This window comes from Marmota monax, unplaced genomic scaffold (assembly GCF_021218885.2).
Source record: "Marmota monax isolate L192 unplaced genomic scaffold, Marmota_monax_Labrador192_F-V1.1 WCK01_AAM20220418_F8-fsc00188, whole genome shotgun sequence".
In the NCBI taxonomy this organism is placed as follows: domain Eukaryota; kingdom Metazoa; phylum Chordata; class Mammalia; order Rodentia; family Sciuridae; genus Marmota; species Marmota monax.
The window spans coordinates 3,184,206-3,291,515 of NW_026692655.1; the positions used below are offsets into that span (position 1 = coordinate 3,184,206).

The window sequence follows — 107,310 nt, forward strand, 5'->3', positions numbered from 1 at the left end:
ATGCCAGAGGTGGGCATCCCTGTGGAAGGCTGGCATGGGGGAGGAGCAGGATGGTGAGACAAGAAGGAAGGCAGGTGCTGACCTCACACAGCCCCCAAACTCCAGAACCTCAGCTTCTCTGTTACTTCATGGAGGAGGACATATGGTGGTATAATATAAATTTGAGCTTTTTGTCTTATTCCTTTATCAGCTTCTCTTCATGCACCAAGTCTGCAACTCCTGCATTGTCTTGTTGATGTGTATCTAAAACAGAAAAGTCCTTTAAATTTTTTTTTTTCAAATACTGTGACAACTGCATGTGGCTTTATGCAGTCCCTCCATCTGCTGTTTCAGGTGATTTTCATAATTCCTGGGCTGGAAGACTGAGCTGGTCTGGAGTCTCCACTTGAAGATTGGGAATATGTGAGGACCCATTTGTTGGTCGGCAGCTGGGAGCACTTGGTTATCAGCATCCAGGTTTTAGCTTTTGCAAGCAAGCTGCATCTGACTGACAGGACAACAAGCTACCAGGAATTTGGGGGTTCAAGCTCACGACAACAAGCTGAATTCATCTTCCCTGTTTTTCAGCCCCAAACCCACACGATCACAAGCCAAGTAAAAAGCAGAAAGCATTTGACCCTAAATCCAGTGAGCCTAGATAAAGATTATCATGTATCTCCCTGGTTCCCATCCATCCATCTATCCATCCATCCATCCATCCATATGTCCATCCATCCAGGTATTGCTGACTTCCTTTTTTTTCTTTGTTATTTCTAGATATACATGATAATAGGGTGTATTTTGACATATTAAACATACATAGAATAAGAATAACTTGTTCCAGGTAGGATCCCATTATGTGGTTGTATATGATGTGGAGTTACATTGGTTGTGTATTCCTATATAAGGATAGGAAAGGTATGTCTGATTCATTCTACTGTCTTTTCTATTCCCATCCCCCTTCCTTCACTAACTTACCTTCATATGCTCATTTCTATTAGCCATCAATTTAATGTACTCATCTATTTCTGTGTATCCTTTCATCATGATGGAGTCTTTATGATAAGCTGTCTGTACAATTTGGCCAGCATTTACCCAGAGTCTGCCATGTGCCACAAGCCCTATCGAAATCCCAGCTTCTGCTCTCTGTCTACTTCATCTTACCTGCCAACCCAGAAATGCATTGAATGCCTTCTCCTCTGACCATTTGCAGATTCTTAGCCTCTGTGATCACCGTCTCCATCTGCCTCCCTCCTGACCTGCATTATCCTCTGATTGCTTGTGAGCAGACCCCTTGTCTTTAGGGTTAGGCAGCTTTCTGTCACTGTGACAAAACACCTGAGCAAAGCAACGTGAAAGAAGAAAACATTGATTTTGTCTCATGGTTTCAGTGCATGGTCAGTTGGCCTTGCTGCTTTGGGACCTGTGGTGAGGCAGAATATCCTGGTGGGGAACTCAGGATGGAGCAAAGCTGCTCACTCAGGGTGGCCAAGAAGCAGAGAGAGAAAAAGGGGTCAGAGTCCCAACAGAGCCCCTTCCAGGGCACACCCCAATGACCCAACTTCCTCCCACTGGGCCTCACCTCTAAGAATTCCACAGGCTGGCCTTCAGGGGGACGTTCAAAATCCAAATCATACCAACCTTCTTTGAGTGCCACGACCTGACTCCATTCCTGCCCTGTGCTGGACTCCAGGGAGACATTTCTCGACTGGATGACTAGAACCTCCACCAAAGCGTTTCAACTTAAGGAGGACCACTTCTTTCCCAGGGTTTTTCTCTCTGCTCTGTTCCCATAATAAGGCTGCACATACCAGAAGCGTTTTGTTCACACTGGTGGGCTTGATTCACATACTTAGGAGTTAGAACGGACATTTCACCTTTTATTCATTTAACAAATCTTGCATGGATGTGTTTGCTAGATGCTCTTGTTAGGCATGTTGATTAGAGAGCCCATCTTATTTTACAGAGAGAGAGAGAGAGAGAGAGAGAGAGAGAGAGAGAGAGAGAGAGCCCAGAGAAGGGCAGGGGCTAGCTGAGATCTCACAGCTTGTGACAGTCTTGATCATAGTCAACAGAATGTTGTACTCTGGACCCAGATGGCTCCTGAGTTCCTCACCAAGCCAGATGAGTTGTGCCTGCAGATCCCGGAGAGGAGGTATTGGGAAACCACAGGCTGCCTCGCCAGGTCAAACCAGTCAGACCCCATTAAGAGCCACAGGGAGCTACCTCCTGGGTGGCAGGGAGAGCCTGAGTCAGCCCTTGTCTGCATGGATCACACTGGGTGAACAGAAGCTGGCAAGGGAGGGAGGGAGTGTCCCAGAGGGTCGTAGGAAAGGAAGTGGGTGCCCCAGCTGGGTCCCAGGGTGCCACATCCTTCATAGTGGATCTGAGCAGTAAAGTCCATATCCAAGGGCATTCTAATTAGGCTGGACTTTTCCTCATGCATGGGGAATATCTTGCTGACCTGCACATTCCCTAAAATCAGAGATTTATAAGATATCTGAGTTTATCTAGCCTGGGGGGTTTTCAAACTTCAGTGAGCCCCAGCATGACCCAAGGAGCTGGAGGCTTGGAGTCGACCTATGTGGACTCCAGTGTCCAACAAGACACACTGTTGAATGAAAAAACTGTAGAATGGTACATAAGATACTAACACTCCCACCCCACACCCAGCAAACCAACCAACCCAGGTCTATGTATTTCCTACGGACATATTTGTGTATGAGTGTAAATGTCTAGAAAGGTTATTGATTGTGATTACTTTCTCTAAATTCTTTTTCACCCATTTGATCTATTTGGAGGTGTGAGAATTTACATCTCAGCAAAGTTTCTCAGTGCTTCTGTGGAGGCAGTTCATGAATCCAAACCCTGTGATTTGGTTGGAGCATACCAAAAGGGTGTGTGCTGTAGTCTAACCCCCCATTTTACAGAGGAGTAACTTGACTGTCAGGATAGGGAACGTGCCTAAGACCACACAGCAGGGTAGGAACAGGACACGTGACCCCCGGATGGGTTACTCTAAGTTGGTGAGAAGAGAAGGGCATTTACCAGGAAATCGGAGACGGAGGGTAGGGGTGGATGGAGGCCTCACATGGCTCGGGCTCTGCACACCCCTGAATCAGGCCAATAGGAGCCTCTGGGGAAGGGTGCAGTGACAGCATGGGGTGACAAGGGAGAAAATGGTAGGAGGCAAATGATCTTCCCTGTTCTCAGACCTCCCCCACCATTGTGTAATTTGCTTTTTGAGGCCACCTATGGTTCCCAGCAGGGACAGTGGCTGGGAAACATAGACACAGTTTCTATCTCACAGCCTTGTTGCTGGGTGACCTCAGGCAATTCCCTCTCCTTCCTTAACCTCAGCTTCCTCATCTATCCTGTGCACTGGGTGAGCAGCTCCAAAAACTGAATTGGTACCCTGTTGGAGGCTCATTAAACAATGCAGAATCTTGTTCCCTCTCATTTGGGGAGTGGGGTCTGCAATATGAATTCCTAATACCTCCCCACCACCAGATGAGTGCTACAGATCATGAAAGTTAGAAAACTGGCTCTTTTCTCCCTGAGCAGGACTGAGGATGGATGGCCTGTGAGGAGAGCTTGGGGTGCTCAGCAATAATCCCTGCTCCCAGGAGCACCTATCCCCTGCTGCCCTGTCCTATGTGGGTTCCCTGGAGTTTCTTCCCTCAGGGAAGGCCTCTTAGCCTGGGCAGAATGTCTGGAATGTGGTTGAGGGAGACGGGGCAGGTAGGGCCGCCAGAGCTGCCCATGGAATTCAGGTAGCAGAGAACAGACTTCTGCCCCTGAGGGCCTCTGCCCTACTAGCCTTGGAGTGACCGGCAGGACCCAGGCACCCAAGCAAGCAAGGGAGGCTTGGGGTACTGGGCAGGTTGGGAAGCCCCATACACCTTGGTTTCTTCATCCGTCAACATGTCATTCTCTTCTCCATGTGGGGCATTTTCACACCTCTGAAGCAATTTTGCACTTATCAATTCTCTGTGCCTATCACATTTCATTAACACTATCCAAGGAGCTATGGAAAATTCATAGATGAATTACGCACTAAACAGAAATCTTTTTTTTTTTTTTTGGCCTCAGGCATGATGCTCAGCATTTTACTGATTTATCACCTTATTTAGTCCTTATGACAACTCTTGTGAGATAAGGACTGTTATTACCTCCATTTGACAGATGAGGAAACTGCTTCCCAGACAGGGGAACTTGTTCAAGGCCACACAGCTGCAAGGTGGCAGAGTTGGGTGTGAATGCAGGTCTGTCCAACTTCAAGTCCAAACTTCACCCTGGCTCCACGCCCCTGTCAAGCCCAGCTAAGGGAAGGAGAACCACACAGTGATATCCAGTGTTGATTTCTGAGGGGCCTGAACAGAGAGTTCTGAGCCACAGGTGGGTGCAGAAACCCATAGCGGTTCCTGGGGAAGCTTGTGGGGGAGAGGCAGAGATGGTTCTGAGTAAATACCATTGTGATGAATCTATAGGTGACCAGGGTTCCTCAGTCCACATAGAGACCCAGCACAAGCATCAGGCAAACGAAAGTTACCAGACTACAGCTGGGGAGCAGTAGACTGGCTGATTTGTAGAACTAGAATCCAGAGTGAAAGAAAGCGTAGGGCCACTTAATTAACATTATAGAACTTTGCTGAACAGAGATAGCAGAGCACTGAATCCAGTGTAATCCATGGGGTGAGAAGGGAGAAGATGGTAGGAGGCAAATATTGAGCTGCCCTTTCTCAAAATGCAGATAGCATGCCCATGAATCCAAACCCTGGGATTTGGTTGGAGCATACCAAAAGGGTGGTGGGTAAGAGCATGGGTTTTGGAGCTACACAAGCTTAGCTCAAATCTTGGCTCTCCATTTGAGGAGTGTGGCACCCTTAGACAAATCATTTAAACCTCTCTGAATCTCAGTTTCTTCCTCTGCGGGATGAGAAGGAAAATAATAGTACCTCATTCGGAGGATCAATTGGAGGATTAAATGAGATGATGCTTAGCCCACTACTTACTAAATTTTAGTGCATATTAGTTGTTACTCCAGTTATGATTGTCGTTATTACTGAGCAATGGGGAGAAGTGGGAGATGATGCTGGCAATATAGTTCATGTTATGGAAAGGAACATGGGAGGGGTACTGGTGTTGTAGGCTAGGGCCACGTCACAGCCCTATGCGTGAGGATAGGTGTTGGTAGGGATAACATCAAAGGTCGTTTCAGGTCCTCAGAGTGGCTTGCCACTTCCCAGGCCATTGAACCAGCTAGCCTGGCTCCAGGAACATGCGGCACTGGAACCCCGCCCACCAGCACCAGCCTGGGGCAGGCGTCTGAGGACTGGATTGGTGGCAGATGAGCTCATGCCCGTGGGCTTGGCCAACAAGGCCGGAGGCTTCTCCTGGCAGGGGCCTGTCAGAAGTGCCGGCTGGGGGTCAGGATGAGCTGGAGGGCCCGGTGGTGCCCAGATGCCCGTGGCCAGCGGGTCTGCTGAGTGTTTGATTACATTCCCAGGCACCCCAGGCAATGCCAGGGCCGACTGTTCCCACTCCTGCTGGGCCCCGTCTGTCAGTCACAAAGCTGGCATCCCAGGCCTGGCCCCCACAGCCCACCTGCCTTCCGCCTTCTGCTTCTTCCTCTTGGCCGCAGCCCTCCTACAGCCAGGTGGTCTCATTCCCCGATGACTTCATCTTCCTTAAAGGCATCATGTCCCTTGGACAGTTGGGCCTTAGGACCTTTCAAGCCCATGGACCCTCAGGGGTCTTTGCACTGTACCTGTCTCCCAACTCCACTCTCCTCTTGCTATGTGATCCTCCCCGGGGAGAACCCAGTATGACAGAAGGGACCCCAGCCCTGGAAAGGACCGTTGGCCTTTTATGCTTATGGGGCATATTGTCTCAATGGGACCATCCCATTAGCCAACTGTCCCCAGGGAGCAGGATCTTCTCAGGGGACCGGTCTTCAAAAGTGTAGTGTGCTCACGCGGCAAATGTGGTGTGGAAATGCGGCAGGGGTGTGGACAACGATTCTGGTTTTCCCAGGCTTGTCTCAGTTATTCCAAGTCTTGAATCCTGGGAAACCCTCCGTCCTCAGTGACCTGGAGAGTGGGTCAGCCGACCCTGTCCATGTGCCTGCCTGGGCTGTGCTGCCTCTGACAGTGTGTGGTTTGGATTTGAATGAACCTGTATTTTAGCCTGCCCCAGAAGGAATCAGAAGGGTCAGTCTGTTAAGTACTCACATAACACCATCTATGCTTGCAGACATCATGGGCACCCTGGAATCTGCTGCATAGTGGGTTTGCATCTGTGTCATGTGGTGAGTGGGCCATATTGCCCTAGAGAGGGCACCTTGGGAGGAAGGAAGAGCGAGCTGGCCCAGTCCAGGGGGGCAAAGAGCTCGCCCACCCACGCAAATAGGAGGTGGAGAATGCCTGTCTTCTAGGTCTTTCTTTAGAAACCTAGGACATCCCTGTAAAGACCATGAGAACTTAGGAATGTGAGAGCTGGCTGTTCAAGATCTGAGTCTCACATCTGCTTCACTGAGACAGGGACATGGATATCTGGGAAGAGGACTCAGAGCCAGATAAAATTCTCAGAGCTTACAATGTGCCTGGCCCGTGCTGGAACACAGGTGTCTGGATCCCATCCCTAGGGACAGTCATTGGTCTGGATGGAGCCTGGGAACTAGGATTTCTAAAAGTGTCCCAGGTGATGCCATAGATATAGATCTGTCCCCGAGGAGCTTAAAACAGAATGGGGCAGGAGCCGAAGTGAAGAGAAGCACATGTAAAACCCAGGGAGGTTCAGCCAGAAGACGGTAGCACAGAAGAGAGACCCAGACTGTGCAGCCGAATGGTTAGAGGGCTCAGCCAGACTGGGGCTTGACTTAGCTTAGGCTAGAACATTGAGCTTGGGAAAGTAATTAAAAGTTTTCCTGAGTTTCAGTTTCTTCATCTGAAAAGTGGAGAATGATGATAGCACCTAATCCATTGAGGTGGTGTTCAGAGAAATGAGATAATCCCTGCCGAGTAGAGAATCAAGTACACGACCTAAGATTAGTTATTAATGTCATTATTATTATTACACTTATTCAGTTCAGGGGCATGGTCAGGGGTGTTAACAGCGGAGAGTGGCTGGGAGCTGTATCGAGATGGATAGGTATGATCTCAGCAGGAGGAGAGGGAAGTTTAGATGTCCAGATAGTTATGAGCAGAGGCTCAGGAATGGGAAGTTTATACGCATGCTTGAGGGACAATAAAGGGTTCGCAGCCATAGTGCATGGGAGATGGGAGGCCAGAAGGGCCACCGGAGAGGTCTTGGGGCCAGCAAGGAGAAGGAGAGCGGCAGGGGAGGGTTTGACTGCTGGTGGCATGATGGGGGTCTGCATTTCATCCCAATCCTTGTCTCTCTCCCATGGGCTACAGATAGTGGCTGCACTGGACAGGCTGGAGCCCAGCTTGGGCCTGCATGGGGGGGGCCCCAAAGGAAACCAGTTGTCTGCCACTCTGCACATGACTAGTCAAAGGACTCATGGGGCCACCTAGCCCCTCTTCTTCTGGTTAATGTATAATCGTACCAGACTTGGAGACTGGGGCACCAATCAGCCAAGTGGATCATTGCCCAGGGGTGCCTTTCCACCAGTGTTGATCACAGTAGCTCCCCTCATCCTGCAAAACCCCAGGTCTTTCATCCAGGGCTCAGGCAGCTTGTGGGAGGGAGACCTTAGACCTTCTTACTGGTCGGGGATCCTTCTGGATGTCCTGGGTAACACACCTCAGCAGTCTGCTTGGAGATTGTGGTCATCCCTGGTACTAGTGACAGGTCCGTGAAGACACGGCCCACAGTAGCTGCAGTAGCTCCGTGAGTGAATTTCTTACTTTAAGCTGGAGAAAACCAGGAGCCTTATGACTCCTATATAAGCAAGAGCAGCACCTTCACGCTTCCACTTACTCCTAGGGGCCAGCCTAAACGTCCATACAGCCAAGTCCTAACCCCAGGCCAAGTTTTGTCACAGTAGGGAAAGCACATCTCCTCTGAGTGGCCTCAGCACTGTTATGACTTCATTTAACAAATAATAAAACAGAGATTTAGCAGATTTCAGTTATCTGCCTGAGGTCACATAAGCTTACAATAACAGTAATAATGAAGATAGGAAGAATTCTTGCTTATTAATCAGGTTCAAGGGCTGCCACTTGGTTGAACATCAGGTAGAGTCGTGGATTGTGAACTGGTTACATGCTCCCTGGAGTCGGAGATGGGCAAGAAGAGACTCACTTATTTGCCAGGGATGCTGCAGAGGGGCTTCAAGACCTGGTGGGGAGAGGGGATATCAGATAGAATGTCTCAGAGCTGCTGCTCTGTGGATCTGTCAGGCAGGAACTGCTTCTGTATCTCAATGTCCCGAGTGCCTAGTACAGTGCCTGGAAAGGGGTAGCCCCCACCATATGAAAGTACAAACCTAACAAGAGAATATGTCCTGTAACTAAAATGAGCAGAGGTGACGGGAGAGGAGGGCTAGTTCCTGCTGAGTCTTCTTCCCTTCCCTTAAGATCTGGTCCTCAACATGGTGCACCCTGGAATCACTGGGGGGGGAGCCTGAGCAGAGAGGCACCCCATAAAAGATCCAGGCTGAGATGTCTTGTGTCTGAAGGAGTCGTAGTTAGCTTTGTGCAAGCCATCTATCTCATGAGTCTGTACACTCTTACAGCAGGGGGTCCCCTTATCCCCATTTTACAGATGGGAAGCCTAAGGTTGGATAGGGAAAGTCACATAACCCAAGAGCAATGAGAATCGCCTCCTATGGGGGACTTTCTCAGCCAAGTGCCTTCTATCAACCTTTATCTCATCGAACCTCAAAACCACCCCATAAGCTATGAACTATTTTTTTTTTATTAGCCCTATCTTTTCATAAAAGGAAACCGAGACTCAGATTTGGTCACTGACCCATGGTTTCAGAGGAGGTCGGTGGCAGTGCCAGGGTCTGAAATGGAACTTTATCACTCCAGAGCCCGGGGGTGGGGTGGGGATGGTGTGGTCCTCAGGGTCAGAAGTGGAGGGTGGAGGGTGGAGGAGGAGAGGGAAGAACACTGTTCTGAGAGCCAAGAGGACTCTTCCACGACCTCGTGGTCTCGCGTGTGCCCTTGGGCAACCCTACCTGTCCGCGGCCTCAGTTTATCTCTGTGAAAGGAGCAGGGGGTGGAGAAGGAGCTGGCTTCCCAGGTCCCTCCCAGCCGTCGTCGTATTCCAAGACTTGTTCCCCTCGGTGAGTTCTGGGCCACAAACCAGTTGGCTTCCTCCCTGGGTGTCAGTGAGACAGCGCTGGTGGGAGGGGATGATCCGCCTCAGTTCCCCCTCCTCCTCTGCCTCCTCCTCCTGGGCTGGGACACACCTACTCCAACTTTCTCAGCTGCCTCTCAGGCTGGGGCTGCGCTGGGCGCCTTCCTGCTCGGCAGCAGCTCCGCACCTCCCTCCTCCCTCCCGGCCCTCGTGAGAGGGCTCCAGGCGGCAGCCCGCTCCTCTGGGGCACCCTCCCCCACCTGCAGGGACAGGTAAGCACTCCTGGAGGTTGGGAGGCTGGCGCAGGGGAAGGGGGCTGCAGAGCTAATCTGTTCTGTGCTGGCCGTGGGGCTCCTGGAAGGTGGGGAAGGAACCAGGAGTTGGCGGGGGCAGACATGTGGCTGCAAGGACAGGGACTCCGGGGCCTGGATCCCCTAGGTACACTGAAAGAAGCCAGTGATGTAGCCAGTCTGGGAGCTGGGGATTGGGACTCAGAAAGGGACAGGACTAGGATTGTGATCTCAAAGAGGAAGGTCACACTCACATGCGTGGGTAGTTGGACTCTTGTCCCTGGGAGAATCAAAGCCCCTGCTTGGGCTTCTGGGGATCTGCTTTCACGGAGAGGTGGAGGAGATTCCCTTCATGGTATTAAGGACAAGTGCCAGAGGCAGGAATTGAGAGATGTTGGCTTCTTGTGCACACCCAGGTGGCCACAGGGGCCATGCCACAGACCCAGAGGGAGGGCTGGGAAAGTCAGATAACCCGGACAGCCCTGGCGCTCCTGCAGTGATTTATAGAACCTCCACTTTCCCGGCTGTAAAATGGGGGCACACACTGTCACTAGGCTCCATGAAGACTAGGAAGCACAGAGTTCCATGCTGACACAGGGAGATGAGGGAGTCACTCGGCTCTGTCACCCTGTCTCAGGGAACAGGAACCCCATGAGTATCTTTAGAGGCAGCAGAGCTGAGCAGAGCCCCTGGGCAAGTTCAACCTGCTGCTGGAAGGGGCCAGAGCTGATTGCCTGAGGGTTTCCTGAAGAATCAGAAAAGCTGCCTCTGTCCCCAGCCATGGTCCAGAGCTGATGCCTGGGTTCAAGGCGGAGGAGAGGTGGAGAAACACCAAGGATGTGCGCCTCCTTGTACAGGTGGGGAGCCGAGGTTGGGTGGTTCCCATGCCCTCTGCGTAGTACACTTCTAGTGGTGATTATAGCTTGTGCTCATTGAACACTTCCTGGGTTCCGGTGTCTGGGTTGAGTACGCATGGTCTTTATGAATTTTTGAGTTTTTGTAGCTAGGCCGTGTGGCCATGTGAAAAGAGAATTCATCAGTTATGCCTCTGTGACTCACAGCTGTGTGGCCTGAGGATAGTTCCATTACCTCTCTGGGCTTGTTTCTCTACCTATAAAATAAAGGCATTGGATGATTATTAAGATTCATTCTCAATTAGTTCACCCTGTTGAGCAGACCGAGCAGGAATTATCGCCTTCATTTTGCAGGCAAGGAGCCTAAGAGGCTCAGGGTCCCGTTTCCCAGTAAGAGGCTGGCTTAGATCACTGCCAGGGCTCTGCACCTGTTAGACTGTTTGTAGGAAGAGCAGAATGCACTATGCTGCTAGTCTGATAGAGTAGAACAGTGAGTCCCCCTCTGCCACTAGTTCCCGTGCCTCAGTGTTCTCATCTGTACAGTGTGGGAGGAACTGGAATGAGTCAGGGTCTCTGGAACTCTCCTGATTTCATGTCTCTTGGTGGTCTAATCCTTAAGGGCTGGGGGAGCCAGGTATAGATGGGCAATGGCATCTGTATCTGAGTGTTTTATGGGCAGGGGCTGCCAGGCCCCCTCTCCACCTGTTCTTGTGGGTTAGGCCTCTGAGATCCACTCCCTGTGCACTCCTCCTTGGGTGGGACTGAACTCCCCTGGTCCTAGAAGTTCTCCTTCTAGTGACTCCTTAATAGGCTGCGACTGGCTCTGCCCTGAACAGGTAGGGCAGACGTGAGGGGCCACGAGGCAGGTGCTAAGCCTTAGAGGAGAGCCCCAGTGTGCTTGGGGAGAGAGTTGTCCCTGTGAGCACCTTCCTGTACTCCTTGGCTGGGCCCCTACTTTTGGGTTTCTTGCTGGAGTGGGTGGGCATCCCTCTGAGAGCCTCCCATGGTTCCTGAGCGCCCAGCACAAGTTAGCTCAGAACCTCAGGCCCAGGGCCTCTGTGACTCTAACAGTACTAATGCTTGCACTTATAAAGGAGTTTTATGAACAGTTTTATAGGGAAAGGTGTGGATCCAGATCCTGGATATTGTTAGCTGTGTGCCTGGACCTTCACGTCTCTAAACACCTCGGTCTTCTCATTTGAAACGATGAGGGATCTGAGTTCTTTCCTCAGAGAATTGACAGGAGAATTAAATGAGCTGACCCATCTCAGGTCATGCATGCGATACACTGGGCCTTCTTTATTATGTTCACAGTCATCAATTAATGACTCTTCTCGCTTCCTCCTAGGGTAGGTATCATCTTATTGCACTTTGAAGTGTTTCCTCCTTAGACTGAGCACAATTTTTGTCTGAAGTTTCCTGTCTGACTAGGGTATAAGCCGTGGGTCTGTCTGGCTCTGGGGTCGTGTCCTGCATGTGAAAGGAGGGCACTCTGTGTCTGTTGAGTGATCAGACGTACCTCCAGTTCTAATTCCGAGGAGAGCCCAGTCACAGGTGGCTGGGGGAGGGGGTCCTTGGAGATATTGAGCCAGTCAGATGGCAGCGCTGAGGCCTTCCCAGGAAGACTGGCGATTGGACTGAGGTCCCACCGTGAGTGGGGAAAGCAGGACCTGGCTCAGGTCTTTTGACTTTCCCCTGCCTCACTTTGCCTAGGTCTTTCCCAAAGTTTCTGTTTATTATGTGGGTGATGGGTAAATTGTGGAGGCCAGCAAATTGTCCCCACGTCCCCTGGAGGCCATTTGGGATCAGCAATGAGATGATGGCTAGACTGTAAGTCAGGGGACACAAATTTATCAATCGTCTTCTCTAGCACTTACTAGCAAGTGTTATGTGTACATCACACACACACACACACACACACGCACACACACCCCTATCTCCATTGCTCTTGCCTACGAATCAGCAGATATCTGTAACTGTATAACTGGAAGGATCCTCAGGAGTTCCCCGAAGTCCCCCTTGAGGAATTATTGGTCCCTAGATTTTGAATTACTTGCCTCAATTCATGCCGCTGGTTTGGGATATCGATGTCCCGAGTTGGCGCACGCACCACAGCAAGCCACTCTTGAGACTGGGATTTAGATGATGAAAAGAGGATTCTCGTTTGCTGAGTCCCTCTCTGCTTATGTCACCAGGCTGGGCTCTTTCCCCTGTACCTCCTCTTCTCCTCTGCACAGCTGTCCTCACAATCCTCTACTGCTTCTTTATGAAGTTGCAAATGTTTTCAGTGTGGATGGAGCTGGATAGAGACTCAGAAAGGTCAAGCCACTTCCTCTAAGTCACACAGCCTCTGTTCTCTTCAGACACTTAGTTCAAAAAAACACTTAAGGAGCCTGTGTGATGTGTCAGGATCCCAAAGGCTCACAGTTGGTGGAGACAGGTCCATTTACAGATGGAGGTAGGTGGTAAAACCCAGGCAAATGGGCTGCCTCGGGGGCCCAGAGGAGCAATAGGACATTGGATACAGACTTAATGAAGGCTTCATGGAGGGGCTAGTATTGAATGTCAGTTTTGAAGGCTTAATGAGAATGCAATAAGAAAAAAAAAAAGAGGAAAAGACATTTGAAGGGAGAAAATAGCACATGCAAGAATACAACACTCAAAGCAGGAGGAAACAGATAACGTGCAGGAACCTGTTAAGTTGGGTGGGGAACATCTGAGGTCTGAGAGGTAGGATGGGGCCAGATCATTAAAGGCCTTGTGTGTCAGGTCAAGGAGCATGGCTTTAAAGTTGTGTTTACGTATATACATATACTTGTTAATGGGAGATTATAGACAGACACAAAAGTAAGGAAAATAGTATCAGGGACCCTCATCACCTGGCTTCCACAGTTCTGTTTCTTCTAAATCTCCAGCAGCTTCCCTACCAGATTATTCTGAAGCAAAACCAGGTAGAGGACTGCATCTGAAAATAGTTCCGTGTGTCTGCAAAGACTCCACACCACCGGGCATGACTTTCACTTGATAAGCACTGAGGTACACTGAGGGAGTTTAAGTCCAAGAGTCCCTTGGCAAGGTGTCTTGGTGGGGTGGGGCATGAATTAAAGGAGGGGGTCGGATTGGAAGTTTAAGGTATCTCGTTGTCTCCCCATTGGCTGATCCCAGTGCCTGATATTTAATTATTACTCATTGATTACCAAATTATCTTCTAAAACCCATCTCCTCCTGTAAAGGGTGATACTTTTAGCATTTTCCAGTTTAGAGTCTGCAATAGAGAGAGAAATCCCTCCCCTGGCTCTTCTTTTTTCACTCCTGAGAGTACAGCGGCCCCTCCCAGGCCACCGAGGTATCAGGAGAACAGCAGTGACCATCCCCTGGTGTGGACAGGGAGCCCTCATGGAGAAGTCTCGGTTCCCTTTCAGCTCCAGTGCCCACAGCAGTTGGCCTGGCTTATGCACGCAGCTGGGGGGTGACACCAGCATGCATGTGTGTGTTGGCCCGTGTGTGCTCACGTGTCCTGTTGGAACCGCTTACCTGTCCCTGTAGCCTGCCTTCCTTGTGGGTCCTCCAAACAAATGCAGGGCTCACGGCACAAAGCGTCTCATTCTGGACACTTGGAAGCTTAGCGTGGAAGCAGCAGAGCTTGGGGTCCGTGTGGCACTGTGGTGGGACAGGTGAGCTCCAGAGCCACAGTGCTCAGGTTCCAGTCCTGGTCTGACTTCTATCTCTATGACCTTGGGATGGGATTCACCTCTATGAAGGGCACATAAACCACCCGGCATAGTCAGTTCATATGAACAGTCACTAAACCTAGTACCAAACATCTGGAACCCCTGGAAGATTAGGGAGTTGACTCAGAGAATCATGGCATCTTGCAAATTGGAATCCTAGAATCCCAAACTCTTAAAAGTCTATAATTAGAAGAATCTTATTGGATCCCTGGAGTATTCTAAATCCCACCACTGAAAAGATGCTTCTTTTTTAAAATTAATTTTTAAAAATTTACATATGACAGTGGAATGTATTACAATTCTTATTGTAATACACAGATAGAGCACAATTTTTCATATCTCTGGTTGGAAAAGATGCTTCTTATGGTATCTGATGAATGGTCAGCATGACTTTTTAAAATTCTCTCTTCGAAACACTCAAAACCAAAGGACATAAATTATAAGTTATTGCTGATGAATTTTAATAAAGTAAACTCAAACAGTGACTGACCAGCAATCAGAGCACCAAGCAGACATCATATCCACCAGGAACCCTTCTGGTGCCCCTTGCCAGACACGGCCCCTTCTCCAAGTATGGCTGTTGTGCAACCAGCCTCTAAGGATGGTGAGAGTGTCTTTCCAGGGCTGCAAACAGTGGTTAGAACTCCACTTAGTAGAGGGGTCCAGTGAATTAACTTGGAAGTTGTTCAATTAAACTTTGCTCTTGAATTTGTTTTTTCTGCCACATTTTTGTGGCACTCTACTTTAGAGCTGAGCTTCTCAAATGTCTAGGGCAGTTATTTAAAAAAAAAAAAATACAAGTTCCTTCGGCCTCATCCTAAGTCTGAATAAGTGGAATGTGGAGCATGCTGGTGGAGACAGGGAAGCTGCATTTTCACAAGCTCCAAGGGGACTCCGGGTGGGGTCCGGCTGGATTTGGGAACCCCTGGGCTGGTGTGTTTGGAGTTTGGATTCAAGTTTGAGAGACCATTGCTTCCAACCCGTACTCCATATTTGTTGGCTGTTAACCTTGGGCAAGACTCTGGGTCTTTCTGACCACTCATTCCTTCGTTTGTAAACGGTGGCAGGAACAATCCCTCCTGGGTTGTGGAAGGGCTCTGAGACCCCACGGGACAGTGCCCACCAAGCTCCAGCTGCTACAGCCAGCATGACTGGAGAGCCCATCCTGGGTGGAGCCCAGGAACTACCGAATTGGACCCCTGAGGCCTTGTGGTTAAGTCCTGGCTGAGCCTCTGACTAGCAGTGTGACCTTGAACCCCTTCCTGGCCTCAACTGCTCCATCTATAAAGTGGAAGTACTCCTTGTTCCCCAAGAGGGTTTTCAAAGGCATCAAATAGGAAATGGTCTAGAAAACTGCTCTGAGGACAGAAAAATGCTCCATTAAACTCCCTTTAACTGGCACTCAGCTAAACCTGGGCACCCCATGGAAAGTGGGCCCGCCATTGTCCTTGTGGTCCTGAGGAGGGCGGGCAGGGTGGGGGCAGGGAGTGCTGAGGCACCAGTTTCCACAGCCCTGGTTATGCCTGGCACAGCTCCAATGCCTCTTGATTTCTGAGAACCATCTCCTTCCTGGTTCCTGGGGCAGGCAGAGTCCAGGATCCCATAGCTATGAAATGCCATCCAACTGTAGATAGTCACAATGTTTTTATTTTTAAATGTCTTCTTTTAAATTAGAGCCTTCTTTGAAGAATTTTACTAATTTTTTTAAAAAAAAAACGCTTTCTAATAAAATATAATATGCATACAGAAAAGTGCACAAATCATAAATGTACAGCTCAAGGAACTTTCCAGAAACTGGCTAGTGCTCCAAGATAAATAAATTAAAGCATGACTACCATTCCATAAATCCCCTTTGTGACCCTTTTAGTCACTAACCACTCCCATCCCTATGAAGGTAACTTTATCCTCATCTAATGCATAGATTTGTTTTGCCTATTTTTAAGCCTTATGTACTTGGAATAGCACACTATGTACTCTTTTATATACACTTCTTTTACCCCACATGATGTGCATGGAATTCCTTTATACCATTGCCTAGAACAATAGACCCATTTCTTTGCTGTATAGTATTTCCATTACATGACCATTCCTCCATTTACATATGGGGCTAATCATTTGTGTTTTGGGGTCCAGGGGTCCACATTCCAGTCTCAGGTCCAGTTCTATTTATTGCAAGTAAAACATGGTTCATGTGGCTGGGTCTCCACCTGGCAGGTACACAGACCTGTCTTCAGGAGAATAAAACATTTGCCTCTGGGCTTTGAGATGCTGAGGGACAGTGACAGGTACAGACTCAGAGACTCCCATGTTAAAGTCAGGGATGGGGGGTCGGGTCTGCTGCTGCTCGCTCACCCATCGGTTCTTCTAGTTGCCTTTAGAGATAACTTTGTGGCGGCTTTGCCTGAGGGCTCGTGTTCCCCCAGGAGTGATCGGTCAACCATCTACAAGGGAAAATGCCATTCCTCTCTGATTTCCCCTGCAGACCCACCACGTCGTAGTTCCTGAGGCTTTTAACACATGGACATTTGAGAATCCCTTCCTGAAGATCACAGTTTGTCCCCAGTGTCCCTTATCCCCTCTTCACCCGGGGCCTTGGACAGAGTCACATAGGGAATTTAGACTTTGAAATGAGGCGTGGTAGAGTGTGAGATCCTGAAGGGCTGGTCACCTTGTTGAGCAGATCCCAAGTGCCCGTCACACCAACATCACCCAGGGAACTCGTCAGGCACCTCTTCACGAGCCCCACCCCTGAGGATTTCGATTCCATAGATCTGGGGCGGGACGGGAATCCTGAACGCCTGCCCCCATCCCCTTAGGAGATTCCTGATGGTGGGGACCACCGGTTTGGTTCAACAGGAGAACACAGACGGCCCAGCAGATCTGCTGCCATCCCTGTCTGCCAAGGGCTGGGCAGAGCAGTTACCACAGAGAAGAGAACTCTACGAGGGCAGTGCTTCAGTGTGATCCAGAGCCCTCTCACCCTGTGTCCCAACAGGATGTCCCCATGTCATCCCCCGCCCCTCTCTTGCCTCTGGCCCTGAAGTCATGTTCAGCCCGCTCAGAGGCAGGACCAGGCGCCTCAGACAGCAGAACTGCCCGTCTTGTCCCACTGCTAGGAGCGGTTCCACCTGCCATGACCTGCCTGCCTGCCTGGCTTTGTCCTAAGCTGTTCTGCTCAGAGAGAAGAGGAAGGTCAGACAGCTGGGCTGGGCCAGGCTGGAGGAAGTGGGACGGCGATGGACGCTTTGCTGAGAATCTGTCTGCTGGAACGAGAGGATCCGTGGTTGTTCACCCGTGTGGGGGAACCTCCCTTTCCTGGTCTCTCTTTCCATCTCTTGGGCATGGGGAGGCAGGCCAGGTACCTGTTAGACATGCAAGTGTTTTCATCCTAGCTTGGCTGTGTGATCTTAGAAGTTAGGAAACCTCTCTGAGTCTCATTTATATCATCTACCAAATGAGGATAATTATAGGGTTGCTCTAAGAGAGCCTAAAAGAGACAATGCATTCCAAGTGCCTACCAAGGGCCAGCGCACGGGGAATGTTCAATAAATGTCAGAGATGACCAGGTGCACGTGTCTCTGTGAGCACTTTATGCCCCCAAACTTCACCATTGTCAGGGCACCATGGGATGGTGGCTCAGGGGAAGGTTAGCTCAGCAAAGCAAGAGAGCAGGGACCAGATGGATGGACTAATGCAGGCCCCATGAAATGAGGGCATTTGATCAGGGCTCCCTCACTGGGCACCCACGTGGCCTCCAAGGAATAGGGACTCTGGTACCTGAATTGTCCTCTTCATCATCGCAGTGACCTCTCGTGGACTTATACAGGATGCATGCGCTGGTCACTTTACTTATTTATCTTATTTTGATCCTTGCAATAGCTGATGATTAAATCCCCTTGTCTATGTGTAGAAAGACTGGGGCTCAATCAAGCCCCCTGATTTGCTCAAGGTCATACATAATAAGCAGTGGGTCGAGGCTGGGCTCAGAGGCAAGCGCCTCTCTGCAGCCTGGGCTCGTGTCCACAGTGTTCTGTGGCCCTGCCCCTCACCATGATGTGCCTGAGTTGGAGGCAGAACCTGGCTGGAAGCAGCCACAGGCAGCCCATGGCCTCGTGGATGAGGAGCCAGGAAAGGCTTCTGCAGCAGCAGCGTCTCAGGGACAAGGAAGAGGCCAGCATCCACTGTGTTGGTGGCTAAGGGGCCCGATGGCTCCTGGGCAGGCTGTTCATAGCATCTTGATAGAGAGGGAAATGTGTGGAATGACTCCATTTTACAAATGACATAAATACGGCCCAGAGAGGTCACCTCAACATGTCAGGGGCAGAACACAAAAGATCAGGAAATCCATGTGTCCTGGGAATCCAGGACATGGTGTCCCTTTGTTTCCACTGTCCTTCCTCTACTGACCGTCTCATGGCCACTCTGCTGCCCTCCCTCTTAAACTTGGGACAAGAGCACATCTGCTCTAATTTTAATGCTGCTCAGTGGCTACTTGAGCTTTGCTGTAAATCTGCAAGGAGAGGATGCCACAAAGACCCACAGGTGTAGGGTGTGTGTGTGTGGGGGTGTGTGTGTGTGTGTGTGTGTGGAGGGTGCTCCCACAGGGGCTCCTGGAGCAGGGGTGAAGGCCAGCACACACAGGGAAGAATTCCTGCGTTCCACACATTTTTGAGCACCTACTGTAACAATAACTACAACCCACCGGCTATTTTCCGCACGACTGGCACTGGGCCAAATGCTTTCCGCTCATGCGCTCTAAAATCCTCTGGTGAAGGTGGTGGCTCCGTTTCACAAATGGGGAAACCAAAGCTTGGCTGGGCTACGCTGTGCCTTCCAGAGCAGAGTGAGGACTGGGGGCAGGCCCAACTCCAGAGCAGCTTCCATCTCCTGCACTCCTCTCCTAGCTCATGGGGAGGAAGACTGGCTTGGGGGCTCCCAGGAACCCCCAGGCTGGGAGTGTGGCTGGGTGGAGCGGAGCAGCTGGGGCAGTGCACGGAGCCAGGGTGCGGAGCCTGGGCTCTGGTTCCAGTTCTGCCATTGACACGAACGGGATTCACCATAATCTCTTCCCTTTTCTGGACAAGGTTTTCTGTTTTTACAATAAAGAGATCAGATTAGAGATTAGATAGTACGACTTAAACTTCGCCCTAAGGAGGCCTGGGAATTTCACGGAGATGCTGAAGAAGGCAAGGGGGGTGAGGGGGATGAATAGGTGGCAGGACTCTGGGTTCCCCATTCACGTCTCTCACAGCAGCCCTCTTAAAATAATAAAAGCTAATATTTATTTAGCAATTACTGGGTGCCATGCACGTGCTAAATATTTACTATGAACCATCTGGTCCAATTATCTGGGTCAGGTTCAGTTCATATCTATTTTCTCAAATATATATACACACACACACACACACACATGTATATACCAAAAAACCTTGTATATATTTATGGTATAAAATGCTTTTTTTAAAATTTGTTTTAATTAGTCACACATGACAGTACAATGATCTTGACATATCATACTAAAATGCTTTGATATATGTATACATTGTGGGTTGCCTAAATTAAGCTATTTAGCACATTCATTAACTTATATATTTATCTTTTTTTTTTTTTGAGGTGAGAACATGTACAGTTTACTCCCATAGCAACTCTCAGGCATAGACTCCACTATTATTGGTTTGGTCACCACTCTAGATAACAGAGTTCCTGCACTAGCTGCTCCTAACTGAAGTTGCCTGTCCTTTGACCAACCTTTCCTGCCTTCCCCAAACCAAGCCGGGGTGACCGCCCTTCTAACTCTGCCTCTGTGCGTTCAATTGTTTTAGATCCTATAAAGAAGTGAGATCATCACGTTATATTTGTTTTTCTGGACCTGTTCTAGTTCACTTCAGATGTTTCAGTTTTAACCATCTTGTCACAAATGACAGGATTTTCTTCTTTTTCGTGTCCCATTGTGTGCATCTGTCCTCTTTTCTTTATGCGTTCACCCAGTGTTGGCCATTTAGCTGGGCTCCTGATCTTGGCTGTTGTGAACAGTGTTGCCATGAACTTGGGGTGCAGGTGTCTCCTGGACATGCTCATTTCATTTCTTTTTGGCTAGATACTCAACAGAGGGCTTGCAGGTTCAAATGGCAGTTTAATTTCTAGGTTATGTGTATGTGTATGTGTGTGTGTGTCTGTGTGTCTGTGTGTCTGTGTAATTTCCATCCTGTCTTCCTAAATGGCTGTACTAATTTACATTTCCACCAAAGTGTGCAATTGTTGCCTCCCGCCCCGTTTCCTTCCTCACCAGCACCTAAGCACCTATTATCTCTTGTCTTTTTGATAGTTGCCATCCTAACAGATATTTCATTGTGGCTTTAAGACTTGATCCTTTAAAGACGAGGATAACAGGCTTAGCAATTGAGTTATCCCAGGTCACCCTGGGACTTAAGGAATATATGTTTGAAAACTCACCCTTCTGCAAAGGGTTCCATTGGATCCAAGAGGTGAGAGACACAGAAGAGTGAGCACCCTGCTAAATGAGGCCATTCAGCAGGGACATTGTGGCCTCTGCATGTCATTCTCGTTCTGGAAAGGAGTGATCCAGTCCTCTTGAAGAGTATCTCATGATTTCGGGGGACAACCTGTCTCTCTCCCAAAGAGCCAAACCAGACCACTGGGGCAGCCCTCTTTGCCCACACCTCCTGTCACATTGGGGGCCTCCTGGGGGGTACCTGGTTGTTCCCGGCCAGACTCTGCCCTGCTGCGTCTGCATATGGCTGAGGCCACATCTGTGCCCTGATTGGTCCCAAGCTCTTTTTCCTCTAAGCGTTCAAACACTAGGGGAGGTTCTGAGACCCCTGCCCTGTCTCCAAACCTTCTAATTGGTCAGCACCAGTCTGTACTTTCCTGAGCCTGAGTTGGTTTTGCTCTTAGAAAATTCCCCAAACTAAGGGGCCTGAAAGCAGCTCTTCAGGGACCCGAAAGAACCTCTTGAGAGGTTCTGAGGAGTCTCTCTTCCCCTGCCTCCTACCCGAGCTCTCTGGTCCTGAGGTTCCCTCTGGCTTAGGGAATTTTCGACTCTGAATGCTCCGGGCTTCTTCTGGGCCTCAGCAAGTATCAGGGTCTATAAACCCGAATGTCCCCCACAGCCAGGTGGTCAGCGTTCAGAAGTGTAGCCGGCCCTGTATAGGAAAGGTGGGGCCATCTTGAACACTGTTTTCTTCTCAGTTTGGATGGAGACGTGGGTACCCCAACGTGCTCCTCTTCTCTGAGCAGATTGACTTTGGGGATAAACAATAGCTGGAACTCAGCATCAGGGAGACCTTGGAGAGGGGCATCTGTGGAGTCCAAGGAGGGCAGCTCCAGCCAGCTGGTCCTAGGTGAGAGAGATGCTGTGTCTTCCTGGTTTTGAAAGAGAAACTGGAATCTGTTTTTTGGGGGTGAAGTTTTCCAGTGTTTTTTATGAACAACTAATTAACCATCAAGCAACCAAATAGCATATTATAAACACTATCAAATAGCAAAATAATAAATTTTGGGCTGGCAAACACAACAGCAGACTGTATTAGCCTGTATACCACCTGCTGGCCACTTGGGCCACTGCTGCAGGTTTTAAGATGTTATGTTCAACACCGTGTCCTTCTTTCCTTCTGCTCCGCATGTAACCATCTTCTAATGCCTGCAAAGGCAGAACCCCTCATGGAAAGCCTTTGGCCACCTCTATGATCACACCAGCATTCCTCTTTCCACAGTTCTCTCTAGTCCATGCAGATGGCCTCCTTGCTCCTGCCTCAGGGCCTTTGCATCACCTGCCTCTTCTTCCTGGAATTCTCTTCCTCAAGAGATCTGGCAGCTCTCTCTGTCACTCCATGCGGCACCTTGCTCATACATTACCTTGTCATACAGGATTTCCCTGACTACCCTTTAAAAAATATCATCTCCCTGCTACTCATTATCCATCTCCCTACACATGCTACACATTCCATCTCCCTTTTACGGAGATCAGAGAGGTTAAATAATTGCCCAGGGCCACAGAGCTGGTAAATGAAAGAACAGGGTTTGGAAACCAAGTCTGATTCCAGAGCCCACTTTCTTAGCTGTCAATTCTTACCCAACACCTTGTCCCTTATCCAAAGACCCAAGGGAGAGAATGTATGCAAAAGCTTTTTGGAAAACTTGACGATTATCATGTAGATATCAAATATCATTAATAAGAATTTTTATCAGCATTGATGAGAATAGTAATAGAGAATGGGCCACCAAATCCCAGCTGTCTGTCACCATGCTCTGGGGGAGTATGTCCTTTCAGTTTCCTTTCCTTCTAATTATAGGGCTGCACCGGCCTGGCTTTTACAGTCAGCCTTCCTGAGACCATGCCTCGGCCGGGCTGCTCCTCCAAGCTGCCGCTTTCCAAGCCGTCGCTGGTCCTAATAATGTGTTGCTCTGTGTCTTTCCTCCTCGGCTTTCACCTGTCATATTATTTGCCTTCCACAGATCCTGGGAAGTGGGTGGGAGTAGCTGTCATTAGCTCCATTTTACAGACAGGTAGGTTGAGACCCAGGAGGGGTTCTGCGGCCTTCGAAGGTCACTCAGCCAGTCAGTGGCTCAAACCACTGTCTCTTTGTCCTGCCCACCTCTAGATCTTTGATCTTTGTCTTTTCATGTGAGAACCCAACAGCAGTTGCCAACAAACTAACAGATGAATCAACTAGTCATCCAAGTTTTGTGGAAATAAATCCAGTCTCCCTCCGTACAGTTGGCTTAAATCAGTAGAGTCGGTGTTCAAGCCTGGTCCAACCCAGAGTGGAAGTCTTGAATTGGTCAGATGTCGCGTTATTCTTTCTCAAACGTAGTTCTGTCTGCCCTCACTCCATCTCAGAAGCCTTCAATGGCTCCCTACTACTAACAGGAACATTATTTCAGTGGCTGAGACTTCCTGACTAGCAGGTACCTTGAAAACCACTGTTTTTTTTTTTCACATATATAGTTCTTATTTTGGCTCAGAGGCACATGCCATCCTAATCCAACCCCAACCCCAACTTAAAGTTTTTATAACATATAGAATATGTTTGGGATACTTTCTTGAGGACCACAGAGGCCGGTTCTAGTGCTGATTGCCTAGAGCAAAGGAGGTGGGGCGTTGTCAGAAAACAGATTCTGATGCCCCCCCCAAATCTGTCGTCATTTCACATTTGGATTTGGGAGAGAGGAAGGATGTTCTCCGATCCAGAGGCATGAAGCCAGTGGCTTGCTGTTTTGTCAACACCTCATCTCACTGATCATCCCCAAGGCCTCGAATTCAGAGCACCGCTCACAGTCCAGCCCCTGCCTCTCCGGGTGGCCTTGGGTGTGCCATGAAAGCCTCAGTTTCCCTAATCTGAGAAATGGGAGTCGGAGGGCGGCTGTGTTTTTGGAGTGTAGCATGCACTGCTGATTACTGTCTGTGATGCTCCTGAGAAGACAGAAGGTGTTTGGCTGGGAGGGAGATGTCCCCCACCCCCGGCTCTATGCTAAGGTATTTCTGTGGGGGGATGAAGAGGAATTGCATTGTCAGAAATGACATTTGACATTTTAAACAAATCGAGTAGGAGCTTCTTCAGTGGAAGTCTGCTTTGGCTTTGAATCCTTTCAAGGTCCTGCTGGAAAGGACAGAAATAATCACAGAGTCATAGACCTGGAGAATTTAAAGTGTCTGACGCACACAGCACCTGGCCCATTACAAATGCAGATCACAGGGTGTGAAAATCGCAGCACACCCAATCACATGTCAGAGAACTTTTTATGACAGGACCCAGAGCATTAGAATAGCAGAGCCGCAGCTTGTCAGATCTGGAAGGTGCTTGGAGCTCATCGAGCCCAGACCTGTCCTTCCCTGGAGGGCGAGGGACAAGCCTGTGGCCAGGGCCCTGGGCTCCACCCCTGCGTCTAACAGTCCTGCCCGCTTTTATCAGTTTGTAGGTGAGGTTTCCAGGTACAATTCCACTAGGAAACAGACTCCACCTCTGAAAGCAATAGTGAGGTTTGGAATCCTGCTATGTCCCCGCGCCTGCACGCCCCCAGCCTGCATAGTGCTCACAGATGAGTTTGAAAGAGGTCCACAGGGCTTACGCGGCTTACTTGACCAAGACCACGCTGAAGGGAGTGACCTCAGATCCAGGGGTCTGACCTCCATGTTGAACAGTCATGGGTGGGTGTCATCCCTGTCCACGGCCAGGGGGAATCCCTCCACGGCCTCTGGGGGGGGTTCATTTAACATGGGATAGAGATACTTTGTCATGCACAGGCCAATGAAGGAAACCAGGAAAGATCTCAGAGCGCTGCTCCATGCAACTGTGGTCAAATTTTTGTCACGACTTGGGTAAAGACAAGGGTGTTACAACCACCTGTTCCTGGATGTCGGAGTTTCTGAGAAGCCAGAGTGGTGAGCCGAGCAGGAGGGCTGCAGCTGGGTCTCCTTCAAGGGTCCTGGCCTTGAGCTGCAGACAAATGGTCCGTTTGAGGTCTGATCAGGAAGGACGTGATAATGTGCCTGCAAGTTTTCATTATCCTCAAACCCAGTAGTCAACTGTGTTAGGTGGCTGCTGTCAGGTCATGGCCCTGGGTCTTATTTTTTGAAAACGACATCACATGTTGTGTTTAGCACTTACCTGTGCTTACTTGATTGTCTAAACCATCTTCTGAAGTAGGGAAACTGAGGATTCAAGAAGACAAGCCATTTGCCCAAGGCACACAGCAAAAGCCTGGGTGTCAGTAACTACCTTCTGCCACCTTCCACGTCTGTGAAAGGGGTCAGGAGTTCCACGGAGGCGGTTTGATTTATACCTATACCCTAAAAGGGTCTAGTGCCCCCAATAATATACTCACACGATTATTCAAAACTCACCTCCTAAGGATGCGTGTGTGCTTTCTCACAAATGTGCACATTCACCCACATTCAGATTTCTTCCTGGGACCAAGGAAGCCAAGGAGCAGGAGGCCCCACCCCAGACAAGTGCCTGCTCGTAGCTTCCCCGAACAGCCTGTAGCTGGGCCAGCAAGCTTAGACTCGACCAGACACCAGCAGCTTCCTGCTCCACTGAGGTGCAGGCTCTACCCTCTCCAGAGAGTTCCCTGAACCCCACCTGCACCCCAACCCAGGCTTTGATTCTGCCATGATATTGAAAACTAAAAATAACTAACATCCTGAGTGCTTGTCCGTGTGCCGAGGGCTGTCGTCAACACTTGGAGATGCATGATCTTATTCAGTTTTTATAAAACCCCCCAAGAGCAATGCTTTTAAAGGCCCATCTTACAGATGAAGAAACTGAGGTTCAGAGATGCTAAGTGACTTGCCCAAGGTGGTGCAGTTAGCAGGTGGTGGACAGGGTGCTGGAATCAGGCAGACAGATTCATAAGTGGCCACGGCATCTCTTTCTGTTGGCAGTCAGGAGGAAGGTGCCTGGCTGTCACTCTCAACCTGTGCCTTGGGGCAAGTCCCGCTTCTTTCTTTGGGATTTTATTTTCCAACTTCTAAAAAAAAAAAAAAATTAAAAAGGAGATTATTGCTAAAGGCTCTGGCCTAGGCCCTGGGGATTCAACCATGAATTACATACACAAAGCTCTTGTCTTCATGGAGCCTCGAGTCAAGTGGTGGGGACAGTCATTAAACAAACAGGAAGATGTTTGGTGATAAGTACAGGTAAGGTGATAGAGAAGGCGATTAGAAGGAGGTGGCTTTAAATAGGGGGTCAGAAGGTAAGAGTTGAGCTGAAAATTGGATGGCAAGAAGGACCCTCCCCTGAGAGAATCTTAAATAGAGAGAGGCGGCAAATGCAAAGGTCCTGAGGCAGGCCTGGGTTGGCCTGAGGAGAAAGGAGTCCTGTGAACTGCAGCTTGATGAACAATGGGAAGAGGGCTGGGAATGACCACTGGGGACCCAGGCAGGGCTCCGATGGTGCAGGGTCTTTGAGGCCATGGTCAGGAGTTAGATTTCATTACAAGTGCTATGGGAAGCCACTGGAGAATTTGAAATGTGTAATAAATATTAATTCATTTATGGTTTTATATGATGTCTCAAAATCGTGGTCCCTGGTGCCGTAGGCTAGGAGGATGGTGCTGGGAGCCCCACATGCCTCTGCCCCCTGCCAATGTGTTCGTTTGTGACAGCATCTTCCCTTAGCCAGCTGCTCTGTGGGTCCCACAGCTGTGAGCATCAAACTACCACCCAAGGGTGCCTTCTCTCTGAATCTTGTCCCCTCCAGGGAGACCCTGTCCCTGCTTCTTTCCCAACAGCTCATCTTAACAGCTCCCTCTGCCTGGCGCCTTGCAGCGCTGAGCGCCTGCCTTGTTGGGGCCTGCCCGGCCCTGGAGATGGCCTGGTGAACAGGAAGCTCCGCAGAGCAGGGCAAGCAGGGCTCCAGGGCCCGCTGCATGCACCCCGGCCACTGAGCTGCCTGCAGAACACACCTGGGCTGGGGTGAGGATTCTCTTCCCCTGGGATTGCAACTTCAAAAGCAATGCCATCCTATGGAGCTTGGGGACCCCAGGACTCAGGGGACCCCTTCTGCTTGTGGGGACTGTTTCAGGGGCAGCGTGAGTGTTGCTTTTTCCTGTGACTGGCTCCTCCCTGGGATCAGTAATGAGTAAAGGGTGACAGCAGGGGGCAGACAGGGTGGGAACTAGGTGGCACCTCTTTCTGACACTGGCTTTTGGACACCAAATGTGGGCTTCTGCTTTTCTGAGGTGCCTGGGCTTGGGGCACCCCCAAGAAGAACTCAGGGGACAGAGAGTGATGGGAAGCTGGAAGAATGGGGCATATTGGGGTTCTTTTCTGTCACAGATCCTCAGAACCCAGTTAGGCAGACTTTTCCATTCCTGACGCCCCACTTGGGCTGTTACCAGCCGGGTCCTAATGAACCCTGTGCCCAGTGCATTTTCTGAGCAGGCTTGGCTCCCAGCCTCTCCTTTCCCCTTGCCCTGGAAGCTTAACTCTTTCTTGCCTTTGAAGAGCAAGGTAACTGGAAAAACAAGTCCGACCTGCTTCATCCAGGAATGCTCCAGCACAGCAGGCTGGCAGCCGAGGAGCACCTAGGAATCAGGACGCCCAAGGACAGCCCAGGCACCTGCCTGCTGCACCCAGCCTTACTCTTGGCCTCTCAGCCACTGGCCCTGGCCCTGGCCTCTGACCTATCCAGGCTGGATTCAGGGTTTGGTATCATGAGAAACAGCAAGGGAGAGAATGGGGACGGCAGCAAGTCTTGGAGAGGCAAAGCTTTCGTTCATGGTCAGTTTAAGAAGGACTTTCCAGGGACCGGTTCCTACCTGACCACCCACTGTGTGATCTGGGGCAAGACTCACTCAGGGACTCTTCCCAAGGATGCATGAGGAGTAGGGACAGAACTTCGTCATCTCTAACGTCCACTTCAGCTCTGACATTCCAGGAGTCTGGGGTGGTCTGTGTTCTGGTTACAGTATGAGTTGGCATCAGGCCCTGGTCACAAGGGATGGGGACAGGTGAGCATAAGCTTCAGGTAGGGGTCTACAGCTCAAGGAACTTGCCTCCTGGCTTCTGCTTTGCTTCTCAGTAGGTGTGGGGTCTGCCCTGCTCCCTTCCTGTTATTAATAACGGCTAATATTAATTAAAACTTACCATGCTGTGTACCCTGCTATGTCACTTACCTTGATTTAAATTTTTTTTTTGCGCGTGGATTCTGTAAGATTGGCAATATTCTTATCCCACAAGAAGAAATTGAGGTTCACAGAAGTTCAAGAACTTGCCCAGAGTCACCCACGGAGCAAAAGGGTGGAGGGGTGTCAGTGCTAGGGGTGCCAGGCTCGGGATCTTGGCCACTCTGCTTCTCTGCAGCCCCTGCGTTAAGTCAGAGCTCTGGCTGGAACTCAGCCTTGTTGGAGAGGTGCGGACGAAGGACAGTGAGAAAAGGTGCTTAGAGCCAGATCACGGAGCTTGGGTGCCTGCCTAAGAGCCGGGACTATTTTACCATCACAGGGAGTTTTGGGGGAAAAGGAGTAAGTGATCGGGAGTGTGTGGTTTCTGCTGGGTGCTCCTGAGAGAACATTTTAAGTTGTCTTTGTTTCTGTTATCAGATGAGTCAGAGTCGGCTCTGTCCCCAAGGATGGGTAGTGGGACAAGTGTAGATAGATCTTTTATCTTTCAGCTAGCTGAGCACTATGGACACTTGGGGCCAGGTAATTCCTTGCTGTGGGGTTAAGAACCATAGCAATAGGAATTATTTCTTTCCTAACCTGCATCTTTTTTTTTTTTCATTTGCCAAGGTTTTGGGAGTTTTTTTTTTTTTTCCACCATGATTAATGCCTTGCTGGGTCTTGCTGTTTTGGTGCTCCCTTGTGTGACCTGCGAGAAGCCCCCCGAAGGGATCGTCTCCTCCTCAGCGTGGCACTTCACACACTCGCTTTACAATGTTACCATCTACGAAAACTCTGCTCCCAAGACCTATGTGGAGAGCTCTGAGAAAATGGGCATGTACCTCGCGGAGCCCCAGTGGGCAGTGAGGTACCGGATCATCTCTGGGGACGTGGCCAATGTATTTAAGACGGAGGAATATGTGGTGGGGAACTTCTGCTTCCTGAGAATAAGGACAAAGAGCAGCAATACGGCACTTCTCAACAGGGAGGTGCGGGACAGCTACACCCTTATCATCCAAGCCACGGAGAAGACCTTGGAGTTTGAAGCTTTGACCCGCGTGGTGGTCCACATCCTGGACCAGAATGATCTGAGGCCCCTCTTCTCCCCGCCATCATACAGAGTCACCATCTCTGAGGACATGCCCCTCAAGAGTCCCATCTGCAAAGTGACAGCCACCGACGCTGACCTGGGCCAGAACGCTGAGTTCTATTATGCCTTCAATTCAAGGTCAGATGCGTTTGCGATCCATCCCACTAGCGGCGTGGTCACGGTGGCTGGGAAGCTCAATGTCACCTGGAGAGGGAAGTATGAGCTCCAGGTGCTGGCTGTGGACCGCATGCGAAAAATCTCTGAGGGCAATGGATTTGGGAACTTGGCTTCTCTTGTGGTCCACGTGGAGCCTGCCCCCAGGAAGTCCCTGGCCATTGCCTCAGTGGTGGTGACTCCACCAGATGACAATGAAGGTACAGCCTATGCCACCATAGTGGTAGATGCAAACGGCTCAGGGGCTGAAGTGGACTCCCTGGAAGTTGTCGGCGGAGACCCTGGGAAGCACTTCAAGGCCGTCAAGTCCTACGCCCACGGCAACGAATTCAGTCTGGTGTCTGTCAAAGATGTCAACTGGATGGAGCACCTTCACGGATTCAACCTCAGCCTGCAGGCCAGGAGCGGGGGCAGACCTACTTTTTATTCCCAGATCAGGGGCTTTCACCTACCACCCTCCAAACTAGCCTTCCTCAAATTCCAGAAGGCTATTTATAGGGTGAAGCTTAGCGAGTCTTCCCCTCCCGGAAGTCGCGTGGTGTTGGTGAAAGTCACCCCCGCCTTCCCCAACCTGCAGTACATTCTAAAGCCATCCTCAGAGAGCACAGGGTTTAAACTCAATGCTCGCACTGGGTTGATCACCACCACGAAGCTCCTAGACTTCCATGACCGAGCCCACTACCAGCTACACGTCAGGACCTCACCGGGCCTGGCCGCTGCCACGGTGGTCATTGACATCGTGGACTGTAACAACCACGCCCCCATCTTCAACAGGTCTTCCTACGATGGCACCTTAGAGGAGAACATCCCTCCAGGAACCAGTGTTTTGACTGTTACTGCCACTGACTGGGATCATGGGGAAAATGGATATGTCACCTATTCCATTGCTGGCCCCAAAGCTGTGCCATTCTCTATCGACCCTTACCTGGGGATCATCTCTACCTCCAAACCCATGGACTATGAGCTCATGAAAAGAATTTATACCTTCTGGGTTCGGGCATCGGACTGGGGATCCCCTTTCCGCCGGGAGAAGGAAGTGTCCGTTTCTCTTAGTCTCAAGAACTTGAATGACAACCAGCCCATGTTTGAGGAGGTCAACTGTACGGTGTCTATCCGCCACGACTGGCCAGTGGGGAAGTTGATAATGACCGTGTCAGCCATCGATGTGGATGAGCTTCAGAACCTGAAATACGAGATGGTGTCCGGCAACGAAGCAGATTATTTTTCTCTAGATGACTTCTCCGGGGTGATATCCCTCAAACGTTCTTTTATGAATCTCTCCACTGATCATCCCACTGGGTATTCCTTGAAAATTACAGCCTCAGATGGCAAAAACTATGCTTCCCCCACAACTCTGAATGTGACTGTGGTGAAGGACCCTCGTTTGGAGGTCCCTGTAAGGTGTGATAAGACAGGAGTGCTCACACACTTCACAAAGACCATCCTTCACTCTGTTGGGCTTCAGGACCAGGAGCCCAGTGACGAGGAATTCACTTCCCTGAGCACATATCAGATCAATCGTCACACCCCCCAGTTTGAGGACCACTTCCCCCAGTCCATTGACGTTCTCGAGCGTGTTCCCATCAACATGCCCTTGGCCCGCTTGGCAGCCACTGACCCCGATGCTGGCTTTAATGGCAAACTGGTCTATGTGATTGCAGATGGCAATGAAGAGGGCTGTTTTGACATTGAGCTGGAGACGGGGCTGCTCACAGTAGCTGCTCCGCTGGACTACGAAACCACCAGTTACTACCTCCTCAATGTCACAGTGTATGACCTGGGCACTCCCCAGAAGGCCTCTTGGAAGGTGCTGACAGTGAATGTGCAGGACTGGAACGACAACGCACCCACATTTCCTCCTGGCGGGTACCAGCTAACGATCTCAGAAGACACAGAGGTTGGAACCACAATTGCACAGCTGAAAACAAAAGATGCTGACTCAGAGGACAACAGCCGGGTTCGCTACACCCTGCTGAGCCCTACAGAGAAGTTTTCCCTCCACCCTCTCACTGGGGAGCTAGTGGTCACAGGGTACTTGGACCGGGAAGGAGAACCTCGGTATATACTCAAGGTAGAGGCCAGGGATCAGCCCAGGAAGGGCCACCAGCTCTTCTCTGTCACTGACTTGATAGTCACATTGGAAGATGAGAATGATAACTCTCCCCAGTGCATCACAGAACACAGCAGCCTGAAGGTCCCAGAGGACTTGCCCCCAGGAACGGTGTTGACCTTTCTGGATGCCTCGGATCCTGACCTGGGTCCTGCAGGTGAAGTGCGATATGTCCTGTTGGAGGATGCCCATGGAACCTTCCGGATGGATCCGATGACTGGGGCACTGAGTCTGGAAAAAGAGTTGGATTTTGAGAGGCGGGCTGGGTACAACCTGAGCTTGTGGGTCAGTGACAGTGGGAGGCCCCTGGCCCGTAGGACCCTCTGCCACGTGGAGGTGATAGTCCTGGATGTGAATGAGAATCTCCATCCTCCCCGCTTTACCTCCTTTGTGCACCAGGCTCACGTGCAAGAGAACAGCCCCTCGGGAACTCAGGTGATGCTGGTGTCTGCTCACGATGACGACAGTGGCCTGGATGGGGAGCTCCAGTACTTTCTGCGGGCTGGCACTGGCCTTGAAGCTTTCACTATCAACCAAGACACAGGTACTGGGGGTGGGGTAGGATGGGAACGCTGGAATGCCGGGGACTGGGTGTAGGAAAATCAGGGACTGTCCTGAAAGAAATCAGGCTGCAGATAGAAACAATAAATAGGGATTCTCTTTCCTGATACTTTTATCATACACACACACAAAATATGAAAGTAATATATTCTGCTTATACATCTTTATTTAATTATATATATATAAAATTAATTTTATAAATTTAATTATATATATATACATATATATATATATATATATATATATATATATATATATATACTCATCTGCATTCCGCCTCCTCAAATACAATCTTTTTAAAATTAGAGCATAGACTTATACATAGTAGTTGGATTCATTTTGACAAAATCATACATGCATACATCAAATTCCATAATTTGTTTTCAATTCCTGTTCCCTTTCTTTCCTCCTTTTCTCCTTCCTCTACTGAGCTTCCTACTTTATTGATTGATTGATTGATTGATACTTTCCACATATCCCTAAAGGTGAAATTCCCTGTGGCACATTTATATATGCATATAATGTGATTTTGTTAATTCTGTATTTCCTCTCCTTTCCTGTCCTCCCTCTCTCTCAATCTCCTTCTTCAACCCCACCGATATTCCTTATAGATCTGTGATATCCGATCCCCTTCCCTACACTTCCTCTTTTCCTTATGTTGCTCTAGTTTCCACATGTGAGAGAAAGCATTTGGTCCCTGATTTTTCTGAGTCTAGTTTATTTCACTTAGCATGATGTTCTTCATTTCCACCCACATACCAGCAAAAGTCATTATTTCATTCTTCTTTATGGCTGAGTAAAACTCCATTGTGTATATATACCACATTTTTTTTTGATCCTTTCATTTGTTGATGGGCATCTGGTATGGTTCTATAATTTTGCTCTTTGAATTGTGCTGCTATGAACATTGGTGTGACTGTATTGCTCTAGTATGCTGATTTTAGATTTTTTGGAGGAATACTGAGGAGCTGGATAACTGGGTCATACAGTAGATCTGTTTCTATTTTTGAGGAATCTCCATACTGCTTTTCAGAGTGGTTGTACTAACTTGCAGGCCCCACCAACAATGTATGAGTGTACCTTTCCCCCTACACCTTTGCCAGTACTTATTGTTGTGTTCTTGATAATTGCCATTCTGACCAAAGTGAGATTCAATCTTAGTGGTTTTGATTTGCATTTCCCTAATTGCTAGAGAGGTTGAACATTTTTTCATGTATTTGTTCATCTTTTGTGTTTCTTCTTTTGAAAAATGTGTTTAGTTCTTTTGTCCACTTATTTATTGCGTTATTTGTTTTTTGGGCTTTGAGTTTTCTGAGTTCTTTATAAATTCTGGATATTGATCAGAGGAATGCCGCAGTCCGGCTGCAGCAAAATAACCGGGGGGGGGGGGGGGGTGACGAATAACTTGTGTACATTGATACAGCAGGAGTAGGAGCCGTTTATTGCAGGACAGGAGCAGTATTTATACATTCCACACAGCTTATCTAATTAGCATAAACTAGATACATCAGTCAACCAATAAGGAATCTCCACACTTAATGGCTCGCTTTTGTTACTTCTCAAACCACTCCCTCTGGCATTTTGCCAGGCACCATCCAGACTTGTTTACGAACTCTAACATTCCCCTGGCAAAATGCCAGGTGTTATTTTGACTTGTTTACAGACTCTAACAGAGGAACAGCTGGAAGTGATTTTGCCCATTCCATAGGTTCTCTCTTCATGATCTTAATCATTTCCTTTGCTGTGAAGAAGCTTTGACATTTGATGATATCCCACTTATTGATTGTTCGTTTTTATTTCTTGGGCTGTAGAGGTCTTTTGAGGAAGTTGTTGCTCTCACCTTTATGATGACCCTATGTTTTCTTCTAACTTTTGCAAGGTTTCTGGTCTTATTCCTAAGTCTTTGTTCCACTTTTATTTGACTTTGGTGCAGGGTGAGAGATAGGGATCGAATTTCATTCTTCTACATATGGATTTCCAGTTTTTCCAGCACTACTTGTTAAAAAGCTATCTTTTCTCCAACACAAATTTTTGGTACCTTTGTCAAGTATCAGATGACTACAAGTATGTGGGTTTATCTCTGTCTCCTATTCTATTCCATTGGTCTTCATGTCTGTTTTGGTGCCAATATCATGCCATTTTTTGTTACTATAGCTCTATAGTATAATTTGAGATCAGGTGTTGTGATGTCTCCTGCATTACTCTTCTTGTTCAGAATTGCGTTGACTATTCTGGGTCTCTTATTCTTCCAAATGAATTTTAGGACCATTTTCCCCTAGTTTTGTGATGAATGTCATTGGTATTTTGTTGGGGATTGCATTGAATCTATGTATTGCTCTTGGTAGTGTGACCATTTCGACAATATTAATTCTGAACAAGATTATCTATCCATGAACATGGGAGTCTTTTCATCTTCTAGGGTCTTCTTCAGCTTCTTTCTTCAGTGTTCCATAGTTCCCGTTGTACAAATACCATCTTTATTAACAACTTCATCTATACACTGATTTTTTCCCTCTTTGTATCTGATATATTTTCACTATTTAATTGTATCTGATATATTTTCACTATGTAATTATTACAAAACAATACACTACTTCTGAAATTTACATTTTTATATAATGTCACCTCAGGACATCTTATTTTTCTAGTACATATAAATGTTTTTCATCCATTTTTATTTGGTGCATATTACTTTATCACATAGGTCTAACAACCTTATTTATGTTCTTTTACTCATATATATTAGTGTCTTTAGGAAAAACTGTTTTATTTATTATTTATTTATTTTTGTGGTCCTGGGGATTGATCTCAGGGCCTCGTGCATGCTAGGCGAACACTACCACTGACCTACATCCCTAGTCCCTAGGAAAAACTCTTAAAAATGAAATCAGTGGGTCAAAGGATAATGCATATAGTGCTGGGGATCAGAGTCCAGGGCCTTCTTACACATGACTAACAGCTGCTCTACCACTGAACCCCAGACCAATAATATATATTTTCCATGGCAATAGTTATTTCCAAATTTCCCTCCAAAAATGTGACATCAACTTACTTATTCTTTTTTTTTTAAGTTTTGTAGAAAATAAGTGCAGTTTAGCAAGTACATACTGAGCACCAACTACTAAGAGGGACCTTGAAGAGATCCTAGGTGAATGAGGAAGCTGGCTGCCCTCAAGGAATTTACAACCTGGTGGATGATTTATTTACAATCAAAGGGCTGGCGATGAGGTCGAAAGGGCTTTAGATGGTCAGTGCCAGACCAAGATCCTTCACTTCTCCCTGCATAATCTTGGTTAAGCCAGGCTCCCTCTCTGGGCCTCAGGTTCCCATCTGCCATTGCTGGTGTGCTCTGCTCTGTTCTGAGCACAGGCCCTGCCAGTTGAGTGTGATCTATGAGAACTTAGGGTGCAAGTTTCTTTTTCTCACTATTGGACCTTCAAGTTCTAAAACAGAGCTGGCCCATAGTAAGCAATTTGTGGAGTGAGTGAGCTAAAGAATGGAGGTAAGCCCCCAAATTCATGAAGATGATGGAGAAGGAAATAGAAATGTATTCATAAAATGCCTAATCCTTATATTGATGATCTATCAGGACTTAAAGAGTGAAGAAAACAGTCAAATGACAGTTACTGTTAGTTGGGAAAGGTTGAGGTTGGAGGATTACGTGTTGGAGCTCAGTTGGGGCAACTTAGGAAGACCCCATCTCTTAAAAAAAAAAAAAGGATTGCCCTAAGAAATGTAAAATACATCAATCGCACTTGGGTTGAAGTAGTTAGGAGAAAATGGATAAGCTACCACTACCTCCTTAAACCCTATACAGGCCCATATGCCAGATTTGAGAGCCTCTTTCAGCAAAAAATGGTTCTGGGAGGTTCCATAATTCCCCATGTTCAACTCAACATCTCCCATGTCTACTTGGCAACCATTCTCTCTTTTTGTGGAATACTTATCCTATCCTTTCCACAGTAAAGATCAGGGATTGGGTATCGTAATTTCTAAAGATATTTTGAGCTCTAAAGAATTTTGGGTTTGGTGATTTACCTGTCCCCAGGAATGATTCAGACGCTGATGCCCCTGGATCGGGAATTTGTGCCCTACTACTGGTTGACAGTACTGGCTGTGGACAGGGGTTCTATACCTCTCTCTTCTGTCACTGAAGTCTACATTGAGGTCACAGATGTCAATGACAACCCACCCCGGATGTCCAGACCTGTGTTCTACCCCTCCATCCAGGAGGATGCTCCCTTGGGCACCTCTGTGCTTCAACTGGATGCCTGGGACTCAGACTCCAGCTCAAAAGGGAAGCTAACCTTCAACATCACTAGTGGGAATCACATGGGATCCTTCATTATTCACCCATTCACAGGTAAGGACCCAAAAATATAGATAAATAGGGATCTGTGCAATGAAGTTTCTCAAAATGTGGTACCCAAGCATCATCGCATCACCTGTAAAGTGGTTGAAAATTCAAATCCTCACCCCAGACCTCCTGAATCAGGATTCTGAGAGAGGGTCTAGAAAATCTGTGTTTTAATAAGAAATTCAGGGATTCTAATGGGTGCTAAAGCCTGAGACACTTTTCTACTAAGTCCATCTCCACAGGAAAAGGAGAAGAATCTACCGTCAGCTTTCTTGCCTTGGGATCCAGCAACATCTGGGGCTATTTCAGATCTCCAAATGCTCCCATGCTGATCCCTCCTGGAGTCACAAGCATCAGACAGAGAGCCATCTTTAACCTTAGTTCCAGACTGATCCCAACTTCACCCACACAGTGGCAATAGGGATCCACTTAGAACTCTCTCTAGCAACTGTCCTTGGTCCAAGAACATGTGGAGAAAGGATGGTGGATGGGTTAAAGGAATGCAGCAGTCACCAATTGGCAGCAGGGTGTTTTGTCGGACTGGCACAAGTTTTTTTTGGAGTAATAATACTTTTATTCATTATTGGTAGAATGCAAGCAGGTAAAATTTTGTCATAGATCAGTACCTTTTAAAATTAGAATGAAGCATACAATTTGACCTAGTAATTTTATGTGTTGATGAGTGTGTGTGTGTGTGTGTGTGTGCATATATATTTATTTCACATATATATTTCTATATAATATATTCATAAATATATAAAATGACTTATTTGGCACAAGCTTTAAACAATGATTTTTTTCCCAACATTTTAAAATTGGCAGATTCCACAAAGCATTTCAGATTTGTGATTTTTCTTCAAAAATGGGAAGGTCTGGCCACACTATCTCCATCTTTCCATAGGGCCACACTATACCAGAGACTGGCAGCAGCTTCCTGAGCAGACCAAGCTTATGTCCTCTGGTCCTCATGGTCCCTGTGGTCCCCATCGTCCCCTATGGTCTTTTTCTCAGTCTACATTTACACCTGCCTAGCTCCCACTGGCACTGGAGTTTGAGAACCACTTTCCAGTGCTGGCGGGGGGGGGGGACTTCTCTAAGGCCACACCTTCCTCTCAGAAGATGAACAACAGCACTGTTGTAGAGAAGGCTGACATTTTTCTCCTCTGAACACAACATTCCATTCTACAACCGTTTACCATTGTCCTAGAAGGACAGAACCCTGGTAGGACTGGAGTAAGGTCTGCCGCGCAACCAGCATGCTAGCTTCATACTAGAGGTCCTAAGCATAGAAGTTAACTAGTGAGATCAAAATAAAGACACATAAACTCAATTTACCTTTTTCTTGACCAGTTCAGAGATGGCCCTTCCTGGCTCCTGCCTTGAGGCACCTGGTGGGGTAGCGAGGTTTACACAAGAGATGAGCAGGAGAGAGGAAGGAGCACATCAGAGAGTAGCCTTTTATTGGGGAACAAGAAATTCAGGGGAAAATTCCATCCAATGAAGGTCGAGGGGGACAGCATTCCAAGGTCAGGGTCAGTGATTGGTCTCAGGGTCAGTGGTCAGTCACACCCCCACACAGACGGGCTCTTGCACCTAAAAAGGGTGGGGATAAGTTCTGACACAGCTTGGCCGGAACACCTCACACCCAGTCAGGGAGATGCCCGATCACGTGTGAGAACGGCTTCCCACAGTAAGGGAAGAGGGAGAATGCTAGTGGGCTTTGCCTTGACCTTAAGACCAAGGAGGTTCTGGGAGGGAGTTCTGGGGCAGACAGTGAGTGAGTAATACAAGTGTCTATTTTCCCCAGGGACATCTGTTGGGTGCCTTTCCTATTAACCTCTGAGCTCAGGGTATGGAGTAGTCAACCCAGGAGGAGGATGCTTTTCTAGTGGAGAACAGGCTTAAGCGGGTTTTCTACCTGGGCCCACCCTGTCCCTCCCTTTTTAGAAGAGCTAAGAGATCTCTCACCCGAGGCATTAACTTCTCAACTTCTCCCAAATCCCTGTTCTGTTTACTATCAACAGTTCCCTGACAGCAGTTCTGGCAGAATGCCCTAGAAGGCAGAGATGTTCTTAGTTTTCCTGCAGTTGAGGAGAAGAAATCTTTATTAGCATGAACTTTTTAAAAGTAAAAGAATGTATCCGCCATGATTCCAGCCTACCATCCTCATCTTCACCATCGCATTCCCCATTTCCTACAGGGGTAGCTGAGATGCTTGTTTTGTGCTTTTAAGAGAAAAGTCAGAGTTTGCCATGACCCATGGACTCTCATGCCTGACCCAGCCCTGCTGACCCCTCTGGCTTCACCTTGCCCTATCATGCTGCTGTTCTCTGGGTTCCAGTCACATGGCTGCTTCAGTCCATGGCTGCTCCTCACCCAGAGAGGATTTTCCTGATACCATAATACACTTCCTGGCACCATTTGCTCCCTTTCATAACATGTATCATACAGCCCATTATGTTCATCTGTATGTTCACTCCATGAATTATCCTTGCCCACTAGACTTCAAAGGTTCCCCAGAAAAAGGACCTTTACTATTTTTGCCTATCACAATATAATTAGTATATGGCATATAGTAGAAGCTCAGCAAATAATTGTTACATGGATGAACGAATTTCTTGGCTTTATTCACAATCTTTGGTTAAACCCAAGATACATTCATTTACTCAGCAAATGTTTAAAGGTACCTGCCCTGGTGAGGCCTTTAAATGATGTGCAGTGGAGAGATGTGAAAAAATAAAACATGGTTTCAGGCTTTGGGAAATTCAGTCCATCAGGAGCATGAATATTTAGATGGAAGGAGTACAGAACCAGTGCAAAAGAACACAGCTTTGTAAAATATGAGTAGGTGTGGTGCCCTAGCTGCTCAGAGGAGGAAGAAGATGATCCGGTCTGTGTAGTGGGTCTGCAGCTGCTTTTTGGAATAGGGTGAATATAGGAAGTTGAAGGTTGGGGAGGATTTTTACAGACAGCAGTCAGGGAGGGGACACGGACAAGGAGAAGGACATGGACAACATCCAGGAGAGACAAAGACCAGGATCTCATTGAAGATACAGCAAGCAGGTCAATTTTCAAAAGGCATATCCCAGTTCCTCTACTTATAAACGGTGGTATCTTGGGAAAGTTACTCTTCTGCTTACATTAGTCCATTTTGTGTTGCTGTAACTGAGTACCACACATTAGATAATTGATAAGGATTACAGGTTGATTTACTGCACAGATCTGGAAGCTGGAAACTCTAAGAGCATGGTGCTGGCATGGGGTAGGGGGCCTTCTTGCTGCATTATAACATGGCAGAAGGCGTCATATGGTAAGACAGAACAAGTGTGCTAGTGTGAGTGTCTTCTCCTCTTTTGATAAAGCCACTAATGCCATACTGGGGACCTTACCACCCCCAACTCATCTAAACCTAATTTGCTTCCAAAGCCCCCACCTAAAAATACCATTAAGATATGAACGTGAGGATTCAGTTGCCAACCCACGAACTTTTGGAGGACACGTTCAAGCCATAGTGCCTGACTTCTCACCAGTAACATGGAGATGGTAGCAGCTCCCTCCTGGACAATTGTGAGCATTAAATAAGATAATAGGTAGAAAAATAGAAAGATGAGAAGAAAGTCTGGGCCTGTGAGAGCTCAGTGAACACTTGTGCTGGGGGAGGCCGGGGGAGGGAAGAACAGGGAGATGACGATGAAAAGGTAGTTGGGGAAAGAATTGCACCGCGGTGGGTCAAGATGAAAGGGGATCAGGAGTCTATCTGAGGAGAGTCAACAGCTGTTAGAAAAAGATTGGATGAGGGAAGGGAGGAAGGGAAGGGTTAAGGAAGGGTCTTTGTTTGGAGGGGAAAATGGTTAAGAGATAAATCGGTCGAGTGACACTAAGTGCCAGGAGAGTTGAGGGGCATTCCACACACCTCCTTAGTGGGTCCTCGGGAGCCCTGTGTGGAAGGCTCTGATGTCCCCTCATTCTATATGGGCAATCCCTGGGAATTTGGACATGTGTCAGAGAATCTGTCATTTGTCAGAGAAGGGGTTCAAGGTAATAAGGAGTAAGAGCTCAGGAGCCCAGGGAGCAGTGATTCCAGGAACGCAAGCCCTTATGAGGTAGGGGGAAGCAGTGGTGAGAGAAAGATAAAAAGATAAAAGAAAGAAAAAAGAAGATACCGAGAGAGGAAGGGAGAAAGCAAGGGAGGGAAGGGAGAGGAATGGAGAGAGGAAGACAGTGAGGACGAGAGCCCGAGATTCAGAAGACAGATAGAGAGAGAAGGGAGAAAGGAAGAGAGGGGAGGGAGAAGGGAAGAAGGAGACCAGAGGGCTCACCCTGAGACCCAGTACCCCTCACACTCTTCCTTGGGGCGGGAGTGTCCCAGAGTCCAAGCTTTTCTTTATCCAGCCCCTCAGCTTAGGCATGAACTGAATAGGTGACAGGGACGGCACACACCAGTCACAGAGGAATGTTATGCCCTGTTTCCACTCATCTTCCTTCTGTCTGGAAGGGCGCCTGGACATGGGGCTTTCCAGGGCATCTTCCTTGACCCCTCCCATGCCTGCCGTCAGGGAAGAAGAAGCTGGGACGACACATGTTCTGCTCCAAGAGGGGATCACATGCTCCTGACAGAGACACACCTCCTCACACCAAGCTCTTCTCTTTCACTGGAGGCTCCACCCCAAGGCGGAATCCCCTTTGCCTTCATTGCACCCCACACAGAACCTCCATTCTCTTTACTGAGCGTCCAGCAAGAGCGGACTCTCGCTTCCCTTATCTTCATGACTTCATGACGCTTAAACAAAATCAATGAACTTACGGACAGTTTTCTGATGGTTCACTGATGGCTACCAATAGCTTTGTTTCTCTTTAGAGGACATTTTTCATACTCAACCATGACCTCTTAGGCTGAGGGCTTAGGATGACATTAATAACAATAACCTCAACTTCTGAGGTTTCCAAATCTTGCAAAAGAACTGGCTTCTACTCTCCCTTGTTTCCTCAGATTAGAGTCATTAGGTTAGAGTCTGTCAGGAACAAGGGATTTCCATCCAGCTCAGTTCTTTCTGAGAGGATGGGCATCTGAACAGGTGAGTATTTGAGTGGGGCAGGCATCTGATTGGGTGAATATCTGAGGGGGCAGGCATTTGATTGGACAGGGTGATGATGCTGTGAGGTTGCTGAGTTTTTGACCCATCACCCCAAGCAAATGTAGGTGGGAACTTCAGCTAGCACATTATCACTGTTGTTCTCTTTTACCCCCTCACTTTCCCTTCCCTTCCCCTTAATATACTTGCTCTCCAAAGACTGGAAGAATTCCCATCTGATAATTCTCATCGAGTATCATCCTGAACTCATCTCAGTGCAGTGGCTCTGGGAGCCCTTTGCTCACGTCTGCCTCCTACCATTTCTCCCGCAGGTCTCCTGTCCACCGCCAAGCAGCTGGACCGAGAGAACAAGGATGAACACGTTCTGGAGGTGGGTCATCCAAGAAAAGTGGCACAGGGCTAATCACACACACATACCCCTGGGATAAGAAGCAGGTTTACTGTTAGGAGCCTGACAAGGTTGTTCTGCACAGAGGAAGGGACAGCAGCAGCAACTGCCCCTTGAATGTTACCTTTTATAGGCTAAAATCATGGCCTCGCGCTAGGGGCGGGTTTAGTCCTGATTTTGTGGAAGGCAAGTTTGTTTCTTGGGTACAGAGACAGAAAGGAGAACAGGGAAACCGGCGTGTCCCTTTATTTTCTCAAGGTAATAACAGGGAAACCAGCACGTCCCCATCTCAGGGGTCAGTAAGTTGTCTCTTATCTCTTGATAAGAACAGGGAGAGATCGGCCAGTCTCCAGGCTGGTAGGTTTTATCTCGGGCTAGTTTCTATTTCTTGGGAATAACAACAGTATTCATAAAGTGGGGGTGGGGGAAAAGGAAGCCTGCTACAATTATGCCAACAAGTAATAGTGGTGAACCTGGTCACTGAATTTGTAGTGATTTATGGGGCCATGGCAGACCTTGGAGTTGTATACATGTCTCTGGTATTGTGACTGAGGAGAGTTCTAGGCTCAGGGAAGGGGACAGACTTGAACTGAGCCTTGTTGTGGTTAGTGATAAAGATTGTTGGGTCTTTGTTGCTCATCAGCACTGACAAGGGAGGTCATGTCCTTAATAATGTCTGAAGTAAGTGTGGGAAGGAGGAGCAGTATACATGTGCTATGTGCTTCTCAGGTCTGGTTTCTAGTGCAGCCCTCTGTTCCAGAAAGAGACTCACCCAAGGTCAAGCACTAGGTTAGTGGAAGAATCTAGAATGCATATATATGTTTTTATATATATATATATATTTGTCATATGTATATATATTTGTCATATGTATATATATTTGTCATATGTATATATATTTGACATATATGTATATATTTGTCTTCTATGTTCACAGACTGCACAGAAATGAGTATTACTAGTAACAGCTAAATGGTCTTCTAGAGTTTCTAGGGACTGACAAATTTGCCTTTAAAAATTTAAAGTATTTTAAAAATCTGGAATCACTGTGAGTGGTAATGTCCTATCTCATGCTGTGTTCTTAGGGCTTATATGCATGGAATGATTTGCCCCTATACAAAGTAGCTTCTGAGTCTGAAATTGCTTTAGTGTCTTTTCTCTCATTCTGAATTTCATTTCGTGTGTCGGGTTATGTGTCTGACTCAAGAGGTTCCACCCATTCCTGCATAAACATATTCTAACCTCAAGTAGCTCAAAGGAGCATGAACTACTGTAAAATACAAACAAATAAAAAGTAGATAGTCTTTTTGGAATGGCCCATGGGCCTTTCTGGGTGAAGAGCACCAGCTTTGGTTTAGACACTTTGATCTTGACTTCTTCCACTTCTCTCTGGTTCCTTTCTCTGTTCTCGCTGGTTTTCCTGTGGACAAAGTTACTAGAGAGCTGAATTCCGAGAAAGTGAGGTTATGGTAATAAAAATAACAAGCATATACCAAAGAACAAACTAATATTAAACAGACTGTCAGAGCAGTGGTCATGTTGTGCTGGGTGGTGGTACATATGCACCACTCTGTATTTCTCAGTCCAGGTCCTCATGCTCAATTCTGTCTGCAGGTGACAGTGCTGGACAATGGGGAGCCCTCCCTGAAGTCCACCTCCAGGGTGGTGGTGTGCATCTTGGACGTCAATGACAATCCACCTGTATTCTCCCACAAGCTCTTCAATGTTCGTCTTCCAGAGAGGCTCAGCCCAGTGTCCCCCGGGCCTGTGTACAGGCTGGTGGCTTCAGACTCAGATGAGGGTCTCAATGGCCGGGTCACCTATAGCATTGAGGAGACCGATGAGGAGGGTTTCAGCATTGACCCAGTCACCGGTGTCGTGTCATCCAGTAGCACCTTTACGGCCGGAGAATATAATATCCTAACGGTGAGCAAATAGAGAGAGGTCACAGAGGAGGGAGTCGCAGAGTTGGCTGGGATTTTTTCTGTGAGGACACAGGGGGAGGGAAGCAGCTGGTAGCATGATGGAAATGGAAGCTGGGAGTCTTGACTCCAACCAATTCTGGATCTTTCTCTGTGCACAGAGAGAGACTGGGAAACCCTATCTGTTCTTTTAGATAAGGATTTATTGAGATTAACAAAGGCTCTGAAATCAAGATGTGCATGGGTATTGATCCTAGCATCTGTGTGATCTTGAACGGGTCATTTAACTCTTTTGAGCCTTTGTTTCATCACCTGTCAACTGGGAATAAGAACATTATTCTTGCAGGAAGACAATGTACCAAATGGGTAGGTCTTGGGTCATCATGTCAGATGGCCTGAATTCAAGAATCAGACTTCTTGCTAGCCAGGCACATAATTTGGTGGGTGAATTCAACCATCCTGAGCTCCAGTTTCCTCCTGCAGAAGGAAAATGATAATAGAACCTCTCCTTGGCCTACCATGAAGATTAAATAAGACATTGCACACAAAACTCTCAGAGCAAGGTCTGATAGTAGGAAGAGCCTAATAAAGTCTAGCTTTCTGTTTACAGTTGTTGGGAATGGTAAAGGGCATATATATGCAAAGTTCAGTTTATGAACTAGCACACAGTAAACCTTCGCTCAATGGTGGCTTTTATTATTTTTCACTAACCAAGAGGTTCTAGACCACAAATTATGTGTTTTGTTTAACCACTGTGGTTATAACAACTAACACAATGCCTGTGTATCGTGATCCCTCAAGAATGTGTCAAACGAATGAGTCAATGGACAATAGGTCAGCTTGGTGGTGGCTCAATTTTGGTGCTGGTATCTTTATAGATCAAGGCAACCGATAGTGGGCAGCCACCACTCTCAACTAGTGTCCGGCTACACATAGAATGGATCCCCCAGCCTCGACCATCCTCCATACCAATGGCCTTTGATGAAAACCACTACAGTTTTACGGTCATGGAGACAGACCCTGTGAACCACATGGTGGGGGTCATCAGTGTAGAGGGCCGACCTGGCCTCTTCTGGTTCCACATCTCAGGTGAGTCCCAAGAAGCACCAGTCACTTCTATCTTTGTAAACCAGTTCTAGTCCTCAATGTGCAGTCCTTCTGACCTCCCTCAAGGTCATGCTCTTTGGTAGCCCCTCTTTTGGCCCTGAATGGTGATCATGCTTCTCAGGTTCTCTGGGGCAGTGAGTAGTAGCTTTAGTCAAGTTTTCTTTCCATTATAGCCATGATCTCAGGTGGAATATCTGTGATCTCACTGGTGACCCCAGACAGGGTTGGGCAGTGCTTCAGTTACTCCAGATGCCTAGGAAACCTGAGATGAATGGTGCAGAAAGACCCAGAGGCAAAAAACATGAAATACTGATAGAGATGACTTCCTGACTATGAGCCTGAGGGTAGTTATACCCTGGGGCCGTGTTCAGCATACTTGTCCAGGTTCCTCAAGACCCAGGGAAAAATGCTCATTCTTATTCTTGCTTTTGGTGCTGGAGATTGTACCCAGGGCCTCAGTCATGCTAAGCATGTATTCTGTCACTGAGCTACAGCCCTAGCCCCATGCTCCTTATCATTTTAAGAGGAACTTGAAATCATAGTGGTTTTTGTTTTGCTATGTTTTTTGATGGTGGTTGTTTTTGTTTTGGAAAAAGAAATTCATAAAGCCCTCTGAGAATCTGATGAATGCTAAGGTCTTCTTCCTAATGTTAAGGCAAGATTGCAATAAATCACTGAGTCGATCTTAAAGCAGGAGATGGACACTTTATTCGCCAGTTGGCAGTCCGGATCCACAGCTAGTGGGCCAAGGGGTAGGCTGCAAGTCTACACCCTTCGACCCCCTCCTGGGGGGTGAGTACACCTTTTATAGTCCAAAACCATATTAAAGCATAAGTGGCTGTTTTTATGATTCAAAACCATAGACAAACATTATGAGATGTAAAAATCATAAACAGAAAAGAGAGGGGGACAGTACGTCCCTAGTTGAGTACAAGTTAAAGAATGGTTACTAACATTTAGACAATCAATCAGAACAGGGTACATTCTCTAAGAAAAAATGGGAACCAAAGAGAGAACACTTTTACATTGTATAAGAATTGCCATTTTGTGTTGCCAAACATGCTCTGCTAATCAACTGTTGATGAGTACAGAGGTAGGGATTTCCCTGGGAGAAGCATTTCTTACATGATGTGGAGTCTCAGGGCAAAATGGAGTCTGTTAAAAATGTTGTATGAACACATATGCACACCCACATATGTAAATTTGCATAAAAATGTAGAGGTTTTAGAGACTCTCTGAAATTTTTACATTAAAAATCTCTTAGGAGTTTCAGCACCCACATAGGCAGGGAGTTCTGTTTTCAGCCTGGCTCAGAGATAAGCTTAAGATCTGCACTTGGCCCGATCTCTTTGACCTCCTGGTCTTACTTTCAGTTCTGATTGCCTTCTCTTTTATTTGCTTGACTTATTTTCCCATTACACATAATTTCCTTTATATAATGCATGCACCCTATAGAACAGTAAGAAAACACAAATGAATACGGGGAAGAAAATTAAAATTACCGGAAGTCCCATCAACCAGAAGATAATCCATCGTTACACTTTTGATGTGTTTCTTTATGCACACATGTGTGCATGTACACACACACGCACATATAAAGAGTTATATTAACATATCATTTACTAATATTTTAAATGTAAGAGATGGTGAATACATTTCCATATCACTAAACAGGACACATTGAAGTAGTTTCACGTCATTCTATATCTTGGATTCTTGTAGTTTATTAAATCCTCTCCTTCTTATTGAACAGAGTTATTTTCTAGGCATAAGACTATCACAGTAGTTTGCATATAGCTCTTTGGACTCTGGTGCGGATCAGTTCCAGCCTGTAATTCAGATAACATATCGTCTTGGAACAGTCTTAGAATCTCTGATTCGGGTTCTTCCTTGAACGTCCACAGTACCTTTACCACGTGCTGTAAATCTGAGGACCAGATGCCAGTTATGCTGCTGCCGCCTACGTCACTGAGGTTGTGTTGTGTGTGCTTCTTTCTCCCCACTGCCGCTCCAGGTGGGGATAAGGACATGGATTTTGACATTGAGAAGACCATGGGCAGCATCATCATCGCCAGGCCTCTTGATACTCAGAGAAAGTCAAGCTATAACTTGACTGTGGAGGTGACAGATGGGTTCCACACCATTGCCACACAGGTTAGAGGACTCAGTTGGCAGTGCCTGAGTGGAGAGGAGATGGGAGGTGGTCTTGGTTGGAATGAGGTTCCAGAAAGTTTTCTGTGGATGTGGTGGGACCTCGAATCTGAAAGGAAAATTCTGGGATCCAGTTTTACATAATCCACACCCTACTTCTATGATCTTGGAATAATGTTTGTTCCCACACTGGAGCTCTATATGATGAAGGGATTTGCCTAAATGAGAAGTTTTTGTTAAAGAATATCATACCATGGGTATGATGAATAATGGGCAGGTCATGGGTTTCTAGATTTCTACTCTGGATTTTTACCATAGTTTTTTTTTTTTTTTCTGTTTCATATATTGGAATTTTACATAACTTTTAATTTGAAGAAAAGGCTCGTTTATAAAATTTTTATTTTTGAAAAACCATAAGACAGCATGGTGTTCTGAAAGCCTGGTGATTTTGAGATTCCATCATTCATTCTGGAAATGTTTATCGAGTGATAATGACTCTGTGTGCCAGGTACTGTGCTAGGCATGGACGGTTCAGTGGAGATTCAGACAGACACTGTCCTTGTCCCCAGGCAGTTCACAGTCCCCCTTCTCTGTGTGTGTGTCCTCCCTAGGTCTACATTTTCATGATTGCCAACATTAACCATCACAGGCCTCAGTTTCTGGAGGCTCACTATGAGGTCAGAGTCCCCCAGGACACTCTGCCTGGGGTCGAGCTCCTCCGAGTCCAGGCTACAGATCAGGACAAGGGCAAGGGACTCATCTACACCATCCAGGGCAGCCAAGACCCGGAAAGTACCAGCCTCTTCCAGCTGGACCCCAGCAGTGGTGTCCTGGTAACCGTGGGGAAATTGGACCTGGGCTCAGGGCCCTCCCAGCATACACTGACTGTTATGGTGAGCACACTGAAGAAGCGGGTGAGGGTGTGGTTGTGAGTGGGTATGGGGGGTGGACACACTGGGAGGCATGTGGAAGCATCCTTCATCTCTGATAAACTGGATGTGCTGATGCTGTCAAGAGAATTCAAGAGAGAGAATTGGGATATTTCACAGCTGGCCAGAGGCATCTTCCATAGGGGATTCCTGGAATGAAAACAAGAGACAGGGTGGCTGGCAAGGAAATTCCTGTGGACCTTGGCTTTCTCTGGACTCACCCCAAATATCGCCCAACAAATCTTTTCCCACACCATGACTTTATGACTACCATGTGGATTGATAAAGAGTCAGAGCCAGAAGGAACTTAGCTATATCCCCTCATACCCAGGGACTGGGGATATAGCTCACTTGGTAGAGTGCTTGCCTCATGTGCACAAAGCCCTGGGTTCAATCCCCAGCATCACAAAAACAAACAAACAAAAGACCCCAAATAAAATAAGACCCTCATACCCAAAGCAAGGACCAGGGTCAGGCAAGCAGGTACAGGACCCAAAACTCTGGGTCTTGTGTGTACATTTTTATGACCTTGAGAGTGAAAGCCTCTATAAATTTTAATTTAAAAAAATTCTGTCTTCCTGTTGTGGGGGGTCAAGTTTCTTACCTGTATCATCCTCTAGGCACATTAGTGTATATTGAAGCCTCTGAAAAATCCTGCGGCAATGAAAACTGATTTGCTCCATTTAGTTCAGTGCTTCCCAAATTTACTTGACCATAGATTTTTTTTTCTGTGTATCATGTTAACAAAGAATTAAAGTTTTCAGGGGTCTTATCTGGAAAATACTGTTTCTTTGCCTATTTCTGCCTTTGTCCCAAAGTGAAATTATCCATTAAAATAGCTAAGTCTAATTATAATTATTTGTAAAAAGAAAATAGACCATAGATTGGATCAAGATTTAAAGACATATGCAGAGTTACAATTTGGTAAGGTTTCATGGGCATCCTATTTATTGACCTTAATCTCTAGCCCTGTCTCCTTCCATTCCTTTTGCTAATACCCCCTTGGGCCCACAGGTCCGAGACCAAGAGATGCCCATCAAGAGGAACTTCGTGTGGGTGACCATTCATGTGGAGGATGGAAACCTCCACCCACCACACTTCACCCAGCTCCGGTATGAGGCAAGTGTTCCTGATACCATAGTCCCTGGCACAGAGCTGCTCCAGGTCCGAGCTGAGGATGCTGACCGGGGTGCCAATGCTGTGGTCCACTACTCCCTCCTGAAAGGTGAGAGGTCTGGCCATGAGTTCAGAGGATGGCAAAAGCTGCTTTGAAAATAAAGGAAAGCACTAGAGGCATGAATTTTCAGATTAATCAAGTCACAAAATCTCCAGGCTTTGACAAATATCAGTTCTAGAACATTCCCTTGAACTATCATGACCTAAGTTATGGCATAACCAAAGATGGTAATAACAATAGTAAAAGGACTACTCAAGTTATGGGAGACTTTACATATATATGATATAAACCACCAATGACCACATATGCATAAGATGCTTTTGAAGCCCATGCAGCATTTTAAAATGCAATGACTTCATGCATGTACATTAAAAGAGATGTGTAAATACTTTAGGTATTAGGTGTATGGCAGTCTTAGGAGTAACCTCTGTTTTCTGCTAAGGCCATATAATCATTTAATGTCTGCTCCATGGTTTTCATCATCTCAAAAAACGGGAATAATATTTTTCTAGAAAGTTGTTATAAAAGATTCAAAGATACAATGTATGTTAATAAATGTCATAAACTGTAAAAGATTATATAAATGCCAGGGGTTATTATTATGATCATTGATAAGGGTCAATTATAGGTAGTTAATGTAACAAAAGTGATAATATCCAGTAGCCAACTAATTATTAATTATAATTTGTAATGGTTGATAATGTATAATTAATGACATTTAATAATAATTACCTTTAATGATAGTCAATACTTTATAGAGCTAGTTTCTTTGGAAGAACTGAGATGAACGTGGCTTACTCTCTATTCTCACGGAGCATAATGCTTGTTTATGCTCAAAAAATCAGAGCATTTTACATTTTCTGTTTTGAAGAAATATTTGCCATGTGACAGAAGTCCATTCATACCTAAAGAATATAAATTATAATGCATAGATTGTTTACTTTTTGTGATTTATTAAGTATAATCACATCTGTTATCCAATTTCACCTCACTGTCAGCCCTTCTGATGAAGAAAATGGATTTATTTTACAGATAGTTTTCAAATGTTCTTTTGAGTATAGGAGTAACTCATGTCAATTTTTGAAAATATGGAAAATACAGGAATGTATAAAGAAGAATACTGAAACATGATCACCTTCACCCAGAGATAACAATTTTGTCTATTTGTCTCTCATCTTTTTCTAGCATCTTTTTGTGGTATTGAGATCAAAACAGATATAGAATCTTGTGCCCTGATTTTTACTCTCAGTAATATAAGAAATGAGAATTAGAGTTTTGTTTACACAGTTAACTTAGCGACTTTTAAGGGAACCACTATAAACCTGGGTTTTTGACTGAGTTTGGCACCTGTATCACAGACCACCCAAACAATCAGCTGGAGAAGGGTTTCCAAGTGTGGAAGACAGGGATTGAAAGTCTTATGATGAATCTCAGCTGTTATCTTTGCCATTGATATCATAAATAAACACCCATGTGGTAAACAGAATAAGAAAGGTGGAGAGTGATAGTCCCCTGAATGTGAGCCTGTATATCTGGTGGTCAGCAAACTAACCCAGGGGCTACTCAGTCATAGCACTGAGCAGGTGATCAGGCGAGAAGAAGGTGCTTTCTTGCTGATGCCCATCAAACTTCCTGTTCCAATTGAGGACAAAGCTTGATTTGGGGACTAGAATCTCTTCAGTCTTTTCTAACTCTTTCTCTTTAAAAAAATAGTCATAAAATCTTAATTTACTTTACAATTAAATTAAAGTTTGAATTGTTTTCCATGCAAAAAACACAACTTCTTATTTTTTTAATGTTTTTATATTTTGTCCTAATTCCCATTACTTGTTATTTTTACCAAAGAAAGAGAATAGGTCTCAGACTCAGACACTTGAGCAAGGAATACATTTTATTCAAGTTTTTATAAGATTGTTTTCATTGTCTATTTTTATTGTATCCTCGATTTATGACAAAGGATAATTTTTTAAAGGTAGCAGCATACAGTTGCCTTTTAAAAATATTTAACAATTTATGAATGCATCAACTCAAAGGAAAATATTCATTAAATAATATTATAAAATAATACAGGCAGTGGTTGGATGTTTAAAAAAATATAAAGATGATGTGAGAAAGCTTGAAGTTTAAGAAATAAGATGTGGTAGGAGGTCACTGGTACAACAGTATCAAGATCCAGGTTATCTGTCCAATCCCTTAGAACCCGACTCCTCACCCAATCCTTAGCCAGGACTTTCCTACTAGAGACCATAAAGGGAATGGACAAGGTGATTTTTAAAGTCCCTATCAGTTCTGACTTCATATTTATAGTTTCACATTTTAGGTATTCAGCCATAACTATTAGAAGTTGTGTGAAGAATGGTTTAAGGTGCTCTACAATATAATTGAAGCTTTTCCTACAAAAGGCACCACTGAAATTCAGGGTGAAGTGTTGAAGTGTGCTTTGTAAAGTGTGAGTCTCCTTTCTTGGCTTCAAAGACCTATTACAACTTTGGTTTGTAGATTAAGTTGTCTCTCAGAGAATTAGTGATAACTGAAGCACCATTTATGAAGTTCCTACTATGTGCGCCACCTTAGGGATTGAATAAAGTTATTATTTACCCTATACACTACATCACACTAAATCCAGGGTGGCACAGGATGCGGATTTTGCTCTAAGTTTTGGGCAATAGTCTTTTTGTTCTTAATATTTTTTTAGTTGTAGATGGACACAATATCTTTATTTTATTCATTTATTTTTATGTGGTGCTGAGGATCAAACCCAGGGCCTCATGCATACGAGGCAAGTACTCTACCTCTGAGCCATAGCCCAACCCCTGTAACAGTCTCTTTACTGATCTAGAACCCTACTTCATTTCTCTTGAAAATATGGTAAACTTAGTTTTGTCTTGCATTTCAGGTAACAGTGAGGGTTTCTTCAACATCAATACCCTACTAGGCATCATTACCGTAGCCCAGAAACTTGATCGAGCAAATCATACCCGGCATACTTTGACAGTGAAGGCAGAAGATCAAGGCTCCCCACGTTGGCATGACCTGGCTACAGTGATCATTCATGTGTACCCCTCAGACAGCAGTGCACCCATCTTTTCAAAATCTGAGTACTTTGTGGAGATCCCAGAGTCTATCCCTATTGGCTCCCCAATTATCCTTGTCTCTGCTACTAGCTCCTCTGAAGTTACCTATGAGTTAAGAGAGGGAAACAAAGATGGCGTCTTCTCTATGAACTCATATTCTGGCCTCATTTCCATCCAGAAGAAGTTAGACCATGAGAAAATCTCCTCTTACCAGCTGAAAATCCGAGGCAGCAACATGGCAGGCGCATTCACTGATGTCGTGGTACTTGCTTACATAATTGATGACAATGACAACGCTCCCACGTTCTTGAAGTCAACGTTTGTGGGCCAAATTAGCGAAGCAGCTCCATTGCACAGCATGATCATGGATGAAGACAACAGCCCCTTTGTGATTCATGCCTCTGACTTCGACAAGGAAGCGAATTCCTTGTTGGTGTATAAAATTTTAGAGCCAGAGGCCTTGAAGTTTTTCAGAATCGATCCCAGCATGGGCACCCTAACCATTGCATCAGAGATGGATTACGAGAGTATGCCTTCTTTCCAGTTCAGTGTCTACGTCCATGACCAAGGGAGCCCCATCTTATTTGCACCCAGGCCTGCGAGGGTCATCATCAATGTCAGAGATGTGAACGACTCTCCTCCCAGGTTTGCAGAGCAGATATATGAAGTGGCGATTGTGGAACCCATCCATCCAGGAATGGAGCTCCTTGTGGTGAGGGCCAGTGACCAAGATTCGGAAGTCAATTATAGCATCAAGACGGGCAATGCTGATGAAGCCGTTGCCATTCATCCTGTCACTGGCCGCATATCTGTGCTGAATCCTGCTGTCCTGGGGCTCTCTCGGAAGCTCACCATTAGGGCTTCTGATGGCTTGTATCAAGATACTGCCCTGGTAAAAATTTCTTTGACCCAAGTCCTTGACAAAAGTTTACAGTTTGATCAGGATGTCTATAGGGCCAGAGTGAAGGAGAACCTGCAGGACAGAAAGTCCCTGGTGATTTTCAATGTCCAGGGCAATCATTTGAATGACACCTTGTCCTACTTTCTCTTGAATGGCACCGATCTGTTTCATATGGTTAAGTCAGCAGGTGTGCTGCAAACAAGAGGAGTGGCATTTGACCGAGAGCAGCAGGACACTCACGAGGTGGCAGTGGAAGTAAGGGACAATCGGATCCCTCCGCGAGTGGCTCAGGCTCTAGTCAGAGTCTCTGTTGAAGACGTCAATGACAATCCTCCTGAATTTAAGCATCTGCCCTATTACACAATCATCCAAGATGGCACAGAGCCAGGGGATGTCCTCTTTCAGGTATCTGCCACTGATGAGGACTTGGGGGCAAATGGGAAAGTCACATATGCATTTGCAGAAGATTATACCTATTTCCGAATTGACCCCTATGTTGGAGACATCTCGCTCAAGAAGCCCTTCGATTATCAAGCTTTAAATAAGTATCGCCTCAAAGTCATTGCCCGGGATGGAGGAACCCCATCCCTACAGACTGAGGAAGAGGTTCTTGTCACTGTGAGAAATAAATCCAACCCACTATTTCAGAGTCCTTACTACAAAATCAAAGTACCTGAAAATATCACACTGTATACCCCAATTCTCCATACCCAAGCCCGGAGTCCAGAGGGACTCAGGCTTATCTACAACATTGTGGAGGAAGAGCCCTTGATGCTCTTCACCACTGATTTTAAGACAGGTGTCCTCACAGTGACAGGACCTTTGGACTATGAGTCTAAGAGCAGACATGTGTTCACTGTCAGGGCCACAGACACAGCCCTGGGGTCATTTTCTGAAGCCACAGTGGAAGTCCTGGTGGAGGACATCAATGATAACCCTCCAACTTTTTCCCAATTGGTGTATACCACTTCAGTGTCAGAAGGCTTGCCTGCTCAGACCCCTGTGATCCAACTCTTGGCTTCGGATCAAGACTCAGGACAGAACCGGGATGTCTCCTATGAGATCGTGGAGGATGGCTCTGATGTTTCCAAGTTCTTCCAGATCAACGGGAGCACGGGGGAGATGTTCACAGTTCAAGAACTGGATTATGAAGCACGACAACACTTTCACGTGAAGGTCAGGGCCATGGATAGAGGAGACCCTCCACTCACTGGTGAAACCCTTGTGGTTGTCAATGTGTCTGACATCAATGACAACCCCCCAGAGTTCAGACAACCTCAGTATGAAGCCAATGTCAGTGAGTTAGCAACCTGTGGACACCTGGTTCTTAAAGTTCAAGCTCTTGACCCTGACAGTAAGGACACCTCCCATCTGGAGTATCTGATTCTTTCTGGCAATCAAGACCGGCACTTCTCCATCAACAGCTCGTCAGGCATCATTTCTACATTCAATCTTTGCAAAAAGCACCTGGACTCTTTTTACAATTTGAGAGTAGGTGCTTCTGACGGGGTCTTTCGAGCAACGGTGCCTGTGTATATAAACACTACAAATGCCAACAAGTTCAGCCCAGAATTCCAGCAGCATGTTTATGAGGCAGAGTTAGCCGAGAATGCAAGGGTTGGAACCAAGGTGATTGAGTTATTAGCCATAGACAAAGACAGTGGTCCCTATGGCACCGTAGACTACACTATCATTAATAAACTAGCGGATGAAAAGTTCTCCATAAACCCCAGTGGCCAGATCACCACTCTGCAGAAACTGGATCGAGAAAATTCAACAGAAAGAGTCATCGCTATTAAGGTGATGGCCCGCGATGGAGGAGGAAGAGTGGCCTTCTGCACTGTGAAGATCATCCTCACAGATGAAAATGACAACCCTCCACAGTTCAAAGCATCCGGGTACACCCTGTCCATCCCATCTAACGTCAGTAAAGACTCCCCCGTTATCCAGGTGCTGGCTTACGATGCAGACGAAGGTCGGAATGCAGATGTCACCTACTCAGTGGACTCTATAGAGGACCTGGATGAAAACATCATTGAAGTCAATGCAACCACTGGTGTGGTCAAGGTGAAAGAGAGCCTGGTGGGGCTGGAAAACAGGGCTGTTGACTTCAAAATCAAAGCCCAAGATGGGGGTCCCCCTCACTGGGGCTCTCTGGTGCCAGTACGACTTCAGGTTGTTCCTAATGAAGTGTCCTTGCCCAAATTTTCTGAGCCTCTGTATACTTTCTCGGCTTCTGAAGATCTTCCAGAAGGGTCTGAAATTGGGGTTGTTAAAGCAGTGGCAGCTCAAGATCCAGTCATCTACAGTCTGGTGCAGGGCACCACACCAGAGAGCAATAAGGACGGTGTCTTCTCTCTGGACCCAGACACGGGGGTCCTAAAAGTGAGGAAGCCCATGGATCATGAGTCCACCAAATGGTACCAGATTGATCTGATGGCACATTGCCCCCATGAGGATACTGATTTGGTGTCCTTAGTCTCCGTCAACATCCAAGTGAAAGATGTCAATGACAACAGGCCTATATTTGAGGCTGATCCATATAAGGCTTTCCTTACCGAGAATATGCCGGGGGGTACCACAGTCATTCAAGTGACTGCTAATGACCAAGATACAGGGAGTGATGGCCAGGTGAGCTACAGGTTGTCCATGGAGCCTGGCAGCAACATCCATGAGCTCTTTTCCATTGACAGCGAGAGCGGCTGGATCACCACCCTCCAGGAACTTGACTGTGAGACCCGCCAGAACTACTACTTCTATGTGGTGGCCTATGACCATGGACAGACCATCCAGCTGTCCTCTCAGGCCCTGGTGGAGGTCTCCATTACAGATGAGAATGACAATGCTCCTCGATTTGCTTCTGAAGACTACAGAGGATCTGTGGTTGAGAATAGTGAACCTGGTGAGCTTGTAGTCACTCTGAAGACCCTGGATGCTGACATCTCTGAACAGAACAGACAGGTCACCTGCTACATCACAGGTAAGGACACCCGCCACCGACTGGAGGTACTGGGATTCATTGAAAAAAGTTCAGTCAGAGGTGCCCAAGATCTAGATTTAAGTTTGGGCTCCGCCATTTTTAGCAGTGTAACCTGGGGCCAATCACTCAGCCCCCTAGGACTTGGTGTGTCTGTTCTCATTCATCTCACAGGGATGCTGGGAAGACCTAACTGGGGACAGCTCAGAGAGTCCTCTATAAATTAGAAAGTACTTTATTTTAGGTGACACAAATGGAATAGAAGGCTCATATTTTAACTACTGTCAGATATCTTCCAGGGGATAGTGGGAGCCCCAACAGTAGTTGTGTGATCCATGAAAATTCTTCCAGGTGACTGTCTTTATGGAGGACAAGTTGTGGATTACAGAAAATTCTTCTTAGTCAGTTTTAGGACTTATGTCTTAGAGTGACATACAGCACTTCTCAGATTGAGCCAGCCCTGCCCCCTCATTTCACAGATGGGGAAACCAAGACCTGGGTAGACGGAGATGCTCAACCAAGGTCCTACTCTGAGTTTGTGTTAGGGCCGGAATGAAAACTTCAAACCAGACTAAAAACTGCTTTCTTCAGTGGATACCTATTGTAAACTGAATTATCCCATTTTCTATACAAAGACTAAACCAAACAGTGACCGTGAGAGTTTCTTCACTCAGAATATCCTTTTCTTCCAAGCCCCAGTGCCATGTCATCCATTCCCATAAACATGGATCTTTTTGCTCTTTCAGCTATGCTCTGGCGAGTTAATGAGGCTCAACTTCCAACCAAGAGCCATAGACTCCTGGAGACAGACAGAATGTGAGCTGTTTGAAGTAGCTTAGAAAAATAAAATCTATCATCTTATAACATCAGGCACTTAAAAATGCAAGAGTCTTAAAATCATTGAATAAGAGAATAGTAAATGTCAATGAATAGTCAACTCTTGAAGCAGCTGAACCTTGGAACTCTGGAATTTTAGGATCTTAGAGTGAGAGTCCATCTTCCCATACCCTTATCAGTGATTTCCTTGTCAGGAATGACATCTTACAAGCAAGGCTAGGGACCTGTCATTAGTTGTATAATAAAATCTCAGAGGGGCTGGGTCTGTGGCTCAGTGGCAGAGTGCTTGTCTTGCACGTATGAGGCACTGGGTTCCATCCTCAGCACCACATGAAAGTAAAAAAATAAAATAAAGGCATGATGTCCATCTACAACTACAAAAAAAAAATTAAAAAAAAAACTCAGAGAGTTTAGTGTCATTGATTACTTTCCACCCATTTGCTAGTGAATAGCTATAGATAGACATTTTTTATATAGATTAGAAATTTGCTTCCCTTTAACTTCCACTGATGCCTTCCAGGCCACAGAAAGTAAGAAGCCTGCTCCTGCCAGCCACATATTTTGAACCTGTGCTTCTTGCAGTGATAATTTTATTTAACAGGAGGTGTTTGAAGTCAGAAGAAGCTTCGTAATACTAAAATCTGACTCAGTGTGAATTGTGGGTCCCTAGTTAAGGGAGAAAAGACATTTTTGCCTTTCTCAGCAACCCTAAAAGAAGGGGCAGTTGGGCAGCCACCTGTGACACATAGCCTGATTCATTCCTGCTGCTTCTGAAAGCTGTGTCCCATGCTTTTAGAGGGAGACCCCCTGGGCCAATTTGGCATCAGCCAAGTTGGGGATGAATGGAGGATCTACTCAAGGAAGACCCTGGACCGTGAGCACATGGCCAAGTACTTGCTCAGAATCACAGCGTCAGATGGCAAGTTCCAGGCTTCTGTCCCTGTGGAGATCTTTGTCCTGGACATGAATGATAACAGCCCACAGTGCTCACAGGTGAGGGCTTGTTGAGGGTGGAGTGGGAAGTGGAGGCAAGGAAGGTAGAGAGAGGGAGGGCAGGAGAAAGGAGGATGATCTACGATGCATCTCTGAGACTGGCCATGGTTGACCTCATCTGCACTTGTTCTCCCCAGTGGGCCTCGGTCTAGTTCCCTGGTGCAGGGACCCTTCTAGGCAATTCCTTAGCCTTCTTAGGGATTATAGCAAGCTCTTCAGGAATCACCATCTACATCTCTCTTCCTATACTCTCTATAAAGGTCCACTTTTCTGCGAAACTTATCTAGAAGCAAAGTAACGCACATTCTTCAAACAGTCGGCCATGCTCACTGTGCAAACCCTCTCCCCTGCTCAGCTGTTAACATGGTTCATTATTGTGAAATACATCCAGGGGCCTCCCCAGGGACACCCCTCCTCTTAGCCCACATATCCCTGCACCTGCTTGGTAATATAGCCCAATGCAGACACTCCCTTCAGGTTACCCACATACACAAACAGGCAGGCACGACAGTTACTGGGATAAGGGATACTTTCTTAAGGACCTATGTACTTTAGTCCTAAATTCCCCATGGGAACAGATGTTGAGACAAACCTGTGTGAAGGAGTGTGCATGCGTGTGTTTAGCAGGAGCAGAAATGTGTTTTTAGAGGGCTAAGCTGACAGTCACAAATATAGTTTTAAATATAGTTAAATTTCTTTTAAATATAGTTTTGAACACAAGAAGTAACTTTTGACCAAGGGGATCTGCAATACCGTAAAGGTTGCAGATAAGCTGTTGGCATTTTAATTTTATAATGTCTCAAATTAGCACAATCTCTATTTACCTAAAATCCAGCCATTCATTATATGTACATAAATACATGCTATACATAGGAATATACATCTACACAAAGGATCATCTGCAGTCCTATATACACAGAAAACTATCAGTACAGATATACACAACTACGCATAAGCATGCACTACATAGCTACCACAATCACGCATATGCCCACCCACATATAGATAGATACAATTCACACAAGCATACTTGCACCTACATTTGCATATTTACATCCACTTATTTGCACACACATACCTCCACATGAGCACTTACTTTGCAACACATGCAAATACGTATACCCTCTCATTTTTTTCTTCTGCTTTTCTATACTCTAGTCATATGAAAGCATAGTAGGAAAAAAAAGAGCCTGGATTGTCCGTAAGCATTGAAAATACCTTTTCAGAATCCCAGATGACCACATTTTGGGTGGTCTTATAAGGGCAGCTTTCCTGGGGAGAAAGGTGTCTATTTTTTTTCCCCTTTTCCCTCAGCCATCCTTAAAACCTCCATCATCTCCATGCTGGGAGAGGCTGGGGCCAGGCTCACCGTGGTCTTCTCAGGAATGGACCACAGCTTCATTAGAGTCAGGCTAAGAAGGTGTGGAGGACCATCTCCACACAGCCCACCTGGGCATGGAGCTTCCATCCAGAGCATGACTGGTCTCCATCCCCTGCTATTCCCTGCAGGAGTAGGAACCAGGATGGCCAGGCACTGAAAGGAAACTGAGTTCTCAGGGACTCCAGCTTTTCCCTTGCGCCGCACCTCCAGCTTGCTATAAATGGTGCCTGCAGTGGAGGGCCACTGGGGTGCAGACCAGATCAAAGGACAGGGTCCATCCTGGGAACGTAGGTAGGGAGGTGAGCCTGACCGTCTAGCCTCTTCACAGAGGTGGGGGATTGGCCCGGAGTGGCTGAGACCCCTGGTGTCAAGCCCATCTCACCCAGAAGCCTCCCCGGGCTCCTTGTCAGGTAGGCTGCAGCAGGCCCTCTAGCCCTGCATGTGGGCTTTTGGGTGGAATTTCTTCTTCATCCCGTCTTTTCTGATTTGTTGTCTTGTCATCCTTCTTCTAGTTTTTAGTCTCCATTTTCCTTATGTTTCTCCTTCCCTCTGTTCTCCTCCCCCTCTCTCTTTCTCTCTGTCTCTGGCCTCTGTCTCTATCATTTTTGCTCTCTCTAAGTATAGCTTCCACACTCTTCCTCTTTTTCTTTTCCTCTCCAGCTTCTCTATACTGGCAACGTTCGTGAAGATGTATCTCCAGGACACTTCATTTTGAAAGTTTCGGCTACAGACTTGGACACCGACACCAATGCTCAGATCACGTATTCTCTGCATGGACCTGGGGCACATGAATTCAAGCTGGATCCTCATACAGGTAGGTTTCCTGAGTTGCAGGATCAAGATCAGAACTTATTTACTGAATACCAAGTGCCCAGTGCCATGGAAGGCTCTTTGGAGAAGGAGCAGTCAGCAGACATGAGCAAACATACATATTGGTACATGTGCCAAGCATTGCACTAGATGCTGGAGACATAATCAATGGACTGATAAGATAAGATCCAGGTCATTGTCATCTAATAGGAAAGGCATTCATTAGATCAGAGGTTTGAAATGTGTTAAGAAGAAACATGGGGTGTTTATTTGCCAAGAGAAATTAAATTAGTTTGGGGAGAAGGGGTAAGCAAAACTTCTTTGAGGAAATGCCATTGTATGTGAGACTTGAGGACATATAGTAGTTATTCCAGAGGCCAGAGAATGGCAGAGAAGGGCCATTTATAAATTCTCTAAAATTCTCAAATGGGGGATAATAGCTAATAGGACTTTGTAAGGATCACAAGCAATAAAGCACATGGAAGGCTAGCCCAGATCCGGGCTTAAGAGGAGCACAGTGGATGTGGTTGCCTCGGTCATCATGACTAGGTAGGGGATAAAGCGGAGAGAGGGAAACAGAGAGCCCATGAATAGCCGGGAGAGGCTGGGCTGCGGGATCTAGGTGATATGGGGTAGGTTGTGCTTCCTCTGCAAGAGTAGTTCCCCAGGTGGATTCCTGTCCTGCTGCTGTAGGGAGCAGTTGGGGGTGGGTAGCAAACAAGATCAAGGTCACAAGGGCCAGCTGCCCACACTTGGCTTGAATTCAATAGCTCAAAGCATGAACTTGGAGATTCTTGAGCAGGGAGGTGGCCAGTGAGAGTGATGTCCCAGGAAGCTCTCCAGGTAGATGGGTGACAAAGTCATCCTTCTTGACCCCAGCACAGGCGTGCTGAGTGACTCAGGCAGGTTTCCTAATCTCCCCTGGCTTCTGTTTGTTCAGCTGCAGGATGAACAGTGAGGACTTAGAAGAAAAACAAACTGGGCGGTTTTTCAGAATATGGAAATAATACGTGCTCATTGTACAAAATTCAAACAGCGTAGATGTGTGTTATGCAGAAACTGGAAATTGCAGATGATAGCCCCTGCCCCAAAGACAGGGACTCTGGTGGCTGTTCTACCACACTGCTTTCCCACGCATCTCTAAAATCTCTGTGTAATTCTTTCACAAAAATAGAATACTCTTTTTCTAACTTGATTTTCTTCACTTAGCAATTTATTTTGCAGATGTTATCAAAGCCAGAACATAAAGCTCTATCATAATTCATTTCAGATTATACAGCAGGTTACTGTATGGCCAACATAATATACTTAACCAGCCCCTATTTGAAAGACACTTGAAAAATGAATGGATTTGATTCATATTTTTTAGAAAAGAAACACACCAGTCAGAATGCAATGGTACACTAACAATTACCACCTTTAGGCATGAAAAGGAAACTGAGCTCTCAGGGTTGGAGACTGAGATCTCAGTGACGATAGTGGTGGAGTGTGATTGGGAGCAGTAGGAAGCAGGTGGGTGTTGGGGGTATAGGCTGGGCTTCTTTCCTCTGCACATACACCGTACTGACACCTTTTCACTGCGATAAACTCCGTGACTGGGATTGTCTCCTATGGATATCTAGAGAGCACACACCAAGAGAAAACTCAATTTCTGTCATTTCTCTGGCCAGGGGAGCTGACCACATTCACAGCCCTGGACCGTGAGAAGAAGGATGTGTACAACCTTGTTGCCAAGGCAACGGATGGAGGTGGTCGATCGTGCCAGGCGGACGTCACCCTCCACGTGGAGGATGTGAATGACAATGCGCCACGATTCTTCCCCAGCCACTGTGCTGTGGCTGTCTTCGACAACACCACAGTTAAGACCCCCGTGGCTGTGGTATTTGCCCGGGACCCTGACCAAGGTGAGTCTGAGAAGGAGTAGAAGCCACTTCTACTGTTCCGCCTTTTTGATCTACCATTGGCTCTCTCTGTGTCTCTCTGGGACTGGTGAGGACTGTATCCACTTGTTGCATCTCTGCATGCCTACAGGTAGGAAATGTTGGGGTACCACTGCATTCTGATGGGTATGTTTCTTTTCTAAAAAATATGAAACAAATCCACTCATTTTTCAAGTGTCTTAAAACAATTTTACATGTAAGTCAACTTTGAAGATAAGCACAAATTTACCAGTTTGTTAATTAAAAAACAACAACAACTCAAGCATCCTTTCTGTGTACAGCACCAAGTGCTGTCTGACAAATGATTTTAGTCATGTTTTGAGGCAGGTACGAAGCATTTCAGTCTCAGTGCTTCTCCCCTGATATTAGACCTGGAGAACTTTCAATACTGCCATTCAGCTTCAAGAACTTTTTGTTTGCTTTTTGCCCCAAAGCATTTTGAATATAAACACTCAATCAGAAATATACCAATCAACTAGCTTTGCATGGAAAATGGTTTATTTTAAAATGTTTTAGTGAAAAGGAGTTCTTTCTTATTTGGGGTTTGGGGCAGATTAGTGGGAAGTAAGGGCCATTTTTTTTTTTTTTTTTGTATTTTTACTCTCTAGAAAAGATGAAATCTTGTTCCAAAGGTTAAGATTTTCTTTTATTGCACCTAGAATAGTGCTGTACACAGAGAGGGTGCTTGAGGGTTTTTTGTTGTTGTTTTGTTGGTTTTTTTTTTAAATTACAAACTGGGACATTTTGTGTTTATCTTAAAGGTTGACTTACATGTAAAATTGTTAAGACATTTGAAAAATGAAAAGATTTGTTTCATATTTTTTTAAAAAGAAACATACCAATCAGAATTATTCAACTCAAATTAATTTGACAAAAGAAAGGAATTTGGGGCACTAACTACATTAAATCTACTGAATTCCTCGATCCATTTCTGTACAAGAAGTTGAGATATTTTTGATATTTTACATTCTAATTTCAATGACAGTATTTTCATTGGGGTTGATTCTTTTCCTTTTAAAAATTTAGAAGGTGTCTTAGTCTCTTTTCTGTTACTATAACTAAATACCACAGACTGGTTGATTGATAGAGAAAAGAAGGTTATTTGACTCACAGTACTGGAGCTGGATAGCCCAAGAACATGGCCCTGGATTCTGCTTGGCATCTGGCATCTGGTCTCATGCTGTATCATAACACAGTGGAGGGCATCACGTTATGAGTTGGAGCAAGCAAGTGGCTCAAGTATCTAATTTTCTTTCTAGAAAACCGCTAATATCATCATGGGGACCCCACCCTCCTGGCCTTCATCTAATTTCAATGACCTCCCAAAGACCTCACCTCCAAACACCACTAACATGTGAATTTGGGGATTAAGTTGAACTCTTGGGGGGCACACTTAAACCACAGCACAAAACAAATCGAATTCATCAATGAGTATCTGTCCCAGATTGTGCCAATTATAGATTCTGCCATCATGAAATGTTCTATTGTGGCTCAATTGTCCTGAGTCAAATTTTATAACTCAAGTAGGCTAGAAAATGCCCTTGGGGTCAAAGTAGCCAGATCAACATATGATGATGACAATAATAATAAAAGTGGGATCAAAATAATCTGCCTTGTTTGACACCAGCAGAGTAAATTTGAAATTTCCTAGAGGGATTGGGCTTTAGCTTGGCAGAAGGAGCTGAGAGTTTTGGAGGGATACAGGGCTCTAGGGAGGGCAAACAGTCAGCCCCAGCTGGATCTGGGAAACCCATGTGTATGCATGTGTGCGTTGGGATAAGAGGTGCAAATGGACAGACTTGTTAGAGCTGCAGAGCTGGATTCAATGGGACAGATCTGGAGAGCTGGAGTGATCCACTTCACCCACCTCTTCGTCTAATGGCTACAAGGCCCTGGAAGTGCTCAGTTGGCCTCTGCTTGCATATGGAACACGTCCAGGGACAGAAAGCTCCCACTTCCTAGACAATCCCTTACTCCCATTGTTCCTCAGACAATTATCAAGTTCCACTCTTTGGAGCTGACCCTGTTAATCCTGGTTCCAATCCTCTACAGTCACACAGATTCCCTAGGCCCCTTTTCCATGATGGCACTTCTGACACTAGGATACACCCACTACTTGCTCTAGCTTCAAGCCCCTCTCTCTGGGTGGAAGGGCCCTATGCCTTCAATCATAGGGTTGCAATCCCACTTTCCTTCTCTGGCCTTGAACCAGTTTACCATTGACACTTTAAAATGATTCTTCTAGCCCTTAAATTCTACCCAAATATTCCAGATGTGACCTGACCAGCATCTCCCTTTCTCTTGAAAAATGATAGTGTCTCCATCAAAATGCCTAAAGTGGGAAGCTATCTGGTGTGTGTATCTGGTGGATGTGAATCAACTCTTTTCATAGGCAGTCCCCGCCACACTTCCACCACAGGGGTGTGTGTTCATGCATGTGTGTGAAATGTGAGCCCCTTAGGCTCAGGGCCTGCATTCATCTGTGAGTGCAAGGACCTGAGGGCTGAGTATTAAATGTTTGTATTTTTCTTTCACTATGGGCCCTGTGTAAGCCAAGTCCAACAGCTGTTCATAACCAAAGAACAAAACAGAATCTGAGCCAAAGCAGGAGTAACATTTTTTTTTTTTTTAATTTACTGAGAACTTTCCATGGGTGTGTTTGTTTTCTTAACTTTTTATTTCAACATAATTATAAACTCATAGGAACTTGCAAAAATAGTACTGAGAGAGCTCTCTTCACTCAGCTTCCCCAGGAACAACATCTTACATGGCTGTAGTAAGTATCATCAAAACCGGAAGCTTGTCATTGGTACATGACTCCTAACTAGACTACAAGCTGTATTCTTTTTTAAATTTTTTTATTGGCACCTGTGATTTATACAGAATGGTGAATTTCATTGTACACAAGCCATATCCTGGTTTTACTAGGCTTTATATGCACTTATTTGTGTGTATATATGTATATGTGTTTGTATATGTGGGTTGTTTATTGGTGCATTATATTTATACATAATAGTGTGATCTGTTGTTACAAATTCGCATGTGCCCTGTGTGTAGTTTGATGTAACATCTCATGTATTCATTCATGTAACCAGCACCACAATCAAGGTACTAAACTTTTACACAGCCAAAGGACTCACTGTGGGTGGTTTATCTTACACAATTTTCATTTATAAGCTGATATTGGACACTATATAACATTTTCAGGTAGTTAGGTAGTAGGTTTGTAGACTAGACCCCCAAGCTCCCACCAAGAACTTTCCTATAATGCCTTGGACACCCCCGCCGCCCAGGTAAAAGGACTGGCTTGAGAGTTGTCACTCTGAACACACCCAAAGCGTCTCAGCCTTTATGGGGCGCTCTCTCCCTAGACCCTCCTGTGGCTGTAAGTTCAGCTGTAAACTAAACCAGAAGAGTGGCCTCAAAATCGATCTTGCCCTTGGTCTCCCCGGCAGGAGCCAATGCCCAGGTGGTCTACTCTCTGACGGATTCTGCGGAAGGTCAGTTTTCTATCGATGCCACCACGGGAGTGATTCGGCTGGAGAAGCCCCTGGAGGCCGGGCCCCAGACAGCGCTGGAGCTCACAGTCCGTGCCTCGGACCTGGGATCCCCGATCCCACTCTCCACGCTGGGCACCGTCTCGGTCTCCGTGGTGGGCCTAGAGGACTACCTGCCCGTGTTTCTCAACACTGAGTACAGCGTGCAGGTGCGCGAGGACGCGCCGGATGGCACGGAGGTGCTGCAGCTGGCCACCCTCACTCGCCCTGGTGCGGAGAAGACCGGCTACCGCATCGTCGGCGGGAACGAGCGGGGGAGGTTCCGCCTGGACGCTCGCACAGGTGAGACGGTGCCCGAGCCAGACCCACCTGTTCTTGGGGAACATTGGAGTCTCCACGTACAGAGTGTATCTGCCCCACACAGTCTCTGCCCAAGGCAGAGCTCCTTTGAGCTTTTCTCTGCTCTCCCTCTCTCTGGGTGCTGGTCCCTTCTTCCACCGTGGGGTCAGCTTATGTGGGAGCCTTCGTATTTCCCCAGTCTCCACCCAGGGCTCCGGGTCCAGGACCCGCAATGAGCCAGTCTCCTCCCACAGTTGGTGGCTTCCTGGTCTCTGGTCAGCCCCAGAGGGCCTCCCTCCTTGGGGACAGAGGCACCAAGCACTTGCTGGAATCTGGTGTTTAAGTGGTTTTTAAGAGAAGTGTCCTCCTCCTAGAGTCACCCTCATACTCTCTCCAAACACCCTGACACCCCTCCATTTCCCCTCATTATCCTGGAGAGGGAAAGAGTTAGGACATTTGTCTTCTTTCTTTCCGACCATGGAGCCTAAGTCAGACTCACAGAAACTTGTGGAAGGTCCTCATGCTGCCCAGGTCAGCTGCACCATGCAGAGTCCTCCAACTCACCAGAATGGAGCATACTAGCTAGTTTTTTTTGCATTATTTTTGGATAGAAGTACAGTAATTAAAATGTGTAATGACCAAATTGGAGTGATTAGCATTTCCATCCTCTCCAACACTTATCATTTCTATGTGTTGGGAACCTTTGGACTCTTCTAGTTATTTTGAAATATATCCTACGCTGCTGTAAACTCTGCTTACCCTATTATGCTATAGAATACTACAGCTAATTCTTCCTATTTAGCTGTATTTTGGCACCTGATAAGCTATTTCAAAGCAAATCCCAGACACTGTATGATTTCATTTATAAATACTTTAGTGGGTATCTCTAGATAGTAGACTCTTTTAATAACAAAACCATAATACCTTACCTAAAAGATAATCATTCGTTAATATCATCAAATACCCAGCCAATAATTTCAGATTATCTCCCAAAGGTGCTTTTGAAGATGGCTTTTCAGCACCCCCAAAGTGACCACATGTTGCATTTGGTTGATATACAGTGTCTTAAATCTCTTTTAATTGCTAACATTTTCTTCTTCCTCTTTATATCCTCATGCCATTTATTAACGAAATATTTGAGTCAGGTGTCCGGCAGAATTTTTCATATCTCAATTGGCTGGCTGCATACAGTGCCATACACCTCCCTCTAGGTCTTTATTTCCTAAGAATGCCATTTGGATCAAAGGGTTTGATCAGGTTCAGTTGGACACTGTTGGACGGGCCGAGCTCTTCCCATAGTGCTGCTGGCACATAAGGGCTGGTTGGCTCTTTGGATGCTAAGACGGACAGCAAGTTCAGGTGTTGTCAGCCAGAAGCCTCTGTTATGGATACAAATGAGACTCATTTGGCATCACAGATTTAAATGAGGTTTAATGAAATATTACAGAAATAAATGAAGGAAACTCAGCCTTTAGAATGAGAGGAAAAGGAGAGATGGGGGGGGGGAGAAGGCAAAGGAGAGGGGACAACACACAGGGACATGAAGAGGGAGATGGAGGGGATTCATCTCAGCCTTGTCAAGCTCCTCTTCTGGGTTTGAGCTCAAGACCCCTCAGCCCACTGCTTCTGTGATCCCCCAGTTTCCTCACTCCTGTGGCCTCTTGTTTCCTCAGGATTCCTGTATGTCAATGGGAGCCTCGACTTTGAGACAAATCCCAAGTACTTCCTGTCCATTGAGTGCAGCCGGAGGGGTTCGTCCTCCCTCAGTGATGTGACCACAATTGTGGTCAACATCACTGATGTCAATGAATATCGTCCCAGATTCCCTCAGGACCTGTATGTCACGAGGGTCTTAGAAAATGCCATCGTGGGTGACGTCATCCTCACAGTAAGTTGCTTGTGGTGGGGCGTGGACTCCGGTGGGTTCTTATCTCATTCTCTTCCAAGTCGTTGTGGAGCGTGGATTGGCCAATCAAATTAACACAACATAGACTTAACTGGGACTGTACCGTCTCTTATGACAGATAATGAGAGCTATTTGATAAAATGAAATTCTGATAAAAGTGGGCATGGAATAAGCAAGCTTTTTGATAGGGAAGCAGTCAGAAGAGATAGACCCCAGAGATCTACCAGAGATTCCAAAGCCTGGGTAGTGTCAGGTCACAGTTAGTGACGTGGAATGCTACTATGTGTGGAGAGAGTGCAGGAACTGAGGGGACATTAGATACTATTTCTTTGCATTTAAATATGAAGTTGCTCCCTTCTTCCTTGGAGTGGAACCAAACTCCATAAATTCGTAAGTTCTCTATGAGCTCTCTGCACTCTGCCTTCCAGCCTTCTCTCCTGCCACTCCCAGCATGCACCCTGCCCTCCAGCCGCACAGGAAGATGGACCTTTCCCCAAGATCTCCTGCACAGTCATGCCTCTGGGCTCACAGTGTTTCCTCTAAGTCGCTCTCTGCATTCCCAGAAGCCCTCCGCATCCTCCAAGCCTTCATGAATCCCTTTCTCATCTCCCAGGTGGAAAGGATCATGGTGCTCCCTGCTCTCATGAGATTGATCAGACTTTACCCCAAATTAGAATCACCCATAAAAATTAGACATTTTCTGTGGGTATCTTCATTTTGACACATTCCCTACCTCCCAGCTTCCTAGGACAGGCCCTGACACCCTGTCACCATGAGGGGATGAATAAACAAATGAACACATGCTGAAATCCATGACAGAGTCCTTTGGCAGGGATCACTATGGGGTAGAGACTGCCAGCTGAATGGCAGTCATTCTGGTAGGGACCTATCTGTCTCTGCTCTGCTCCTGGGGCCAAGATTCCTTTCTGATTCCTGTTGTACCTCCTCTCACCATCACCTCCCCAACTGCAGGTCTCAGCAACTGATGAGGACGGACCCCTAAATAGTGCCATTACTTATAGCCTGGTAGGAGGGAACCAGCTCGGGCACTTCACTGTCCATCCCCAAAAGGGGGAGCTACAGGTGGCCAAGGCTCTGGATTGGGAGCAGGTGAGTCACGTGGGAGGGGCCCAATCTGAGCTCATCCGAGCAGAGATCTGGCCCTGCTGCTGGTCCAGTGGATGCATCGTGGTCCACACCTGACCCTGATGCTCCTAATGTGTGCACCTGTGTTCTCTGGGGTCCTCTGTGAACTGTGAGGCCAGAGGCAGGAGAGAGACTGAAGAACCCTTAACCTTCCCTAGAGGAGCTCAGGTCACCATTGATCAGGATCATTGGATCATTCCAATAACAGCTACCATTTATTGATCACTCGCTGTGTGTCACTCAATGAGTTACATACATTATGACATTCGATCCTCAGAATAATCCCAGGAAGAGGGACATGAAATTATCTTCACATATGTGGTCACCATCCCAAGGTCTCATATCTAGCGAATGGCTGAGTTTTAAATCTCACCTGCTTCTGTCTGACTGCAGAACCTGAGCCCTAAAATGCTATGACTGGGCAATGGGAAGTGTCTCCATCTTTTTTTTTTTTTTTTTAATACTGAAAACCTTAGCAATAGGTCAAGGAGCAGATGTAAAGGGTCTTGTTGCTAACTCTCCACTGGGCATCTCGTGACAGACATCCAGCTATTCCCTGAGGCTCCGAGCCACAGACAGCGGGCTGCCCCCCCTGCACGAGGACACAGACATTAATGTCCAAGTGGTTGATGTCAACGATAACCCACCGAGATTCTTCCAGCTCAACTACAGCACCACTGTCCAAGTAAGTTCAAGCCTCCCCAGGTGCCCTGGGTCCAGCTTCCCTTTCAGCAGGAGGTACTACCCAATTGGCTGTGACCTTGCCACTGATGACCCTAAAGTCAACACAGGCAGCTAAAGGAGGCGCTGGATTGTGGGATTAAAAACAATCAGGCACTGTGTTAGGCACTTCTAGGTCCATTACTTACCATGCTCACAAAAACCATGAAAGTAGGCAAGGCCCATTTTACAGATTTAAACAATGGAGGTGCAGAAACATTCCGTAGGTGGGGTGTAGCAAACTTAGGATTTAAACCCAGGATGATTTCCAGATTCCAAGCTGTTTCCACCATGCTAATAGTTTACAAATAGGATTTGAAGGGAATTGTCAAGACCATAAGTGTCAAGACCATAAATAAGACCATTATTTTTACCTATTTTATAATTTAAAGGTATGAGTTAAGATGCTTTGGCTACCAGGTAACACATTGCCTGACTAAAAGTTCATTCAGTAATAAGAACATTATTTAATATCATCAGAAGTTGGATGGTAGAAAATTCCACTCATATTTGGTTATTTCAATGAGAAAACAATATCATGGCTTTGTGTTTTATGTTTTAGAAATTTCTTCATCTTCTCCCTGATGATTGCAAAATGGCTGCTGTAGCTCTAATATCATATCACATTCTTGTCTAATCTTCTTCAAAGGCAAATAGAAAAGGACTTTTTTTTTTTTTTTGTACCAGAGATTGAACCCAGGAGCACTTAAACATTGAGCCACATCCCCAGCCCTATTTTGCATTTTATTTAGAGACAGGGTCTCACTGAATTACTTAGTGCCTTTCTTTTTGCTAAGGCTGGCTTTGAACTCATTGAACTCATGATCCTCTTGCCTCGGGCTCCTGAGCCACTGGGATTACAGGCGTGAGCCATCATACCTGGCTTTCATTTTTTTTTTCAATCGAAGGAGAAGACTTTTCTCTAGTCAGAATTGGATCAAATGTTCACCCTTAGGAAGTCAGATTACAGCTGTCTTGGACCAGTCACAGTTCATTTTCTCATAAGAGGGGAACATCTTTTCTGAGGTCATGATTACTTTATGCTTGAACAAAATCAGGGTTTTATTTTTTTTTTTAAAAAAAGGGAGAAACATTGTCTGGATAGGCAATTGTCTATTACATTCTGTACATAATAAGATTTCGATACCAAAGGAAGCTAGATAGCAACCATGGTACAGTAGAGCAGACTGAATTCCCACCTTTGGAGAACAAAGGTTAGAATGATCCTTAGGGAATCGGTTCTTCTTAAATTCCAAATTGTCTCTCAATTTGCTCATTAGATGTGTATTGCGTTGGTCCACTAAACAAGAAACCATGTGTAAGTGCTCAGCTGGCCCTGAAAAGTACAAAATGCCCATGTGTCCCAGGTGCTAATTAATTTATATCTGCCATTCATCAGCTGTGTGACCTTGAGCAGGTCACCTCTCTGCAGGATAAAGGGCCTGACCTTTAGTCTCTGAGAACATATCCATCCCCACCTAACAGTGCTCCTGGGGAGCATCTGTCCAGATTGAAGAGTCAGCAACTCAAAGGCAGGCTGGAGGGGTGGGCGTCAGATGAGCAGTCAGGGTGCTCAGGACGATTCCAGGACGATGCTGGATGGAGGACCAGGACTCATTCTGCTCTTTGCTTCCTTTCATTCTTGATCTCAGGAGAACTCTCCCATAGGCAGCAAAGTCCTGCAGTTGATCCTGAGTGACCCAGACTCCCCAGAGAACGGCGCCCCCTACTCATTCAGAATCACTAAGGGGAACGTCGGTTCTACCTTCCAAGTGACTCCAGAGGGGTGGCTGGTGACCGCTGCGGACCTCAGCAGAAGGGCCCAGGAATGGTATCAGCTTCAGATTGAGGTGAGAGCTGTGTTGGGCCTCGGGTGGTACCGTGACCATGGTGACAGTGAACACGCTGGCCAAAGCACTACTAGTACTCTGTCATTAGAATAGGTGTGTGGAACCTGTGTGTGCCAGGCCCTGGGCTGGGTGATGCACACGCATTGTTGCTTTAAATCCTGGTTGCATTCAAGGCAGGTACAGGAAACAGAGTCACACAGAGGTTAAGTGACTGGCTTCAGGTGCTGCTAATGTACAGCCTAAGAGGGGTGCTTCAAACCCCATCACTCTAACCCCAAAGCCCGGTCTCTTCCAGCCTGCTGGGTGCCCACACAGAGTCCCTCATTTTAGCTCTAATTCTTTGCAGTTGGCCAGAAGCAATCTCTGGACCTCAGGTTCTAGAAAGATCTACCCCACAGAGTTGATGCGGGTCCAAACAAGAGAGTATATGTGTGGTGCATGGGACTGTGGTGGTGTTGTCATGGGTTGTGTGGAATTGTCTAAGAATAGGGGCCAACGTGGTGGTCGGACATCTCTTCCTCATTTCACTCCCCCCAAATCTATTTCCTAAATCTCAAGTCCAGTGGCTCCTACTATTCTGTAGACTTCCCCTCTGGGTCTATTCACTCATTCACCCATTCCATTGGTCTGTCTCTCAACAAGTATTTATTGAGCACCTACACATGCCACCTTATGCCAGCTGCCAGGAATAGAGCAGGGGATGAGGAGGGAAGGGTTCTTGTCTCCAGGGGCTTTTGATTCCAATTATGAAGACGAACAATAAATGGATAAAAGAAGAAATAACATGTTTACCAGTTAGGATGAGGAAATAAAACGATGGCTCATGGGACACAGTGCTGATTAATTTATATCTGCCATTCATCAGCTGTGTGACCTTGAGCAGGTCACCTCTCTGCAGGATAAAGGGCCTGACCTTTAGTCTCTGAGAACATATCTGGGTCTATTCACTCATTCTCCCATTCCATTGGTCTGTCTCACATATTTGTGAGACACACATATTTGTTACATAGGGAACTATGCAGTGAGACCTGGGGAGCCAGCCGTGTGAAAAATGGGCGGGATAGTGTTTTAAGCAGGAACAACCAGACGAGTGAGGTGTCAAGGTGGGAGAGAGTTTGAAGCGACTTGTGGTACACTGAGGTGTTCAGAACGCATTGAGCCTCTGGCTATCTTTGGACACATAGATAAACTAGGATGACACATTTGAAGCATTTCTCAGTGACGGGTAGATGGTTTGTGCTGAGATACTGTCAGCTGTACGTTCTCGTTAGTAACAGTATCAATCATTGTTGCTGTTAATGCCAGCTAGACATTAGAATTAGGAGTTCATTCCTGCTGTTATAACTAGGAGTTCATTCCTGCTGTGCTGTTGCTCTCTCTTCAGTGTTGGCCCAGAGACCTATCTCCAGGTGTAATTTTGCAACTGTTTTTCTGTACTGAAAGCGTTGGAGTACACTTGAACAAGATATCGCTGTAGGGAAAGTCAAGGAACCCCTTGTTGACAGCTGAGAAAGTCATAATGTCCCTGGGGGAAGGAAGGCAAGCTTGTCCTTCTACGTCAGGCAGGAAGTTGCAGAGAGCAGTGGTGAAACGTGAAAGGAAAATGCATTTTTAAATTTATATCCTTTTTCTTATTTAGTGAGGCCATGCCACCCTTACTTAAAACCTTCAGTGGGTTTTTGTCACTCTGGCATAAAAACACCCTGCGCTCCTCAGCCCATCAGTGAGGCCACTCCTGCTTCCCCCTTCCAGCTCACCACTGGCCCTATCCCCTGCCCACTCACCCCAGCACTGCTGGCTCCCTTTCTGTTTTGTTGAGCCAGATACCTTCTTCCTCACCCCAGGATCATTACACATGCTGTTCCTTCTTAACCCACTAGACTCAACCTGAATGGCATTAGAGATGCTTTCCCTTCCACCTGATCTAAATTAGATGTCTCACTTGTCATTTCTCATTATGTTCAACTTGTTTCTTTCCGTCACAGTGCTTTATCCCCTGTTTTGTCTCTTTGGTAGCAAATTTATTCTCCTCCTCCTCCATGGTGGGGTTGCCAGGGATTGAACTCAGGGGCACTCGAACACTGAGCACATCCCCAGCCCTATTTTGTATTTTTCATTTAGAGACAGGGTCTCATTGAGTTGCTTAGCACCTTGCTTTTGCTGGGGCTGGCTTTGAACTCCCGATCCTACTGCCTCAGCCTCCTGAGCTGCTGGGGTTACAGGCATGCACCATCACACCTGGCCTCCCTTTACTTGTGATCCTAGAAGTGGGCCTGGCCTGTAGAAGGTGCTCAAGAAGTATTTGTTGACTGACCCAAAGAATAAATCCCACTCTAGTCGCATAGTCAAGGAAACTCCAAAGGAAATGTTTGTAGGCAGGGCAGGGAGCCATGTGTGGGCACTGAAGTTACTAGGAGATTCAGTGAGGAAAGAGACAGATGAGGAGTCAGGAGGCCCTAGGATGTGTGGAGAGATTTAGGAAGAGGCTCAGAGGGAGGTTGGGTGGGAAATCGAGCTGTTTTACTGTGTGGTGTGGGCTGTAACTGCCTCCTCTGTTCTCCATAAAGCCTTCAGATAATTTGTAACATATACCATATACGTGTACTTTTGGAGCCAGATATTTTTTTCAAATGTGACAACATGCTGTACCTGCCCTTGGGATGGGCATAGGGCAGACAATGTGGCCCCTCAAAGAGGCCATCCTTCATCAGGACCCAGAGGCCCCATGGTCCTGCTGGGTAACAGCAGTGTTTGTTCTGCCCACAGGTGTCAGACAGCGGCATCCCTCCCCTCTCCTCGTCCACATGGGTCAGAGTCCACGTCACCGAGCAGAGCCACTATCCGCCCTCAGCCCTCCCACTGGAGGTCTTCATCACCATTGGGGAGGAGGAGTTCCAGGGTGGCATGGTGGGTAAAATCCATGCCACAGACAGAGACCCTGAGGACACGCTGACCTACAGCCTGGCAGGAGAGGAGCCCCTGGGCAGGCACTACTCAGTGGGTGTCCCTGATGGCAAGATCATTGCTGCCCAGGGCCTGCCCCGTGGCCGCTACTCGTTCAATGTCACAGTCAGTGATGGGACCTTCACCACCACCGCTGGGGTCCAGGTCCATGTGTGGCATGTGGGGCCAGAGGCTCTGCAGCAGGCCATGTGGATGGGCTTCCACCAGCTCACCCCAGAGGAGCTGGTGAGTGACCACTGGCGGAACCTCCAGAGGTTCCTCAGCAACAAGCTGGACATGAAACAAGCCAACATCCATCTGGCCAGCCTTCAGCCTGCAGAGGCCGTGGCTGGTGTGGATGTGCTCCTGGTCTTTAAGGGGCATTCTAGAAACTTCTACAAGATCCAGGAACTGGCATCCATCATCACTCGCTCAGCCAAGGAGATGGAGCACTTGGTGGGAATTCAGATGAGATCAGCCATGCCCGTGGTACTCTGCCAGGGTCCGAGCTGCCAGGGTCAAATCTGCCAAGAGACGGTGCGCCTGGACCCCAGGGTCGGGCCCACGTACAGCACAGCCAGGCTGAGCATCCTAACACCACGGCACCGTCTGGACAGGAACTGCTCCTGCAACGGTGAGGAGCGCCTCTTCCCCGGGGACGGTCCCCTCCGCTGGCTTTGCTGCCTGGCTAAGCAGGAGATCTGCAGAGGCTCTGTGGGATAGTTCAAAGAACGTCCTAATCAGGCCCAAAGCCAGAGACCACTGTAACACAGGCAGTGACCTTGCGAAATCCAGTCGTAGAATAATACCCGATTTCTGACCACAGCCTGGAATTTTGAAAATCACAGTAAGCATACAATAGGGGCTAAGAGCACAGACTGTGGCATCAGAGGGCCTGGATTCAAACTCAGCCCTGCCTCTTACTGGCCAGGTGACAGGACCATTCCTTAACCTGTCTGTGCCTTAGGCTGGGATGTTATAGGCCTTACATGGGTATTAAACATCCGGTGCTTGCTGAGAAGAGGGCCTCATATATAGAAATTGTTCAATATATGTGAGTTGTTAATGCTACTACCATTATTATTTCCTCAGTCTGCTGGTCGTAAGTGCAAGATTTAGACTCAGCATAAGTTCAAACCATAGCTCCACCATTTACTAGCTGTGTAACCCCAGTTTCTCACTTACAAAATAGACAAAATAATAGCATCTGCCTCCTGAAGTGAATCTGAGGAGTTAATTACATGATAGATATAAAAGCACCCAACCCATGGCTGGCCCACAATAAGCCCAATGTCAGTGATGGGTGTCACTCCCATGGGGCAGTGGTGCTGTAAGGTTGTGTGTGTACTAGTCAGCTTTTCATTGCTGTGACCAAAGTACCTGAGAAAGACCAACTTAGAAGAGGAAAAGTTTATTTGGGACTCCTGGTTTCAGAGGTCTCACTCTGCAGGCGGCCGGCTCCGTTGCTCTGGTGAGGCCGAACCTCATGGCTGAAGGGCAGGTAGAGGAGAGCTGCTTAGATAATGGCAGCCAGGAAGCTGAGCGAGAAGCCAGGGACAAAATATAATCCTTAAGGGCATGCCCCCAGTGACCTACTTCCTCCAACAATGCCCCACCTGCCTACAGTTACCACTCATTCAAATGATTAATCTATCAGGTGGATTAACCACCAGTGAGGTTAGTGATGTCATAATCTAATCATTTCACATGAGTTTATGGGGGACACCTTCTATCCAAAGCATAACACTGTGTATACATCTACACTAAGCAGAGTCACTAGGCTTATCTATAGTTGAAAACGAGGTTTGGGGAGTGTATTGGTTTGCCTAAAACTGTAGAGCTTCCCTCAAGTAGGATAGACAGTAGATCTGAAGGAGCAATCTGAAGATAGCCAGTAGATTCTTCCCTTTCACCACATTCTTCTTTTCTTTCTTCCTTCTCTCACATGTATTTCTTAGGCATCTACTACGTGGAACACATTAGACTAGGAACTGAAAAAGATGTGGACACAGAATGAAAAATCTTTATTTCAATTCAGTAATTGACTGAATTGAAGAGCACTGTTTGATGTTGCAAAGTTTTGAATTTTCTCCTTATTATAAAACTACAATCTCATTGTAGATAATTTCAAATATCCAGAAATAGACAAAGAATAAAAGAACATAAAAATAATCTATAATCTCATAAGTACATAACTAATAATGTAGTTGCTGATAACACTACTCACTAATAAAATTTTTTTGTATTTTTTCTATTGATATATATTTACAGGCAACACTAATTGCATTTTTGAGTTATATTAGGGTTGATGGGGCAAAGTCCAACAAGTGTTAGGAGCTGCCAGTACAGACAGAATGAAGTATTGGTTTTCCAGATATCGTAGGAAAGTTTCAATTCAGAACATGAAATGAGTTTAAGGGTCTCATTGTATAATACACAAGTCGAATTGTTATAATTAAAAAATGCAAAAACTGAAAAAAAAATAAAACTGTAGAGCTTCCAATGAAGTTCTAATTATTCAATAACTGTGTATCCTAAGCTAAGCCTAAACTTTTTCCCCCCTACATTTTTTTCATTGATGCATTATAGAACGCAATGATGGGATTCGTTGTTATATATTCATACACACATTCGATATAATGATGTTATTTGGCCAACACCACTCCCTAGCACTTCCCCCTCTCTCCTGACTCCCATCCCCTGGTCTCTTTCCTCTAATCATCTCTCTCTGATTTCCATGAGATCTGCACACACCTTTCTTTTCCTTTTTCCTCTCTAGCTTCTGCATATGAGAGAAAACATTCCTCCCCTGGCCTTCTGACTTATTTCGTTAAGCCTAAACTCTTCACTAAGCTTTCCGATTCCGACAAGACCCCACCCCCCAGCACTCACCCCTGGCATTAAGACCAATGCCCTGGACCAGCTCAGGAGCATTCACAAAAGGAAAGTGACATCACCTTCAACTAACTATTGCCCCTACCTGGCCTGGCCTCTCCTTCATAGGTCCCCCCAACCTGTGTTAGGGAAATTCTCAGATTTGTGGACTTTCTCCAGGGGCCATTGGATTTTGGCCAAGTGGACTATGCTCGGTGGGAAAGGGGGTTCCCTGCTCTGTGTGCCTTTTCCCTTAAGCCTGCTGCTGGGAAAGTCGTGGTGGCTGGATGATCTCTCTTTCCCACTTGGCCTCAGACAACAGAAGTTCTCAAATTCAACACTGTGCACAGTCACCTGGGGAGTGTGTTTTTGAAGATGCCTACTCCTTGGGGTCCCCTGTAGAGTTTTTTATTTAGAAGATTCTGGGAGAGTCCTGAAGTTGGCATATAATTTGAAGCAGGTGGTCCCAGGACTGCACTTTGAGAAATATTAGATGGGCTGGCTGATCACCAGAACAGAATCACGTGGGGGAGAGGCGTTTTCTTTCTTTCTTTTGTTGTTGTATTTAACATTGTTAGTGAAATATGACACCCAGGAAGTCGACTTAGGTGTCTACCTCAGTACATTTTCACAAACCAAAACTACCTGTGTACAGCCAGCACCCCATCAAGAATCAAAATATGATCCACATCTCAGAAGCCCCTTGGGTTCTAGTCACATGTATCACGGAAAGATTTTTTTAAATATTCATTTTTAAATCCTACCCAGGACTGCTGAATCAGACTCCATAGGGAAGAGCCTGGGATTCTTTATTTTAAATGACTCCCCCTCTGATTCTGATATTCAGTCAGGTTTGAGATTTCTTGGTCTTGATCATCTTTAGTATCCCATCCAGTAACGCCCTACTACATTGGAAATGCCAGGGTCAGAGAGTTTGAAACTGCCAACATGAAGGACTCTTTGGATCCTGGATGCCCTTGTGTCTTGGGCTGTCTGATGCTTCCTTCTCCTCCCTTTGACCTTTACCCCGTCTCTCTTTAGCAGCTCCTCTTGCCCAGGTGCCTGGAGCCTGTACCACTCATTCTTTCCCCTGGTGACTGATAGGCTCATTCACACTGGGGAATTTAGGGCTTTCACAGCTGAATCTGCTTCTAGGGAGGATGGATTTCTACAATCCTGGTGAGGACAACTTAATCTAACACAGTATTTCCCCAAAGGGGTTCTTCAGGATGCTGTTTCCAGGGGTGTCCACATAAGAGTGTCTTATGGTCAAATAAGCTTGAGAAACTCTCGTTTAGGTGAAGCCTGACTCTACTGTGCCACTGTGCCTTAGCAAGGATGGAGGATGCAGGATTCGACAGAAGTTTTGACTGCACAATTTACCCCTAACTACTTTTTTTTTGTTTTTGCTTTTTTTCTTTTTGCATTTCACTTGGGAAGTGCTTACCCAAATTATTATAATCCTACTGGTGCAAAGAGTATACAAAAACTTCCTGGTCCTAAAATTGCACATGCAAAATTCTCTCCAAATTCTAGCTCATTCTTCCTCAGATGATGTCAGAAATAACATGGAAACTGTAGGATTTTTTTTTTTTTTGAACTAGCGATTGAACCCAGGGGTGCTTTACCCCTGAGTTACATCATTACATCTGTAGGGTCTCACTAAGTTGCTGAGACTGGTCTTGAACTTGTGATCCTCCTACCTCAGCCTCTCCAGTTGCTAGAATTACAGGCATGTGCCACCATGCTCAGCTATAGGATAAAATTTTGATTTCCACTCACTCAACTGATACATTCCTGGCTTTCTTAATAATTAAAGCTCACAGTTCCTGTCCCCAGGCTGGGACCTAAGGCAGTGATTCCTATGCCCCAGAGGAATGTGTGCAGGGTGATGGCCTCTGTCTAGCTATGTGGGCCTAGAAAACTAACCCCCAACCCGGGTCTAGTTTCTCCATGGATGAAATGTGAATGGTGACTCTGTTTGTCACCAAGAATTGAATGAGACAAAATCAGTCCAACGGCTTCATGGTGATCACTTTAAATAATGGTGACACATCTGATTACTCTTGCAGGTACTGCCATAAGGTTCAGTGGTCAGAGCTACGTGCAGTACAGACCCCCTATGGCTCAGAATTGGCACATCCATTTCTCTCTGAAAACACTCCAGCCACAGGCCATTCTCCTATTCGCCAATGAAACAGCCTCAATTTCCCTGAAGGTAAGAGGCACTGGCAACCTGAGTGATTTCATATGGGCATCCCAGGCTGGGAAGGTGGGAGGTGACATGAGGATGTCCCAGGAGCCAGTTCCTGGCAAAGAAATCCCTGCACAGTTTTGGGGGATGCTAGTTGTGACTACTGGGCAAAGACACAGTGCCGTCCTGTGCAGGATCATCATAGCCATCTCGCCTGAAGGTACATGTTCAAGGACAATCAGGAGTGGGCTGCTCTTTCTGTGAGGTAAGAGAGCCCCAGGTAATAGAGATGGGTGAGACGACCTCATCTTATGCTGTTATCAGTTTTGTTAAGTAATAATCGAGTGTTTCTCAAGGGGTCAGGGGCTGTCCACTGGGAATATTCAAGATGACAAACTCAGCATAAAATTACATGAAATCACAATTAATTTCCTTTAAGTAGTTTTTCAGTCCTTCTGATAATGTCCTGTAGAAAGCTCAGTTTGCCTTGCTTGATTTTAATACTTGCCCATCTCCCATTTGGACAAAGAGAAAGCTGACTTTGGCAACTGGTTAGATTTTAACTCACATATTTGTTGAGCATCTATACTGCGTGACAGGTACTGTTCTTGGTGCTTGGGTCTCACCAGTGAATAAGACAAAAATCACTCATAGAGCTTTCATTCTGCAGGCAGGAGACTGACAATAAATAGACACAAATAAAATTATTTTGTTTGAATAAGTCCTACAGGAGGTGTCAGGGGTGAGAGGAGTTGTAATTTTAGATAAGGTGATTAGGGAAGGTCTCATTGAGGTGATAACTGAGTAGTAATTTAGAGGGGGTGAGGGAAGTTTCTATGTGGGCATCTGAGGGGAACAACCAGCCAGAGGGAGGATGCTTTGCATGCCACAGCGTAGGGTTCTCCATGGCTCTGGTGGAATGAGCCAGGGGTGTGGGAGTACTAGAAGTTGAGGTCCGAGATATGGTGGGATGGGAGCTGTATCTTTTAAGGCCTTATAGGTCATTGTAAGGACTTCAGCTTTTATTCTAAGGAAAATGGAGGCTATTAGAAGGTTTTAAACAGAGAATTGCAATACTCTGACATTTTTAAAAGGGTCACCTTGACTACTGCATTGAGAATAGACTCTAGAGGAAAAAAGAATCAGAGAGACCCAATCAGGAGGCTCTGATAGTAATTCAGGTAAGAGAGGATGACAGTGGAGACCCGTGATGACAATGGAACTGGGAAGAAGGTATCTGGAAAGACTTTGAAGGTAGGGTCCACAGCATTGTCCAGTGAGTTGAGTGAAGGATGGGAGAGAACACAGAGAGACATTTTGACCTGAGCAACTAAAAGGATGCAGTGGCTACCAATAGACCCAGGGAAGGATAGGGGTGGAGCAGGTTGGGGGTGGTGTGGAGATGGGGAGCTCAGTTTGGATGAGTGAGTTTGAGGTGCTGATTGGACCTCAGAGCAGAGCTGAAGCCTGGATAAACCAGTCTAGAGTTGTGAGAGAGGTCTGGGCTGGAGATGGAGACCTGGGAGTCCTGAGCATATTTCTACTATTGAAAGCCATGAGAATGGAGGAGATCACCAGAGATCACCAAGGAGTAGAGAGAGAAAAGAGAGTAGAACAAATATCAATCCTGGAGACACAACAACATTAAGAGGTCTGGGAGAAAAGGAGGATCCAACAAAAGAGATTGTAAATGAGCAACCAGTGATGTTAGAGGGAAGCCAAGAATATTGTATCCTGGAAGCCAAAGGAAGAACATGTATCAAGAAGGAGCTGGGTGATATGCTGCTAAGAAGCGAGAAAGATGCAAACTGATATCTCTTTGAATTTGGCAACATAAATCTCATTGAATACCCTAATGCCAGTGGTTTCAGTGTAGTGCCAGATTGGGGCTACAAAGTGGAGACAAGGACAGGAAATTATATCAAGTCCAAGACAACTTTTTTTTTTAAAGATTAGAACAATAATAGTATGTTTAAATACTGATTGGGATGATACAGTAGAGAATGAACAAAACAAAGATGTAGGAAAGAGAAAGAAGAGTCAGTAGAATCCATTCTTTGAGATCTAGTGCATCAGTGGAGAGATTGGTTTTAGTGAAGTGGGTAGACTGTGATGTAATTGGTGGTGAGAGTTCCTGCAGGTGCCACCAGATGGCTTCTGCAGGAAGCAATGTCGTCAGCTAAGTAACGATCAGCAGGAGGATGTTGAGATAAAAAGTCAAACAGTCGTCTGGGAGAGTGAATGGACCAAGGAAGATTTAATGGCTGGGCAGCATTAAAGGTTCATTTGAGACTCATAGTCATGAAACTGAAGGGGGGCCAGTAGGCAAAGCAGTGTATTTTTCTGCAGCCACGTTGAGCTCTCTGTCCGTAGAGAACAGGTGGAGTGTCAGAGTTTACCATAGCTTAGCAAGTGGACTTAGCAAGTGAGTTCTTTGAAGAGACAGAAGTCAAGAGTATATGAAGGGAGTGGTGATGATATGATTGACTGTGGAATTTAAGCTGGATCAGGAGAGGAGTGAGGACACTACAGAGGTGAGAGACAGTGAAAAGATGGTCGATCAACAGATTCGTGGTCCCACATGGTTGAAAGAAATGATTTAATTGCAATGTGTTTGAGATGCATTTATATTTGTTACTCCTTTTTATTATTAGAAAGTGATGTTGATTTTCTATTTTCCATAATAATATGATTTCCTTTTAAAATATGTAAAAGTATAAATCGTATTCAATCAGGGCAAAAATCAAAAAGATGTTGTATACATGGATAGTTTCTAGAAAAGACTGGGTTAGACGTTCAAATTTTTATAGAAAGAAGTATACCTAGTCCAAGGTACACAGAAAAATATTCGGCCACAGGCATGTCTATTTCTTGAGAGTGAAGTGAATTAAAATGTCCTAAGCCAGTGGCTCTGTTATAAGCTCAGGACTTCCAGGACTTTCTATGTATTTAAAAAATTATGAAAGATTCTAGGGAAGTTTGGGGTATATGAGTTATAACCATTAATACTTTCAATATTTTAATGTTTATTTCTGAATTCTTTCAAAAACATCAAAATATCCATCAGGTACTAACACAAATACCATATTTTGATGAGAAAAAAATGAAACTTTGAGGGCTTTTATGTCCTACAAATGCAATGTCTGGAATAGACTTGGAAAGCACCAAACTCTGCTTCTCCCAAACAACATTCGTTGGACTAACAGAATCATGCGGACTTCTTGTCTTTGCTGATGGCTTTCTGGGTTTTCTTTGCAGCTGGCCAATGGAGTGCCCCAGTTGGAATACCACTGTCCAGGTGGTTTCTATGGAAACCTTTCCTCCCAGCATCACGTGAATGACCAAGAGTGGCACTACATCCTGGTGGAGGAGTCAGACACTTCCCTTCGCCTGTTGGTTGACAGTACAGGGATCACCTCCCTTGTCATTCCAGAGAAGTGCCAGGGTGTCAGGCCTGAGAGACGCCTCTTGCTGGGTGGCCTTGTCCTCTCCCATTCTTCCTCAAATGTCTCCCAGGGCTTTGAAGGCTGCCTGGATGCTGTTGTGGTCAATGGAGAGGAAGTAGACCCGCTGGCCCATGGCAAGAAGACAGCAGGCTTGCTGGAGAGCCAGGCCATCACCCAGTGCTGCCTGCAGAGTGATGACTGCAGCCACAACCCGTGTCTCAACGGTGGGAGGTGCTCACAGACCCACAGGGCAGGTAAGGGCTGAGGGACTGTCCCCAAGTTTACCCCAGAGGCTCTTTCAGAGGACTCTGATGTATTGAATTAGCAATCTCATAGTACCATAGAGTTTACAAAGCAAGTTGCTCCACCATTGCCCCTTATGTCAGGGAGAGAAGAGAGCTATAAATAGCTCGGGAGCTCCATTTTATAGCCCAGGAAACTGCTGGGCTCTAAGTGATACACAGAGAGGAAAAGGAACCTCCCCAAAGTCACAAGGCTTTCAAGTGGGAAAGACATGTTCAGGTGCAGATCTCCATGGAGAACTCCTGCCCTCTCAATCCACATATCCTCTGTTCCCTTTCCAGTCTGTGAGTAATGGGTCAGGATCTGCTAGGTCTGTACTAAGGGAAGTCAGGAGTTTTTTTCTTCATTAACAAAAACTCTTTCTTTCTATTTTCTGTGGGGTGGAGGAGGCATGAAGGAGGATCTTGAAGGTAGCGAGTTGATCGAGCACCTTAGTGTCATCAATAGTCCATGCAAAGTCTCTTTCTCTTTCCCTTTAACTCTACTCCCCTCCCCTCCCCCAGAGGCAAACAGTTAATGTTTCTGAGTGAATCTTTGTATAATGCCTTGATTTATTGACATTTTAATTCATGGAAACACTAGATAACTTTTATGCCTGTGCTCAGCAGCATATTTTAAAGATTCGTCTATACTGCCTTGGGTAGTTCCAAGTCACTGCTTTTCGTTGTGTGTCAATACTCCATGGTATCCATGGTACGCATGCATTCCCTTTTTCCCTTCCCATTCTCCCTGATACACATGTGGGTGGCTTCAAACTCCCAACACCATCAATTACTGCAGCAAATCTTCACAAGTCTCTTTATGAACCTGCTTAAGAATTTCCTTTAAGCACACACACACAAGAGTAGAATTCACATACCAAGAGAATGCAAATAATTATTTTGACTAAATAGGGCTATGGCCTGGGGTTTAGCTCACCAGTAGAACTTCTGCATAGCATGCCCAAGGCCATGGTTTCAATTCCAAGTCCTGGAAAAAAAAAAAGATTGCTAACTAAATAGGGCTAAATTGCTCTCCATCGGCCCATAGCAGCCTGTACTTCACTAGCAATGCATCCGGTTCCTGTGTGTCTACACTCTAGTCAACACTTGGAATTATCTCATTTTCTAATTTGTCTTGCTAACCGTATTGCCATTTCTACCTGCAAAAGATCCAAGGAGTCTTCACTTCTCTCCACCTCACTGCCAACACTCTAACCCAAGCCCTTATCATTTCTCATTTTTTAATCTGCATCAGCCAGCTCCGCATTCTTCTCCAGCTTCTCTCCCTCCATCCCCTCTTCCAGCAGGAACCAGAGTGATCTTCATAAAATGCAGATCTGAGCATGCCCCTCTCCTGCAAGAACTGTCCTTGTGCGAGGCTCACATTGCCTGATGTTCTGGACCATCTTCCCTCCAGGCCCCTGTAGTGCACACTCTCCCCCTCCTCACTGGGCTGGCCTACCCCGTGTGGTTTCCTGAACATGCCATCTCTTCTTCTCCTTGGCATGAAGCATCTTCCTCTTTGCCCCTCCATCTTATTGTCTGACTAAATTTCTGCTCATCCTTCAGATCTCAGCTGAAATATTTCCTTGGTCCCTACCTAAACCAGCCTCCTCCCAACATTGTCTTCAATAAAACTAATGATAATTACTGAGACACGATATTATAGATACCTATCAAAGTTTGATCCCATTTGTGCCATTTACTAGCCAAATGACTTGCACTAAAATCCTACATTCTCTATTGTCTCCTTTTCTCATCTGCCACTCCTTGTACCTGTCCCTAATGAGGATGATATTAGTAATTGGTTTCGGGATCCTCCTAAGGATCAAATAAGATAACACATAAAGATTTGTACAACAGTGACTAGCTCTGAGTAATTTTTTATTTGCTTTTTTTTAAGTTATACATGACAGTGGGGTCTATTTTGACATTTATACAAACAAGGAGTACAATTGATTCTAATTAGCATCCCAGCCCTGTGGTGGTATGTGATGTGGATTCCCTGTGGTGTATTCATATATGTACACAGGAAAGTTACGTCAGAACATCCCACTGTCTTTTCTATTCCTGTCTTCATTCCCTTCACTCCATTCCCTTTTGTCTAATCTACTAAGCTTCTATTCTCGCTCCCCCTTGTTGTGTGTTGTACCCACTAAAGAAATTGAAGACCACCTTAGAAGATGGGAAGATCTCCCATGTTCTTGTACAGGCAGAATTAATATTGTCAAAATGGCCATCCTACCAAAAGTGCTGTAGAGACTTCATGCAATTCCTATTTAAATTCCAATGAAGTTCTTCATAGAAATAGAAAAAAAGCAGTCCTGAAATTCATTTGGAAAAATAAGAGGCTCAGAATAGCCAAAGCAATTCTTTGTGAGAAAAATGAAGCAGGAGGCATCCCAATATCAGAACTTAAATTATACTATAGAGCTATGGTGACAAAAACAGCAAGGTACTGGTTCTGAATAAATTTGATGATGATGATGATGACGACGACGACGACGACGTTCATTGCTGTTCTTTAGATGTCTGCTCTCTCTCCTGGACTGTAAGTAGTTTGAGGGCAGGGCCCAAGTGCTCTTAGTCAGCAGGGCACCAGTGCCCAGTGTGGTGTTTTGCATAGAGGAGGGAACTCAATGACATCACTAATGGTTATGAACGGTAGCATGAGCACATGGGTCTGCAAACATGCCACTGTCTCTCCTAAGTGCTAAGTCAGTCACTCTCTTGCCTTTCTTTTCTCCCAGACTACATCTGCAAGTGCCCCCCGCCATTCTCTGGAAAGAACTGTGAACGTGGAAGGGAGAACTGCACTTCTACACCCTGCCTGGAAGGTGGAACTTGCATCTCCTCTCCTGAAGGAACTTCCTGTAACTGCCCTCACCCACACATGGGGGACAGGTAAGCACAGGAGAGGCCACTTAGCATTGGCTCCTCACTCTGAGTTTGGCACCGTTAGGGATGAACTTCGCACTCTGACATCCAGAGAGGCCAGTGGGTGTCCAGGGACTGAGTTCTCCAGAGACCTGACATCTAGGCCTTGCTCACATGGTAATATTTTTCCCTCAGGCCACCTACCTGCATCAGGATACTAAGGGATGAGGGAGGGGCTTGTTAAAGAGATTTCCAAGCCTTATTCTGACCCACTGAATCAAACTCGTGGGTTGGAGGCCAGGAAGCTATACTTCTCAACAGTAACTGAGGTACTTCTGATCTTTGCTGAAGTCTGAAAGTAAATTGTTGCACTTGCTTTGTACTGTGACCTTCCAGGAAGTGGTCTGTGGAAAACGATTCCATCTGGTACAGGCTCAGACCCCTCTGCACAGCCACATGTGCCTTCTACTGTGCAGGGCAGCTGAGGATGCCAGGGGGGGATAATTGTTCTGAGAATCCTAGAGGTAAAGAGATCTGGGCAATTATTTGGTCTTATAGCTTCCAAACTGGGGAGTCTTTAAGAAGTCATGAGAGAGATGTAGGAAAAATACGGATTCCTGGATCCACCTAGACCAGCTGAGACTGACTCTTGAAGAATAGGCCTGGATTCTATCTTTGCAAGCTCCCAGGGGATCCCTTGCTATCAGCCTCTGTATAAGAGCCAATGGTGTAGTCCACTCACCATTTTACAGATGGGGAAACTGAGGCCCAGAGAGAAAAAGGGCTTGCCCAAGATTACCCCATGTGTTGAAGGCCTGAGTTTTCTCAACAACTATCATTTCCTGCCCTACTCCCTGCCCTGGTTGGCTGCAAGGAATGTTATTCATCAGATGTGTGGGAGGAACCTTCATGGCACCTCATGAAAGTCCTGTTTGTATTTTTAAAAAGGAACTTGGGAGAGGCAACATTTAAACCAAAAAAAAAAAAAATGCAAACTGTTGCTGGTGAAATTCTACTGGGAGATGTTTTGGACTCCAGTGGGTGGGGGGACCTTTCTCAGTAGCTGACAAAGGTGGACAAAGCTGGATACTGGGAAGATGGCTGGAGAGAGGTAACTAATACTTACCTGCTTCTCCACAAAGAACCGAAACAACAGGTGCATAGTTACAAACTGAGGTGAGTGACCTTGCGAGAAAGCTGAAATTCAACAGCAGAAAAACAGAAGCCTTGTAAAATCCAGAGGCCTGGGATGGCCACAGAGTGAGAGAAACAAAATATCCATCACCTGTGGCCAACTCCACAGCTGAAGGAGGAGGAGTTGCTCCCCCTGTAGGGGTGAAGGTGAAAGAGAGAGTCCCAGAAAACTCTATCAGTGCAGATTCCGGCAATCCTAGCTATCGGAAAGCTTTGCAACCCTTACAGCCTTCCATAAATAGATGAGAGGCCCGAACCCTGCCTGCACCATAGTCTGGATTTGGAGTAGGAATTCATTTCATCTCCACAGGGTGCTGCAGCCAGGAACTCTTATGTGCATTGGGGGGCTATTACCTGAATTTGGACTGCTGTAGGGGTCAGAACCCTTTGTGTGTTCCCATCTCTGAGACCCCACAGACACCCTACTTACTGGCTAAGCAGGTTGCTGCCTCATGAGCTGGACGTGGCTCCGCGGAGTGACCCTGACACAACCTGCTGAGTACTCGACAGTGGGGAGCGGTTGTTGCTACATGGAAGGAAGCAAGTGTGCCATCCACAGGAACTGGGACAGCAGGGAGTCTTCCCCTGACACTGGGGTGTGGCCAGTCACAGGTAGTTTTGTGTAGGTGACAGGACTGAGGGCAACTGCCTGCATGGCTTCCACCATCCCGCGCCCAGCACCATGCACAGGTGCCCGTTACTAACGTGGCAGAGAAAGAACTCTGAGTTTCCTTTGGTCCCCCCACCCACAGAGTCATGCTGGGACATTTTTAAGCAACCTGCTGTGGCTCAGCTGTAACCCTGACCCCAAGGGGCACACCCTAAGGTGGTATGGAGAGCAACTTAGCCCAACACCCACCACGTGCGGCTTTCCCTCACTCTTGCAAGCCCCTCAGCCAATAGGAATGTCACTCAGCTCCAGACCCACTCCCACTTAATCCTTGGTGGGTACTATAGGTGAAAGACTTGGGGGTGGGGAGGGATAAAAGAGCCACTGGCCATCACCCTACCCTTGGGGCACACAGCCTAAGATGATCCAGAGGAAAATTTTGCCTGGCACCGGCCACATTCCCCTCTCCCTCTCTCCAGCATGCACCTCAGTTGAGAGGAATCTTTTGTGGCTCCAGCCACAATCCACTCCTATTCAACTAATGGCTGGAAATGCAACTAAAACAATTGTGGGGGAAAAGAGCCCTCACCCTGTCACTGGGAATGCATAGCTGCAGGGACAGTCTGAGGTCCTGCTCTTGGGTGGGCACGACCACAGTAACAGCAAAGATGAATCACATAACTTTTGTTGCCCCCACACTCATGTGGGTTCTCTGCATCGATCACCCCTGTACCTTGATCACACACTGTGGCCTTGTAGATTGGGTGTGACTGCTACAGAAGGATTGCTATGATTCTCACCCCAGCAACACCAGGACCCACACCAGTGTCTAATCAGAAGACAAATACTCAGGACTCTCATCACTGTCATTCCCAGAGATTCCTTTAATGGTCAGAACCAATATCAACAGTGCCTGAGAACTGCCCTCCACATCACCTGATAGGGGCCACCACTTCCATAGTAGGAGTAACCACATAGGTTGCACCCAGCCCCCCACGTTACTATCTACTCCACACCTGTCTGAACTACTAGAGTTTTCCTACTCTTGAATGACCTGCAGAGACAGTAGGTCTCTCTAACTCCAATAAGGTACATAGGGTGCTCAAACTCCCTAATCACAACCAAGGAAGCTGTAGGGGAATCACTTTCTAGCATAGTTGGAAACAAACTCAACATTGCATAACAAACTGATACCCAAGACACATTTTCAGAAGGTAGCCGCTCACAAGAAAGCCATCTCATAAAAGTGGTAGAGATGACCATTTCAGCATATATGCAAATCTCAACAAAAGAACACAAGAATATGGAAGAACAAGGTCATGACAGCTCCTAGTGTTCGTCATTCTCTAGCAACATCTTCCAAATGTATCAGAGTGGATGAGATCCTGGATAAAGAAGCCAAAAGAATGATTTTTTTGAAAAGTTTAATACAGATTCAGACAGATGAAATGAGGAAGTTGTGGCAGGATATAGATGAGAAACTCAGCAAAGAAATTTTGAAAAAGAACCAGTCAGAAATATTTGAAATAAAGAACTCTATATAAGTCAGATTTTAAAAATAGTTGAAAGCCTCAACAGCCAGACTAGATCAAGTGGAGGAAAGAACACTGAGCTGGAAGATAGGTATTTTGAAATATCACATTCAGCAGAAATAAAGGTAAAGAGAGTATATAAGATCAAATTTCCACATATCAGCATACCCAAAGGAGAAGAAATAAGGGTAAGAACCTAGAAAAATCTACTCAGTAATAGTGGAAAATTTCCCTAATATTGATAAAAACATGGACATTCAAAACAATGGCCCAAACAGACATGATCAGAAAAGATCTTCAGCATGGCATATTACAGTCCAACTGTCAAAAGAACAAAACAAAACAAAAAAAGAATTTTAAGATCTTCCAGAGAAGCTGGGTGTGGTAGCACATGCCTGTAATCCCATCGGCTAGGGAGGCTGAGACAGGAGGATCGTGAGTTCAAAGCCAGCCTCTGCAAAAGCAAGGTGTTAAGCAACTCAGTGAGACCCTGTCTCTAAATAAAACACAAAATAGGGCTGGGGATGTGGCTCAGTGGTTGAATGCCCCTGAGTTCAATCCCTAGTATCCCCTCCCCCACCAAATAAAAAGATCTACAAGAGAAAAGTGCCAATTCATTATTTGAGGTCAATCCTGTTGAACTAACAGTGGCTTTCTTAGCAGAACTCTATAGGCCAGGAGACCATGGAATAATATAGTTCAAATCCTGAAAGAAAATAATTGCCAACCAATATTACTATACCCCGCAAGACTATCCTTCAGAATCAAAGAATAAATAAAGACCTTCCAAGATAAACAAAAACCAAGAGAATTTATGACCAACAGGCCGGCCTTTAGGAAAGATTTTAAGGGAGTTCTATGCCCAAAGTGGAAAAAGATAACCACCATTATAACAGCTCATGAAAGTATAAATCCCCTAGAAGAGTAGATACAGAAAATGAAAAATAGAATGAATCAAGTGTTATCAAATATAGTAAGCAATCAAACAAAAAAGATGAACGAGAGAGGAAGAAAGAAAGAATATTCAAAACAAGCAGAAAAAATATCTACACACTGACAGGCACAGGATCGTACTTTTTTTTTTTTTTTAATTGAAGTGTCCTCATTTCACCTTCACTTTTCTTATTTATTTATTTATTTTTATGTGGTGCTGGGGTTGAACCCAGTGCTTCACAAGCGTGAGGCAAGTGCTGTATCACTGAGCTACAGCCCCAATCAAGACTGTAACTTTCATTATTAAATCAGAGTGTAAATGCTCTTAATATTACAGTTAAAAGATAGAGACTGGATGACTGGATAAAAAGACACCAAAATATACTGCCAACAAGAAACTCACCTCACCAGTAAGGGCATAAATAGACTGAAAGCATGAGAAAAGCATGAAAAATGATATTCTAAGCAAATGGAATCTGAAAACCACCAGGAGTAGCTCCACTTATATCTAACAAAATAGGCTTTAAGACAAAAGCAGTAAGAAGAGACAAGAAAGTCACTGTATAATGATGAAGGAATCAATTCATCAAGAAGATAAAACAATTATAAATCTATATGAACCCTATAATGGAGCACCCACTTTTATAAAACAAACACAATTAGACCTAAGGAAAGAGATAAGCTTCAACAAACAAGAGTGGGGAATTTCAATACCTCACTCTTACCAATAAATAGATCATCCAGAAAAAAAATAAATAACAAAGAAACAACTGAGTTAAATCTAGATCGCCTGGACTTAACAGACACTTAGAGAATATTTCTAATAGCTGCAAAGAACATTCTTTTCATCAGCATATGGAACTTTCTCTTGACTAAACCATATATTAGGCCATAAAACAAGTCTTAATAAACTAAAAAGAAAATTGAAGTCATATCCTATATCTTTCCTGATCACAATGAAATGAAACTGTAAATCAATGAGAAAAACTTTAGAAATTATACTTGGAGACTGAAAAATAACAAACAATGTGTCATAGAGAAAGTCACAAGGAAAATTGAAAAATTCCTTGAAACAGATGAAAATGCACAATATACCCAAATCTGTGGGATACAGCAAAGCAGTACTAAGGGGCAAGTTCATAGCAATGAATGCTTACATTAAAATAAAGCATATGATGATGTTTTAGAAGGTCTTAGAAAAGCAAGAATGAACTATACCCCAAATTAGAAAGAAAAATAATAAAGATCAAAACATAAATAAATAAAGTAGTCTAAAACAATAGTACAAAGGACCAGTGAAATAAAGAATTGGTTCTTTAAAAAGACAAATGAAATTGGCAAATCTTTAGACCAAAAAGAGAGAGAAAAGAACCATATAGAGATTCCTCAAGAAACTAGAAATGGAACCACCATTTGACCCAGCTATCCTACTCCTCAGTATATACCCAAAGGATGTGAGATCAGCATGCTACAGTGACACAGCCACATTAATGTTTATGGCACCACAATTCACAATAGCTAAGCTGTGGAGCTAACCTAGGTGCCCTTCAACAGATGAATGGATAAAGAAATAATGGTATATATACACAATGGAGTATTACTCAGTCATTAAGAAGAATAACTTTATGCCATTTGCCAGTAAATGGATGGACCTGGATACTATCATGCTAAGTGAAATAAGCCAATCCCCCAAAACCAAAGGTCAAATGTTTTCACTGGTATGTGGAAACAATAAGGAGGGAGGAGGAGAACAGAAGTTCAGTAGATTAGACAAAAGGGCATAAAGGTGGATAGGAAAAGGAAAGACAGTGGAATTAATCTGATATAATTTTCCTATGTACATAGGTGAATCGACCCAGTGAATCCACCATTATGTACATCTGCAAGAATAGGGTCCAAATCAGAATAAGATATATTCATACTTGTATAATTACATCAAAATGGATTCTATGGTTACGTATAACTAAAAAGAATCAATAAAAATTTCTAAAAATACTATATAAATAAAATTAGAGATGACAAAGTAGACATTATAACTTACACTAAAAATTCAAAGAATCACTAGGGATTATTTTGAAAAACTACAAACTAATAAATTTTAAAATGTAGAATAAATGGAGATATTTTTGGACTCATATAATTTACTTAGATTGAACCAAGAGAGTATAAAAAATAAGAATCAACCATTAACTAGTAATGAGATTGAATCAGGAATAAATTATCTCCAGTGAAGAAAAGCCTGGAATTGATGGCTTCCCTGCTGAGATTACCAAACTTCTAAAGAAGAACCAACATGATTGCTTCTCAGACTGTTTTATAGAATTGAAAGGGAAGGAACCTTTCCAAACTCATTCCATTTGGCCAGTTTTACCCTATCTAAATATGACAAGGACATAACAACAACAAAACAAAGAAAACCATAGGCCAATATCTGTGATGAATACAGGTGCAAAAATTCTCAACAAAATACTAGCAAACTGAATCCAACAGTACATCAAAATGATAATTCATGATGACCAAGTTGGTTTTATTCCAGGAAGGCAAGGATAGTTCAACATACACAAATCAATAATTACGTAAATTACAGCAAAATGTAAAACACAATGAAGGCAAAAAAAAATCACACGATCATTTCAATAGATGCAGAAAAAGCATTTGATGAAATTTAACATCCTTTCATGATACAATCCCTGAACAACTTAGGTATAGAAGGATCATACCTCAACATAATGAAGCTATATATGACCACCCATAACCAAAATCAAATGGAATGGGAAAAAACTGAAAGCATTTCCTCTAAAATAAGGAAGAAGATAAGGATGTTCACTCTCACCTCTCTTATACAACGCAGTACTAGAAATTTTAGCTCAAGCAATCAGGCAAGAGAAAAATCGAGAGTCATACAGATAGAAAAGGAGGAAGTTGAACTATCCTTGTTTGCAGAGGATATGGTTCTATCCATAGAAAAACCTAAAGATTCATCAGAAAATATTAAAACTGATCAACAAGTTCAGTAAAATAACAGGATAAAAAATTATCATACAAAATTAATAGCTTTTCCATACATCAGCAATGAATTTGCTGACAGAGAAATCATGAAAGTTATCTCATTGACGGTAGCCATAAAAGAATAACTTAAAAATACATTTAAGGAAATTAAAGAGCTCTACAATGAAAATTACAAAACAGTGAAGGAATAAATTGAAGAAAACATTAAAAGGTGGAAAAAATCTCCCGTGTTCATAGATTAGAGGTACTGGCATTCTTAAAATTTTCATACTGCCCAAAGCAACCTACAGAACCAATGCAATCCCCATTATAATCCTAATGACATTGTTCACAGAATCAGAAAAAATAATCCTAAAATTCATATGGAAGCACAAAAGACCCCAAATAGCCAAACTACCTCAAGCAAAAGGAACACAGAGGCAGCCCCATATATCTAATTTCAAGACATACTACAGTGTCATAATAATAAACAGCATGATATTAGCATAAAATCAGGCACATAGACCAATGAAACGAATAGAGAGCCCAGAAATAAATCCATACCATCTGAAGCCAACTGGTTCTCAACAAATATGCCCCAAAGAACAAAATGTGGGTGGTGAAATTTCAGCTACTGGCCGATGTTTTGAACTCAAGTTGGATGGGGGAACCTTTCCTAGTATCCCTCAAAAATGGACAAGGCTGGAAATAAAGTTCCCTAGGAGCCTTTCACCATGGAATGCCAAGCTGAAGATGACCTAAGAGGTCACAGGGTGTCAAGTGCTTTGTCTGAGCAAGTTGCCCTATGTAATGTGGCTGATCTGTGTAGGACCCTGTTGTGTTCCTGTGATTTCCTGATGAAGAATAGCAGGTAGCCTTGATGCCTGGTCACCATTATTGCGCAGCTGCTGATTTGTATCTGAGATCCTGACATCCTAGATAGAGGACAGCCTGGTGTGCTGTACACCTCCACTGTAGTAGTATGGTTGCTTGGAAATCTGATCTCATTGGTAGAGAGAAGGTTCAATCCCTAGTTTTCACTGGTGGGAAATAATGGACATGCCCAGAGCCCCGATCCAAAGGGTCACAAATAAGGATGTAGCTGAGGCCCTTTTTTTACTGGGGAAGGATGGAAAATTCTGACGTTTGTGTGTTTGATAATTACGTGGGTGTGCACCTGCAAGTGGTTGAACCTGATGCTCTTGAGAGTCAAGGTTTCCACCCCATTGACCTTGGTAAGAGGAGACATGGAAAGGACTCTAGAATGACTCAGCTCCCTGACTCCTTCTCTGTCTCTGCAGGTGTGAAATGGAGGCGAGGGGTTGCTCAGAAGGACACTGCCTAGTGACCCCTGAGATCAAAAGAGGGGACTGGGGACAGCAGGAGTTACTGATCATCATGGTGGCCATATTGTTCATCATCACAATCACCGTTGGGCTTCTCCTCTACTGCCGCCGTTGCAAGTCCCACAAGCCTGTGGCCATGGAGGACCCAGACCTTCTGGCCAGGAGTATTGGCGTTGACACCCAAGCCATGCCTTCCATTGAGCTTGATCCACTGAGCACCAGCTCCTGCAACAACCTGAACCAATCAGAGCCCAGCAAGACCCCAGTTCCTAATGAACTCGTCACTTTTGGACCCAGCTCCAAGCAACGGCCAGTGGTCTGCAGTGTGCCTCCCAGGCTCCCACCAACTGTGGCCCCTTCCCACGCTGACCATGAGTCCATCATTAAGAGAACCTGGTCGGGCGAGGAGATGGGTTAGTATAGCTAGAGACCCTTAACCTCTGGGATTGATGGAATGGGGTGGTAGACCTAAATAGTCCATTGAGGCATAAGCACTTTTAGCCACCATTCAATCCAGTCCCTTGGGATGGGACATGAAGGAACATATGCAGAATCACTGATGACTGGATAAGATTCTGGACTCTTGGCTCAGAGTGCTGCACCATGATCCAGCCCTCTAAATTCCAAGTGATGTTCATGCCAGAAACACATAGGCCATGGATAAGGTTGTGTAGAATCCCTGGAGAGAAGAGGGGATGTCTGCACATTTTTACTTTTCTAAGAGAAGGAGAAGCAGTGGTCCACATTTCTGATTGTTCCGTCTGGAGGTATAGCAGCCGAGTCAGAGTTGGCTGGCTCCGAGGAGGAACTTGTTTGGCTCAAAAGGAGATGCATTTGTAAAGCACCTTATATATTTTTTTCTGGTATATTTGCCAGTAATACCAAAAGCAAATATTTCACTGTTTGTCCCAATACCATAAAGATGAAGTGACTTGTTCTAACTCATCCAACTTTTCAGAAACAGAGACGGGTCTAGAACCAAGAACTCTTGGTCTTTTCTTCTGGCTCATTTCATCATACTCTGTGATAGAAGCCATCACACTTTCAAATCCAAACTGTGTATCTCTTTCCTTCAGTTAGGAGAATAAATTCTCCTGTGGGTCTTGGGAAATAGTTGCCAAGTCCAGCCGTAGGGATGGGACACATGGGACCATCCATATTCCTTCCTTGTCCCCTGACTCTCAGATTAGTGATGAGGTTTGCAAGGTGGGCTGGCTTTGGGTCAAACCTTTGGCCTTGAACATGCCCCCTTTGGAGTCCACATATCAACCTAATCTGTCAGGGACAACATGGGTAGGTGGACCACACACCCACCTGCTCCTGGGGCCATTTCTACCGCGTGCTAAGCTAATTTTAGTAGCTCAAGGGCCTGCTGGAAATCACCAGGGAAACTCAGAACTCACGTCATGACTCTGTTCTCTTTCAGTGTACCCCGGAGGAGCCACCGTCTGGCCCCCTACCTACTCCAGGAAGGAACACTGGGAATACCCCCGATCTGAAGTGACCCAGGGCCCTCTGCCGCCCTCGCCTCACCACCACACAACCCCAGCTGTGATGCCGGAGCCCACTGCCCTCTATGGGGGCTTCCCCTTCCCTCTGGAGCTGGAAAACAAGCGGGCACCCCTCCCGCCTCGCTACAGCAACCAGAACCTGGAAGATCTGATGCCCCCGCGGCCCCCCAGCCCCCGAGAGTGCCTGCTTGCCCCCTGTCTCAATGAGTACACCGCCATCAGCTACTACCACTCGCAGTTCCGGCAGGGAGGGGGAGGGCCTTGCCTGGCAGAGAAGGGGTACAAGGGGGTGAGCATGCGCCTCAGCAGGGCAGGACCCTCCTATGCTGACTGCGAGGTGGAGGCTGCGCCTCCCACCAGCCGCCATCCCCGGGCGCCCCCCAACTATGAGGGCTCTGACATGGTGGAGAGTGACTATGGGAGCTGTGAGGAGGTCATGTTCTAGCTCCCTGTTCTCAGGGGGAGGCAGGTGGAGGCCACAGCCTTGGCACCGTCTTCCTGTCTCACAGGGAGGGAGGGAGTGTGGCTGGGAGAGGGAGGGTAGCCCCCACACCCAGTCCAGACTTCCATCCCTTGAAATGTGCTCTTCCGGTCCCCCAGCTGGTCCCTGAGGGTGGAGGGAAGCTGAGGCCAGAGCTTCAGAAACAGCACTAGGGCCCCAGGAGAGGGGATGACCGAGCAGTTACCCTGGAAACCTAGGAATGACTGACTCCAGGGATGGCCAAGAAGTAGGCTGTCCCATGGATTTTGTCATCTTTCAGTCTCGGGAAGAAAGGCCTGAACTATGGGGTTGGCACTGCCAGGATGCATCCTGTGGCTGCCCAGAGCTCCATTTTGGAGCTGGGCAGGTTGGTGGCCAACAGGCCACTACTATACCAGCGACAGAGGTGAGCCCCAGGGGCACCTGACCCCAGAGGGCCATGTGGTATCTTCCTAGGGGCTGAGAGGTGAGCAGGTACAAGAGCCCGCTGGGAATCTGCCGCATGCAGACATTCATTTCATATTCGTCAAGGGTCTGCCCTGCTGGGTGGCGTGCTATGCACCGGGGATGAAGAGGTTTCCCCAGGACAATCATGTGGGCCTCAAGTCCCCCAGCGGTTGCTGGGCCTCAATTCCTGCTGCGGCTGCTCAGATGCAGAGGAACTTGCTCCACCTCAAAAAAACCCACAAGAATCTTGGGCCTGCCAGGATTCTCTGCAGCCCTGAACCTTTTTCTGTTGAAGAAGTCACACCTCCTGGAACTCTAGGTTCTTCACCCCAAGATTCCCAGGTACTTCTGGTCAAAGGCAGGAAAGACATCATTCTTCATTTTAAAGAATTCTTTGGCACTTTTCAACCTTGCTGTTGGCATGAGTTTTCCCAAAGGGATGAATGTGTCTTCCTCTAGACAACAAGGAACTTAGAACTCACAGGCAGGGCAGGATGGAAGCAGGAAACTGACCAGCAGAATGTCCAGGCTGGACCTCTGCCCTTTCTTGCCCCTCCATCTCAAATGCCTGCCAATCAAGTGTTACCTGCACTGACTCGACTCTGTGCACTGAGGGTCAATGTGGGCATGCCTCTACACGTGTGGGCACCCATGTCGGTCCGTGTGTACACATGTGTAGAGTGTCTGTAGCCAGGAGTGGCCAGGACCAGAAGCCAAGGAGGCCTCTGGTGGCCTCACTACTCCCTTCCCTGCCAGTTCCTCCCTGGTCCACTGCCTTTTCATGTGTGTTGTTTCTGGAGACAGAAGTCAAAAGGAAGAGCAATGAAAACTCTCACCCAGGATTGCTGCTCACAGCGAGGGAGTTGTGTGGGTGAGAGCACGCTGTGTGAGTGGTTCGTGGATGTGCGTGTGACTGAGCGTGAGCCCTGTGTTTCTGTGCGTCGTTTGATTTTTTTTTTTTTTTAACAATAAAGTATCTTTTTTACTGTTATTTTCTGTGTCACTTAGCCTGTTTCAGGTTGAGTCAGGAGAATGACAGCAGAGTCGACGGGTCCTTCTGAGCCCAGATGCGTGGAATCTGGGAGCTGGAAGGTGGTCCCCAAACCTGGCACAACTGCTCCTGAGCTCTACCAAGACACACACAATCAGAGCCCAGGGCTGGGGTCCAGGAAATGCTCTGGGAAAAAAATTTGAGTGCCTCGGTTAAAAGGTGGGGAAACTAAGGTTCTGAGTGACAGGCCACTAACTGGCAGGTTAAACAAAGGTCCAAGACAAGACCTGGGACTCTGGCCCCTGCCACCACTCAGCAACTCTTCACACTGATTGGGGAGGGGGACTTAGCATCATAAGCCAGCTCTCCTGACACCCCAAGCAGCCAGCGGCTGCAACTCTACAACTCTGAGTCAGACTTCACTGAGCAAGCTCAGTAAGCCCAGTCGGGAACCCCATCCCTGCTGTGAACTGTTGGGTAGAGAGGGTGTATCTGGGGGAGACTCTGGGGTCAGACGGGTTTGGTTCCAAGCCTGATTCTGTCACACACTCATTATGTGGCCCTGATTAGCTATGTCTTGGCCAAGGAGACACCACTTTTTTAAAGACTATTTTTAAAGAGCAGTTTTAGGTTCATAGCAAAATTGAGCTGAAGACAGAAATTTCCAACCCCTCCCCCCAAAGTCCCTACACATGTATCAACAACCCTCACTAGGGTGTCAGTGAGCCTACACTGACACTCCATCCCACATAGCCCATAGTTGACAGGGTTCATTCTTGGTGTTGCACAGTCTATGGGTTTGGATAAATGTATACTGATGCATCCACCATTACAGCTTCGTACAGAGTTGTTTCACTGCCATGGAAATCCTGTGCACTCTTGGCCTATTTATTCCTAACCTCTGGCAACCACTGGTCTGTGCATAGTTTTGCCTTTTCCAGAAAGTCATACAGGCAGAATAACGCAGAATTTATGTAGTCTTTTCAGATTGGTTTCATATTGATTTCTTTCACTCAGTGAAATGCATTTAAGTCTCCTTCCTTCTTGTTTTTGTATGGCTTAATAGCTCATTTCTTTTTAGCCTTGAATAGTCTGCTGTTTGGGTGTATCACATTTTACTTATCTACTTACCTACTGAAGGACATCTTGGTTGCTTCTAAGTTTCAGCAGTTGTGAGTAAAGCTACTCTAAACATCCACTTGCAGGTTCTTGTGTGGCACCAGTCTTCCAGTCCTTTGGGTAAATACTAGGTAGTGCAATTGTGGGATGGGATGCTAAGGGTATGTTTAGGTTTATAAGAAACTGCCAAAGTATCTGTACCATGCTGCCTTTCTACCAACACCAGATTAGAGTTCCCATCGCCCCACATCCTCAACAGCATTTATTATTGTCAGTGTTCTGGATTTGGGCCAAGAATTGGGCATATAAGTAGTGGCATCTCATTATTGTATCAATTTATATGTACCTGATAATATGATATGGGGACATCTTTTTTTCTTTCTTTTTTGCTAACTATACATCTTCTTTGGTGAGGTGGTGGTTAAGTCAGGTTTTTTTTTGTTTTTCTTATTATTGTGTCTTAATAGTTCTTTGTATATTTTGGTTAATAATCTTTTATCCAATAGATCTTCTATAGATATCTTTTCCCCAGCTTTTCTTCATTCATTTGACAGAAACTTTTCCAGAATAGAAAGTTTTAATCTTATGAAGTCCAGCTCATCAATTCTTTCTTTCATGAATGGTCCTTTGATGTTGATTCTAAAAGGTCATCACCAAACCCAAAATCCAGGTCATCTGGATTTTCTCCTGTTATTTTCTTTGCATTTTACATTTAGGACTGAGATTCATTTTGAGTTGACTTTTGTGAAGTATGGAAGGTCTGTGTCTAGATTCACCTTTTTACCTATGGATGCCCAGTTGTCTCAGTACCACTGGTAAAAAGACTTTCTCCACGCCGTTGTGTTGCATTTGTTTATTTGTCTAAGTTCAGTTGGGCCGCTTATTTTTTTCAGTAAAACAATAAAATAATAGTAATAAGAATTACTTTATAATATTACTGTGAGGAATAACTGTAAATGATAAACTTACCCTATGCAGAAAATCACAAATAATCTAGTCCACCAAATTTGCCCAAATTTCTATTGTCTTAATTACGAGTTTTGCCCCGATATAATACCATTTCTACTGTTATTTACTTTTTTCCTTAAATGGGTTTAGATTCATAAAAATATTTTCATTTATCTTAGAATGCTAATATCCATAAACGAGAGGATTTGAGTTACTCTTTTTTCTAACACATGATAATACATAACTATTCAGGTAAAAAATGACTGTCGGGTGCCCTGAATCATCTTTGGGAAACAAGTCACCTCGCCTCTCCTCACTGCAAGGCCCATAGAGAGGACATGCTCACCCTGAACAGCGGTGAGGTACAAATGCAGGGTGAAGCGGTCTGCACAGCACTGCAGGCCTCTCACTCTCCTGGATCCAATGCTCCACCCAGCCAGCCTCTCCTGCCTTTGTCCTCCTGCACCTGCACTTTCTCAATTGGCCACCAGAGGGCGCTTTGAGACTAAGATCTGGCTTACTAAACCCGGGCGGCCCCAACATTTTCAGGGAAATCCTCTCCTCTCTAGTAACTGGTGCACTGTTCCAAGCATCCTGAGCCTGACCGCAGATAGGAGATTTTACAGTTCACCATAAAATCCTTCACTACCATCAGGCACCACCTCTACAGCCACCAGTTACTGCTGTAGGCCAGGAGCTACGCGAGCACTTGCTATGCCTTATCTCATTTAATTCTCACAAAACCCTCATGAGGAAGGTATTGTCAACTCCACTTACAGACCAGGGAACATAGGCCTGTGAAATTACATAGCTTGCATGATATTGGTAACTTAAATAAATGAGATTACTGAGTTCATGAGTGACAGGGCTGGGATCTCAATCCAGGTGTGCATGACCACATTTATGTCTTACATGTGGGTTCACGAAGCAGATTACAAACACAGGACACCAGAGGATTGACACAAAACAGCAAGCAAGGCTCAGAGGGCTGAGTTTAAGACAAGTTAACAGCCCCATTCTAATTCTAGGTGTGTTAATAGAGCCAGGCTGTCCAGATTTGGGGAGGTGGGAGTCTGCTCAGGCTTGGGCTCCACTCCAGGCCTGTCTTCAACCTTACATCCAGTTTGGGGGCCAGACACTAAGAGCAACCCAGCAGCCTCAGGCACTGCTAGAGGAGAGGATCTGGAAGGGAGGTGGCAGGGGCCAGGACTTGGAGCATGTCCCATGAAGAACCACTCCAGGGTGCAGGCAGCGGGCAGTTTCACCAGGACAAGCAGCACAAGCACTGATGGATATATGTGAACTGACTCGCTCAGGGGTCAGAGCAGCTCGGGTTGGCTTGTGCAGTGACTGTTTTCCAAGCCTTCCTAGAAAAGGCAAGTGTGTGGTCCAGAAATGGGAGGGAGATCCATGGGGTCTTGGAGGGAGGTCTGATGTCACAACTAGAACCCTTAAGGAATGATTCTCTTTTGAGTTAGAGATAACTTTACAAACTGAACCTTCTTTCCCCCAGCTCTTTTAGAATCTCTGTAAAGTTTTAGGTGTGCAGCGACTTGCCCGGGGCCTGCAGCCAGCTGGGTGCAACTCCTTACTGATCCAGGACAACAGTCAACACCGGAGGAGACCACACTGATGTTAGTAACCAATGAATTCCAAGTACAAGATTAGTGCCCACAGGCAGCCATGGGAGAAGTCCAATCTAACTCAACCAGTGACAGGATCCTGGGAGCAGCTCAGGATCTAGGGAATTGGCCAAATGGTGTCCCTTAGTATCTGCCAGAGATTGGTTCCAGGACCTCCCAAGGATGTCAAAATCTGTGGGTGCACAAGTCTCTATGGGAAAATGCTATGGTGTTTGGATATAATCTATGCACATCTTCCCATGTGCTTGAAATAATCTCTATCCTACTTATAATACTGAAGATAACAGGACCTTGAGGAAGTCATTTCTTATTCCTTAGTTTGCAAAATGGGGATGTGGCCAGCACTTTTCCTTGATGGATTTGAGTATTAAATGAGATACTATAGATAAAGTGCTTAGCAGAGGTAGCATAGCAAAGGCTTAACAGATATTAGATATTTTCCAATTACTACTGAAAAGGCAAATATTTGTGTAATGTCCACATTTATATACCTACCTTTGCTCCACAGTCAGGGGGAAAAAAGAACATCCCTGCAGGCTTAAGGTAGGTAGAGGCTAAATGGACTAAGGACATTAGTTCTCAGCATGGGAGGGGGGTGATATTTGGCAAGATCCGAAGACATTTTTGGCTGCCACAACTTGCAAGATGCAAATGGCATTTAGTGGGTAGAGGCCAAAGATGCCACTAAAAAAAAAAATGTCCACAGGAAAGCCACACAACTAAGAATTATCCAGCCCAGAACACAGTAATAGTGCAGCAAGAAATCCTGCCCTGAGGAAAACATGGCCTTTATGTAGCTGCCCAAGAGCTGGGAATCTGGCCGGGGGCAAAAGTGCATTTAGGCCCCAAGTAGTAGCTGTGGCACATGGTTTTGTTCGCTTATATAAAGGCACCATTCTTGCCAGGCACGGTGGTGCACACCTATAACTCCAGGGGCTCAGGAAGCTGAGACAGGAGGATCACGAGTTCAAAGCCAGCCTCAGCAACAGTGAGGCATTAAGCAACTCAGTGAGACCCTGTCTCTAAATAAATACAAAAGAGGGATGGGGATGGGGCTCAGTGGGCGAGAGCCCCTGAGTTCAATCCCCAGTATCCCCTCCCCCCAAAAAAGCACCATTCTCAATTCTACATCTGTTGAGTAAATATCAGGGTGAGTTAAAAAAAAGTTAATCTAGCCAGGTATTTAATATAACATGACTATATAATATAACATGAATAAGTAGGATTTATTTCAGGCAACCAAGCTAGTTCAATATTTGAAAACCAATCATTGTAATCCACCATAACAACAGGTAATAAAAGAAAAAACTATATGATCACATCAACTGATGCAACAAAGAACTTGAAAAAATTCAGTATTCATTTAAAATAATTTTAGAAACTTCTGTACAGGAATCGAGGGGAATGTCTGTAGATATCTCAAGGCTTACAACACGCTTCAAGCAAAATTTCTTTCCCTATAAGACCAAGGATAAGACTGGGTTAATTATTCACATACTGGGAAGGAAGAGAGGGACAGACACACAGATTGGAAAAGAAATACCAGTACTTCTATTTTTTTTTTCTTTTTTACAGTTTTTATTAGAGCATTATATTCATCCATAGTATCTGGATTCCTTTTGATTATACATGGAAGGAATTTGATTTCAACTCCCACCCACCTCCCTTTTCCTACTGATCTTCCTTTCACTCTTTTATTTATTTTTCATTGGTATTTTTACATATTCACACAGGAGATGTTCCTTTTGGTACATTTATATGTGTATGTAACATGATTCTGTTAGCTTCATTCTGTATTTTTTCCCTTTCATTTCCATCTCCTTCTATTCCACAGATCTTCCCTGTGTCTTTATGATATCCAATTTCCCTCCCCACACTGCCTTCTTTCCCATATTTTGCTTTAGCTTTCACATATTAGATAAAACATCTGACCCTTGACTTTCAGAGTCTGGCTTATGTCACTTAGTGTGATGTTCTCCAGGTACATCCATTTACCGTCAAATGCCATCATTTCATTCTTCTTTAAGGCTGAGTAAAAACTACATTGTGATATATACTACATTTTCTTGATCCGTCCATCTATTGATGTGCATCTGATTCCATAATTTGGCCATTGTGAATTGTGCTGCTATAAGCACTGTAGTGGCTGTGTCGCTTCAATATGTTACTTCTTTTGGATAAATACCAAGAAGCGGGGCAGCTGGGGCATATGGTGGTTCCATTCCTAGTTCTCTAAGGAATCTCCTCATTGCTTTCCGAAGTGGTTGTACTAATTTGCAGTCCCACCAATAATGTATGAGTGTACCTTTCCCCCAACATCCTCACCAACATTTATTGTTTGTATTCTTGATAATTACCATTCTAACTGGAGACAAAATCTTAATGTAGTTTTGATTTGCATTTCCCTGATTGCTAAAGATGTTGAACTTTTTTTTCCATATATTTATTGGTTATTTGTGGTTCTTTGAGAAATTTCTGTTTAGTTCTCTTGGCCACTTATCGATTAGATTATTTGTCTTTTAGCATTGAGGGTTTTTTTTTTTTTTTCGGTTATTTATAAATTTTGGATATTAACTCCTTGTCAGAGGAGTTGCTGAAAATTTAAAAAGCCACTATTTTTATTTGCAGACAGCATGATTGCCAAACAAACAAAAAACCAAAAAGTCCTCAAAACCCTCTAGAAATCTAATAAAAAACTCAAGAGATTATTGAGTACAAAAGGTCACAATGGGATACAAGATTAACATGTAAAAGTCAACTGCATGTGTATACATTACCAATGAACACACAGAAACTGGGAAAAAAAAAAACACATTACCACTCACAATCACTCCAAGGAAATTAAAACCATAAATCTAACAAAACATATATAGAATCTTAGGATCTGATAAACAGCTAAATAAAAAACAGTGACAGCACCAAGGGCTGGCATGAATGCAGAGAAAATGGACTGTGGTGTAAGTGTAAGGTGGTATAGCCCCTTTAGAAAATGGTTTGGAAGTTCCTTTTAAAACTAGGCTGACCATACAACCCAGCATTACATTCTTGGGCACATATCCCAGAGCAATGAAAACTTATTTACAGGCAGAAACATTTGCACAAATATTCACAGTAGCTTTATTTATAAGAGCCAAATTTAGAAACCATGCAAATATCCTTCAATGGATGAATGGTTACAAATGAATACTATGGAATACCATTTAGCAGTAAAAAGGAACAAACTATCGATACATGTATCAACTTGGATGATTACCAAGAAAATCATACTGAATGAAGGAAACCAGTCTCAAAGGATACAAACAGAAAATCTATGTAACATAACATATTCCTAGAGATGAAGAACAGATTAGTGGCTGCCAGGGGCTAGCCATGTGGAGGAGCAAAGACATTGGAGCAACATAAAGCAGTCTTGTGGTGATAGTTAGCCACCCAGATTGTGGGGTGGAAAAGAGGAAGCCACACAGGTAGTAAAATGGCAGCGAGCTGTGTGCACAAACACAAAAACATATGCCTGCACACACAAATGTGTATTTTACTGGAGAATCTGCATGGACTTCACAGGATGTGCCAACATCATTTTCCTGGTTTGATTATGTACTATAGTTGTACAAGATGCTAACACGGGGTAAGACAGGGTGAAGGAGACGCTGGGCCTCTCTGTACACTTCTCTGCATCTTCCTGTGGATCTATAATTATTTTGAAATTGAAAGCTTAAGTTAAAAATACGAATAACTATACTTTAAAAGAAGCAAAATATTTAAATAGATATTCCATTAAAGATAGCCTAATGACCCCCAAGCCCTAGAAAAACAATGCAGAACATTGTTCATCATCTGAGAAGAGCAAACTCATACTACAATAAAATATCACTTCACACTAATTATGTGTACAAAGACCTGTTCATGAACAGTTATAGCAGCTTTATTCATAATAGCTAAAAACTGAAAGCAAGCCAAACATCTGTCAACTGGTCAACCCATAAACAAATGATGGTTCGTCTGTACAATGGAAGGTAATATGGAAGTAAAAATAAAACTCAGATACATGAAACAACACGAGTGAATGTGAAAACCATTCTTTTAAGTGAAAACTGCCAGACAAAAAGGCCAACACTTAATGACTTGATTCATGCAGCATTCTAAAAAAGACAAAATGAGAGAGGGAAAAACTTATCAATGGTTGCCAAGGACTGGGCTGTTTGGGGGTGGGATTGACCACAAAAGGGTCTAAGGGAACTTTGGGGCTAAAGGAAATAGTCTATATTTTGATTGAGATGGTGGTCACATGACTGCATGCATTTGTCAGACCTCATCAAACTGTACACTTGGAAAAACAGATGAATGCTATTATCTGAAAACTACACCCCAATCTTTAAAACTAAGAGGGGGGACTAATGGCCAGGGTCGAGTGAAGCATACTCATTAATCATGGGCTGAGCATGAGGAAACCAGAGACCTGGCGAAGAGCCCCAGGGTTAGGGTCTGCCTTCAGTCCACTGTCATTCAAGTTTATGCTTCTAGTTTCTAGTGGACTTGCCTTAAGGAGCCTGGATATCTGGAAGGAGGGATTGCAGCCATTAAATTAAGAATGTGAGCAGAAATAGTAACTTGAAGAGGTGGACCATGTGAAAAGGGTTGAGTTCTCTGCACAGGAGAGGCAAGATCATAAGGAACAGTGCGTAGTCAACAAACAGAACACCTCAGGGCCTTGATTTTCTTTGTCAGCTATTTCAGAAAACGTTTCACCACCCCATCATGCTTATGAAATATGGTGCTTTTATAACATTCTCTCTGACCCTCACGGCCACCCCTAAAGACTGGCTTCCCTCCCGAGGCCGCAACAGACAGGCAGGCAGCCGGGCCCTTGGGAAGTACTTGGGTTCTGGAATCAAAAGGCTTGAGCATCCCAGTTCTGCCACTTACTAGTTGGTGGCTTGGAACAGCTGGCTTTGAGTCTCTGAGATGACTCAATATGTGTACACACACAAGTCACTGTCACATAACCGTGTTTCAGAGGATGTCAATGATGGACTGTACATACAACAGTGACGTCATGATATTTTACTGTCTTGTGAATGGTAGTCATTTTTGTGTAAGTACACTGTGGGTGTGTGGGACAGAGAAAATAAAACAGACAGGTTTTGAGGAACTGGCTTACATGACTGTGGGACCAGCAAGTCTGAGATTCACAGGGCAGGCTGGCAGCTGGACACTCACCGGCCCAAGCTGATGCTGTTGTCTGGAGACAGAATTTCATCTTGCTCAGGGAAACTTCAGGTTAAGACCTTTTAACTGAATGAACAAAGCTTATCCACATTATTAAAAAAAAAAAAAAAAAAATATATATATATATATATATATATATATATATATATATAAATAACTTGGGCCAGGATGATTTTATTTATTTTTTATATTTGTTCTTTTTAGATATACATGACAGTAGAGTGAATTTTTACATATTATACGTACATGGAATATAACTTCCCATTCTTGTGATTGTACATGATGTGGAGATACACTGGCTGTGTACTCATATATGAGCAAAGGAGAGTCCTGTCTGATTCATTCTACTATCTTTCCTATTTTCATCCCCACTCCTTTCCCTTCACATTCCCCTTTGTCCAATCCAGTGAATTTCTATTCTTTCTCTCCCTATCCTCCCTTGTTATGGATTAGCATCCAGATACCAGAGAGATAATTTGGCCTTTGTTTTTTTGGGGGATTGGTTTATTTCACTTAGCATCATAAGTATCCATCTTCTGTCCATTT

General features: G+C 45.6%; 1 protein-coding gene across 1 annotated transcript; it reads left to right on the plus strand.

Annotated features, from left to right (window-relative positions):
* The first annotated feature begins 9,387 nt into the window (after positions 1-9,387).
* Positions 9,388-97,818, plus strand: Fat2 (FAT atypical cadherin 2). Its single transcript, XM_046446406.2, has 24 exons — positions 9,388-9,521; positions 28,378-31,665; positions 35,731-36,045; positions 41,444-41,502; positions 43,135-43,446; positions 44,321-44,531; positions 46,564-46,703; positions 47,312-47,593; positions 48,644-48,854; positions 51,703-55,761; positions 57,392-57,588; positions 59,630-59,783; positions 61,450-61,683; positions 65,175-65,558; positions 67,229-67,443; positions 68,434-68,571; positions 69,149-69,292; positions 70,980-71,177; positions 73,944-74,754; positions 79,067-79,212; positions 82,447-82,888; positions 85,669-85,822; positions 94,354-94,811; positions 95,825-97,818. Exons 2-24 carry the CDS (start codon positions 28,407-28,409, stop codon positions 96,352-96,354), a joined length of 13,053 nt encoding a protein of 4,350 aa, XP_046302362.1. The 5' UTR covers positions 9,388-9,521; positions 28,378-28,406; the 3' UTR covers positions 96,355-97,818.
* The last annotated feature ends 9,492 nt before the right edge of the window (positions 97,819-107,310 follow it).

Bases quoted from the DNA above. Each gene is read 5' to 3' on its own strand.
- Fat2 (XM_046446406.2), top strand. From the start codon at position 28,407: ATGATTAATGCCTTGCTGGGTCTTGCTGTTTTGGTGCTCCCTTGTGTG. The intron at 47,594-48,643 runs GTGAGCACACTG...TTGGGCCCACAG, and splicing joins AGCATACACTGACTGTTATG to GTCCGAGACCAAGAGATGCC. The intron at 67,444-68,433 runs GTAAGTTGCTTG...CCCCAACTGCAG, and splicing joins TGGGTGACGTCATCCTCACA to GTCTCAGCAACTGATGAGGA.